Genomic DNA, 144,179 nt, shown 5'->3' on the forward strand with positions numbered 1-144,179 from the left:
GTTACTCCTGGCTTTGCGGTCCTCACTCGCTACATGAGGGCCATGGTGCGTCCTGAGTCAATGGAGAAGAGGATGTCTCCTGCTACTGTCAGTCCTGGACTGCTGTTGGAGGTATGAACCTTCCTTTCGCATTTATGAAGGATCATTATTTCCTTCTCATTTCTTTTCCTGTCAAACTATGAAAGATCATAAATGATTATCTTTGTTTTGTAGGCGTGGGTGTACTCCTACTTTCCCAGCTTCGCGCCCAAGAGGACGGAGCCAAAGCCGAGGGCGTACCCGGTCGTGAGAGATTGGGTGGTGTGCCGTAGGAAGAGTCAGCGCTCTTCTTACGATGTTTATCGACGGGGCGTGAATGCCCTGAAGTTGGAGGACGTAAGTACTTTTGACTACTTGTTTGATTATTTCTTTTCATTTTTATTTAGAAGCGATCATAAGAATGACCCCCTCGTTTGCTTGTTTTAGTGGGTGCCCAGACCTTGGGTGGACTACCCTGACGCTCCAGCTTTCGTGGCCGAGGTCCTTCTGTTAGAATAAGTGTCCTCCGACAATAATGCAATCACAACTGTCGATCATAATGATCACATGTTTAAATCTCATGTTTAAGAATACAAGAGGGGTGTAATATTTTACAGTCAACTGGTCCACACATATCGGTAATGATTGGCTGACTAGAGTTTGACATTACTGTCGTGCGACGGTGGTGATCATTTGATCCCCTTAGGTCATACCTATAGGGAAATACTCTTAATTGATTATTTAATTAATCGTATACCGATACGAGTTAATTAAATTGCTTAAAATTGACGGATGATTTGTGAGTAAAATTAACGTGTCTCATTATAATTCGATTAAATTAGATACGGTCTAAGTAATCGAATTGTTTTATTACTTGGATAAAATTATTGTTTACGAAACAATTGAAATTGAATGAATAATTTATTATAAATACAAGACGTTGTGATTTATAATTGATAAACCGTTTTGGTACAAGTAATTATGAATTACTAGTCGATTTTGTATATGACATATTTTATGAGTATGTTGATTTTTAATATGTTAAAAATACATTACAATTTCACATGTCAAGTAACATGTCACAATTGACAAATGACAAAATAAAATGGGCCTTCCATTTTATGTTATATGTACCGAAATTATGGAGGGGATTATGGTTGATATTGTGTTGATTATTTTAAATAAGAAAACACAATGATCACTCTAGTGTATAGCCATGCAAACCTATTATTTCTTGGGTAGAAAAACAAGCTCATGCATTGGCCACCTTTCCCTCCCTCCCCCCCCCTCCCAACCGGTTTTTCAAGCTAGAAAATGCCATGGTTTTTCCATAATTATTCACTACTTCAATATATTATTTGCTAGTGTAAGAAAATAATATTCTCTCTACAACTTGTGAGATTTTTAGAGAAATACAACCCCACAAAACTCTTCTCTCTTGACCGAAAAAAGAGAGAACAAAATTAATATTTTGTGTCCTAATTTTAAGTAAGATTAATATTATTACTAGTTCATAATAATATTGGTTATTAAGGGTTTTCCTTGGGTATATGCATTTGGGAGAGGTTCTAATTTGAACCTTGTTCATCCATTGTTGGAAAGCTCAGGAACTAACAAGAAGGAGATCTTGTTGGTGCCCAAAAATCCGAAACACAAATGTAAGAAGTGACGATTTCTTCTCTACTTAGTTTTATGTTTGCATGCATAAGATCTTGTATTTATTTTATGACCAAATAAATTGATTCATATATGAATATGTAAACTTATGAGATTATTGAATTCTAACAAGCGGTATCATGAGCCTTAGGTTGTTTGCATGCAAATCGGTTTATTGTTTTTCCGAGTTAATCTTATTAACAAATAAAACTTGTAATTTTGTGTTTATTATGATATATCACGAAATCACTTTGCATATTAAAGTTTCTGGTCCTAAAATATATTTGGGATATTTTGGTTCATTTATGGATTTTATTGTTCATTTTATATATTATTGGCATTAAAATATGATTTTTATGAGAAAAATGTCATTTTTGGACGGAAAATAGCTAAACTTCGAATTTTTCAGTGGTTTTTGGACATGTTTTAATATATATTTTCTACTACTGGCCTGTAAATTTTCATAATAAAATAAGTTGTTTTGCTCGAAATATGAATTTTATAAGTTAAAATCGTATTTAAATGGGTAAATAGGTTAATATGAGTTATATTTTGAATCTGGTCATGGAAATTTAGTATGTTGTCATATGAAATTTTACAAGATGTGTGTAAAATATTTGGCTATAGTGAAGTCTTTTTGCATGATTTATGAATTTTTGACGAAAAATCACATAAATAGTGACTATAGATAGTAATAATGCTAAAACATACTTCATGACTAAAGAAAAACGTCACATGTTGCATTTTATCATATATTTCAGAGCTAAAAGTGAAAAGTTGATGAAAACAAATTTTCTCATATTTTTATGGTAATATTTGTTAAAACCGATAAACCGCAACATTGTTTTTCTCGATAATTTTTCGGAATTTTTAACCTAAGTTTTGAATATGATGAGTGTCATGGTATTTTTCCAAAATGTTCATGAGTTTAAATTTCAAATTTTTAAATTATTTGAAATTTTTATAATTTCATTTGAAGTTTATAGCATAATTTTGTATTTTTGGTCCATAAAGAACAATATTAAGAAATCAAGTTAAGTTATTGTCAAAATATTAGTTAAGACTGAGTTTTGAGTCCTAGATGGTTAGGGTAATTAACTTGTGCATAAATATGAATTTATGAGACATTTTGTGATTTTAATAAGTTAAATCACGCAAATCCATAAAAACCGATAAAATATACGATATATGCTCTTAAAAGGCGATTTAGCATAAAATTAAGCATGTTCATACATATTATAATGCTGCATTTTATTTATGATTGTCATATTTTAATTTTATGTAATTTTTGAATTATGTAATTTTACTTAGTATGGCCTTAGTTTTTAATTGGTATTACCCGAAATGTATGGGAATATCGATTCGATTGTAATTATTGTGATCTCGTATCACCGTTTTGTAATTTAATAGATTTATTTTTAATTACAAATGTATAATAGGGAATTATGTAATTCATTTTGTATTTTATTTATTCCGGAGTTACTTGAAGACGGTGTCATTCGAGAAGGCGATCCATCAAAGAAAGTGTTGCCTTGAAGTGCGTGCCAAGACCGAAGTTCAAGGGACCAAAGGAGTTGGTTTCCGAATTTGTAATATTTTATTAGATTTACTATTTTAGGAAGGCCATCCTAGGACTTTATATTTATGCTTTGCATTTTCTTTATATGTTTGCATGCATCGCTAAATCGCCATAACTAAACATGCATTTTTTAATCGAGTTTATCGACCGTGTCAATTACAATTATCATAGTTCACCGCTTTAGTTCACTTAAAACGTGATAGATAATAAATTGACATGACCTCTCGCTAAATAAACAATTGAGACTTAGCCTTACCAAAAATTAGAAACCATGAAAACCTATTTCGTGAAGGAGCGCGCTCGGCCAAACCGGGGTACAAACCTTGTTACATAGGGGAAGTGAGTGATAAATGTCTATCCACCGAATTCATGTTGATGAGGTTGTATCGCCAAAGCGTGCCCAAGTTAATGTGGATTTGGATCATGGACACATTTATTCGAAATTTGGGTTGAACTCAACAAAAGTATTCTCGACCATAGCCGGATGTGTTTTGGGCTAAAGATAAATATTAATGTAATTTTATCGACCAAGAGTTCTAAAAGTACAATCGATTAAAGAGTTAATCCACCGAGTTATATTGATGAGGGTTGTATCGCCAAAGCGTGCCCAAGTTGATATGAATTTGGGTCTTGGAATCATTTATCAAGTTGGGTAGAGGTCACTAGATAAATGCAATAAAACTTGTTTAAATTAAGATTTACGAGTATTATTATTATTTTAAAAATGACAAGTGTTTTATTCCTTCTATTTTTGTTTTGTAGACCACTTTTATTTCTCATAACAAATGGCCGCACCAAACATCAACGCCACCACTCTCACCAAAAATGGCCAATCCAAACACCAACGCCACGCCTCTCACTAATACTTCATGGCTCCGATCCTTCATGGATCGTTGTAAACTTGAAAAGAACGGGTCAAATTTCTCCGATTGGGATGCCCAACTCAAATTATCCGCTCAAGGTGACGACAAGCTTCGTTACCTCATTGAGGCCTCTCCACCCGAACCTAATGCTAGGTCGAGTGCCGCCACTAGGGAAGCATATGAGGCTTACCACAAAGAGTCCGCCGCTATGAAAAATGTGTTAATTTTTGCTATGGAGGCGGATCTCCAAAGGAGAGCCTTTAAAATGGGCACCGCTTATGAAATCTATTCCAAACTTGTGACAATGTTCTCACAAGCACCGAGGATCGTCCAATATGAGGCGGCCTCGGCATTCTTTGATCTCGATTTCAAGGAGGGCCAAAAGGTTAGCCCTCGCGTGCTCAAATTGTTGGAGCTAGTCGAGACGTTGAAAATTCAAAAGGTTGAAATCCCCAAGGAGCTCATTGTTGATAGGATTCTTCACTCCTTATCCAAAGTCAAAGCATATGTACAATTCCAGGTGAATTTCAATATGCAAGACAAGGACATGTCTCTTGAAGAGTTGCACAAGTTACTTGTGCAAGCCGAAAGAGACATGGGGCTAAATGTTAACCCACCTAAGGATGTGCTTAATATAAGCACTAAGAGCAAGGGGAAGTTCAAGAAGAATGGGAAAAAGAGTAAGAGGCAAGCTCCCATGAACACCAAGGCTAGGACTTTTGAAGCTAGCACTTCCAAAACCAAGAAGGGTCCTCTTGATAAATGTCATTATTGTAATGGTGTTGGACATTGGAAGAGGAATTGTTCAAAGTATCTTGGTGACATCAAAGCTGGAAAGATCACTCCAGTAGGTAAATGACTATCCTTTCTTTTATGTTTCTAATTCAACTATGGTATTTTGATACAAGTTGTGATAATGTATCCCCTTTTTATTGTAAATAGGGCCTCCTCCAAACAAAGACAAGGGAAAAGAGAAGCAAGCTTGAGAAATCATAAAGGAGCTAGAAGTAGCTACCAATGAAGCTTGGCTTTTATTATTGTCTTTATTTTAAATGTTATGGATTTTAGAACTATTTTAATTTCCGTGTTCGACATGGAAATGTGTGATCCTTTTAAACAATGGTTGTATTTTGGATTTTCGTGACTTGGCTTGCAACCCAAGTCACCCCTTTTATCGTATTTGTTTGTTCTAAAAATTCGTCTTTATATGCTTGCACATAGAAACATATGAACATCTACTTAAAGTGGTCCAATAGACAATTATAATGATAGGATTCATTATATGTCCACAAGCTTGAAGCTTGTCTATGATCAATTATAAAGTGATGTTGAGTTGATGAACTCTCCTAAAGGAATGTCTATTACCAAGTACACTCATCAAATCTAAAATCTATTAGTCAATCTATGAGATAGTCCTCCTTCTACTTCAAAATCATTATTTGTGTCTCATAAGCTATCTTTGAATATCTAGTGTATTTGTTCTAAAGATAGAGTGGAAGGAAAATGAAGACACAAAGAATACAAAGAATGATTTGTATACCAAAATAGATAGTATACATGAATAGATGAGATCTATGGTCTTGAATATATGAGATCTACATGGCAAAAGAGACTACATGAATAGATGAGATCTATGGTCTTGAATAGATGAGATCTACATGACAAAAGAGGCCAAGTGAAGTAATCAAAAGAATATATGTTCTTAAGATAACTACACGAGGAGACCAAAATAAAGTTCTTGAATGAAATGACTGAAGAAAAGTCTCAACAACAGATTTTGCAAGTTTATGACCTAGATATGAATAGAGTTTTAATATTGATATTTACTTAAGAGCCTAAATAAAACAAAGTTGCATCCTTGAATATAAATGAGATTTATGATTAAAAGTTGCAAAGAAAGATATGCCGATGTCTACAAGAGCTAAGTTAATTGTTAACCACGCTAGTGTCATTACTTAACCTCATTATGAAAATGAAATGGTTAAACCTTCTTCCGAAAAGGGTATTTTGAGAAGGACATGTATTAAATGGGATTTCACATTTAAATAATGACATTGCTACGCATCATTATAAAAATGAATGAGTTAGAGATTAAAATCTCTTTCCATAAGTTTAAGATTGAAACCTTTTCAAAATAGGTATTTTGAAAAGATATGTTGGGAACATATATGGTTTTATCTTAATAACTTGGCAAAGCAAAATGTATTTCAATTCTTGAAATGTTTCGATTGAGTAGTCAAATACGAAACATGTGGAATTGAGTAGGAGTTCTAAATTATCATGTGAAGACATGAAATTTAGTGGGAGCAATCATCTTGTAAAATTTATAACTCATTACTCATTGAGAATGACGATCTAGTACTATCTTTCACAAAGAAGTATTTGAGTTTTCAATTCTGGATGAAAATGGACTAAGATGAATCCAATCACATCATGGGATGTTGGATAGGCATTGAGATATGCACATCAAATCAACGAGAAACGTAGGTTATTCATATCGATGAAAATGGTATTACTATAAGCAGTCATGGTCATTCATTGAACCTAAGAATGGTTGATCACATGATTAAAGATTACTAATGTTTCCGCCATTAGAATAATCATACACATGTCCTATAATGAATCATATGCTTAAGAGCATGATGAGTCATTGGTAAGCCATATAAGAATCTGTGGACAGCGGGCCGCCCACGGGGGCGCTTGGTGAAGGGGCTCGAAAACAAGCGTTTGCATTTGTATGGAGTCGCCACCAATTTTTATGGGAAATTGGAACCGTTCGAATACCTCGTGTCATGTCAAGACACAAAGTAGTGACATGAACACTAAGCAATCGTTACCCTTAGCATTCTATGTCTAGAATGACTCTCGTGGATGCCAATGAACACGGGTGCTCACGGAGATCTGGAGTAAGGGGTGAGGGTACGTATTAGGAAGCTCTTTTGATCGAACACCTAATCCCGCCCGCCTCGATAGCGGCCTCTACTAATGATTAGGGAAGTTGTTCGTACTCGATATATCGTCGGCTATATGCATGCAATGCAACATCCATTAGATTAATCCTAGCATGTGAGAATTTAACTAAGTCGGTTGACAAGTAGTTAGCAAACAATTAATGTCGAAGTTGGATTTAATGTTGATTTACATGTGAAGCATACAAATGATAAAAGAAATACAATAATACAGCGAAAAATGCAATAAAAGAAAATTACAATAATTACATTGGAATAGGCGATTTATGTCGAAAATACCGCTAAAACGGATGATTTGAGAAAAAGAAATAAAAGAATAAAACACGACAGATCAGAAGGTGATAATACAGATACTAGTTGATTAATACATAGCTAATTAAACTAGGTCAAGGCAGAAAAGGAGTTCAGGGACAGAATTCACCCTGGAACAGGCGCAGCAGGCACTGCGCCCTTTGGAAGAGGCGCAGCAGACGCTGCGTCTGTTCCAAGGGTGAGTTCTGGCTGTGAAGCCGGAACTGCAAATCGTTAATGTTAATTGATAAATTAATGGATTGATTACGATTTTAGACTCGGATGAAAGCGATTAATGAATTATTTACATATGATTAAGGTCATAAAACAGTAAAACATGGATGAGACGGAAATAAACGGATTAATTATGTGAAGGGTCGATGTTAATGAATGATTAATTAAACTAACTGAACGAATTAATTAGACTAAACATGATGAATGATGACGAATTAATGACTAAACAGATGAAAATATATCAACGATGAATACCAGAAACTCAACATGAACGAATTGAATCTCTAAAACTCGAATTGAACTTAATGACGAAAACCCGCAAATATTGATTATTAGGGATTTGAGTCGGATTTATGACGATTTAGACATGTTAATGATGATGGATAATGTACATATGAATTATTAAACTATCATGATGAACGAATTAACAGACGAACAAAACAAAAGAAATAAATTTGATACGAATTGCAGAGGACGGAGGAAGAAGAAAAGAAACAGGAACTGCGGCAGCCTCACGAAGAGGCGCAGCAGGTGCTGCGCTCCTTCGAAGAGGCGCAGCGGTTGCTGCGTCTTTTCTCGACGTCTGTCTACTGGAAATCCGCAAAAAAGGTTTTAAAGACGGTTTTAGAAATCGATTTTAATGATGTTTTCGACACAAACCTTACAATTGTTGTACAATAATTAAAATATAATAAATAAAAGAGAGATTAATACACCCTCAGACTTACATGTTGACGGAACGAGAAGAACTAAGAAGATCGATAAGTGATGCTCGACGCGAATGAAAGGAAAGAGTGCCCTCGAAAGAGGAAAACGATTTAACAAGTTGATTAATTAGATTGATTGAGTGTAGTGGTCAAATTGGTCGGTCATGCAACGGAGAGGCTGGTACCCGGAAAGATCCGAGCTTACGTGGTCGGAAGTCCAAGCACGTAGGCGCCAATTAGTAAGAACGAAGTCTAGAATGCAAAGGGAGAAGAGAAGGGCGGACACTCGCGTGAGAAATATGAGGAACGAAAGCTCCTATTTATACTAATCACGTGACGGAATAGGGTTTCGGAGACTCTTTGGAAGTGAATCTCGGAAAGATATAAAAAAGATACGTAAATCATGCAAAGAAGGGCCTGGGAAGAGGCGCAGCAGCCACTGCGTCCCTTGGAAGAGGGCGCAAAGACTGCGTCTATTCCCGTGAGGTTTCCTCCGCTTAAGAAAGATTTCGCGTTTGAGTTATGGTAGGACGGAAATAATTTGATTATCTTTTGAATATTACGGGATATTATTTGCCAAAAGATAAAATTTGAGAAATATGGAATAGAAATATCCGGAACATTCCGAACATTCGACTCGGGATTTAACAAGCTATCGAGAAAATGGAGACGGTTTTTGATCCGGACTCGAATGTACTCTAATTATCGCCAAAACGACCGTATCGGCACGTAGATGACAACTAAGAGGTTGACATTAATGTTTGAGCAATCACTTGACGATAATCTTACGAACTGTCACTAATCGTTCCGCGTACCAAACATGCGGCCCAATCATCACCGGGTGGTTTGCGAGGGGTGCAGAAACGAGGTGTCTACAGAGCCCCCACTTTGACTGAGGCTTGGACAAGGCGAAAGTCAAAGTATAGCCATCAGGTCAATCGAAGATTACAACCTGACGACTATGGCGACGCGAGGCGGCTCAAGGGGTCTGAGCCAAGGACCTGTCGTCGGAAACATTTTAGAGTCTGTCGACTATCGGGGAGGGTCGTTTAAAGTCCATTAGACTACGTAAGGAGGCTCGCCAGCCATAAGAAGAGATCATACCTGAGATTTGATCGAACTTTGCGGGGAAATAAAAGATATTGAAAACAGCAGGACGTCGGTAGAAATTGCGGGGGATCCGCTTGCGTCGGTCTCAAGCGAACTCGGACGAAATTTGGAGGTTGACTCTGCCTGCGTTGGTCTCAAGCGGACTCTTGTTGGAGAATATGTCGACGACTAGGAACATCTTAATCGTCGTGGGGAAACCTTGAGTGAGCAGTACTGCAAAATACTACTGCGCTGGGGATAGACGACTAGAAAGTCTTGATCGTCGCAGAAAGAAAGTCTTGAGTGAGCAGTACTGCAAAATACTACTGCGCTGGACATAAAAATTGAGCAATACTGCGAAATACTGCTGTGCGGGATAAAGTGAATTCGGACAATACTGCAAAATACTGTCGCGCTGGATAAAACGTGGGCCGGAACGAAAGGAAATCGTCGAAACGGACCAAAAATGGGCCCACGAATACCGAACTCATAACGGATTTTTGAAAATCCATAAGGAGGGAACAAAAGGAAGAGGCGCAGCAAGAGCTGCGTCTTTTGGAAGAGGCGCAGCACCTGCTGCGTCTGTTCCCTAATTTGGCAATTCTGCGTAAAAACGCGAAATCAGAAGGTTTATGTTCATTTTATTCGAAACACAATTTTTGCAATTTCTCTCTCAAATCTTCACCATTTCCGCCAAGGTTGGATTCAAAAGCTTGCTTGAAATATGACTAATCGAGGTATGTGCTTTAATCTTGCATTAATCTTCCATATTTGTTGAATTTTGAGCCGCGAACATTAGGGTTTTCGACCCTTTCGATCGAAAATTTGGGGCTTTTCCCCCAAATGGATTTGTCTTGCCAAATTGATGCTAGAAATGGATAATAGGTAATGTTAGGAACATAACCATGTATTTACTTTGAATTTTCATCGAGTTTTGAGCCCTTGAGCGAATTTTGAGACGGTTTCACAGCTAGATCGTAAATTGCTTCGAAAATGGCCTTAGGATTGCCCATTTGTGATGAAACTTGATATTTGGGATCCTTGGGTGATGGGTAAACTTTCTACCATCTTGGAATTTTGGTTTGTGACAACTTTTCAGGACACTTTTTTAGGGCATAACCGCCATTATAGCGAAATGCTGCCGAATTTTCGACTCGAACCCGAGACTAGGCTTTGACTCGGACTTGACTTGACTCAATTCATCACATGAGTGATTGAATTGGTGGGAATATGGCCAACGATGGCCAGAAATGGGGAATTCCGAGGCCTTGAAGGCTCGAAAACTTCTTAACAAAGGCTTGTCGTCATGGGACGCGGCCTGGATTTGCTTTAATGTTTGCAGGTGACGATGCTTCTACTTCTGGGAGAGATCCCATGGACATAGACGCCGCTGTTGTTGAGGAGGCTTTGGAGCAGGCCTTCACCGCTGCGGTGATGGCTGCTGCGGACGAGGTTCCCGAGGAGGAGGCCGCTGATGAGGAGGAGATTCCGAGACGGGCCCACCTCGGACGAGGAGGTCGTCAGCTGAGAGGTGCTCCTGCGTGGGCTGAGACCTGGGAGAGTAGGCACCTTGTGTGGGCTGCAGAGGGTCACTTGTCTTACAGGACGGTGAAGAACTTGGTAAATAGGAATTCCCTAACTCATTACCTATCCTTTTCTATTTTTGTTCAAATTTCTTTCAAATTCACTCAAAACTAAAGATAGCTTTGTTTCGAATCATAATAGGAGGCCGGGAACATCCGGTCATTCTCGGGGTATACGACGGCGATGGAGCATTACGAGCGGCTGTCGGAGGAGGAGAGGGCCATGATCGAGCGTGGAGCGTTTGGTCCTCTGGTTCAGGTCTAGAGGGATATCGTGAAGAGGAAGTTGCGGGCCAACCTTAGCTTGGTCCGCGCTTTCTTGGATCGATTTTGGGATACGACTTCCACGTTTCACTTGCCTTTTGGTGAGGTGGGAGTCACCTTGGAGGACTACGGCATGATTTACGGTCCGCCGTGCGGGGATCGAGGAGATGGTGTGGCGGAGAGGCGGCATGAGGGCGGATTCGGCCGAGGCGAGGAGGTTGATCGGCTGGAACTTGTCGCCGAAGGTCGTTGCGAGGTCGGGTTTGGTACCCAGTACCTATGTTCGAGACTACTTCGCGGGGAAGACCCCGGCTTCGGTGGTGATCGATGGGAGGGAGACGACTCCTCCTCCTTGTACAGCTAGGCAGAGGGCTCGTCTGTGGCTTTGGTGGTTCTTGTCTTCGATTTACCTCGGAGACAAGGGTGAGAGGCTGTCGACGAAGCTTCTCCCCTTTCTTTCTGACCTGAGTTCCCTAGGGCGTTGGGACTGGGTCACTGCTGGTTTTGCGGTCCTCATCCGCTTCATGAGGGCCATGGTTCGTCCGGAGTTGATGGAGAAGGGGACTTCTCCTGGCGCTGTCGGACCTGGGCTACTGTTGGAGGTATGAACCCCATTTGACTTCTTTTGATTTTTGATCTTTCAGTTTTGTTTGAATTGATTGACATGAGCCAATTTATTATTGTCCACAGGCTGATCGTGAGCTGGAGCGAGAGTTGACCCAGTCTCGGGAGGAGACGGCTCGTTTGTCGAGGGAGCTCGAGTTTCGGAACGCCGAGATTGCCGCTCTTACGGCGAGGGTTGCCGAGCTGGAGGGTGCACAGCAGTAGTCTGCGTGGTTTTGTAGACTTGATTTTGAACATTTTGGACCTGTTTTGGGGCGCAAGCCCCCAGTTTACTTGGATTTGGACTTGTTTGGGGTGGAGCCCCCAGTTGTACATTTGCTTTTTTTGTTGTATATACGACGGCCTGAGTGCCTTTTGCTGTTGGGTTGTGTTGGTTGTACCTGCAGGTTAGCTTTTGAACAGGTTTGGTAGACAACGGTTTACGCCGTCATGCTGCCGAAATTTACACAGAAAATCACGCAACACATACATTTTTATATACACATAGGGCCTTTAATTGGCGCAAAAAAAAATGAGACTCGAAATGAACGCGAAAATGCAAAAATTTTGCCGGAAATGACCGGACGGTAGGGAGGGTTACCCCCGAAAAAAAAAGGAAAAGAGGAATCTGTAAGTTAGAAAATGGAAAAAATAGAAATTAAGAAAATGAAATGACTAAGTAAATGTTGAAATAAAAAAAGAATTAAAATGAAAACTAAATATAGAAGTGCGAGAAAAATGGCGGAAAATGTCGATGTCGCCTCGAAATGTGCGTCCGCGGATTAAGGAAACCTGAAGCATGGTAAATTTCTCGGATTTACCAAAATAAAATCCCGTAGGAATAGGAAATTATTCGTTTATAGAATTAGGAAAGATCCAAACGGAAATCACGAAGTGAGGTGGGGAAGAGGCGCGCAGCATGAGCTGCGTCCCTTTGAAGAGGCGCAGCAGGTGCCGCGCCTGTTCCCAAGCAGGTCGGTTTTGACGGATTTTTGGAAACAGCAATTAGTATAAATAGAAGCGTCGACGAAGCTTTAAATCATATAATTCTTCCGTCTCTCCTTCGTCGACTCACATAAAAACTCTCAATAAATTTTCAAGAGAAAATTACCATCATGAATACTTTGGAGATTCGCTTGAAGGAATGGACTAATGAGTTTTCGAACATCGAGAAGCACGATATGGGTGCTTATAACCTTGGGTCTTTGTTGAGTTTGAAACTCATTAAGGTTGTAAAACCGTTCTTGGATGCTTGCCTTGATTATTGGGACCCAAATTATCATGTTTTTGCGTTCCCAGGAGGTGATATTTGTCCTTTTAGGAGGAAATTGCTGCTATTGGCGGGTGGGACCCTGAACATCTACCTGCCATCCCTTCTACTGCTCAAGGGTATAAGAGTAAGTTTAGAGATTTGCTTGGACTTACTAGACTGGAGGTGGATCGCTTAGTTACTCCGAAAGGCGTGAGGATGCTAGATTTCATAGACCGATTCATCAACAGGGCCGACCCTACTGTTTCTTATGTTGCCAGGAGGAGGGCGTTTGGCTTCTGTTTGCTTCATGTATATGTCTTTCAGGGACATGTTGATGAAGATTTGAGAGGCGATCCTCGTCTTCTGGGTCTTATTGAGCAAATGGAGCTGCGCAGGAGCCCAGCTTGTCTATGCTTAGGGGAGATCATTTTGGGTTTGGATAATAGGAAATCCAACCGTGATCTGCCGTTCTTGGGAAGTCCCGTTATCCTACAGGTAAAAGACACCCTTTTTTTTCTTCTCGTTTTTTTTTTTTTTTTTTTTTTTTTTTTTTTTTTTTTTTTTTTCGTTTTTTTTTTTTTTTCGTTTTTTGTGGGTGTCTAATACCTGTTTTTTGGTAGGTTTGGCTTATGAAACGGCTCCGATTGCTCGAGCCCCCAGTTCATGCACTTTCCTATCATGCCCGTATGATTTCGATGAGGACACGGCTGTACATGGTGGACTTCACCCGGATCTGCGACTATTGGAAGAACAAGCTGAAGACTGATGATGGCCCGCTGATCAGGTGGGTCGTTCCGTGGTGGCACCTCAAGTCCGTCACCGGGGTGTCTTCTTTGGATCCTACTAGGTCCGTGCGCATTCCTGGATTGGAGTTTATGGTATGCATCTTTCCTGAGAGATTGATGAGGCAAGTTGGGTTGAAGCAGATGATTCCTAGGCTTGACACCGTTCCGCAAACTGCTATGGCGCTTACTACAGAGAGCCGAAGAGAGTGGGCTATGAAGTGGGCCCAAAGAAACATGTGGTTCTTGAACTTCTCCTCCAATGCCTTGTGGGTGTCGGACTCTTATCTGAGGTGGAGGAAGGCTGCAACTTCGGAAGAGCGCGAAAGACTGAGGAAGCGCGAGCCCGTTGACTACAAGATGCGCGAGGGAGATAAAGAGAAGGAGAAGCATCTGACGGAAGGAGAAGAAGAAGCCGGGTTCCAAGTCATTCATCCTTCGAAGAAATCGAAGACTACTCCTGTCGCGGAGGTGGTGGTTGGCAAGAATGGAAGAGTCAGGCCTCGAGAAAGACCGTTGGTTATTAGGTCTGAAGTGGTGCAAGAGCGCCCGGCTCGAGGTCGTGACAAGAAATATGACAAGAACGACAAGGGCAAGGGAAAGATGGAGGAATAGCCCAAGTCTTATTTATTATTTAATTATTATTATTATTGTTGTAATAAGAGAGGAGGGATTTTTAGAATCCTAGCCTAATCTATTTTTATTATTTGTCGTACTATTATTATTAGAAATTGAATGAAATAAAAAGGTTAAATGGTTATGAAACCGTTGGTATTCTCTTTAATTATTCTTGTCGAATTTCATATGCAATGCAAATGTCCTTCTATTTACATTTTAAATATGATGGTGGGTTGAATCCCGTGAAGGATTGCCTACGTATTCACTTAGAGAAAGCGAAATCAAACCCTTGCGCGTAGTTCGAGTAAATGTAAAAGAATAATTGTTCGAAGCAAGAGCTTGTAATGAACATAGAAAATAAGCATGAGCTTTTGCTTACTCGGGAGGTGCGAATTTAGTTTGTTTGATGATATGAGGATGATAAGTTTGCCAAGATGCAAGAGCATAGTGACATTCAAATGGGCCAGGGGCCGTTTATTTAGTGCCACAAGAGCGACACTTAGGTTTACGCGAGGCGCGTTTTTATCCTATTCTAGGCATAGTATCGTTTCAGTTGGTCGAGATTTGTGGGGTTTGAGAACTCATTCCCGTCTAGGTCTGTGATTCTAACCGCACCCCCTGGGAGTATGGATTTAACTAGATATGGTCCGGCCCAATTAGGTTTGAATTTTCCCCTTGGGTCGACAGGTAAAAGAGCTCTAACCGATTTGAGAACTAAATCTCCTTCTTTGATGTTTCTTGGCCTAACCCTTTTGTTGAAAGCTCGTTTGATACGTGCTTGATATGTCTGGACATTATGTAAGGCACGTAGCCTACGTTCATCCAGGAGGATGAGTTCTTCGTATCTATCTTTCTTCCAATCGGCTTCCGGGATTTGACTTTCTAGCAGAATACGCAAGGATGGTATTTCTAGCTCGACTGGTTGTACGGCTTCCATGCCGTAAGTCAAATAGAAAGGGGTAGCCCCAGTGGGCGTCCTAACTGATGTACGGTACCCCCACAAAGCGAAGGGTATTTTGCTTGGCCAATCTCTGTAATTGTCAGTCATTTTCTTGAGGATCGTGACGACATTCTTGTTAGCCGCCTCTACCGCGCCGTTAGTCTGTGGTCTATAGGGCGAGGAGTGATGATGCTTGATCTTGTACTTGGCTAGCAATTGTTCGGTTTCGGCTTGGAAGTGGGACCCATTATCGCTAATGATCTCATGTGGGCAACCATATCGACAGATGATGTTGTTTTGTATGAATTTGGCTACATTTTTGGCCGTAAGAGCGGTGTAGGAAGCCGCTTCTACCCACTTGGTGAAGTAGTCAATTGCTACTAGGATGAAACAGTGACCTCTGTTATTTGGGGTTATTTTCCCGATTATGTCAATTCCCCATGCGGAGAATGGCCAAGGAGATGTCATCGTATAGAGCAACGAAGGAGGGACGTGTTGTACGTTCGAAGATTTGTGATTGTGGCAATGTCTCACATATTTGATGCAATCAGATTCCATTGTGGTCCAATAGTACCCTAGACGTGTGATTTTCTTTGCCATCATAGGTCCACTCATGTGAGGGCCGCATTCTCCGTCGTGGACTTCTTCCATCACTTTTCGTGCCTGTGAATGATCAAGGCAACGTAGGACTACACCAAGAGGTGTTCTTTTGTACAATTCTCCTTGCATTAGGATGTATTGGGAAGCTAGTAGGCGTATAGCGCGTTGTCCCCTTTTGTCCATATCTGGTGGATAGGTGCCATTGAGCTTAAAGTTCAGGATTGCTTGGAACCAGGGTTCCTGTGCGATTTCTTCTTCATCGGTAATTTGATGGACATAAGCCGGCTCCGACCGTCGTTCGATACACAAAGGCATTTCCATCATGTAATCTGGCATGTTTATCAAAGATGCAAGTTTCGCAAGAGCGTCTGCAAATTGATTTTCTTCTCGAGGTAGGTGTAAGTAGGTTACGTGATCAAAGAATTGAGCGACTTGGTCTATCCTAGCCTGATAGGGTGCTAGGCTCTCACTTCGGATTTTCCAAGATCCTGTAACTTGGTTGATGATTAGTGACGAATCCCCGTGTACTCGGAGGTTTTTGATGCCTAAGCTTACTGCCGCTTGTAGTCCAATTAGACAAGCCTCATACTCTGCGGCGTTGTTCGTCACCTCGAAGTCGAGTTTGACAGCAATCGGTGTATGCTCACCTTCAGGAGAAATGAGCAACACTCCTATCCCGAATCCTCTTAGGTTTGATGCTCCATCGAAGTATAGGTCCCAGGAGTCTACATCTGTTTGAAGTATATCCTCGTCGGGAAATGACCAAGTATCTATGGTTTGTGCATCGTTGATAGGATTTTCTGCGAAGAATTCGGCGACGGCGCGACCCTTTATGACTTTCAGTGGCACATATTTGAGGTCAAATTCTGAGAGCATCATGGTCCATCTTGCCAGGCGTCCGTTGAGGACGGGTTTCTCGAAGAGGTACTTGACTGGATCCATTTTGGAGAATATCTTGACGGAGTAGCTAAGCATGTAGTGACGTAGCTTCTTTGTTGCCCACACAAGAGCGAGGCATGTCTTTTCGAGTTGCGAGTATTTGCACTCGTATTCCAAGAACTTCTTACTTAGGTAGTAAATAGCTCTTTCTTCACTTCCTACGGTTTGAGCTAACATGGCGCCCATGGCGGTTTCGGTTACCGTGAGATATAAACCAAGAGGTTGATCTTGTTGTGGTGGCATGAGCACTGGTGGTTTAGCCAATATCTCCTTGATTCTGTCGAACGCCTTTTGACAATCGTCGTCCCACATGGTGTGGTCTGTTTCTTGAGCTTCTTGAAGATAGGCTCGCAAATCATCGTGAGTTTCGATATGAATCGACTTATGTATTGAACCTTTCCCAGGAATCCCCTGACTTCCTTTTCTGTTTGAGGTTGTGGCATTTCAATCAGAGCTTTGATTTTGGAAGGATCTATTTCTATGCCTCGTTGGCTAACGACGTATCCTAGGAGTTTGCCAGACGTCACCCCAAATGTGCACTTTTGAGGGTTGAGTCTCATGTTGTACTTCCGTAGCCTTGCGAAGAACTTGCAAAGGTTCGCAATATGTCCCTCTCTCTCCTTGGATTTGACGATCATGTCATCTACATATACCTCGACTTCTTTATGCATCATGTCATGTAGGAGTGTAGTCGCGGTGCGTTGGTATGTAGCTCCGGCGTTGATCAATCCGAATGGCATTACTGTATAGCAATAGGTTCCCCATTGGGTGACGAACGCGGTCTTATGCATGTCTTCCATGGCCATTTTGATTTGGTTATAACCCGCATATCCATCCATGAAGGATAGTAATGTCGTGGTCAGATTGTCCACTAATATGTCGATGTGAGGTAGAGGGAAGTCATCTTTTGGGCTTGCTTTGTTCAAGTCCCTAAAGTCAACACAAACTCGGATTCTCCCATCCTTTTTGGGTACGGGTACTATGTTAGCTACCCAGTCAGAATACTCGGAAACTATGATGAACCCGGCTTTGAATTGTTTGTCAACTTCTTCCTTAATCTTTAGAGCCCACTCTGTTCTCATTCGTCGAAGCTTCATTTCACGGAGTTTGAAACCTGGTTTAATCGGAATCCTATGTTCGGCGATATCCCTGTCGATCCCTGGCATGTCTTTGTAGGACCAAGCGAAAACGTCTTTGAATTCATTTAGGAGGTCTATGAAGTTGGCTCGTTCGGTAGAGCTCAAGGTAGTCCCTATCCTAAGTTCTTTGGGTTCTAGTTCGGTTCCTACATTGATGGGTTCAGTGTCCTCAATTACTGGTCCCCCTTCCCCTTCCTGTAGTATTTCTTTGGCTACGTAGGGAGGTATTTCGGTCAAGTCTGGGTCTTGGTCATCCTCGGTATCATCATAAACAGAATTGCACTCAAGATAACGCAAAGAGTAAGCGTAACTGATTTATTCATATTAAGATTTGAGTAAAGTTGAAACAAAGAAGCCAACCGATCCATGGTCGGTGGCGGTAAAGGGACGATAATTGGGGCATTTCCCGAACTACGTGGCTACTTGAAAATAAGCTAGGAGAAACGAAGGGAGTGGGGATGACGACGGGAGTAGACTCTCTAATGACTTCTCTAGACTTTGACTCGACTCCGACTCCGACTCGATTTCGATTCGAACTCGTCGTCTTCGGTTCTTCTTTGAACATCTCTCCTTCTCCAAAGTGGTGAGCTTGAAGAGTCTTCCTTGATTGTTGGTCCATTTGATTGATTTTCTCCATCCTTCTCTTTGCTTTGTGTCGATTTCGTGATCAATGCGGTGGGGTTGAAGCGATCGTCTTGAAGTATCGTAGTAATGATCTCATCCTGCGCGGCCTTAACAAATCGGTCCTCTCCAAACAGGAGGCTTACAGCTTGCTCGTCTAAGCAAGGTGCTTGACGGGTTTTGACGGTAGGAACCGTTTCTGGAGGGATGAAGTAGCAATCGTGAAAGATCTCGATTCCGGCTAACTTCCTCTCGAGGTAATGCCACGGTTCGGGAAATCCATGAAAGAGTTCCGAACTTCCTTCTTGAACGAAGTATCCATTCAAGGTAGGGAGATATGGCCTCATTTGGACTCCTACATACTTGCGATTTTGGACTTGGGCAAGCATTTCGAGAACTTCTTCTGTTGTGGGTTTGTACCCTAGTCCAAGTGGTATTCTTGATGAGTTGCCTTTCTTGTATGGTGCGAAGGTGTTCTTCCGAAGCGGGTTCAAAGGCATTCCAGGGAAGTATCCCTGATTTTTGAGCATGTGGTTGACCACCAAGTTAGAGTAGGGATTATAGTATAAGGGTGCCAACTCACTTTCTATGACGTTCACACTTTGGAAGCCCCCAAGTTCGTAGACGGGATCCGCAAGGACTTGATTGTTTGATTGCTTCTCAATTATTGCCTTGATAGGCGACGAAGTGATCGTCACAACTTTGCCATTTAGTGGGATCTTGATCTTCTGATGAAGGGTGGATGTTACCGCTTTGGAAGCATGAATCCAAGGCCTTCCCAGAAGTATATTGAATGAAGCTTCGATGTCCACTATTTGGAAGTTAACCTTTCGTTCGATTGGTCCTGTTGCTATGGTTAGGTTAGCAAGTCCTACCACTTTTCGTCGTGTACCGTCATATGCGCGTACACCTTGATTTGTAGGGGTCCAGTCCGACTCTTTCATGCCTAGTTTGTATGCCGTTTTGAGGGGTATGACGTTGACCGCGGAGCCATCATCTACCAAGGTCATTGGCACATTTTTCTTTAGACAGATGACGGTGATGTATAGAGCAAGGTTGTGACTGGCGCCGAAAGGTGGCAAGTCTTCGTCTGAGAAAGTAATAGGATTACTTAGCTTGGGTGATTCTTGGAAGACCAAGTTGACTACATCTTCAGGAGTAGAGTTATGCGCTACATTCAATTTGGCCAAAGCTTGCAGTAAAGCTTGGCGATGCGGAAATGAGCTTGCCACTAGTTGCCGACCGAAAGATCGGCCTTGGTTTTTCGTAATTGCTTGAGCAAATGATCAGTGGGGTCGTCTTCGTTGTCATTTGGTGTGATGACATTGGTTGGACCGTTTTGAGTAGTGTTTTGATATGGGCGACCCGAACGAGTTAGGTGATCCACATCTTGGTCTTCACCGTTTTGGACTATTTCTTTGACTAAGGAGTTTTCAATGAGATCATCATCGGCCCAAACTCCATTGATCGCAGCTAGTTCCTTCATCCTCATAATGTCACTTTCTAGTTGTATGATTTGATCAACTAGTTTATCAACCATGGCGACTACTTCTTGCATAGTAGCATTTTGAGAGAAGGTCAATGGTACGCGCTCTTTAGGCGTTGCCTTGGGATTGCGCAAGGTCGTTACCATGTTTTCTAGTTCCCACACTTGTCTATCTACACTCCTTGCCCATGCGATGAAGTCGGAAATGGTAGGGGAGATGGTAGAGTAGAGCCTTTCTTTCTCAATTGCATGAATTTCATTTTCGGTGGGAGAAATGAGATGTGAGCAATCTAAGGTACATTCGTCACTTGTAATCACTAGAACTCCAAGAGGATTCTGAGTGTTGTTGGGCTTACCTCCTGGTGGAATTGGAAGTCGGCCATCTTCAATCAGGTCTTGTAGCACATGTTTCAATTTGTAGCACTTTTCTGTGTCATGTCCCTTGCCCCTATGGTATTCACAGTAGGAATTTTCATCCCAGAATTTGGACTTCCTTTCAGGTTCGGGAGTAGGCCCAATGGGTTGGAGTTTGCCTTGCTTCATTAGTCTTTTTAGAGCATTGGAGTACGTATCTCCAAGGTTTGTGAACTTCCTTGGTGGGCTAGTTTTCTTGGATGGCTCGAGAAGGTTAACTTCGTCGGTCTTGCTAGTGGAGCCGTATGAACGACTTGTGGACCCTTGGTATCCTCGACCTACCGTTTTGGACAGGAGTCCTTTACGGATGTCGTCTTCAATTCGTGTCCCTAGTACAGTTAAGTCCTTGAAGGTCTTGATGTTTTGATATCTCAAATGGTTGGCATATATGGGCTTGAGATTGTCCACGAACTTCTCCACAAGAGTGGCCTCATCCGGGCGTTCAACTAGTTGAGTACTAGTCTTCCTCCACCTACGTAGGAAGTCGGTGAATCCTTCCTTGTCATTTTGGGTAAGAACCTCTAGAGTGCGCATGTTGACTTGGATCTCGGCATTATCCGCATATTGCTTTGAGAACTCGATGGCGGCGTCCTCCCAAGTAGCGACCTTTTTGTGATCTAAAGTGTAGAACCATTGCTTTGGGATGGTGTCAAGAGATGAAGGAAAGATCCTTAAGAACATCTCGGGTTTGATGCCTTTGATAGACATGTAGTCCTTGAAAGCTCGGATGTGGTTCAAAGGGTTCTCATGTCCTTTAAACTTAGGGATATCCGTCATGCTAAAGTTAGTGGGCAATTTGGAATTGACGGCTTCATACTTACGGTTGTTCTCCCTGTAAATGTCATCCCCCTTAAGGTACATCAATTGCTCCTCTAGGTATTGGAGTCTTTTCTCAGCTGCGGTTGTTCCTAGGACAGGATTCTCATCTTTAGATTCGTCATCGGAAAATTGTAGCACTCCACCTTTGGGGGGAGGTAGCTTTCCCTCTACATCAAAGATACGGCCTTCGATAAGCTCAAGGCGGTCATAGGTTTGTTCTTGAGTGATTTGCATTTGGGCTATCGCGGCTAGGATTCGATCATTACTCTCTTGAATTTGCTGGAGGTTCGTTTCATCACTTGACCCAGGCATCTTGGAAACTGGATAAGAGATCGGCGACGAATCAAAACACGATCGACCATTCTATCACACTTGCTAAAAGAGGAAAAGTTTTGACTCGTGAAGTGGGTGTGTGCCACTTGTGTTGAGTGAGTTTTGAAGAAAGACAAGGTCTTTGAAAATGTGTGTCCTAGCCAACTGTAGTGTAGTTGTAGGAGTGGACTCGAAGTGAGGTTTGAAATGGGCTTGTGGCCCGAATTTTGACACGACAAATGGACAGAGTTTTGACTGGATTTTGTGCTAATTAAAGGCCCTATTTCGAAATTCTTAATTGAAAACGGGTTTTGATTTTTTTTTGAAAATTCGTCATGGTTTTGTTTAGAAATGGTGATCACATAAGGTTTACACATTTATACAAGCATTATAACGGGATGCTGAGTGCATTTAGAAGGGTTTTGGTTTAAAGGGTGGGTTGCCATACCGAACCATCAAACCCGAAGTCTGTGGAGAGGCTCGTGCCAAACAAGAGTAAGGCCGATTCCTAGTCCATTTCCTCAAGTAGTGAAGGCCCTTGATACAAACAAGAGTAAGCATCATGGTATGGATGACGTCAATCGCTATCCATCTTTAGGCCCAAATAAGAATTAGGACCGTTTAGACGGGACGATTGGTCGAATGGGTTGGGTTGGGCCTAGGAAGGCCGATTTAAACGGTCTAGGAAGACCGAGTTATGAAAACCGACAATTGTCTTGTACAAACTTATTCCCTAACCTTGTTCAAGTTTCACCCTTGGCTACACGTAAGTGTATTTTCCCCAGCGGAGTCGCCAAACTGTGGACAGTGGGCCGCCCACGGGGGCGCTTGGTGAAGGGGCTCGAAAACAAGCGTTTGCATTTGTATGGAGTCGCCACCAATTTTTATGGGAAATTGGAACCGTTCGAATACCTCGTGTCATGTCAAGACACAAAGTAGTGACATGAACACTAAGCAATCGTTACCCTTAGCATTCTATGTCTAGAATGACTCTCGTGGATGCCAATGAACACGGGTGCTCACGGAGATCTGGAGTAAGGGGTGAGGGTACGTATTAGGAAGCTCTTTTGATCGAACACCTAATCCCGCCCGCCTCGATAGCGGCCTCTACTAATGATTAGGGAAGTTGTTCGTACTCGATATATCGTCGGCTATATGCATGCAATGCAACATCCATTAGATTAATCCTAGCATGTGAGAATTTAACTAAGTCGGTTGACAAGTAGTTAGCAAACAATTAATGTCGAAGTTGGATTTAATGTTGATTTACATGTGAAGCATACAAATGATAAAAGAAATACAATAATACAGCGAAAAATGCAATAAAAGAAAATTACAATAATTACATTGGAATAGGCGATTTATGTCGAAAATACCGCTAAAACGGATGATTTGAGAAAAAGAAATAAAAGAATAAAACACGACAGATCAGAAGGTGATAATACAGATACTAGTTGATTAATACATAGCTAATTAAACTAGGTCAAGGCAGAAAAGGAGTTCAGGGACAGAATTCACCCTGGAACGGCGCAGCAGGCACTGCGCCCTTTGGAAGAGGCGCAGCAGACGCTGCGTCTGTTCCAAGGGTGAGTTCTGGCTGTGAAGCCGGAACTGCAAATCGTTAATGTTAATTGATAAATTAATGGATTGATTACGATTTTAGACTCGGATGAAAGCGATTAATGAATTATTTACATATGATTAAGGTCATAAAACAGTAAAACATGGATGAGACGGAAATAAACGGATTAATTATGTGAAGGGTCGATGTTAATGAATGATTAATTAAACTAACTGAACGAATTAATTAGACTAAACATGATGAATGATGACGAATTAATGACTAAACAGATGAAAATATATCAACGATGAATACCAGAAACTCAACATGAACGAATTGAATCTCTAAAACTCGAATTGAACTTAATGACGAAAACCCGCAAATATTGATTATTAGGGATTTGAGTCGGATTTATGACGATTTAGACATGTTAATGATGATGGATAATGTACATATGAATTATTAAACTATCATGATGAACGAATTAATGATTTAACAAAACAAAAGAAATAAATTTGATACGAATTGCGAGAGGACGGAGGAAGAAGAAAAGAAACAGAAGCTGGCGGACCTCACGAAGAGGCGCAGCAGAAAAGCGCGCTCCTTCGAAGAGGCGGCGGATTTGCTGCGTCTTTTCTCGACGTCATCTCACCGGAAATCCGCAAAAAGGTTTTAAAGACGGTTTTAGAAATCGATTTTAATGATGTTTTCGACACAAACCTTACAATTGTTGTACAATAATTAAAATACAATAAATAAAAGAGAGATTAATACACCCTCAGACTTACATGTTGACGGAACGAGAAGAACTAAGAAGATCGATTAGTGATGCTCGACGCGAATGCAAGGAAAGAGTGCCCTCGAAAGAGGAAAACGATTTAACAAGTTGATTAATTAGATTGATTGAGTGTAGTGGTCAAATTGGTCGGTCATGCAACGGAGAGGCTGGTACCCGGAAAGATCCGAGCTTACGTGGTCGGAAGTCCAAGCACGTAGGCGCCAATTAGTAAGAACGAAGTCTAGAATGCAAAGGGAGAAGAGAAGGGCGGACACTCGCGTGAGAAATATGAGGAACGAAAGCTCCTATTTATACTAATCACGTGACGGAATAGGGTTTCGGAGACTCTTTGGAAGTGAATCTCGGAAAGATATAAAAACGATACGTAAATCATGCAAAGAAGGGCCTGGGAAGAGGCGCGCAGCCCACCTGCGTCCCTTGGAAGAGGCGCAGACTGTTGCGTCTATTCCCGTGGAGGTTTCCTCCGCTTAAGAAAGATTTCCGCGTTTGAGTTATGGTAGGACGGAAATAATTTGATTATCTATTGAATATTACGGGATATTATTTGCCAAAAGATAAAATTTGAGAAATATGGAATAGAAATATCCGGAACATTCCAGAACATTCTGACTCGGGATTTAACAGCTATCAGAAAATGGAGACGGTTTTTGATCGGGACTCCGAATGTACTCTAATTACTGCCAAAACGACCGTATCGGCACGTAGATGACAACTAAGAGGTTGAAATTAATGTTTGAGCAATCACTTGACGATAATCTTACGAACTGTCACTAATCGTTCCGCGTACCAAACATGCGGCCCAATCATCACCGGGTGGTTTGCGAGGGGTGCAGAAACGAGGTGTCTACAGAATCGTCATGAATTCTCGAAGAGAACTAATGAGCTATTCTAGTGTTTGATAGAACACTCTGTTATGTGACAAGAAGTTGCACATATTGAAGTTCGAAAACGCGTAAAGATTTATGAAAATCCTAAGCTATTTAAGCTAAAAGGAGAAATAAGAAGTTTGAAAAGATACTTGGTTATAGTAAGAAGTTACTCAAAACTAGTATTTTCAAATATACTAGAACTTATGAGAAGTGCTAGGCTAATCATCTTGACAATTGTTGCAAGATCCTACAAAACATATACCTGGTACATTATGAGTTGGAAGAACACTTGACTAGTGTAAGTTATGTCGTCCACCATAATTCGTCTGTTTTGTGATAAACAACAAGAAAGTTCTCTCAAAGTAAAGAACCTAAAACTAGTTTGGGAAACTAGATATGTACTTGGTGAGATTCATGCTATGTAAGACAAACATGAAAATAAAGGAAAATGCAATTCAAGAGTTTGAACACATGGACACATGGTGTGTTAAACTCATGTTGCAAATGACTAGAGTTTACATACTTACAATATACATCACAAGGTTGTAATATGATATTGACTACCCGAATGTGATGTCCACATTTGTCGTTTGAGTTATTATTAACTCACCTTATACTTTGTTACATCCAAACGGGTTGTAGAGACAATTGAACCCCGTTAAATTGAACACGGATTAGCATTGTATTCGCCCATAGTCGCTTATATGAGGTGACGTCTCGAAGTGACTAGAGTGTGATGCGATTGATGGCAAGTTCAAGTGCCATGGAGTCATGTGAGATGACTAGTCGATCACATAGGCAGACTGTTAGGAACACTTTGTCGGGCTAACGACCGCTTATAGAGTTCTGGCAAATTTATATAGCATGGTCATGGCGAGAGCTATTATAGTATTCTAATGAGTCAATTCTTTGACTAAAGACTGTTCGCCTAAGGTGGCACAGTTTCAGATTAACTTTGATTTATGTTACTACGACCTTCGTAAATGGGGTGAAATGGGCATATTTTGGGTTATGATGGCTGTGGCTAATCGAAGGGAATAGTGCGATAGGAATTGTCCACCCCTTGTCAGGGTTAAAACAATATCTTAGGGCCACTTGAGGAGTAATGATTTGGAAATGCGTGGCCACGCTCGGAAGGTATCTATGGTAGATAAATTCCGGTCAATCAGTTATCCTCCAGATCGAGGAAACCACTCTCGATATGATCACTTGCAAGTACGACCCGAAAGACACCTTGCATTGAGTGGGAGATAGTAATAGGACAAGAGAATTGGTGACGCACACTTGTCGAGGACAAATGGGAGATTGTTGGAATAAGTGTCCTCCGACAATAATGCGATCACAACTGTCGATCATAATGATCACATGTTTAAATCTCATGTTTAAGAATACAAGAGAGATGTAATATTTTACAGTCAACTGGTCCATACATATCGGTAATGATTGGCTGACTAGAGTTTGACATTACTGTCGTGCGACGGTGGTGATCAGTTGATCCCCTTAGGTCATACCTATAGGGAAATACTCTTAATTGATTATTTAATTAATCGTATGCCGATACGAGTTAATTAAATTGCTTAAAATTGACGGATGATTTGTGAGTAAAATTAACGTGTCTCATTATAATTCGATTAAATTAGATACGGTTTAAGTAATCGAATTGTTTTATTATTTGGATAAAATTATTGTTTACGAAACAATTGAAATTGAAATTGAATGAATAATTTATCATAAATACAAGACGTTGTGATTTATAATTGATAAACCGTTTTGGTACAAGTAATTACGAATTACTAGTCGATTTTGTATATGACATATTTTATGAGTATGTTGATCTTTAATATGTTAAAAATACATTACAATTTCACATGTCAAGTAACATGTCACATATGTCACAATTGACAAATGACAAAATAAAATGGACCTTCCATTTTATGTTATATGTACCGAAATTATGGAGGGGATTATGGTTGATATTGTGTTGATTATTTTAAATAAGAAAACACAATGATCACTCTAGTGTATAGCCATGCAAACCTATTATTTCTTGGGTAGAAAAACAAGCTCATGCATTGGCCACCTTTCCCCCCTCCCAACCGGTTTTTCAAGCTAGAAAATGCCAATGGTTTTTCCATAATTATTCACTACTTCAATATATTATTTGCTAGTGTAAGAAAATAATATTCTCTCTACAACTTGTGAGATTTTTAGAGAAATACAACCTCACAAAACTCTTCTCTCTTGACCGAAATAAGAGAGAACAAAATTAATATTTTGTGTCCTAATTTTAAGCAAGATTAATATTATTACTAGTTCATAATAATATTGGTTATTAAGGGTTTTCCTTGGGTATATGCTTTTGGGAGAGGTTCTAATTTGAACCTTGTTCATCCATTGTTGGAAAGCTCAAGAACTAACAAGAAGGAGATCTTGTCGGTGCCCAAAAATCTGAAACACAAATGTAAGAAGTGACGATTTCTTCTCTACTTAGTTTTATGTTTGCATGCATAAGATCTTGTATTTATTTTATGACCAAATAAATTGATTCATATATGAATATGTAAACTTATGAGATTATTGAATTCTAACATCTTCGTCCTAGGAGCTCGAGTCGGTTGCTGCTGAGGATGTCCATGGGACTTGTGTGGTACTTGGGCGAGCGTTTGACTCGGCAGTGCTCTTGTGACACTTTTGCGGTTCCCATCAATCCTCCACGGACGATGTTTAGGGAGCCTTCTGACGCTGAGAGAGAGGCTGACATGGCAGACGCGAGCGGTGATGCCCTTCTCCTTCATGGCGAGGAGTACTCTGAGTTCGTTCATCAGAGGTTGGCGTTTTGGCCAGTTGGGGTAAGTATCTCACTTTTCTTGTTTTGACTTGTTGAATGACGTATGATCATCAAAATAAAAAACTGTTTGAAACTCGTAGGAGATCGAGGTGGCAGGCGCCGAGCCCCCAGCGTACCCAGAGACACTTGAGTACACCGACGCGGCGGGGATGACGACGATCTCGGAGATCCGTGACTTCGGCGAGGAGGTGACGGACGCTGGCTTGGAGGAGTGGCAGCACTTAGTGAGGAGGCTAAGCCCCCCAGCTTCGGCTGTCTTTTGCTGTCTTTATTACATAAGAATGCGTTCGTTCCTTATTGAAAACCTTTTGCTATTCAAATGTAGGTGGCACCGTCTCAGTACGTGGCACTGTGGAGGATGGCCAACCGGCTGCGGGCGATGGCCATCGAGGCACTTGCAGGTGGCCGAGGACGACAGGTATGAGTCTCTAATTCTCTTTATTGTTTCATATTTTGTTGTGATTTCCCGCGTTTTGTTTTGAAATGGTCGAATGAAATTATTGAAATGAGGCATTTCTTTATCATTTGCAGAGAGAGCGTGACCTGGAGCGTGACCTGGCGCAGTCCCAGGAGGAGAAAGCTCGCCTGTTGAGGGAGTTGGAGGTCAGGGACGCTGAGATTGCCGCTCTCGAGGCGACCGTAGCTGAGCTGAGCGGCGACCAGGAGTAGTTGTTCTCTCTTTTTTTTGCTGTTGTCTTGTATATACTTTGTACCTTTTGGACTTCATTTTGGACTTTTCAGACCTGTTTTGGGCGAAAGCCCCCAGTTTGATGTACATATTGCATTTTGGTTGTATATATGACGGCCTGAGTGCTTTTGCTGCTCCTGCAGGTTAGCTTAGAAAACAGGTTTGGTAGATGACGGGTTGTGCCGTCATGCTGCCAAAATTTACACAGAATTTGCAAATAAAACACATAACACAAGGGTGGCTTAAATTGGCGCAAAATGAGAAAAGTGAAAAAGTGCCCGAAAATGAGCAAAAATGACCAAAATGCCCGAAAATGAGCAAAAATGCAAAAAAATGCCCAGAAATGAGCAAAAATGACCGGCCGGTAGGGAGGGCTACCCCGTAAAAAAACTTAAAAAGAAATGTATAAGTGTGAATTGTAGTGAAAACGAGGAGTGAAATGATTCCCCTAAAAAAGAAAATAAAACAAAATGGGTAAGTGTGCTCGTTTGGCGAAAATGTCGATTTCGTCTCGAAAAGCGAACCCGAAAGGAATTAGGAATAATAAAATTTGGTAATTTGACGGAATTACCAAAATAATAACATATAGGAATAGGAAATTATAGCAAAAAACAAATTAGGAAAGATCCATAGTTGAAAATCACGGAAAACAGCCTGGGGAAGAGGCGCAGTAGATGCTGCGCCATTTCCCCAGCTAGTCAGACCTTGACAGAAATTAGGAAATTGCGTTTAGTATAAATAGAGACTTCGGGGTAGCTTTTATTCACACAATTCCGCCATCTTTATTCCGTCTATCTCATAAAAGCTCTCAAATCTTCATAAAATTTTCAAAATCATGGATGCTTTTGAAAACCGTCTCAAGGAATGGACGAATGAGTTCACAAATGTTGAGAAACATGACATAGGTGCATTTAATTTGGGATCGATCTTGAGTCTCAAATTAGGAAAGGTCGTGAAGCCCTTCTTGGATGCCTGTCTAGATTATTGAGACCCGAATTTTCATGTATTCGCCTTTCTTGGAGGCGATATCTGCCCTTTTCCTGAAGAAATAGCTGCTATTGGAGGATGGGACCCAGAAAATGCACCTACTATACCATTTAGCTCTCAAGGGTATAAGAGTAAATTTAGAGACTTGCTTGGATTGACAAAGGCTGAGGTTGACCGTCTTGTGACCTCGAAAGGAGTCCGGATGTTTGACTTTATTGACCGATTCGTAAATAGGGAAGACCCTTCTATTTCTTATGTTGCGAGACGCAGGGCGTTCGGGTTTTGTCTACTTCACTGCTATGTCCTTCAAGGGCATGTTGACAAGGAGATGAGAGGGGATCCTCATTTCTTGAGCTTAGTAGAACAAATGGAGATGCGCAAGAGCCCAGTATGCCTTTACTTAGGAGAGACCATTCTTGGTTTGAATAACAGAAAAGCCAACCGCGAGATTCCTATTTGGGAACTCCCATCATTCTACAGGTAAGAGCCCCTTTCCTTTCTTTTTTTTTTAACCGTTTTTTCTTTTTTTCTTTTTTCGTTCTTTTTCTTTTTTTCTTTTCTTTTTTTCTTTTTCAATTGACCATGGGCATTAATTCCCGTCTTCTTTACAGGTTTGGCTTATGGAGCATCTGCGGTTGATCGAGCCCCCAGTTAATGTGCTAGAATACCATGCTCGATCAATTGCAGTGAGAACCAGGCTCTACATGGTGGACTTCACTCGGGTTTGCAACTATTGGGAGAATAAGCTGAAGAATGAAGGAGGTCCCCTAATCCGGTGGATTGTGCCATGGTGGCATCTCAGGTCAGTCACTGGAGTTTCATCTTTGGACCCGACTCGATCAGTTCGCATCCCTGGCTTGGAATTCATGATTTGCATCTTTCCGGAGAGATTGATGAGGCAAGTGGGCTTCAAGCAGAAGATTTCGAAGCTTGACACCATCCCTCAAACTGCATTGGCTGTAATACCCATCCTTTTAGGGACCCGTTAACCAACGTTGACCAACCTTGGGAGCAGGTAATAGCCCTTAGTGATGCGCGCCAGAGTTACCTTGTGCCATGATTGCCTTTAGAAGTGAGTGGTACTCGATAGAGTATAGGGTACTCGATCGAGCATCTTGGGCATTCGATCGAGTAGGGGCCACTCGATCGAGTACGTTAGTTACTCGATCGAGTAGCGTCTTTCCAGCGAGGGTTTATAATCGTATCTTGTTAAAACCGCAAATCATTTTCCGTCTCTTTCCCTAAACCTAGATGTCGTCTCTTCCTCTTCCTTTCACCATAGATCATCCCATAGGAGCCTTAAGGATGCTTGTGACATAGGAGTGAATAGCTTGAGTCGGGTAGCGGTCTCTCTGCCAGATTTCTATGTGTAGGTATGTCGTCGTCATCATCTTTGTCATTGTGTTTTCAGTTAGGGTTAGAATGGTAGTGATAGAGGATTGTATTGTGTGTATAGGTGTTGCTTGATTGATGGGTGTTGCGTGTGTGGATGTGGAATCGCTGCAGTCGCTTAAAGGTAGGTTCGCCTACTCAGTTTCTGTTGTTTATCTAGTGTGTCGGATGTTGTGTCGTTGTTGTATTGTTGTCGTGACCGTGTGGTTGAGTATACATGGTAATCGGTTGGTGTATGCTGTTTTGTTGGTTGTTGTTGTATTACAGCTGTCTATGATTGATTGTCTCTGGTTCTCGAGGTGCGTCCTCGGCTGAGTGGAGTCACTTGCGGGAGTGGCTTCACGCCCTAGTTTCGCCCTCCGTGGAACCTGCCACGGGAGGGGATGTGCACATTAGTGGGACAAGGTTTTCGCTCGGTATGATGAGCGGGGCTTAGGTAGGAACGACTGCGGTCCTGTTGGAATATGTGTCCACCGACAATAATGCGATCACAACTGTTGATCATGATAATCACATGTTTAAGTCTCATTTTAAAGAATACAATTGGGAAGTAATTTTTTTTACTGTCAACTGGTCCACACGTATCGGTAATGATTGGCTGACTAGAGTTTGACATTACTGTCGTGCGACGGTAGTGATCAGTTGATCCCCTTAGGTCATACCTAAAGGGTAACACTCTTAATTGATCATTTAATTGATCGTATGATGATATGGGTTAATTAAATTGCTTAAAATTGACGGACGATTTTGGAAGTGATATTTACGTATCTCATTATAATCTGATTAAATAAGATACGGTCTAAGTGATCGAATTGTTTTATTACTTAGATGAAATTATTGTTTAAGGAAACAATTGCATTTGAATGAATAAATTATATAAATACAAGATGTTGTGATTTATAATTGGTAAAACATTTTGGTACAAGTAATTATGAATTACTAAGTCAATTTTGTATATGACGTATTTTTATTAATGCGTTGATTTTTAATATGTTAAAAATACATAACAATTTTATGTGACATGTGACATGTGACAAATTGACAAATTGACAAAGATAAAATGGAGTCCATTTTATCTATAATAACCGAAATTAGGGGTGATATTAGGAATATATTATGTTGATTAGGTTAGTGGTACACATAATCATTTCTTCCTAATCTTAGCCATGCAGCCCTACTTGCTCTTGTGAAGACAACCTTGTGCATGCATTGGCCATCTCCCCTCCCCATTCCACCCGGTTTTAAGAAGAGAAAACCATGGGTTTTTCTCCTTATATTTTTACCTAATATACACTATCAAAACACTAGTGTATTATTATTCATTCAACATCTAAAATAAGAGTTTTAGAGAGATAAAAATCTTCCTCATTCTCCCTTTCTCTCAACCGAAATTATTGAGAGAACAAAATAATTTTTGGTCAATTTTATACAAAATTAATATTGTTCTAGTAATAATAATATTAATTTTATTAAGTTGTTACTTTGGGTATTAATTCTTGGGAGGGATTCTCTACTTGAATCCTTGTTCATCCATTTAAGGAAGCTCAAGAACAAGTTAGTAGGAGAACTCACTTGTGCCCAAATAATCCGAAATCTTCAATGTAAGAAGATGATTTCTTCCTTATTTTATTATTGTTTGCATGCATAAGATCATTGTTTAATTTTATGACTAAATTAAATCATCACATATAAGAATATGTCAAGTAATGAGATATAGATTTCTAACAAGCGGTATCAAGAGCCTTGGTTGTTTGCATGCAAATCGGTTATAAATTTTCCGAGTTATACGATTAACATATAAAACTTGTAAATTTGTGTTATTATGATATATCACGAAAATAATTTATGCATGTTAAAGTTTCTGGTCCTAAAATGTATTTAGGATATTTTGGTTAATTTATGGATTTTTATTGTTCATCCTTTATAATAATGGCATTAAAATGTGATTTTATGATTAAAATGTCATTTTCGGACTAAAATTAGCTAAACTTCGAATTTTCCTGTGATTTTTGGATATGTTATCACATATATTATTTTTAGGTGACCTGTAAATTTTCAGAATTTTTGGAGTTTTTATGCTCGAAATATGGATTTTTCATGATAAAAATTGGATTTAGATGAAAAATAGGTTAATATGAGATAAATTTTGAATCTGGTCATAGAAATTAGTATGTTGTCACATGCAATTTTACAAGATGTGTTTAAAATAATAGGCTATATTGAAGTATTTATGCATGATTTATGAATTTTTGATGAAAAATAGCATAAATAGTGACTTAATTAGTGAATAATTGCTAAAACATACTTCTTGACTAAAGAAAAACGTCACATGTTGCATTTTATTATCTTTTTCAGATCTAAAATTGAAAAGTTGATGAATATAATTTTTCTCATGTTTTTATGATTATTATTGATAAATCCGATAAATCGCAACATAGTTTTTCCGATAATTTTTCGAAATTTTAACCTAAGTTTTTTGAACATTATGAGTGTCATGGTATTTTTCCAAAATGTTCATGAGTTTATAATTCAAATTTTGAATTTATTTGAAATTTTTGTGATTTATTTGAAGTTTATAGTTTTTATTGTAATTTTGAGTCCACTAATGAACAATTTTAAGAAATATAAGTTAATTATAGTCAAATAGTTAGTGTAGACTAGATTTGAGTCCTAAGTTGGTTAGGGTAATTAACTTGTGCATAAATATCATTTTATGTAATTTATTGTGATTTTAAAAGATTGAATCACGCAAATCTGTAAAAACCGATTAAATATACGATATTGGCTCCTTAAAGGCGATTTAGCATAAAATTGGGCATGTTCATACATATTATAATGCTGCATTTTATTTATGATTGTCATAATTTTATTTTATGTAATTTTGAATTATGTAATTTTTACTTAGTATGGCCTTAGTTTTTAATTGGTATTACCCGAAATGTATGGGAATATCGATTGGGTTGTAATTTATTGTGATCTCGTATCACCATTTTGTAATTTAATAGATTTATTTTATTTTAATTACAAATGTATAATAAGAAATTATGTAATTTGTTATGTAATTTATTTATTTCGGAGTTCCTTGAAGACGGTGTCACTCAAGAAGGCGATACATTAAGACGGTGTTACCTCGAGATCCGTGCCAAAACCAAAGTTCAAGGGACCAATGGAGTTGGTTTCCGAATATGTAATAGTTAATTAGATTTTCTATTTTAGGAAGGCCATACTAGGATTTAATTTATACTTTGCATTTTATTTATATGTTGCATGCATCGCTAAATTGCCATAACTAAAACATGCATTGTCATTTTAATCGAGTCTATCGACCGTGTCAATTAAAATTATCGTAGTTCACCGCTTTAGTTCACTTAAAACGTGATAGATAATAAATTGACATGACCTCTCGCTAAAATAATCAATTGAGACATAGCCTTACGAAAAAGTAGAAACCATGAAAACCTATTTCGTGAGGGAGTGCACTCGGCCACACCGGGGTACAAACCTTGTTACGTAGAAGTGGGTGATAAATCCACCGAATTTATGTTAATGAGAGGTATTTCGGCACACCGTGCCCTAAGTTGATATGAGTTTGGATCATGGACACATTTATTCAAAATTTGGGTTGAACTCAACGAAAGTATTCACGACGATTTCCGGATGTGTTTCGGGCAAGAGATAAATATTAATGTAATTTTATCGACCAAGAGTTCTAAAAGTAGAATCGATTAAGACGTTAATCCACCAAGTTATGTTAATAAAGGGTATTTCGGCACACCGTGCCCTAAGTTGATATGAATTTGTGTCTTGGAATCATTTATCAAGTTGGGTAGAGGTCACTAGATAAATGCCATAAAACTTGTTTAAATTTAAATTATTTTTTTTTACGAGTATTATTATGTTAAAACGACATATGTTTTATTCCTTCTATATTTTGTTTTGTAGACCGCTTTTATTTCTCATAAAAAATGGCCAATCCAAACACCATCGCCACGCCTCTCACTAATACTTCATGGCTCCGATCCTTCATGGATCGTTGTAAACTTGAAAAGAATGGGTCAAATTTCTCCGATTGGGATGCCCAACTCAAACTAGCCGCCCAAGATGACGACAAGCTTCGTTACCTTACCGAGGCCTCTCCACCCGATCCTAATGCTAGGTCGACCGCCGCCACTAGGGAAGCATATGAGGCTTACCATAAGGAGTCCGCCGCAATGAAAAATGTGTTGATCTTTGTGATGGAGGCGGATCTCCAAAGGAGAGCCTTTAAAATGGGCACCGCTAATGAAATCTATTCTAAGCTTGTGACAATGTTTTCACAAACTCCGCGGATCGTCCAATATGAGGCGACCGCGGCATTCTTTGATCTCGACTTTAAAGAGGGCCAAAAGGTTAGCCCTCATGTGCTCAAATTAATGGAGCTAGTCGAGACTTTGAAGATTCAAAAAGTTGAAATCCCCAAAGAACTCATTGTAGATAGGATTCTACACTCCTTATCCAAAGTCAAGGCATATGTTAAATTCCGGGTGAATTTTAACATGCAAGACAAGGACGTGTCTCTTGAAGAGTTGCACAAGTTACTTGTGCAAGCCGAAAGAGACATGGGGTTAAATGTTAACCCACTCAAGGATGTGCTTAACATAAGCACCAAGAGTAAGGGGAAGTTCAAAAAGAATGGGAAGAAGGGTAAGAAGTAAGCTCCCACTTTCACCAAAGCTAAGACTTATGAAGCTAGCACTTCCAAAATCAAGAAGGGTCCTCTTGATAAATGCCATTATTGTAATGGTGTTGGACATTGGAAAAGAAATTGTTCCAAATATCTTGGTGACATCAAAGCTGGAAAGATCACTCCAGTAGGTAAATGACTATCCTTTCTTTTATGTTTCTAATTCAACTATGGTATTGTGATACAAAGTTGTGATAATGTATCCCCTTTTTATTGTAAATAGGGCCTCCACCAAGTAAAGACAAGGGAAAAGAAAAGCAAGCTTGAGAAACCATCGAGAAGCTAGGAGTAGCTTCCATGAAGCTTGTCTTTTTATTGTCTTATTTTAATTTATGTTTCGGATTTTAGAACCTTTTGGTTTCCGTGTTCGACATGGAAATGTATTTTGGATATTGGTTGTATTTTGGATAATGGTGGCTTGGTTTGCAACCCAAGTCACCCATTTTATCGTATTTTATCTTTGTTCTAAAATTCGTCTTTACCCGCTTGCTCATAGAAACATATGATCATTCACTTAAAGTGATCTAATAGCCAACTACAATGATGGGATTCATTATATGTCCACAAGCTTAAGGCTTGTATATGATCAATTATAAAGTGATATTGAGTTGATGAACTCTCTTAAAGGAATGTCAATCACCAAGTACACTTATCAAATTCAAAAAAATTAGTCAACCTATGAGATAGTCCTCCTTGTACTTCAAAATCATTATTTGTGTCTCATAAGCTATCTTTGAATCTCTAGTGTATTCATTCTAAAGATAGAGTGGGAGAAAAATGAAGACACAAAGAACATCAAGAAAAATTTGTGTAAATGAGATCTACGCAAGGAAGAATGATTTGAATAAAGGTATATCTATTTATATAGTATACACGAATAGATGAGATCTATGGTCTCGAATAGATCTACATGACAAAAGAGACCAAGTGAAGTAATCAAAAGAATATGTTTTCAAGATAACTACACGAGGAGACCAAAAGAAAGTTTTGGAAGAAGAATGACTAATGTAAAGTCTTAATTGACTAGTTTATGATAAATTTTGACCAATAGTTTAAATATTGATATTTACTTAAGAGCCTAAATGAATCAAAGTTACATCCTAGAAAATAAATGAGATTTATGACTAGAAGTTGCAAGGATTGATATACCGATATCCACAATAGCTAAGTTAAGTATTAACCACGCTAATGTCATTACTTAACCTCATTATGAAAATGAAATGGTTAAACCTCCTTCCGAAAAGGGTATTTTGAAGGACGTGTATTAGATATAATTCACATTTAATCTGATGACATTGCCGCGCATCATTATAAGATGAATGAGTTAGAGATTAAAATCTCTTTCCATAAGGTTGAAGATTGAAACCTTTTCAAAATAGGTATTTTGAAAGGATATGATGGGAACATATATGGTTTTATCTTAATAACTTAGCAAAGCAATATATTTCAATTCTTGAAATGTTTCAATTGAGTAGTCAATTACAAAACATGTGGAATTAAGTGGGAGTTGGAAATTATCATGTAAAGACATGGAATTTAGTGGGAGCAATCATCTTGTAAAAGTTTATAACTCATTACTCATTGGGAATGACGAGCTAATACTATTCTTTCACAAAGAAGTATTTGAGTTTTCAATTCTGGATGAAAAATGGACTATGATGAATCCAATCACATCATGAGATGTTGGATAAGTATTGAGATATACGCATCAAATCAACAAGAAACGTAGGTTATTCATATCGATGAAAATGGAATTACATAAGCGGTCATGGTCATTCATTGAACCTAAGAATAGTTGATGACATGATTAAAAGTTACTAATGTTTTCGCCATTAGAATAATCATGCACATGTCCAATAATGAATCATATGCATAAGAGCATGATGAATCATTGGCAAGCCATAGAAGAAACGTCATGAATTCTCGAGGAGAAACCGATGAGCGATTTCATTGTTGGACAGAACACTCTGTTATGTGTCAAGAGGTTGCACATATTAAAGTTTGAACAACACGTAAGGATTTATGAAAATCCTAAGCCTTTCAAGCTAAAAAGAGAAATAAAAGGTTTGGAAAAGTACTTAGTTGAAGTAAGAAGTTACTCAAAACTAATATTTCCTAATATGCTAGGACTTGTGAGAAGTGCTAGGCTAATCATCTTGACAATTGTTGCAAGACTCTGCAAAACATATACCTAGTGCATTATGAGTGGGTGGAGTACTTGATCAGTGCAAGTTATATCATTCACCGTAAATTCATTGGTTATGTGATAATCGGCAGAGAAGTTCTTTCAAGATAAAGAACCCAAACCAAGGTTGGGAACCTATATGTGTACTTGGTAAGGTTCATACTATGAAAGATAACATGAACGTAAAGGAAAATGCGATTATAAGAAGTTTGAACACATGGACACATGGTATGTTAAACTTTTATTGCAATCAACAAGTGTTTACACACTTATGATATGCATCACAAGGTTGTAATATGGTATTGACTACCCGAATGTGATGTCAACATTTGTCGTTTGAGTTATAATTAACTCACCTTATACTTTGTTACATCCAAACGGGTTGTAGAGACAATTGAACCCCGTTAAAGTGAACACGGATTAGCATTGTATTCGCCCATAGTTACTTCTATGAGGTGACGTCTCGAAGTGACTAGAATGTGATGCGATTGATGGCAAGTTCAAGTGCCATGGAGTCATATGAGAATGACTAGTCGATCACATAGGCAGACTGTTAGGAACACTTTGTCGGGCCTTATGACCGCTTATAGAGTTCTGGCAAATTTATATAGCCTGGTCGTGGCGAGAGCTACTATAGTATTCTAATGAGTCGATTCTTTTGACTAAAGACTGTTCACCTAAGATGGCACAGTTTCAGATTAACTTTGATTTGTGTTACTACGACCTTCGTAAATGGGGTCAAATGGGCATATTTTGGGTTATGATGGCTGTGGCTAGTCGAAGGGAATGAGTGCGATAGGAATTGTCCACCCCTAGTCAGGGTTATAACAATATCTCAGGGTCACTCGAGGAGTAATGAACTGGAAATGCGTGGCCACGCTCGGAAGATATCTATGGTAGATAAATCCGGTCAATCAGTTATTCTCCAGATCGAGGAAACCACTCTCGATATGATCACTTGCAAGTACGACCTGAAAGACACCTTGCATTGCGTGGGAGATAGTAATAGGACAAGAGAATTGGTGACGCACACTTGTCGAGGACAAGTGGGAGATTGTTGGAATATGTGTCCTCCGACAATAATGCGATCACAACTGTTGATCATGATGATCACATGTTTAAGTCTCATTTTAAAGAATACAATTGGGAAGTAATTTTTTTACTGGCAACTGGTCCACACATATCGGTAATGATTGGCTGACTAGAGTTTGACATTACTGTCGTGCGACGGTGGTGATCAGTTGATCCTCTTAGGTCATACCTAAAGGGTAACACTCTTAATTGATCATTTAATTGATCGTATGATGATACGGGTTAATTAAATTGCTTAAAATTGACGGACGATTTTGGAAGTGATATTTACGTATCTCATTATAATCTGATTAAATAAGATACGGTCTAAGTGATCGAATTGTTTTATTACTTAAATGAAATTATTGTTTAAGGAAACAATTGCATTTGAATGAATAAATTATTATAAATACAAGATGTTGTGATTTATAATTGGTAAAACATTTTGGTACAAGTAATTATGAATTACTAAGTCGATTTTGTATATGACGTATTTTTATTAATGCGTTGATTTTTAATATGTTAAAAATACATAACAATTTTATGTGACATGTGACATGTGACAAATTGACAAATTGACAAAGATAAAATGGAGTCCATTTTATCTATAATGACCTAAATTAGGGGTGATATTAGGAATATATTATGTTGATTATGTTAGTGTTAAACATAATCATTTCTTCCTAATCCTAGCCATGCAACCCTACTTGCTCTTGTGAAGACAACCTTGTGCATGCATTGGCCATCTCCCCTCCCCATTCCACCCGGTTTTAAGAAGAGAAAACCATGGGTTTTTCTCCTTATATTTTTACCTAATATACACTATCAAAACACTAGTGTATTATTATTCATTCAACATCTAAAATAAGAGTTTTAGAGAGATAAAAATCTTCCTCATTCTCCCTTTCTCTCAACCGAAATTATTGAGAGAACAAAATCATTTTTGGTCAATTTTATTCAAAATTAATATTGTTCTAGTAATAATAATATTAATTTTATTAAGTTGTTACTTTGGGTATTAATCCTTGGGAGGGATTCTCTACTTGAATCCTTGTTCATCCATTTAAGGAGGCTCAAGAACAAGTGAGTAGGAGAACTCACTTGTGCCCAAATAATCCGAAATCTTCAATGTAAGAAGATGATTTCTTCCTTATTTTATTATTGTTTGCATGCATAAGATCATTGTTTAATTTTATAACTAAATTAAATCATCACATATAAGAATATGTCAAGTAATGAGATATAGATTTCTAACAGGTCCCCCACTGGCAGGGCTGGTCCAGTGGACAGTCGGTGACGGAGATCGGTTGGAGTGGTTGTGATTGTGTGTGTGTTTGGCTGTGTTTGTAATACGTCGGTAGTGTTTGTTGTGTCTTGTCTCAGTTAATGACCTTGTGTGGTTTGTCTTGTTTGTCTTATGTGTCTGCCGTGATTCCTTATGGTGAGCAGTCCGTCTTAGCAGGTGCTGTCTTGGATGCTAGCTGGAGTCCTGGTTGGGATGAGTCCTCACGAGTAATGACAGAAGTAGTATATAGTTGACGAGTTGTATTTTTCATTTAATAGTTTAGATGTAACACTTGTAATATAACTGTAATTGTTCTTTTATCGACTTTTGATGATTACTTACCTCAGGCAACCGAGATGGTGATGCCCTTATATGCTAAGGAAGGTCTAGTTAAGGCTCCTCGGTATATGGGGGTGTCACAAAGTGGTATCAGAGCGACGATTTTGGAACCTGTAACAAATGAACCTAATGAACATAGTGAGTCTAATAAAATGAACCTGGTGTATGTATATTGGGAGCCCCAGCCGATGGTAGATTTTGGGTGAGAAGGTGCCCTCATTTCAAAATCTTGGCCCCATTGTGCTTAAGCCAGTCACTGCGTATGGGAATGTTGAGTCGGCAACTATGTGCCTAATGTGTATGGTGATTATGTTGGAATTGATTGTGGTCGAGTCTCCGTTGAGGTTAGCATGTGCGTAATAGTTATGTTAGAATCATATATGGTAAAGTTTTGATGGAACTAATATGTGTGTAGAATGATAATGAGGAACGCGAAAGGTTTTATACGATAGAAGTATGTGAAAAGAGTAGGAACGTGTGATGTGATATGGAATATGGTAATGGCTGTGTTTGGTTCAGGTTGCTAGTAATGGTAGTTTCTTTACGGATTTATAAGTCTTATAATAGTGTTAATGATGATAGTTAAAGAGTTGTAGAATTATAATGAGAATTATCAAAATAGTAATGGATGCATGTAATATATGAATGGTTGAAAGCTTCCGCATGTGACGTGATTAATCTGAGTAGACTAATTTATTTATGTTGAAACATAGTTACTTTGCTAAGTAGACTTGGACGATACATGGGAATGCAATGCTAAATAAGTGTCTAGAGTAATGCGATTGTAAGTTGCTAGTAAAGTCGTAGACAAAGGTTTAGAGATGAAGTATTGCGTTAAGTGTATACATGAATGATTTAATAGTGTGGTAAACAACGTTGTGAAGTTCGTTATGGGATAATGTGATATGAATCTTAGTTGGTGAAACCGTTGCGATATATTTGAGTAGTAATGGTATAATGTGAATGAATATGATAACCGGTGATGACTTCCGAACTTGATTTGGAATCGACACGTAATGTTGTTTTGCAGGAATCTTCAGTTAAACTCGTAAATTCCGACCATGTACCCAACCTTACTTGACCGAGTGTGAGTGCTTACTAGACCGAGTAGACCTCACTCGATCTAGTTAGGAAGCTATGACGTCGAGGATGTAGGAATTTCCTACGAATACTCGATCAAATAGCGCCTACTCAATCGAGTAGAGGGCACTCGATCGAGTACCCGAGACACTCGATCGAGTAAGCTACAGTACCGGCAATCTCACGGGTTCATAAACCCGTTTTCTTTACTCTTTCTTCTTATTCTTCCTCACAACCTCGCAAACCCTAACCCCTATATCTCTCTCAAGCCCTTGAATTCTTGTGTTTGTGGTGATCTAATTGGTGATTTTCATAGCTTTTATTTGTGCTTTTACTTCTTGTTTGATTAAGGTATGATTTCCTTCCTTTTTTAATGCTTTTCATCAATTAAAAAGAAAATTAGGTTGATAGAAAATCTGAAAAAAATCGATTCATATGGAAGAAAATTTGCTTGTAATTGTTGTAATATGATCTAGATGCTTCCCTTTTATGATTATTGTTGTTTATAATACAAAAATCGAATAGAAATTGCATATGCTTATGATCGAAATTTCTAGGGTTTGGTAATTTGAAGTGAGTTTTGGTTGCTTATTACATGTAAAAAGGGAAAAACTGGGCAATGTATGTTGTCTATATCATGTGGGGAGTTAATTTTTGTGATTTCCACCTCAAATTTTGTCTTAAAACTCCGTCTTTAAAGTGCCTCAAACTGAAATTCGTCTCATATGATTGGGAATTTGTGTTGTACATGGATGTATTTTGAAGATTTAAGTCCTAAAGATTGTAATAGTTGAGTTAATTCGTGTTAATTATGATGAAATTTTCACAGCTGTAGAGACCGTCTGAGATATAAGGAATTGAAATTTTATTTGTAATTTGGGAAATTGTGGGTGATAGTGTGTACTTAGATGGTTCTTTTATGGCTTAATTTGTGTAATTAGCATGTTTTGGTGTATATGCGTTGGTGTACTTAAATAATATGTTAAAACAGATGCCGAGACTAAACTTGGGGACCAGACAAAGTAAGAGGGGTAGGGCTTCCCAGCCCGAAGTTGGGGAGGGTAGTGGACCGGTGGTACCAGCTGTACCAGAGTACCCTTCAGTAGTCTTTGTGGACTACGCACAGCGGGAGAGGTTTGTACCCTTACAAACCCGAAAGATGAGACCGACTCGCTGTGTGGACACCACTCTTTTAGAGGACCTGGGGATTGAGACGGATGTCCGTCATATCTTTGAGACTTTGGGGTTCACTGGGCTATACCGTTTGCGGAAGCATTCATATGCTTTTCTGACCTTGGAGTTCATGAGCTCGTTTAAATACGAGCCGACTGAGCAGGCGGTGCAGTTCCGTCTTATGAACACCAGTTTTGTTTTAACCATGGACCTGTTTGCCTCCCACCTTGGTTTGGCCAAGCCTCCCAAGGGATCCCTCCGTGACATTCCAGCTGAGTGCGGGGTTTGCCGTCTTATACCCTGTATCACCGGGAAATCAGCTCCCACCGCTAGTAACATGTTGATAAATGATGTGCAACATGTCACTTTGAGGATCTTTCTCCGTGCCGTGTCGCGTCTCCTTTACGAGAGGTCTGATATGAGTAAGTTAAACTCCCACGAGTTGTTGCTTCTGATGGCTTACCTTAACCCTGAGCGGACTGAAAAAGTGACCTTTAATGCTCCCACTATAGTATGTGCCAGCCTTGCTTTGATGGCCTCCTCTAGCACTAGGTTTTTGAGTTGTGGTGCTATCGCCACCCATTTAGCTGAAAAGCTAACTTCTTTTGAGGCTTCCTCAGAGTACACCCCTCTAGACACCCCGGTACCTACCATGGACAGAGATTACTTCCTCGACCTGAAGTGGTTAAGAACCTTGGAGGATGGTAATTTAGCATGGAGGGTGTGGGGAATGAGTTGGATGAAGATACCAGCTCCTAAGAACCTCCCACCGACAGAGCCTTTACCTGCGGCAGTGGTAGCTGTCGAATCTGATGAGGAGGAGACGGAGGCGCGCTCGGCGAGACAGACGAACTTCATCGACCAGACGATCCTTCAGGTTATGCCCGAGCCGAGAAAAGGGGAGAATGTGAGAGCTGCGGAGGATAGACCCAGGATAGGGAGAGGACCACGCCGTGTGAGGGAGAGGATGGCTGAGACCCAGCCACAGCCGGCAGCACCACCACAGCACTCGTTTCCTTGTTACCCTTACCTTGATACCCCGACGACACGTGAGAGCTACTTGGCAGAGAGAGTGTCCTCTACCTTAACGCTCCGGAACATGCACGAATTGGCATATACTCAGGGTATTGGGACCGAGGGACCGCATCCAGTGTGATGGAGTGGAGTTGGGGACTACAGCGGGGTTTTCCACTCCTACGGTGTGGACATGACCACATGGGGAGCACCTTAGTCTTATCCTTACGGCGGTTTGACCCCATGGTACGTGAGTCCAGAGGTTGGAGCAGGGGATGATGCGGGTCTTAGGACTTCAGGAGCTGGCACCTCAGGTGGTGACGGAGCTGAGGATGAGGTCATGGATGAGCAGCAGCAGCAGGAGTGATACTCCTTTCTTTCTCTTTTGGTTATGGTTGTTGGTTGTGATGGATATTAGTTTATTTCATTTCGTACTTATTATGTTCGGTTTGTATTGATGGCCATAAGGCCCTACTTGCTTTTCCTAGACTTGTATGCAGGATTTCTGGTCGGGTTATCATCCCGACTCGTGGTTATGCGATCGTATATATATATATATATATATATATATATATATATATATATATATATATATATATATATATATATATATATATATATATATATATATATATATATATATATATATATATATATATATATATATATATATATATATATATATATATATATTGTGTTGTGTTAGGGAAGTTGTGGAGTAGCATTCGACTGTGACCACTCGACCGAGTGCCACTCACTCGATCGAGTAGCTGCAGGTGTGCAAGTTAAAGGGTATTCTGATCTCGGGCTACTCGATCGAGTAGCTAATATACTCGATCGAGTAGGGCCAGCTCGATCGAGTGCCTAACCCACTCGATCGAGTAGCACTGTTACAGGCACTTTTTCGAAAATAAAATTGTTGGAATGTTTCTATTTTCGCATGTTTCGATAGTTATAATGGTTATTGTAGGATAGTAACATGTTCGGGTTGACTTATTACTTATAAATGACATTTTGTGGGAGTAGATGTGACATAAAAGTTCCTTTTATTGCATTCTTTTTGTTTTATCAACATCTACAAGAGGGCATAACTTATTTATTATCGAAAAGACTTGTTAATTATTTATTTGAGAATTTCCATAACTACATTATATACAATTGATATATGCATGTTTTTATGGTTCTTGATAATTGTTCTCGTAAGGCAGTATATATATATATATATATATATATATATATATATATATATATATATATATATATATATATATATATATATATATATATATATATATATATATATATATAGGCGGGATCCGGTGAGAACGATCACTCGGTGCAAACGGTGAGAACGACCTACATTAGTCGTTTACACAAAAAATATCACGGGATATTTCGAAATCCTACGACGCGATATGTCACACCTGACTGTTTGACAAAAAAATCCAAAAAAATCTCTTTCTCTCTCTACTTTCCAAAACTTTTCCCCCAAATAAAATCAAATATTTCCACGAAAACATAGAAAAATCCGCGAAAACAATCAAACTGCAGCCACCAAAAATCGACGAAATTTATCATAATTAATGGCGTTGATCATCTAATGGATGTAATGTTATAATATTTTGCTGATTGATTTGGTGTGATTGATGCATGAACAATCGATTTTGTGATTTCGATTGGCATTCCAGAATTATTTCAATCGTAGAAAATTATGGATGTTGAGGGTTCTAGCGATTTGGGGGAACAGACTGATGCGATTGTTCCAGCTGTTAGCAATGATATCGTGCAGTCATCATCTCATCTAGGTATGTACATCTGCAAATCAGTTGAGATAGCCTTTTTTATAAATCGTTTCATTAAAATCGGCTGATTGATGTATCTATTGATCATTTTGATGCGTATTCATACTAATTTAAACATAGGAAGACAGATTATTACGCTCGCTGATCATGTTTCATTAGCCTGATTGGTATTATAAATTGATGAGTCTGATGGATAAGAACAGTTGTCTTACCGGTCTGGTTAGTGTATGTGATATGCAATTTGTTTTAGAGTTGATCATTACACTTGCTGATCATGTTTCTTATGCATGCTATACAGTATTCTGTTTAGTTCAATAGCATGTATATTAGTATAATTGATGTAATTGCCTTATATGGAAAACGTCCCTGGTAGAATAACGAAACCGCCCTTAATTAACCAGCGTATATGAATAGCGTATCCATTAGTATAGTTGATGCGTTTGTGTTTTTCAGCAGCGTATCTAGAATTATAATTAAGGGATATACCGATTCATGTCATAATAAGCATTTGACTTTCTGCCTATGTCGAAATTATTAGACGTGATTGGTGTATCTTGACGTCTACGTTAAGTATTCAGTAATGAAAGATACGATATGTCAGCGATCAAGGCACAAATTTCTGTGATAATTTCTGTGGTTTTTTGTTTTCTAATTGATTTTGTGCTTTTGACTAAATTAGCGTATCTGAAATTATATTTGTTGTGCATCAGTTATTTGAACTCGCTGCTTATACCCATACTGATCTACTATGTAGAGTGCATAGATGTAGGCTCACCAATCATCGAGACAAACCCAAAGGAAAGAATACCTGTATGTGCGCCAGAATTGAAGCCTGTTTTGGGTATGATATTTGATAAACTAGAGGATGGGCTAGAATTCTATAAGGTTTATGCTGCTAATTCTGGTTTTAAAATGAGGAAGTCGACGCAACGAAACATAGACGGGGTTGTCATGACTAAGTATTGTGTGTGCAGTAAGGCTGCATAAAGTAAGCCTAGAGGGAAGGTAAAAAAAAGACAGAGAACTAGAATTTTATGTAATGCAAAGATTTTTTTTCGAAGAAATGAAAAAGGACAATAATGTAAAGATCAGTATCTGTTAAGTAGGTGAAGCAAATTGGCAACATGTCAGCCGATATGTAATAATGTGCCACATACTTTAATTGAAGATTGTAACTCATTAGATGTTAGAATTATAAATGAAAAAGGACAATAATGCAAAGATCAGTATCTGTTAAGTAGGTGGAGCAAATTGGCAACATGTCAGCCGATATGTAATAATGTGCCACATACTTTAATTGAAGATTGTAACTCATTAGATGTTAGACGGCACAAAATTGGTACCCTATGGTCCGAGGTGTTCTCATGTGTGACACTCGCTGAACAAAAACCTGAGTATGTGGATGAATTAATGGGCATTCTGAAAGGTTTCAAAGACAAGATAAGCGCACCAACCAGTACGTCAGAATGTAGTAGTACTAGTAACATGGGTGATAGGACGAGGAACAAGACTAGGGAACTTGAGATGCTCTTAGGAACAAAAATACCAACAGAAGTGGTTATCTTGCCTCCTATTCAGTCAAAGACGAAAGGGTCTGGAAAACGAATGCTGTCCCAAAAGGAAAAAGCTACAAAAGAACAGAAGAAAGCGGCCAGGAAATGCAATGCTTGTGGAGAATTAGGATTTCATGATAGTCAGAATTGTCCTGGGAGAGTATGATTCCATTCGTACAGGTACGCTAATATTTGTGGTGTATTCATTATTAGAGGATATGGAAAGCAGATTGAATTTGTAAGATGGTACCTGAGAAAGAAATAGTATTGTTGTATGTACAAAAATTTGTAACCGCTAATGTTTGATATCCTTTTTTTGTTTCACGATTGAACAACGAAAATAGTTGAGGATCACGAACACAAAGATATTGATTAATGGCAGAAAGATTGAAGACTTCATTTTTGAGCTGTTCTATGTGATTTTTGATCTTTTTTTTTCCTTTGTATGTCTTTTATTTTTTATTATTCGCATATCACAAGATACTAGCGTATCTACATGGATTATATGTGCATCTGGCAAGGCTGAAAGTGTATCTATCAGGATTGTGAATGGAAACACTTGTATTCACATATACAAGTGAAAGTTTATGGAAGGCTTGAGTTTTTGATATTAAGAGCTAATGAATCTGCTCGTTTTTTGATATGTGAATTGGTAAAAAGTAAACTTTCAGCTATTGTCCAATAACTGATGATTTCCTAACTATGTGCAAGAGACAAAAAGCGTGAATATTAACACGACTGTTGCACATGTTTTACATGATAATCGTACCTATTAGTATTATTTGTGTCAAAAAGCAACGTAAAATATTAATAAACAATGATTCGCGAATTTAAGTTCCATAGACAAAATCCTAATATTGTATGACATCTAATTATAAATTACCTGATGATTTCATTAGACCCGATTGATTTCGTTAGACACGATTGATATTGTACGACACTAAAAAAAAAAATATTCGGTTGTTGGTGGGTTGTGTAAGTATATACTTCGTATTGTTAATATGTTATCACAATTGATGTTGTGTCTATGTGCAAAAGTAAACAAGCGTGTATATTAACACGATTGTTGCACATGTTATACATGATGAGCGTACTTAGTAGTGTAATAATGTATGACGATTAAGTTATCAGACCATTGCCAAACAGCAAAAGAAAGAGGTTGCCCAATTTGGAGCCCATTGCCACATAGACACCACCATTTGTCTAAACACAAACGGACGGAATGGGATGCATATCCTACATATTATCCACAAAAAAGTAGGGGCGATGCCCTTCCATTACAAACTGTCAAAACTATCATGATTCCATATCCAACATGAACCAAAAGCGTTTCAAAAGACCCCTTGTACTTAGTTAACCAGATACTCGGATAAACGTAAACGAAGTTATTACAATGCAACAGAACCCCTAATTACACCATCACAAATTCCATAAGATATACATGACTTTTACTAAGCCTACATGTCAGCCACAATCCTGCCACAATCCTGCCAAACGCAAAGCCACTTCCATGACTTTTAGTAAACCTACATATCAGCCATGAGAAAAAAAAACGATGTAAACCTTGTACTTAAAATAGATATGAACAGTTAAATCTGACGATAAAGACAAATGGAAAGTGAGATTAATTTTGAATACCTTACGCTTGTTCTCCTGCCAACGTAACAATTTGAGCGCGACATCCTTCCTATATGTAGCCAGCGCCTTGAAGTTGCTCTTGTCTTCCCACAGATCTCGGTTGCGTCCAGCTTCTAACCACTTGAGAACATGAACGCCGCAATCAAACCTTCACCAAACAAAACGAAAATAAGTACCAACACAGGAGGCCTTACTATATCATCCGTGCACAAACACCTTAAGTCCAGCATACAAAAATCAAATAAAAACATGGGACATATCGTCGCAACGCACATACTGCATTAAATGTACCTAGCAACTGACTTAGTGTGACATACTCAGGTGATAAGTAAATAAAAAAAGATGAGTACTTACAGATTTTGCTGTTGAGGAACAGTCAGAGTCGAAAACTTAGCTAGAGGCACTCCTACAAGATGCTTGTACCCTTTGGACCGGCATAAGATCTGGAAGATATTACTAACCTAGAACAAAACGATACATTGAACCTATTAGTTATGAAACATTAAGGAAACCATTATCTGAACGAAAACATTTATAATATTTTAAAAAATATACCACTTCCGCAGCAAGTTCAGTGTCAGCCCGGATATCCTTAGGACGTAGTGAGTTCAGAATATAGTTCGTCTTCATCTCCAGATCACACACGATAAGAAACCAGTGTTCGTTATCAATGATGGGTATAAAAATCTGTTGACAACATTACAAGACGTATGCTATGAATGAAATGAGTTTGATCTTCATAAACGAAAAATACAGTGTGATACATACCCACATTTAAAAAAGACAGAACAATATACTTACAGCTTTCACACACACCCCATCTTTAGGCATATATGATGTTTTGATGTAATTGCGACCAAGATTTTTATCTCGTTGAGGATTGAGATGCTAGAATAGACAAACATATCGATTAGTAAGTCAAACATTCAAACTGATAATATTAAGTGAATCACGGATGAAAAGGGTAACACTCACACGTGCGGTAGATGGGATATACAACAAATCTGGCTTGAGCATAGTTGAATAGATCCCGAACATATCGATCACCTAAATTGAAAAAACGAGTGTTGTTCTATACTACATAAAATAGAAAGAAACACGTATGAAAATTAAGAAGTGACCATACCATATCCACAACCCATTTCCGAGGTTTCAGAGAGCACATGCCCTCTTTTGTTACTTGCCCAAAGCTTGACTCGACGACTACGTCACTACAAAAATAACGTATACACCAACGAAAAAGCTCAGTGTGTGCTATTTCTAACAACGCATATAAAGTTGACAAGGTAAACATGCTAAAAAGGATGAAACATTACTCTTTAGCTGATTCTCCCGCACGTAGAAGGAACACGTAGTCTAACAGGTGCGTATCAGTATATTCCACTTCTGACAAACCGCTTGTTTCCTTTAAAAAAATGAAGAAGGAAAATATAATTAGTAAGATTAACGATCACTTGCAAAAAAAAAAAGAAAAAAAAAAAGAAAAAGAAAAATATGGGTGCTTGCCCAGATTTGACGTTGAGACGCTTCAGATCATCAACACTTGTTTTGATAATTGCGTTCGAGGGCACGACAAAACAGCAAAACAGTACTTCATCTTCTGTTTAAGAAGGACCTTGCCAATTGCAGCCCCTGATCTAGTCTGGATGATTCAATATGTGGAAAACTTGTTAATGAGAAAGTTGTGATTACTTATTTACTAAACGTACATAGACAAAAAAAAGGACGTATCTTACATTTATGAACTGAGATTTGAGCATTTGGCGGCACCCCGTATATATCTCCATGTAACACATCAGATAAATGTCATCGTCCACGACGTCAATCACATGCGTTTTGGGGACGAATTCTTCACATGAGAAAATCGGATCGCCTTAAAACGGATGATTTAGAGGTCATGTCACATCGAACAAAATCCCTCTGAAAAAGTCAGATTACCATCAGAAACATCAACGGAGTGAAGAAAACTAAATACAACGTTTGACAAAGTGAACTGGCTGGTATGCGCAACATCATATTCTCACCACCATGGGACAGAATCAGAGAAGTCTACTGATTTAGGAAGCATAGGATGAATGACTTCAATCTTTCGGGAAACCATGTTGACACAAATCAGATGCGGCTCACGGAGTGTAAATGGGAACAACATCTGGTTTTGAAACACATATATCAGCCTTAGTGGAAACATAAAATGGACAAAACTGACGAATGCTACTAAAAATCAAAAAGACATAGTTGAAGCTCACCAGTTTGACTTTCTCGTATTCGGTTATATTTTCACATTTAATTCCCTGAAGTTAAACATATTTAACAACAATAATAAAGTCAGGTAGGACGATAGCATATTAATGCAAGAATATCTATATAGGAAAACACATCATTAATTAAAACTAAAGGTTAAAACAAACATAGATCAATCACAGAATAACTTACATTATGAGTAACAAAAGTGTATAAACGCAAAGGGGATGAGGCAGCTTTTAACTCCTCTCGCTTGTTCAATATATTAGCCCATGCATTTATCACATTTGTAGAAATCTTTGTGTCTGAGATAAAGGACAATAAATCGTATCTTCTTAGCTGGAACAAACGATTCCTGAACAATACCTCATTTGAAAATAACAAGACAAATGAAACATTAGACAAAAAATATAGATACGTTCTGATATATTAATGAATTACCCCACAAACTGATCACGATTAAACATTTAACTTGAGATTGAAATAGGTTGTAAAAAAAAAGATTATAAATACCTTTCATCAGATCCTTCCTCAAAAACCAAGTCAGAAACATCTTTCTCCGGTTGGCTCAATTCAGAAAACATAGATATATTCCTTTGAATAAAGGGTGACTTGTATACATTTGGAACAACTACGTCTCTCTTGTTCTCTATGTTAGCAGCATGGTGGACTACGTGAACTGATTCAACAGGTGCATTAGGACAGTCGGGAGAAACAACAGGTGCATTAGGAGCAGCAGACGGGGGGGAAACAACAGGTGCAGTAGGACAGTCCGAAGAACCAGCTGGCTGCGATTTATCTTGAGATTGAAATAGGTTGAAGGTCGGGAACTCAGGAGCAACTCGTCTTTTCTTTGGTACAGGTACATCCACTAGATCCTTGTTGAACGCGTTACCCAACGCGATGGCCGCTGCCACAAAGGTAGGATCGTTCCAACAAGGGTCGTCATTGCTGCCTTCTGGTGTAGATGGAACACGACCGCCATGAACCTCGGAGGCTGACCTAGCCCCTGTAGCAGGCGTATCCTTAACAGTGCGTGAATCTGCACCTGAACCCGGGGCAGCAGCAGATTCATCAGTGCGCATGTCGTTGCCACCAACAACTGGGTCACCCCGTCCGCGATCCACTTTTGTCCTAACCTCATCTTCAGGTACAATAGGAGGTGTTAACTGGAAACCCCCTAGTAGAGAGTCTACCATGGCGGACAGCTGACAAACAAGCTGCAGATTCGGCATTATACGCTGGCGTATTAATAGAATCGCAAAATTCTGAAATGCGAAGAAGAAGGGCTTTTTTGTGCTTGCCAGCGTTTCGATGCAAGAACTGACATGTGATCTGTTGGCATCGTTCCCATCACGTCCATTGTTGTCAGCCGCGTCATCCTCATCATTGCCAACAATATCATCATCCTCAGACACAACATCAGGTGTTGTTCTGCCACGACTCTCCACATACCCAGGACCAAAGCAATCTGGGTGCTTTACCAACTGTGCATCAATGAAACCAGAACCAAACCGATGAGCTTCCCTTTTTTCTTTAGATATTCGCAAAGATATCGCTTCCTTCGTCCATGTACATAATGTTGGGAACACCCGCTTAACTGATCTAGCCTTAAAAACCGTCCTATCGAGGTAAATAAAAATTAAAACCATTATAGGACCTTTATAGATCTTCTTGCAGCTCCCATTGGCCTCCTTCTCCTTCTCATCTCTCCAATGTTCGACACTTGCAATTAAGTTTCTTCAGGTAAAATTGCACCATCTCAGTTTTGGAATCAAGGAGACATCGCTCAAACACTTGAGTATTCGCACACTTGGAACACTTCCCTTAATTCCCATAAGAAACGCAGACACAACATATACGATAAAATTTCTCTTGAAATCGTCCCCATCTTGTCTCTGTTCAGCCATCTTATGCAATATGTGGGTGTTGGTAACTTTGTCAACACCCTCAAACTAAGACTTCCATGCATTAACCATCTCTACAAACACCTCGGTCTGATCAAAACGAGTCGCTTGCACTATATCTACCTCACCCATAGGTAACCCCGTGGCAAGATGAACATCTTCATCGCGAATAGGCAGCTGGTTGTTTAAGAGGGAAGACGTGAATGGATCAAATCCTGAGACAAGCTAGTGTGCTAACTGCCCGGGAAGCATATCCGTTTTAAGGCACAGGATACCGCCAAAGCCCATCTCTTGAATGTCTGAGATTTGATTGTCGGAGAGGCCACTATTGATGAAATTTAGAAGACCGCTAGGACTCATCCTTGTTTTCAATACCGTAAAATCTTCAGAAGGATCACATCCAGCTTGTTGCATACTTGTGACAGGACTTCTTGATGTCCGCTTGTCCTCGCTCCGTCTAGTGCCGACGTTTCTGAACGTGTTCTCTTCATAATGACACCTGTAATCATAAAAAATGTAGATGTCAATGTAATCAATGTACCTAACCAACAACAAATGCGTATGGACATATGTGATAAACTGAACCTATATCTCACGGTGCAAAACACATAGTAGCCTCATTGAAAATGATCAAGCTAAACAAAAATAAGCCATGATAAAGGTTTCCAGAAACAATATGCATAGGTACATTGATGCACACAACATAAACTAAAAAACGTATCCAGCAACTCATTCAACGTACATATAACCCGTATTGACGTACCTGACCGGCACATAACCCCAAAAATGAACAAAACTCACATCAACACACAAGCAATCCATGAAAAAAATACTCTCCCTACATACCAAGGGCATCACAGATACGTTACAGCGGAAAAAAAATAAATTGCAAAACAAATGCAGATGTGATCACCCTCTTGAAAGGGCACTGATGCAGTCATTGTTATCAAACGCAAAATAACGTACGTATGGGCTAAATAGACGTGATTAACGCGTATTAAAGTGCACCTACACCCTAAAATACTCATTAAGTGTAAAACCCCAACTGAAACACACAACAAAACAAAAACAAATAAATAAAATAATACAAAAAGTCAAAAAAAGCATATAACGCACACACAAACTGATGCCAAGTATACAAAAATGCCACAAATACGTAGGACATATCAGTAAGTCAAACAAACCACATGAATGTACCTATCAACTGACAAGGTGTGACTGATAACCGTTGTGACGTACCTAGCTGATACGGAACCATTAAAACGTATAAAAAAGGCAGATAACGCACACACAAACTAAATTCTGAAGTAAACACAAGGACATAACGTGGAAAATACACATAAAATTAGCTAAACAAGAAAAAACAACAAAAAAAAACGTTGTAAACAACACAAATTTCAGAAAGAAAAACATCAAAACTACAATCATGTTAAACTTAGAATGCTAACACAGCAAAAGGAGGAAAAAAAAATGTAAAATAGAACAAAAAAAGTAGGGAAATATACTACCTAGTTGAGAATACACCAAGACGACGATGCTCTTAAATTGAAACAGAACAAAAACCTGCATGCAACCGAACGGAAGTAAATATCAAATAAAGTCAATGAATAAGCCGAACATAAACAAAAATATACCTAGAATTAATCACGACAGTAATAACAAATACCTAATTAACAGAATCTCAACTGTAACGCAGATAAACCTGCATTAATGATTTCGAAAGACAACGACGAAGTTAGATTCAGCTTATTAAAGAATAATTCAGCTTAATAAAACAAATAATCGAAGAAATAGGCATTAACAACTAAAAGTTGAAGATCAAATCATACCAAAATACTTGCGAAGTTCATAGAAATAGAGCGATTAAGTAGAGTAGAACGAGAAAACGGCAGACGAATGATAATCGATCATCGTTATCAACAATTAATTCACCGCAAATTGACGAACAACTGATTTGAGGAAGAAATTAGGGTAAACCTGCATTAATGATTTCGAAAGACAACGACAAAGTTAGATTCAGCTTATTAAAGGATAACTCAGCTTAATAAAACAAAAAATCGAAGAAATAGACATTAACAACTAAAAGTTAAAGATCAAATCATACCAAATTACTTGCGAAATTTATAGAAAAAGAGCGATTAAAGAAATTAGAACGAGAAAACGGCAGACGAATGATAATCGTTCATCGTTATCAACAATTAATTCACCTGAAATTGACGATGAAATGATTTGGGGAAGAAATTAGGGTTTATGGTGATTTGGGGGAAAAAGGTAGAGAGAAGAACGAAACTAAAAAAAATGAAAGGAGAGAGAAGGAAATAAAAAAATATCACAAATATATATGAACCGCGTAAAATAGAAAAAGTAGGCAGACCGTATAAAATCTGTTATAAAATCCTATTATTGTAGGTCGTTCTCACCGTTTGCACCGAGTGATCGTTCTCACCGGATCCTAAATCTATATATATATATATATATATATATATATATATATATATATATATATATATATATATATATATAGAAGACTATGTTAGTCGTGATTAATGAGTAATGTCGACAAGGTGCAGTTTGTGTTAGAAAATTTATTTGATGGTGAACTTCGGGGACGAAGTTCTTTTTTAGGGGGGAAGAGTAATGTCGCAAAATAAAAAGGCCGATATTATAATAATTTTGTTGTATACAATAATAATTTTGTTGTTTGTTTGTAATGCTCGCTATTGTTTCTGTTATAATTCTAGCATGAAGTTATAATTGTTTTAATCGTTTTGATGAGTAATTTGTATGTTTAAGTAAAAGTTGAGTAATTTACAATGAAAAGATAGTCATAAAGAGATGAGTGTGTGGGAACGGTAGAACTAAGTGTTTGAATCATGCGATTATGTAAGGATCATTGTGTGGCATGTTTTGGTGTTGATAGTTGTGTACTAGTGAAAGTATAGTCTCGTAGTGTGTGGCTAAGAGTTTGGAGTAGTAGTATAGTCGTTGGTCGTGTTGGTACATGTTGTGAGTTTGGTACTTCAAGTTGTGCGTTGTAGAAGTTGGTGTATATGATGTGTCGGGCAGTGATGATGATGACATAGTGGGCTAATGCTTCTAGAGAGTAGTGACCCGCGTCGGGAGAACAGTGATGTCGACCTTGGTGTCTTGTTTTATGGGTGGGGGAGGATAAGTTGAACTTCGGGGACGAAGTTCTTTTTAAGGGGGGAACACTGTAATACCCGTCCTTTTAGGGACCCGTTGACCAACCTTGGGAGCAGGTAATAGCTCTTAGTGATGCGCGCCAGAGTTGCCTTGTGCCATGATTGCCTTTAGAAGTGAGTGGTACTCGATAGAGTAGAGGGTACTCGATCGAGCATCTTGGGCACTCGATCGAGTAGGGGCCACTCGATAGAGTACGTTAGTTACTCGATCGAGTAGCGTCTTTCCAGCGAGGGTTTAAAATCGTGTTTTGTTAAAATCGCAAATCATTTTCCGCCTCTTTCCCTAAACCTAGATGTCGTCTCTTCCTCTTCCTTTCACCATAGATCATCCCATGGGAGCCTTAAGGATGCTTGTGACATAAGAGTGAATAGCTTGAGTCGGGTAGCGGTCTCTCTGCCAGATTTCTATGTGTAGGTATGTCGTCATCATCATCTTTGTCATTGTGTTTTTAGTTAGGGTTAGAATGGTAGTGATAGAGGATTGTATTGTGTGTATAGGTGTTGCTTGATTGATGGGTGTTGCGTGTGTGGACGTGGAATCACTGCAGTCGCTTAAAGGTAGGTTCGCCTACTCAGTTTCTGTTGTTTGTCTAGTGTGTCGGTTGTTGTGTCATTGTTGTATTGTTGTCGTGACCATGTGGTTGAGTATACATGGTAATTGGTTGGTGTATGCTGTTTTGTTGGTGGTTGTTTTATTGCAGCTGTCTGTGATTGATTGTCTCTGGTTCTCGAGGTGCGTCCTCGGCTGAGTGGAGTCACTTGCGGGAGTGGCTTCACGCCCTAGTTTCGCCCTCCGCGGAACCCGCCACGGGAGGGGATGTGCACATTAATGGGACAGGGTTTTCGCTCGGTATGATGAGCGGGGCTTAGGTGGGAACGGCTGCGGTCCCCCACGGCGAGGCTGGTGGGGATCGGTGGCGGAGATCGGTTGGAGTGGTTGTGATTGTGTGTGTGTTTGGTTGTGTTTGTAATACGTCGGTAGTGTTTGTTGTGTCTTGTCTCGATTCATCGACCTTGTGTGGTTTGTCTTGTTTGTCTTTGTGTCTGCCGTGATCCCTTATGGTGAGCATCCGTCTTAGCAGTCTTTGTCTTGGATGCTAGCTGGAGTCCTGGTTGGGATGAGTCCTCACGACTAATGACAGAAGTAGTATATAGTTGACGAGTTGTATCTTTCATTTAATAGTTTAGATGTAACACTTGTAATATAACTGTATGTTCTTTTATCGACTTTTGATGATTACTTACCTCGGGCAACCGAGATGGTGATCCCCTTATATGCTAAGGAAGGTCTAGTTAAGGCTCCTCGGTATATGGGGATGTCACATTGGCACACACTACAGAGACTCGTCGGGAATGGGCAATGAAGTGTGCTCAGAGGAACATGTGGTTCATACCCTCTCCTATTAGTTTCTTATGGGTATCTGACTCATACTTGCAATGGAGGAAGGCTGCTACTCCCGAAGAGCGTGAGAAATTGAGGAAGCACGAGCCTGTTGACTACAAGATTCGCGAGGTAGCAAAGGAGACCCAAAAGTATTTGACTGAGGAGGAAGAAGAGGCCAGATTCCGAGTCGTTCATCCGTCGAAGAAACCGAAGACCGCTCCTGCCGTGGAGATGGTGGTGGATCGAAATGGTAAGGCTAGACCGCGAGAGAGACCTTTGGTGATCGAGACAAGAAATATGACAAGGGTGACAAAGGCAAAGGGAAAATGGAAGAATAGCCTTAGTCATTTATTGCAGTATTTATTTAGTATTACCTATTATTGTAATAAACGGCGGGATTTTTAGAATTCTAGCCTAGCATTTATTTTCAGCATTTTATATTATTTAGCATATTATTATTATTTATGGAACAAAATGAATAAAAGATTAATTAGTTAAGAAACTATTATGATTTCCTTTTATTATTCTTGTCAAATTTCAAGTGCAAATGCAAATGTCTTTCTATTTACATTTTAAAATAATGGGTTGTATCCGGTGAAGGATTGCCTACGTATTCATTTAAAAATGAAATCAAACCCTTGCGCGTAGTTCGAATAAATGTAAAAGAATAATTGTTCCAAGCAAGAGCTTGTATTGAACTAGAAATAAGCATGAGCTTTACTTACTCCTAAAGTACAATTCAATTTATTTGATGATATGAGGATGTCGAAGTGTCAAAATGCAAGAGCAAGGTGACATAGGCTTTCTTTCAGCGGACCAAGGGCCATTTTTATTTCGTGTCGCATGAGCGGCACGTGGGTACTATGCGAGGCGCGTTTCCTTATCCTATACTAAGGGTAATATCGCTTTAGTTGGTCGAGGTTAGTTGGGTTAGCGAATTCATTCCCATCTAGGTCTGTAATCCTAACCGCTCCCCCCGAGAGTATGCACTTGATTAAGAATGGTCTGGCCCAGTTGGGTTTAAACTTTCCACGGGGATCGACAGGTAGGAGAGCTCTGACTGATTTGAGCACCAAATCTCCTTCTTTGATATTTCTGGGCTTAACCCGTTTATTAAAGGCTCGTTTGATACGTGCCTGATATATTTTCACATTATGTAATGCGTGCAACCTTCGTTCATCAAAGAGGATGAGTTCTTCAAATCTATCTCTCTTCCAATCAGCTTCTGGAATTTGACTTTCGAGCAGAATACGTAGGGATGGAATCTCTAGTTCGACTGGTTATACAGCTTCCATGCCATAAGTTAAATAGAAAGGAGTGGCCCCAATGGGCGTCCATACTGATGTGCGATAACCCCATAACGCAAAAGGTATTTTGCTAGGCCAATCCCGATAGTTATCGATCATTTTCTTGAGGATCGTGACGACATTTTTGTTAGCTGCCTCTTCCGCGCCATCATTTTGAGGTCTATACGGCGAGGAATGATGGTGTTTGATTTTGTATTTGGCTAACAATTGCTCAGTCTCAGCCTGGAAATGTGATCCATTGTCACTGATGATTTTATGTGGGCAACCATATCGACAAATGATATTGGTTTGTATGAACTTTGCCATGTTTTTGGCATTGAGACTAGTGTAAGATGCCGCTTCGACCCATTTAATAAAATAGTCGATAGCTACCAAAATGAAACAATGGCCTCATGTTCCGGCTGGAGTGATTTTCCCAATGATGTCGATTCCCCAAGCAGAAAACGGCCAAGGAGATGTCATGGTGTAAAGTAGTGAAGGAGGGATGTGTTGCACATTCCCGAAGATTTGGCAATTATGGCAATGTCTGACGTACTTGATACAATCCGACTCCATCATGGTCCAGTAATATCCTAGACGCGTGATTTTCTTTGCCATCATGGGTCCACTCATGTGAGGACCGCATTCTTCATCGTGAACTTCTTCCATCACTTTTTGTGCCTGTGAATGATCAAGGCAACGCAGGACTACACCAAGAGGTGTCCTTTTGTACAATTCTCCTTGCATGAGGAGGTATTGAGAGGCTAGTAGGCGTATGGCTTGTTGTTCCCTCTTATCCATATCTAGTGGGTATGTACCATTGAGTTTGAAGTTTAGGATGGCTTGAAACCAAGGTTCCCCTGGATTCTCCTCTTCATCTGTAAGGTGGTGCACATATGCTCGTTCTGAGTGTCGTTCGATGCATAAAGGCATTTCTACCATGTTGTCTGGCATATTAATCAAAGATGCAAGTTTTGCAAGAGCGTCTGCAAATTGATTCTCTTCACAAGGTAGGTGTAGAAAAGTGACCTGATCGAAGAATTGGGCGACTTGATCTATCCTAGCCTGGTAAGGTACTAGACTTTCACTTCGAATTTTCCAAGATCCCGTAATTTGGTTAATGATCAAGGACGAGTCTCCGTGAACTCGAAGATTCTTGATGCCTAAACTTACTGCTGCTTGTAGACCACTGAGGCAAGCTTCATATTCCGCTGCGTTATTTGTCACCTCGAAGTCGAGTTTGACAGAAAGTGGTGTATGCTCGCCTTCAGGAGAAATGAGCAACACTCCTATTCCAAATCCTCTTAGATTTGATGCTCCATCAAAGTAAAGATCCCAAGAGTCTACACTGGTTTGTAGTATATCTTCGTCTGGAAACGACCATATGTCTATTGCTTGGGTGTCGTTGATGGGGTTATCTGCGAAGAATTCGGCAACGGAGCGCCTCTTTATAACTTTCAGAGGTACATAGTTGAGATCGAACTCTGAGAGCATTAAGGTCCACCTTGCCAAACGTCCGTTGAGAATGGGTTTCTCGAAGAGGTATTTGACGGGATCCATTTTGGAATACACCTTGACAGAGTAGCTAAGCATGTAGTGGCGTAGCTTCTTAATTGCCCACACAAGAGCGAGGCATGTCTTTTCGAGAGGTGTGTACTTGCACTCGTATTCCAAGAACTTATTACTAAGGTAGTAGATAGCTCTTTCTTCTTTCCCAACAGTTTGTGCGAGCATAGCCCCCATGGCTGTTTCGGTCACTGTGAGATATAAACCAAGAGGTTGATCTCGTTGGGGAGGCATGGGCTCTGGTGGCTTGGCTAGTATCTCCTTAATTGTGTCAAACGCCTTTTGACAACCGTCGCCCCATATGGTATGATCTGTTTTCTTGAGCTTTTTGAAAATGGGTTCGCAGATCATAGTAAGCTTCGATATGAGCCGGCTTATATATTACACCTTGCCTAGAAATCCTCTAACCTCCTTCTCTGTTTGGGGTTGTGGCATTTCGATTAGAGCCTTGATCTTGGATGGATCAATTTCTATTCCTCTTTGACTGACGACATATCCCAAAATATCGCCTGACGTTACCCCGAATGCACACTTCTGAGGATTAAGCCTCATGTTGTACTTTCGCAGTCTTAGGAAGAATTTGCGAAGGTTATCAATATGCCCCTTCCTATCTTTGGACTTGACAATCATATCATCAACGTATACTTCTACTTCTTTATGTATCATGTCATGTAGCAATGTGGTCGCAGTGCGTTGATATGTAGCTCTAGCATTGATTAGCCCAAATGACATAACAGTATAGCAATATGTGCCCCATTGAGTAACGAAGGCTGTCTTATGCATGTCTTCTACGACCATCTTGATCTGATTATAACCTGCATACCCGTCCATGAAGGATAACAATACGTGATCTGCTGTATTATCTACCAATATATCGATGTGTGGTAGAAGGAAGTCGTCCTTGGGACTTGCTTTGTTTAAGTCTCTGAAATCAACACAAACTCGGATTCGCCCATCCTTTTTGGGTACGGGGACTATGTTAGCCACCCAGTCTGAATACTCGGAAACTTTGATGAACCCGGCTTTGAATTGTTTATCGACTTCTTCTTTGATTTTAAGAGCCCATTCGGTCCTCATTCGACGAAGCTTCTGTTTTACGGGTTTAAAACCTGGTTTTATTGGAATTCTGTGTTCTGCAATATCCCTGTCGATTCCTGGCATGTCTTTATAGGACCAAGCAAAAACGTCCTTGAAATCGTGTAGGAGATCTATGAAATTGGCCCTTTCAGTTGGGTTTAAGGTCGTCCCTATCCTAAATTCTTGGGGTTCTAGTTCGGTTCCTACATTGATGGGTTCGGTGTTTTCTATAACTGGTGTCCCTTCCCCCTCCTGTAGTATCTGTTTAACCATATAGGGTCGTAATTCGACTGAGTCTGGGTCAGGATCATCCTCATTATCATCGTAAATAGAATTGCATTCAGAATAACACAAAGAGTAAGCAAAATCTGATTTATTCATATTAAGTTTTGAAAAGAGTTGAAACAAAGAAGCCATATGCTCAGTAGTCAGTGGCGGTAAAGGGACAGCTGTTGGGGCATTTTTCAAGCTACTGTTACTACTTGATGCTATGCTAGGAGAAACAAGGGGATGGGGAGTGACGATAGAAGGAGACTCTCTAGCTACTTCTCTAGACTCAGACTCTGATTCCGACTCCGACTCCGACTCTGACTCGAATTCGTTGTCTTCAGGTTCTCCTTTGAACATCTCTCCTTCTCCAGTGGTGACTTTGAAGAGTTTTCTTGGTTGTTAGTCCACTTGATCGACTTTCTCCATCCTTTCTGCTGATTCGAACTGGTTTCGGTGATTAATGTTGTGGGGTTGAAATGATCATCCTGAAGTATCATGGTAATGATCTCATCCTGTGCCGCTCTAACAAATCGGTCTTCTCCAAACAGAAGGCTAACAGCCTGTTCGTCTAAACAAGGTGTATGACGAGTTTTGACGGTAGGAACCGTTTCTGAAGGGATGAAGTAGCAATCATGGAAGACCTCGATTCCAGATAGTTGCATTCCTTTATAGTGCCAAGGTTCGGGAAACCCGTGAAAATATTCCTGATTCCCTTCTCTAACGAAGTATCCGTTTAGGGTAGGGAGATAGGGTCGCATCTGGATTCCTTTGTTCTTACGGTTTTGATACTGAGTGAGCATCTCCAAAGCTTCTTCTTTCGTGGGTTTGTATCACAATCCTAATGGTATCCTTTGAGAGTTTCCTTCTTTGTAAGGTGCGAAGGTATTTTTCTTGGCAGGATTTAGTGGCATTCCCGGGAAGTATCCCTGAGACTTGAGTATGTGGTTGGCTACTAAATTGGAGTATGGATCGAAGTTTAGAGGTGCCAGTTTGCTCTTTACAAGGTTTATGATTTGAAAGCCCCCAAGCTCGTATACTGGATCTGTGACTACTTGCTTACTTGACATTTTGTCTATCACAGCCTTGATGGGTAACGAAGTGATCGTCACTACTTTGCCATCTAGTGGAATCTTAATCTTCTGGTGCAAGGTGGATGTTACCGCTTTGGAAGCGTGAATCCAAGTCCTTCCCAGAAGTATATTGAATGATGCTTCGATATCCACTATGTGAAAATTAACCTTTCGATCAATTGGCCCTGTGGCTATAGTGAGATTGATTAGTCCTACTACCTTACGTCGTGTTCCATCGTATGCTCGAACACCTTGGTTGGTAGGAGTCCAATCTGATTCTTTCATGCCCAATTTGTATGCTGTCTTTAGTGGTATGACGTTGACTGCAGAGCCATCATCTACCAAAGTCATTGGCACGTTATTCTTTAAGCATATGACGGTAATGAATAGAGATAGGTTGTGACTGGCGCCGAAGGGAGACAAATCTTCATCTGAAAAAGTAACTGGGTTACTTAATTTAACTGAATCTTGCAAGACCAAGTTGACTATGTCGTTAGGCGTAGAGTTATGTGCCACGTTCAATTTAGCCAAGGCTTGCAGTAAAGCTTGACGATGAGGAAATGAACTCGCGACTAGTTGCCAGACTGAAAGATCAGCTTTTGTCTTCTGCAGTTGCTTTAGCAAGTGGTCAGTAGATGTATCTTCGCCATCGTGTGGGGTGATGACGTTGGTGTTAGTAACTGGACCATTCGCTATAGGACCATTCTGAGAAATGTTTTGATATGGACGCCCTGAACGAGTAAGGTGGTTTATATCTTGATCTTCGCTGGCTTTGACTATATCCTCACTAACCTTGACTAGGTATTGTTCGGTGAGGTATTCATCTTCATCGTCGTCGGCCCATATTCCGTTGACGGTAGTAAGCTCTCTCAATCTGATGATCTCGGCTTCTAGACTGATTATTTGGTCGACTAGGTTGTCAACTACGGCGATTACATCTTACATTGTAGACTCTTGAGACAGACTTAGTGGCACGTTTTCCCTAGGCGTGGTGCTTGGATTGCGTAGGGATGCTACTACATCTTCTAGCTCTGAAACTTGCCTACATACACTCTTCCCCATGCAATAAAATCGACGATGGTGGGAGAAATGGTGGAATAACTCCCCTCATCTTCTATTGCATTGATCTCATCTTCGACTGGAGAAATTAGAGGTGAACAATCCAAGGTGGATTCTTCATTTGTAATCATCAGAACTCCAAGAGGATTCTGAGTATTGTTAGGCTTACCTCCAGGAGGTATGGGTAAACGACCATCTTCGATCATATCCTGAAGGACATGCTTTAGTTTGAAACATTTCTCTGTATCGTGTCCCTTGCCTCTATGATATTCGCAGTATGCATTCTCATCCCAGAATTTGGACTTCTTTTCTGGGTCAGGTGTAGGTCCTATGGGTTGGAGCTTACCCTGTTTCATCAACCTTTTCAGAGCATTGGAGTATGTATCGCCAATGTTTGTGAACTTCCTTTGTGGGTTATTCTTCTTTGATGATTCGACAAGGTTAACCTCATCAGTCTTACTAGTAGAGCCATAAGAACGACTCATTGAACCTTGGTATCCATGACCCACTGTTTTGGACAAGAGTCCTTTACGGATGTCATCTTCAATTCTCGTCCCTAGCACAGTCAGATCTTTGAAGGTCTTTATGTTTTGGTACCTCAAGTGGTTTGCGTAAATAGGCCTCAGGTTATCTACGAACTTTTCCACAAGATTAGCTTCATCTGGACGTTCAACCAGTTGTGTGCTAGTCTTCCTCCACCTACTTAGGAAGTCGGTGAAGCCTTCTTTCTCATTTTGGGTAAGAACCTCTAGAGTGCGCATGTTGACTTGGATCTCAGCATTATCCGCGTATTGCTTAGTGAATTTAATTGCGGCATCATCCCAGGTGACGATCTTATTGTGTTCCAAAGAGTAGAACCATTGCTTAGAAATGGTGTCGAGAGATGAAGGAAAGATCCTTAGGAACATCTCGGGTTTGATGTCTTTGATAGACATTTAGTCTTTGAAAGCACGAATGTGGTTCAAAGGGTTTTCCTGCCCCTTGAACTTCGGAATGTCAGTCATGTTGAAGTTGGTTGGCAATTGAGCATTCACGGCCTCATACTTACGATTGTTCTCCTTGCAGATGTCATCTCCCTTAAGGTACATTAGTTGCTCCTTCAAGTATTGGAGTCGCTTTTCGGCTTCAGTAGGACCTAGTGGGGGGTTGGGTTCTGGCTGCCCAACAAAGGGTGGAATATCATCATGCACGCTCGCATTAGTAATATCATTCTCTGCAGGAGGAAGCCTAGTTTCTACAGCAACTATTCGGCCTTCAATAGTGTTGAGGCGAGCCTAAGCTTGGTCTTGGCTTGTTTGGAGACGAACGAGCGCGGCTAGAATTAGATCATTACCATTTGGGGGTTGTCCATTAACACTTGAGTGACTAGTTCCAGGCATCTTAGAAACTGGATAAGAGATCGACGACGAATCAAAACATGATCGACCATTTTAGCACACTTAGTCAAAAAAGACTCAACTGGTGAAGTGGGAGTGTGCCACTTGTGTTAAGTGAGGTTTGAAAATGGCAAAGTTTTGAAATGCTTGTCCAAGGCAACTGTAGTGTAGTTGTAGGAGTGTTGAATCGAAGTGGGGTTTTGAAATGGGTTTTGAGGCCCGAATTTTGACTGGACATTTGGACAGAGTTTCGACTCATTTTGCGTTAATTTAGGCCATTTTTGAAAATGTTTATATTTTGAAAAAGGATTTTTATTTTACAAAATTTCGTCATGGTTTTGTTTACAAAATGGTGACCACATATAAGCATTCATACAGACATTATAACGGTATGCTGAGTACATTTATAAGGGTTTTGGCTTAAAAGGTGGGTTGTCATACCAAGCAATCAAACCCTGGTCTGTGGAGAGATCCGCGCCAAATAAGAGTAAGGTCGGTTCCTAGTACATTTCTTCGAGTAGTGAAAGCCCTTGATACAAACATAAGTATGTACCACGGTATGGTTGATGTCAATCGTTATATATCCTTAGGCAACACGTAAGTGTATTAATCCCCTCGCCAAAATGTGGACACGGGGGGCCAAGCGTTTGCATTAGTGGAGTCGCCACCAATTTTTATGGGAAATTGGAGCCGTTCGAATACCTCGTGTCATGTCAAGACACAAAGTAGTGACATGAACACCAAGAACTCGTTACCCTTAACATTATATGTCTAGAATGACTCTCGTGGATGCCAATGAACACGGATGTTCACAGAGATCTGGACTAAGGGGTGAGGGTACGTATTAGGAAGTCTTTTTACTGAACACCCAATCCCGCCCGCCTCGATAGCGACCTCTACTAATGATTAGGGAAATTATTCATATTCGATATGTTGTCGATTATATGCATGCAATGCAACATCCAATGGATTAATCCTAGCATGTGAGATTAGACTATGTCAGTGAACAAAGAATTTAGTAAACAATTGGGGTCGAAGTTGATAGTTAGGTTAATTACATGTGAAGAACAAGCAAATAAATCATCCATAATAATATGATAAATAAATAATGATAATTAAAATTACAATGATATAATTGATTTACGTCAAAAATATACTTAAAACGGGCGAATTGAGAAAAATAAAGGAAAATAAATAAGGTTAGAAAATATGGACAGATTAGGAGTGATATTATGGCTAATAGTTGATTAATACGTAATTAAAGGATTTAGGTCAAAGCAAGAACGGAAGTTCAGAGAAAGAACTCATCCCGGAACAGGCACAGCATTGTTGCGTCCCTTGGAAGAGGCGCAGCTTCCACTGCATCTGTTCCTGAGGTGAGTTCTGGCTGTGAAGTCAGAACTGCGAGTTGTTAATATTCGTTGGTATGTTTAAAGGTTGATTATCGACATTCGACTCAAGTGAAAGTGATTTAGCATGTTAATTATATATGGGGCCGTCACAAAAGCGATAAACACAAATTAGAACGGATTAAAACTAATTAAAACGAGTTATAAACGAGTTAGAACTAACTAGGTTTAATTATGGAGACGAAAACGATTTGAAAGACGTGATAAACTGATGAAAATATATACAAAAGTCGAATTCCAGAGACTTGATATGAACAAATCGAATCTCCAAAACCCGGGTTTGATTTAATGGCGAAAACCCGCAAATATCGATTATTAGGAATTTAAGCCGTAAAATAAAACATGATTATTATTAAGAATGTATTAAAATTTATTATATGTGAATGAAAGAAAGAAAATAAGAAATTAAAACAAAAAGGAACGAAACCAACAGAAAACCGAGGAAGAAGAAGAAGAGCAGGAACTGCGGCAGCCTCTGGAAGAGGCGTAACAGATGCTGCGTCCCTTCGAAGAGGCGCATCAGTTGCTTCATTTCTTCTCGACGTCTAGTTATTGTTGATCCGTAAAAGCAGTTTAATAAAAGAGTTTTATAAGTCGGTTTTGAACATACTTTTGACGTAAACCTTACATTAATTGATGCAAAAAAAAAATGAAATAATAAAAAAAGATGGGATTTACACTCTCAAACTTACATGTTTGACGAAACGAGATTAACTAAGTTAACGCTTTAGTGATTGCTCGAATCAAATGTATGAAGAAAGTGCCCTCGTAAGAGGATTTAGATTAAGTTGATTGATGTGTAATGGTCAAAATGGTCGGTCATGCAACGTGACTGGTACTCAGAATGATCTGGGCTTACGTGGTCGATTGATCAAGCACGTAGAAGTCAAAGGCTTAGAGCACGGTCTTAGAATGCAAAGGGAGAAGAGAAGGGCGGGCACTCGCGTGAAAAATATGTGGAACGAAGATCCCTATTTATACTAAAAAATATGAAGAGTTATGGAATGACTCAAACTTTGGAAACAAATCACGGAAAAATCTGAAAACAGGCAGAAATGAGCTGGGGAAGAGGCGCAACAGCTGCTGCGACCCTTAGAAGAGGCGCAGCATCTGCTGCGTCATTTCCCCCGTGGTTTCCTCCTGCGGAAGAAAGAATTCCGCGTTTCTTTTATTGAATTGCGGTGGATCTCAACTTTCTTATTTCTTAAAATAAGATTTTCGGGATATATTTTACCAAAAGATATAAAATTAATTTATGGAATAAAAATCCGGAATATTCTAGGACATTCCGACTCGGCATTTTAAACGGTTTACTAAAAAATGAAGCGATTTTTGACCCGGACTCCAAATGAACTCTAATTACTGTCAAAACGACCGTATCGGCGCGTAGATGACAACCAAGGAGTAGACACAAGTATTTGAGCTATCACTTAACGATAAACTTACGAACTGTCATAAATCGTTCCGCGTACCAAACATGCGGCCCAATCATCACTGGGTAGTTGGCAGGAGGTGCAGAAATGAGGTATCTACATATAGCTCGAGGGAGAGCTATATGTTCGCGAGAAGCGACATTGGTCTCATGGTGGTGAGAGGGCAGGCCGTCCAAGAGAAGATCGTCAGTGACCCGATGAGGTGGGCTGAGGCATAATGGAGGCAACAAAAGCGGTTCATGGTAAATCCAAAGGCGGTCCAGTGTGGCGCGTTGAGGCAGTGGATTCGATCCCAGTCCATGGTATATTGGATGTAGAGAAGTTTGGTACGCAAGTGTAGCACAAGCCCCGTGAGACACATGCATGGTGTGTCGTAAGGGGAGCTTATCAAGACTTGGTGATGCGAGTGTCTAAAAGTGGGGATTGTAGGTTGTGTGAGTAGAGTTCTCCATGGAGGCCAAAGTCCGAGTAAAGATGATGATCCTTGATTTCAGGGAAATATTTTTTCCAAAACAAGTCTTTTGCTGATATTTAGGCATTTTTTGTTTTTGTCTTAAAATTAAAACGGATAATGCCCGAAAATTTGTGCTTCGAAAATTGGGATTACTGTGGGCAGTTTATCCTATTTTAAAAAGGACCTAGTACCGAGGAGTGGAGATTTTTGATAAAATATTGCCAACTTCCATAAAAAATGAGTTGATAACAATGGCAGAATCAAATCTGACAAACAGTCAAAGGTGTTATTTGTCCTTATCTCACACATTTGTGTTTGTTCAAATAATTACTCCGTAACAAGTAGCAACTGACTAGTAGCTAGTTGTAGTTGTTAATAATAACTTGATTCAGTATTTGGAATTGCACAAATTAATGCTCTACATGCAAACTGCAAACTTCCTAACTACACATTCATCATCTTCATTTTCATCTTATTTGTGGAACATAAACCCATTACATTTCTAACCATATTTCTATCTTCAAATTTCATACAAATTAAATTAAACAAAATAAAAATGCTGTCAACGAGATTAACCCCAACAATCAAGTCATTTCCCCACCGGAGATTCACCGGAAACCGAATGACCCGGAAAAGTAGGATTATGTCAAATGGGTTCAAAGTAAGGGGTGTGATCAACAGTAGTGGCAGAATAGTGGGCATCCTCATTTACTAAGGTTAAAGATAAAATTAATGGCATTATTACAAATGATGGGTCTTTGCTGGATTCTTCAATCCAAGTAAGGGCAATTGTTACAATTAAAAAGAAGATTAAGGAGAGATTAGTTGATAAATTTGAAGATCAATGGTTTAATTTCATGATTACTGCTGGTCATGCCATTTTTCTCAACCTTGTTAGCGACCACATTCACCCAGGTCATTTTTTTGTTCAATAGGTCTTGGTATAGACGGGTGGGGTGTATAGACGAATAAAGATCTCTAATAAAATGGGTAGGGGACAAGAAAAAGACCCACGCTTTCCACTTTATGGTAAATGGGTATTTTGTGAGGGGAAATGGTATCCGTCTATACGTATAGACGGATAGTGTCCGTCTATAATGAGAATCTGTGTTTTTTGTTGCATTTTTACTATTTCTTATGTCATTTTTTTTTCGTATGTTTTTGAGCAAGTGTTGGTCTACCCTCATATATATACCGTTTTTAGTCTTTTAGATAGAAAGTGATCAGTTTCCAACTTTCCATGTGTGTTATGTGAATAAAGAAAATTGTAAGATTTAAACTAGAAGATGATACACATATACGAGGTGTATGGTTTTTCCATAGACAACCAATTACATAGTGACACGTGGTAAACTAGAGTTAGTCTCCATTAGTTAGTTTAAGGCTAAATTAGTAATTTAACATTTGTAGTTAAATTGTTAACTACATCTAGTTAACTATATTTATGGAAATTTTTTATTTCTTTATTTTATACATTAGATTTATTATTTAATCAAACCTAAAAAAAAGTCTTTGATAAGGCTCAAACCCATAACCTCTTAGTTTGAATGTCATTAATATTACCATTGTGACACATTCATCTTGTTGTCATCAATTTTACATATCTTTTGATATATATCTTTGTTAAGACCTGAGTTAAAATAATATGTACATATACATTATTAATTGTACTTCTAACTTATATTCAATGTACCTTCAGTATTAGATCAATGTACATACTAGGTTAGTTAAATGTACTTGATAAAAATTAAACTAAATATTTTATGTACCTATCGTATTTATTATTTGTAATTATAATTTATATAATTAATATAAAATTTACATTCATTATAGGTCATATTATTATAACGAAAAATATTTAGTAAATTGAGGCGAATTTTTTTATTATTATAATATGAAAAATTATTAGGTATTATTACAAAAAATTATTATAACGCTCTAGATGTCATGTGTAAATATATTATTAAATTGCATGTCGAATGTATTTCGCCTTAATTTCCGTCTATAACTCATTAGGTGCATCTTAAATATATACGAGGTACATATATAAATTTAGGATCCAATAAGAAACATACACTACAAAAATAACGCGGAAAATTCTGACGTATTTTCCATACCGTCGGATAATTCGGGAAACTGGCGGAATACTGACGGATATTCCGTCAGTATAAAATACTGACCGATATTCCGTCAGAATCCGACACAGGTTTGAAAAAAGCAATGGCGCCATCAGAGCCTGACGTGTTTCTGACGGAATGATACAATTGATACAAAAGAGGAAAATACAATAAAATTGCAATCCGATGATAATTATCATAAGTAAATAAAATATTTTGTTCAATTTTAAGTTAATGTTATTCCACCTTACTGATGTTTTGTCGCGAAATGATACAATTGATACTTAGTTACCATAAAATACAATAAAATTGCAATCCGATGATAATTATCATAAAATATGGAGTATCAATTTTATTGTATTTTCCTCTTTATAAACAAAATCTTAAAAGCAATCCGACACAGGTTACTTAGTTAAATGTAAACTAACGGTACAGATGATAATTATCATAAGTAAATAAAATATTTTGTTCAATTTTTTTCAAGTATACTTAACTCAGTAAATACATTACATTAAATATAAGCTAGAATATAAGCTAGAAGTATATATATTTAATAATTATTATAAGTAAATATTATTTTAACTCGGCTTTTAACATACAAATAACAAAAGAGATATATATTTAGCAAAGTGATGGATGTGTCACAATGGTAATAGCAAGTGTATATGTCTCAAGAGGTCATGGGTTCGAGCCTCATCAACAACATTTTTGATCTAAATAATTAGAGTAATTTAACAAGTTATTTAACAAGTTAAGCACACATCTAAAATTACTAACTTAACCCTACACTAACTAATTGATGTTAACTCTAATTTACCACGTGTCGTGATGTCATTGGTCGTGTATGGCTTTTTCCATACACCTCGTGTATGTGTAGCCTTTTTTATTTAAACTTGAAACCACAAAATCATTTAAATTGATACTCGGTATCATAAAAAAGATCAAGTTAGTAATTGAGTTTTTGTGATCGAAAAATTCTTTGGGTTCCCTAGGAGTACCGTACTCCATACACATAAACGTTTATAATCTTTTATTTAGTTGATTCCCTTTGGATATAATAAGGAGAAAGGAGGACCGTCGTTTGAAACGACAAAAGAAATTTTGTGATCCTATACCCTCCCATACTCGAGTGCATTATTAGTGTGAAGTTGGCAGAAAAGTTGCAGAAGACCATGTACTCCGTATGTACTGTATTATGTTCAGGGCCGGTCCTAAAAGTATTGAGGCCCTTGGTAAAATCGTAAAAAAAAGCCCCTTTTTTAAGGCGATATTGATAATTGGAATTCAATAAGAGACTTTAACACTTAGAAATTCAATAATTCAATAACAAATTCAGAATCACAGTTCACAAACAAAGACAACAAAACAACCATACATGTTGAAAATTCGAACCAAAAAAAACGATACAGCAGGTCACTAGATGAGCAGCATAAAACACCCACAACAGTACAACTTATAAATCAATGAGTCAAAAATTTAAATTAATAAAACTGAAGATTATGAAGAAAAAATGATATAGAACACTCCTAAATTTCTGAATTCTTGGCTGATTAAGGCCACGAGGCGGATAGGCAACCAAGGAAGAGGCGAACGGAGGTAGAGGAGCGGTAGAGACACAATCACCCAAGTTTTTTTACTCCTTTTCAATATTCCAATTTTGAAGGAATGAAAATGTAAACTGTGGAGCAGATTTTTGAAGAACCCTAGAAAATTTGGGGAAAAATTGATTTTGGTAAATGAAGAGAGAGAGAGAGAGAGAGAGAGAGAGAGAGAGAGAGAGTGAGTGTGATAGATTTAGAAGGGAAAGAGTCAAATTAGAAAATGAAAAGTAATGTTACTTTACTTTTCTCCTCTGTAAAAGTAAACTCCGACTTTTCTTTGTGTACTGATGAGAAGAGTTAGTGCGTTTTGATTTTTGAGTTTTTTTCCCCCTTCTCATATTGGGCCCCTTCCGCTGTTGGGCCCTTGTCATTTAACCCACCAAACAACCCTTTGGGTGGGCCCTGATTATGCTGGACTGACAGCTGTGTGTGTGAGGAGTATGAGGACTCACGAGGCTATAAACTTGATCTGACAGGACCTGAAAATGTTACAACCCAAAACGGATTTGATTATCATCTGCAACTCAACCTAACCCGATTAAGGCCAACCCAAAACCGAACCAACCCGAGTTGACCTGTAACCCGAATCATCCTGATACATGCGTTGACCTGACCCCACCCGAAAGATAACCCGAAACTGGCCCAAAAGTTGATAACCCAAAATTAACTCGAAATATAACCTCGACATAAACGAAAAGTCAAGGCGATACAAACTAATATAAAACGACACTATGAAAAACTTTTACAAGGTATATAAAACTAATGTTATGAAATATTATAATATAATATTATATGGATGTCCATATCTTAGAATATTCCACAATGTATCATCTTATGGAAACTCTAACCTCATCGAATATATATATATATATATATATATATATATATATATATATATATATATATATATATATATATATATATATATATATATATATATATATATATATATATATATATAATTCTTTCTCTCTCTATTCTCTCTAACGTCTCTCTACAATTCTCTTGTCTTTATTTCACAACACGTTATCAGCACGAGTCTTTACCGATTGAGCAGAAAGGAATTAATAATCTTAATTGTTCATATTTTTTAATTCAAATAATCGAGATATGATAATCAGGAGGTTCATATCAGATCTTATTATTTTATATACCACTAATCAAGGTATGTTTCTGTTATATTCTGTGATTGTTTATTAAAATCATTGTTTTCCGTTATTATTATTTATTAACAATTTAATCGAAATTTAAGAATTATACGGAGTAGTTGGATTAAATCAAGATAAGGCTTCGTTTTCTTTTCATTATGGCAAAGCACGTTTAGTATTCAATTATCGTTGATCGAACTCGATTATGTTTATCTTTGTTAGTTAAAGACAAATAATAATCTTTGTTGTGGCTTTAAACACATAATTATGTACAAGATGAAACTTTTACTTGTGCTTTAAATTACAATCTTGGAGTACGGGTAAGTGCTTAGCATTTGTGTCCTAATATGAATTTTTTTTCTCCTTAACTTTTGTTGGTACCGATTGTTTGCGTTTGAGATCCATTTCGTTTGTGGACATATTATACAATTTTGGACCTAAAGTTTCAAAAGATTTATTTTATAATGATGAGCATATATGTCCATACTATAACTTTGACCCGAAGTTCAAAGTTTTAGAGGTGTGTAATATTTTAACACCATCTCATCAGTACAATATTTTCATATTGTATAAGTGTAAGTGGTCAGAAGTCCACGTGTAAATGCTAGTGACTAGAAGTTCACAGCTGTATTTTTGTACCGCAAATGAGTTTAAAGCAGTCTTTTTTAAAAGACAAATTTATTTGCGAATTGATTCTTGTTCACTTGATGTTGAACAATATAATGAGATATGAAATTTGATCCATTCCTGGAAGTGAATGTGACATCTCATAAAGACTCTGCCGGTGACAGAGATCGAGAACATGGCATTATGTGATAAGCCTAATGTTGCGGCCTAAATTGAGCCTAATAATGTGGCATTTGATGAGTCAGGTAAAGAAGCCTTAAGTGAGCTTAGTGATGTGGCCTTATTGAGCCAAAATTTATTCATTGAAAGAAATGACAATATCCTATAGCAGAAAAATCTCATGAAAAGTCATGTGAGACTCATATATGCTCGAAATTTGATATGAGAAAGGAAAAAATACTTATTGGTTGAAATTTTGACATTCACACCATGGCCTGAACTTCATAGTGTTTGCAAATAATAAAATTTGACCTGAAGTTCATAGTATTTACATATACAAAATTATGACCAGAAGTTCATAATGTTTACAGATATTAAAACCGTGGCCTGAAGTTCACAGTGTTTGCAATTCACATTTAGCATATGGTGATTACATTTTGAGTATGAAAACAGGAAAAAACTCGGGGTTTATTCGTGGATGTCAAAAGCTCATAAAACTATAGTATATAAGATTTATTAATGATGCAATATACTTTTCATTTCACTCATATAATGTAGTCTTGAAGACACGGTATGGTGAAAAAAAAAATGATTTGAACACTTTATGAGTGATATCTTGTCTCCATGTGAAATTATGATTTTATTGGAGGGAATTATGCCATCGGTAGTGGTCAAATACGAGGACATGATGTGTTTGTTTTAAAACACTAATATTCCATATGGAACGGGACATTTGAAGGAAAAGTAGATCTATATACTTAACATATTCATATATGTTTTAATTTAATTTGTTATAAAATTAATAAATGATCTTATGCATGCAAGCAATAAACAATATAAAGAAGTAATGTTCATCTTACATTGGAAATTCGGTTTATATGGGCACAAGAGAGATCACCTTTCTCTCTTGTTCTTGTGCTTTCCTTAGTGGAAGAACTAAGATCCAAGTATAGGATCTCTCCCAAAGCTTTATACCCAAAGCACACTCTTAATTAAAATTAATATTATAAATACTAGTACAATATTAATCTTGTAGAAAAATTGACCCAAAAATATTATAGGACACTTAATATTTTTGGTTTATGGGAGGAGGAAGAAGGAAGCTTTTATCTCTCTAAAACTCAAATTTTAGATGAATGAATAATGAATACTACAACAACAATGTTATTTATTGTTTATCAAAATATAAGGCAAAAAACCCCTTTGATTTTCCTATGGAAAACCGGGTAAGGGAAGAGGAGGGAAGAAAAGAGTGAGCCAATGCATGCAAGAGTTTATCTTCACAATGTAAACTAGGTTGCAAGGCTAGTCTATTAGGGAAATGATTGTGTTTTCCATTAGCATAATCAAACACAATATTAGCCTAATCCTCCTCTTTATTTTCGGCACATTCATAAAATGGAATCCATTTTATTTTTGTCAATTGTCAATATGTCACATGTCATATGTTACATAAATTTGTTATGTATTTTTAACATATTAAAAATCAACGTATTAATAAAAATACGTCATATACAAAAATTGACTTAGTAATTCATAATTACTTGTACCAAAATATTTTACCAATTATAAATCACAACAATTTGAATTTATAATAATTCATTCAAATTTAATTGTTTCCTTAAACAATAATTTCATCTGAGTAATGATACAATTCGATTACTCAGACCGTGTCTCATTTTAATCAATTTCAATGAGATACGTAATTATTACTTCCGAAATCGTCCGTCAATTTTAATTAAATTAATTGACTCGTAACGTTATACGATCAATTAATTGATCAATTAAGAGTGTTGCCCTATAGGTATGACCTAGGGGATCAATTGATCACCACCGTCGACTAAGTAATGTCAAACTCTAGTCACCAATCATTACCGATATGTGTGGACCAAATGTAAAAATTACTTCCCAATTGTATTCTTTATAATGAGACTTAAACATGTGATCATCATGATCAACAGTCGTGATCGCATTATTGTCGGAGGACACATATTCCAACAATCTCCCACTTGTCCTCGACAAGTGTGCGTCACCAATTCTCTTGTCCTATTACTATCTCCCTGTAACACCCCCATACTCCAAGTGCCTTACCAAGACCACTCAGGTATGAAGACGTTACCATCTCGGTTACTCGAGACAATGATAATCAAACAACAATAAAGAAACAATGTTTATTATAAATAATTTAGTGAATAGATACAATCCTCAAAACCAAACCAAAAGTACGATACATGATTTCAAACCGACTGTCTAATGAAATGTAAATAAACTAAAGGCTACAGCGGAAGACTCCTATCATCATGTCGTGGCATCCCGCCTATCCCAAGACTCATCTCAATACTCGCTCAATATCCGCTCACCATCCCCGAATGGATCACCGCAGTTTACAAAACAACACCGGGTCGCACTAATCACACAATCAACATGTATAACAATAATAAGATAAACAGATGACTTTAATCACACACACACACACACACAAACCAACCAACTCCCATCATCTCAATCTCGATCGTCCACCGGACCACCGCCGCGATGGGGGACCGCAGCCGTACCCACCAAATCCCCGCTCCACATAGTGAGCGATAACCCCGTCCATTAATGTGCACATCCCCTTCCGTGGCGGGTTCCACGAAGGGCGAAACTAGGGCGTGAAGTCACTCCCGCAGAGTGACCCCACTCACCGAGAACGCATCTCGAGAACCATCAACAAGAATCACAACCACAAACACAAGACAATCATTATATCAAACAACCAAATACAACACATCACCAATATCCCATTATGGGACTAATACCGAGTAGGAAATCCTACCTGGAAAGCACAACAATGATCGAGGACGGTATCAACAATTTGTATCAAAAAGCCTCTTCTACGAACCCTCCTCCTATCATATAACACATAGAGGCTACACATCACATACTACACACAAAACCCCCAATCTCTAAATTAGGGTTTAACCAAATCAAGGGAAAAACAATAAAAAGGGTACATAGATCTTACCCTCGACGCAAGGAACTCAACGATACGAATAACGACAAGAATCGACCGTCCGAACTCCGGAATTGCTAAGAATGCGATTAGGAAGATGAACTGGTTGCTTTCTCTCTTAAACAGGGATTTAGGTTTTGTAAAAGTGATTTAAAACAATGACGACGAAACTTAAATACCTTAATCGCATAATTAACAAAACCCGAGAAAACTCTCCGTAAAACCGGACACTCGATCGAGTACCCAAGGTACTCGATCGAGTACCCCCTTACTCGATCGAGTACCCCAGCTACTCGATCGAGTACCCAACAGGTCAGAAACTATTTTATTTCGCAACTTACCCTTACTCGACAGAGTAAGGCCTACTCGATAGAGTACCCCAAGACTTATAAATACGGAGAATTACAGTCTTCCCTCCTTAAAAGGAACTTCGTCCCCGAAGTTCAAACCACTACTAAACAAAGGTACTCCCACAACATTCCCGACTCAAAAGCCAAACAAAATTTAACATAAAACATGATACTAACCCAACTCATCCCGACAAACATACCGACACTACATATAAAAGGTGTATAAAACTCTTAAAACTGCTCGCGATCATCTCCTACCCCCCTAAAAGAAACAAGGTTACGTCCCCGTAACCATACATACCTGATCAAAGAGGAAAGGGTAACGCTCTTTCATAGCTTCCTCTGGCTCCCATGTAGCTTCCTCGGTCTCGTGGTTAGACCAAAGGATTTTGAGCAAAACTGTCTCACCACCCCTAGTCTTTCTAACCTTTCGGTCTAGAATCTGTCTAGGCACCTCAAGATATGATAAGGACTCATCTAGCTCTAAGTTCTCTGCCTCTAACACATGTGACGGGTCACTCACATACTTCCGCAGCTGCGATACATGAAACACATTATGCACTCTCTCTAACGCAGCTGGTAAAGCCAGACGATAAGCAACTTCCCCAACTCGCTCTAAGATCTCATAAGGCCCTATAAACTTCTGACTTAGCTTGCCTTTCTTCCCAAATCTCATAACTCCGCGCATAGGAGAAACTTTCAAAAGAACCTTGTCCCCAACTTGAAACTCTATATCCCGGCGATGTAGATCTGCATAACTCTTTTGCTCGTCCCGAGCCGCTCTCATCCTTTCCCCGATCATCTTAACTGTTCCACCATCTCATGCACCATCTCTGGTCCTAAAACCTTTGCCTCAGCCAAAGATGTCATCCCAACAGATTGGACTTCTACATCTCCTCCCATACAAAGCCTCAAACGGTGCCATACCAATACTTTGGTGTGATAGTCGTTGTTGTAAGAAAACTCTATCAAGTCCAACCTCTCGCTCCCGCCTACCACCAAAATCCATCACACAAGCTCGCAACATATCCTCAAGAGTCTTGATTGTTCTCTCGTCTGCCGCCTCGTCTCGTCGCAGGATGAAATGCTGTACTCATCTTCAAAGTTGTTCCCAACGATTCCTGCAACTCTTTCCAAAACCTCGATATAAACCTCGCATCTCTGTCAGACACTATGTCCTTAGGGACTCCATGTAACTTAAGCACGTTCTTTCGATAGGCCATAGCCAATTGTGCCTTAGTCCATGTATCTTTCATTGAACAAAGTGAGCCGACTTGGTCGACGATCCACTATCACCCAAATCATGTTGTTACCTTGTTGACTCTTAGGCAAACCCACAATGAAATCCATGGAAATGGATTCCCACTTCCACTCAGGCACCTCTAAAGACTGAATCTTACCTTGTGGTCGTCTCTGTTCCCCTTTAACTCTCTGGCATGTCAAACAACGGGACACAAACTCAGCTGTCTCTTTCTTCATCCCAGGCCACCAAAACGTTTTCTTCAAATCCTTGTATAGCTTGTCTCCACCTGGATGAACTGAATATGGTGTGCAATGCGCCTCTGTCATGATCGTCTTTTCCAACTCCTCATCATTAGGAACACACCACCTACCATCAAACCTCAAACTACCATCTGTATGAATAGAAAAACGGGACACTGTCCCTTTCTCTACTCCAGCTCTCCACTCAACTATCTTAGGATCCAAAGCCTGTTTACCTCGAATATCATCATAAAACTCAAGTCGATCTTTGTCATATCGCCCATGGCATCTCCTTTCGCATCATATGTATCCCAAAGCTCGCTACCTCATCCCTCGGCCTCATCAAAGATAGAGTGTACACACAAGGAATGTACACTCTTCCTACTCAAAGCATCAAAGAACAACATTGGCCTTCCCTTCATGGTAGATGATTTCCATGTCGTAATCGCCAATCAACTCCATCCACCTCCTCTGTCTCATGTTCAACTCCTTCTGCGTGAAGATGTACTTAAGACTTTTGTGATCAGAAAATACCTTAAAGATTGCTCCATAAAGGTAATGTCTCCAAATCTTGAGAGCAAACACCACTGCACCCAACTCCAGATCATGAGTAGGGTAATTCTCCTCATAAGGCTTCAACTACCTAGAAGCATAGGCAATCACTTTACCATTCTGCATTAACACACATCCCAGCCCATTCTTCGAGGCATCTGTATAAACCTCAAAATTCTCGCTCCCTTCAGGCAATGCTAGGACAGGAGCTGTAGTCAAACGCTCCTTTAATGTTTGGAACGCCGTCTCACAACTCTCATCCCAACGAAACCTGTTCTCTTTCCTCATCAACGCTGTCATCGGTCTAGCTATCTTGGAGAAATCTTTCACGAACCGTCTGTAGTATCCAGCTAAACCCAAGAAACTCCTAACCTCAGCAACATTCTTTGGTGCTTCCCACTTTATCACTGCCTCAATCTTCGCCGGATCCACTGACTACCCCATCTTTAGAGATCACATGCCCTTAAAAGCAACTTTCTCTAACGAGAACTCACACTTGGACAGCTTGGCATACAACTCATGATCCCGCAAAGTCTGCAACACGATCCTCAAATGCTCCTCATGCTCCTCCTTAGTCTTAGAGTAGACTAAGATATCGTCGATAAATACCACTACAAACGGTCCAAAACGTCTCAAGATTCTGTTCATCAAATCCATAAACACCGCCGGCGCATTAGACAACCCAAACGGCATCACCACATACTCATAATGGCCATACCTCGACGTGAAAGTTGTCTTTGGTATGTCCACCTCTCTAATCTTCACCGGATGGTACCCCGACCTCAAATCAATCTTAGAAAAGATCGTTGCACCACTCAATCGATCAAACAGGTCATCTATCCTTGGCAAAGGATACTTGTTCTTTATAGTCACACGGTTCGGCTCCCCGTAATCTATGCACACGACCTCAAGCTCCCATCTTTCTTCTTCACGAAAAAGAATCGGTGCTCCCCAAGGCGATACACTTGGTCTAATGTATCCCTTCTCTATCAAATCATCCAATTGCTTCCTAAGCTCCTCCATCTCCTTAGGACCCATACGGTACGGTGCCTTAGAGATTGGCCTCGTCCCCGGTTTCAACTCAACGGTGAAATCTATCTCCCTCTTCGGTGGCAACCGGAATCTCCTCTCGGAAAAACATCTCGCAAACTCTCCCACCACCGGTATCTCATCAACTGTCGGAATCTCTATCCGGTCATCTCTCACATGGCACAGGATCAAAGGACATCCCTTCCTCAGATAAGACTTCAAGGTAACAGCTGCAATCAACTTAACTTTGGGTTTGACTAGAAACCCACGATAAGACACACTAACACCCTTTGGACCTCTTAAGGACACTTTCTTTTGATGACAGTCTATCTTAGCTTTATACTTTCTTAACCAATCCATCCCAACTATCATCTCAAAACCGTTAAAAGGAAACTCTAGCAAGTCTACAGGGAAATCAACTTGCCCAACTATCAAAGATACATCTCTAAACAATCTCCCACACGATACAGACTCACCCGAAGGTATGAAAACTTGCTCACTAACAGATTCATATACTCTCAAACCCAACTGTTTAACATGACTCAAGACACAAACGATCGAGAAGCCCCGAATCGAACAAAACAAAGGTAGGAATACCATTAACAAGGAATGTACCGGTGATAACGTGCGCATCTTCCTCACCTGCTTTCTTCTCCATCATGAATAACTTGCCATCGGCCTTCGTCCACCTCCCCTGACAAGATCGGGCCGATGCGGTCGGCTTAGCACCCGACCCTTGATTGTTGTTGTTGTTCGTCGGTGTTTTCTCGATAAGAATTACGCCGTTGCGGTTGCCTCCACTCGGTAACTCGACTTCCCCGGTTTGGCCATGATCCACCGGTCTGCGTTGCTCGCGAAGCTGTGCAGAGTCTCGAAAAGATCCCGGTGCACTCGTGCACTCATGTCTCTTGTGGCCTACACCGCCACAACCATAGCAGGTCACTCCCCAACTATTACTCACACTTCCACGGCCACGCCCAAAGGAAGCCCCAGCACTAAACCCAGACCCAGAAAAAAATCCTTTAGACTGATTGTGGTTGCCTTTCTTGTGATTCGATTGGCCACCACCCTCGCTCTCGCACTTCCTCTTCTCACCACTTGACCTCTCCTGAGCCATCTCCACCAACCTCTCCGCTCTCCCAGCCCTCTCATAAGCTTCCTTAACATCGGTAAGGATCCCCACGGGTAACTTATCCATAATCTTGGTGGTCAACCCCCTCTCAAACCTCAATGCCAAATTCTCCTCACTCAAACCCATGTCCTCAAAGATACCTAGACTTCTCATTGAACAACTGTAGTACTCAGCCACAGACATCTCAGCAGTCATCTTAAAACCATCAAACTCTTCTCTCAACTTACTCCTCACATGTTCCGGCACAAACTCCTTCCTCACAGCCCTACGAAACTCCTCCCAAGGTATAGCAGGTAAGCCTTGGTTGGTATATATTTCCTTAGCACTCACCTTCACTGAATCCCACCACTTGCCCGTCGCCTCCCTCGATAGAACGCAGCCTGTTCCACTCTCATCTCATCAGGACAATGAACCAAGTCTAAGATGTTCTCCATCTCTCTCAGCCAACTATCAAGCAGATTAGGCTCCCCAACTCCCTTGTACTCTTTCGGGTTAAACCTCGCAATATAGAGGCTGATTTTAGAATGATCAACCTCCTTCTCCTTATTCTTATCCTTGTCCTCATTCACTCTCTTCAGGGTCTCAGTAAGAGCATCCTGGTGCTCTAACATCTTAACGATGTCATCCATGGTCATGAGCTCACTCTCGATACAAAGCGATCTTCTTGGGCGGCATCTTGAAGCTATATAAGAAAGGGTAAACATAAACACACGTACTAAACCTCAAAACACGAAAACACGCTGCCCAGAACCCACTCGATCGAGTTCCCAAACACACTCGATCGAGTAACGGGCTACTCGATCGAGTGCCCCACGTACTCGATCGAGTACCCAAACTTCAGACCCCAAACAGACCTTCTGATCTCTTACCTACTCGATCGAGTATCTAGGCTGCTCGATCGAGTGACCCCCTACTCGATTGAGTACCCCTAGTTACTCGATCGAGTGCCCCAAAACTCGATTCTGGACTCAAAATCGCCAAAAACCCACCCGATCGAGTCAGTCCCACTCGATCGAGTAACACTAATTCATAGAAGCTACCCGCATGTTACGTCATATGCTAACATGCTAAACTTTATAAACCACATTATATCATAATAAGCGTACTACGCATCTTTTCTACTATCTACGAAACCATTTCATCATGTTATTAAATGCCACATTGTAAATCATCCAACATGTTATCATCTCATCAACAAGTTTCCTCATATCACCATTTTCTTTCACATGCTCAACTTTCTACTTCAACATCCAACAATTAACACATTCCATCACATTCGTAAACAAGTTAACCAAACACACATACGACTCGACAAACACTTCCCCCATGTGACCGGTTCAAAGTTGTAGGGCGACCCCTGCGACTTTAGGACGTCTCCCAAGCCTTTGCACTAGCTCCCACAACTTTTACCCCGGGTTCATTTTAATTGACTCCCTATGTTCATTAAGTTCATTGGTTACAGGTTTCAGGATCGTGTCTCTGATACCATTTGTAACACCCCCATACTCCAAGTGCCTTACCAGGACCACTCAGGTATGAAGACGTTACCATCTCGGTTACCCGAGGCAATGATAATCAAACAACAATAAAGAAACAATGTTTATTATAAATAATTTAGTGAATAGATACAATCCTCAAAACCAAACCAAAAGTACGATACATGATTTCAAACTGACTGTCTAACTGAAATGTAAATAAACTAAAGGCTACAGCGGAAGACTCCTATCATCATGTCGTGGCATCCCCCTATCCCAAGATACTCATCTCAATACCGCTCAATATCCGCTCACCATCCCCGAATGGATCACCGCAGTTTACAAAACAACACCGGGTCGTACTAATCACACAATCAACATGTATAACAATAATAAGATAAAAAGACAAACTTAATCACACACACACACACACACACCAACCAACTCCCATCATCTCAATCCCGACCGTCCACTGGACTACCGCCCGCCAGTGGGGGACCGCACTGCCGTACCACCAAATCCCCGCTCCACATAGTGAGCGATAACCCCGTCCATTAATGTGCACATCCCCTTCCGTGGCGGGTTCCACGAAGGGCGAAACTAGGCGTGAAGTCACTCCCGCAAGTGACCCCACTCAGCCGAGGAACGCATCTCGAGAACCATCAACAAGAATCACAACCACAAACACAAGACAATCATTATATCAAACAACCAAATACAACACATCACCAATATCCCATTATGGGACTAATACCGAGTAGGAAATCGTACTGAAAGCACAAAATCGGACGGTATCAACAAATGTATCAAAAAGCCTCTTCTACGAACCCTCCTCCTATCATATAACACATAGAGGCTACACATCACATACTACACACAAAAACCCCCAATCTCTAAATTAGGGTTTAACCAAATCAAGGGAAAAACAATAAAAAGGGTACATAGATCTTACCCTCGACGCAAGGAACTCAACGATACGAATAACGACAAGAACTAACCGTCTGAACTCCGGGAATTGCTAAGAATGCGATTAGGAAGATGAACTGGTTGCTTTCTCTCTTAAACAGGGATTTAGGTTTTGTAAAAGTGATTTAAAACAATGACGACGAAACTTAAATACCTTAATCGCATAATTAACAAAACCCGAGAAAACTCTCCGTAAAACCGGACATTCGATCGAGTACCCAAGGTACTCGATCGAGTACCCCCTTACTCGATCGAGTACCCCAGCTACTCGATCGAGTACCCAATAGGTCAGAAACTATTTTATTTCGCAACTTACCCTTACTCGACAGAGTAAGGCCTACTCGATAGAGTACCCCAAGACTTATAAATACGGAGTATTACACTCCCACTCAATGCAAGGTGTCTTTCAGGTCGTACTTGCAAGTGATCATATCGAGAGTGGTTTCCTCGATCTGAAGAATAACTGATTGACCGGATTTATCCACCATGGATACATTCCGAGCGTGGCCACGCATTTCCAGTTCATTACTCCTCGAGTGGCCCTGAGATATTTTTATAACCCTGACTAGGGGTGGACAATTCCTATCGCACTCATTCCGTTCAACTAGCCACAGCCATCATAACCCAAAATATGCCCATTTGACCCCATTTACGAAGGTCGTAGTAACACAAATCAAAGTTAATCCGAAACTGTGCCATTTTAGGCGAATAGTCTTTAGTCAAAAGAATCGACTCATTTGAATACTATAGTAGCTCTCGCCACGACCAGGCTATATAAATTTGCCAGAACTCTATAAGCGGTCATTAGGCCCGACAAAATGTTCCTAACAGTCTGCCTATGTGATCGACTAGTCATCTCACATGACTCTATGGCACTTGAACTTGCCATCAATCGCATCACACTCTAGTCACTTCGAGACGTCACCTCATATAAGTAACTATGGGCAAATACAATGTTAATCCACATTCACTTTAACGGGGTTCAATTGTCTCCACAACCCGTTTGGATATAACAATGTATAAGATGAGTTAATAATAACTCAAACGACAAATGTCGACATCACACTCGGGTAGTCAATACCATATTACAACCTTGTGATGCATATCGTAAGTGTAAACACTTATTGATTGCAATAGAAGTTTAACATGCCATGTGTCCATGTGTTCAAACTTCTTAATCGTATTATCCTTTATATTCATGTTATCACTCATAGCATGAACCTTACCAAGTACACATCAAGGTTCCCGACCTTGGTTTCGGTTCTTTATCTTGAAAGAACTTCCTTATCGATTATCACATAACGAACGAATTTGTGGTGAATGATATAACTAGTACTGATCAAGTACTCTATCCACACACAATGCACTAGGTACATGTTTTGTAGAGTCTTGCAACAATTTGTCAAGATGATCAGCCTAGCACTTCTTACAAGTCCTAGCATAGTTAGGAAAGATTAGTTTTTGAGTAACTTCTTATTCAACTAAGTATCTTTCCAAACTTCTTATTTCTCCTTTTGACTTGAAAAGTTTAGGATTTTCATAAATCTTTACGTGTGTTCAGATTTTCTATAATATGTGCAACCTCTTAACACATAATAGAGTATTCTGTCAAACACTGAAATCGTTCATCGGATTCTCCTCGAGAATTCATGACATTTCTTGTATGGCTTGCCAATGAATCATCATGCTCTCATGCAAATGATTCACTATTGGACATGTGCATGATTATTCTAATGGCGGAAACATTAGTTACTAATAATCATGAGATCAACCGTTCATAGGTTCAATGAACGAGCATGACTGCTAATGGCAATTCCATTTTCATCTACATGAATAACCTATGTGTATGTTGATACGATGTGTATCTCTTAATACTAATCCAATATTTCTTGACGTAATTGGATTCATCATAGTCCAAATTCATCCAGAATTGAAAACTCAATTACTTCTTTGTGAAAGAAGATATTAGCTCGTCATTCCTAATGAGTAATGAGTTGTAAACATTCAAAGGATGATAGCTCCCACTAAATTCCATGTCTTCACCTGATAATTTCTAAAGCTCCCACTTAATTCCACATGTTTCGAAATTGATTACTCAATTGAAAACATTTCAAAAATTTGGAATGTATGTCGCTTTGCAAAGTTATTAAGATGACACCATATATGTTCTTATCATATCCTTTCAAAATTCCTATTTCGAAGAGGTCTCATCTTAACCTTATGGAAAGAGATTTTAAATCTCTAACACATTCATGTCATAATGATGTGTGACAATGTCATTTATTAAATATAAGTAATATCTAATGCACATCCTTCAAAATATCCCTTTTAGAAGGAGGTTTAACCAATTCATTTTCATAATGAGGTTAAGTAATGACATCTGCGTGGTTTAAAAACTTTGGCTATTGAAGATATCGGTATATCAATCCTTGCAACCTCTAGTCATAAATATCGCTTATTACTAGGATGTTACATTGATTCATTTAGACTCTTAAGTAAATCTCAAGGTTGAAACTATTGGTCAAAATTTTTCATAAACTAGTCAAAACTCTTGTTAAGACTTTACATTAGTCATTTTGTTCCAAAACTTTCTTTTGGTCTCCTTGTGTAGTTATCTTGAGAACACAAAACTTTTATGATTACTTCACTTGGTCTCTTTAGTTATATAGAACTTGCTTGAGACCATAGATCTCATCTATTGGGTATACTATATAAATAGATATACCTTCATTCAAATCATTCTCTCTCTTGCGTAGATCTCATTTACACAATCTTATCTTGGTGTGAGTTGTGTCCTCATTCTTCTCCCACTCTATCTTTAGAATAAATACACTAGAGATTCAAAGATAGCATATGAGACACAAATAATGATGTTGAAGTTATAAGGAGAACTATCTCATAGATTGACTAATAGTTTTAGATTTCGTATGTGTACTTGGTGATTGACATACCTTTAAGAGAGTTCGTAGACTCAAGGTCACTTTTATGAATGATCATACACAAGCTTTAAGCATGTGGACATATAATGAATCCCGTCATTATATTTGTCTATTAGATCACTTTAAGTTATATGTTTCTAAGAACAAGCATTTAAACATGAATTTTAGAACAAAAGGATAAAATGATAAAACGGGTGACTTGGGTTGCAAACCAAGTCACCATTATCCAAAATACAACCAATTATCCAAAATACCTTTCCATGTCGAACACGGAAACTTAAGGTTCTAAAAATCCAAAACATAATTTAAAATAAGACAATAAAAAGCGAAGCTCCATGAAAGCTATTCCTAGCTCCTTGATGGTTTCTTAAGCTTGCTTTTCTTTTCCTTTGTCTTTGCTTGGTGGAGGCCCTATTTACAATAAAAAGGGAGATACATTATCACAACTTTGGATCATAATACCATAGTTGAATTAGAAACATAAAAGAAAGGATAGTCATTTAGCTACTGGAGTAATCTTTCCAGCCTTAATATCACCAAGGTATTTGGAACAATTTCTTTTCCAATGTCCCATACCATTAAAATAATGGCATTTATCAAGAGGACCCTTCTTGATTTTTGAAGTGCTAGCATCATTAGCCTTAGCTTTGGTGAAAGTGGGAGCTTGCTTCTTACCCTTCCTCCCATTCCTTTTGAACTTCCTCTTACTCTGTGTGCTTATGTTAAGCACATCCTTTGGAGGGTTCACATTTAACCCCATGTCCCTCTCGACTTGCACAAGTAACTTGTGCAATTCTTCAAGAGACACATCCTTGTCTTGCATGTTAAAATTCACCCGGAATTGAACACACGCTTTGACTTTGGACAAGGAGTGTAGAATCCTATCTACAATGAGTTCTTTGGGGATTTCAACCTTTTGAATTTTCAAGGTCTCGACAAGCTCCATAAGTTTGAGCACATGAGGGCTAACTTTTTGGCCCTCCTTGAAGTCGAGATCAAAGAATGCCGCGGCCGCCTCATATTGGACGATCCGCGGAGTTTGTGAAAACATTGTCACAAGCTTGGAGTAAATCTCATTAGCGTTGCCCATTTTAAAGGCTCTCCTTTGGAGATCCGCCTCCATCGCAAATATCAAGACATTTTTCATTGCGGCGGACTCCTTTTGGTAAGCCTCATATGCTTCCCTAGTGGCGGCGGTCGACCTAGTAGTAGGTTCGGGTGGAGAGGCCTCGGTAAGGTAACGAAGCTTGTCGTCATCTTGGGCGGCTAATTTGAGTTGGGCATCCCAATCGGAGAAATTTGACCCATTCTTTTCAAGTTTACATCGATCCATGAAGGATCGGAGCCATGATGAATTAGCGAGAGGCGTGGCATTAGGGGTTGGTGTTGCCATTTGTTATGAGAAAAAGAAGTGGTCTACAAAACAAAATAGAAGGAGTAAAACAAATGTCGTTTTAATAATAATACTCGTAAAAATTATAATTTAGACAAGTTTTATGCATTTTTCTAGTGACCTCTACCTAACTAGATAAATGATGCCAAGACCCAAATTCATATCAATTTAGGCACGGGATAGCCGATGGAACCCTTATTAATATAACTCGGTGGATTAACGTTTAATCGATTCTACTTTTAGAACTCTTGGTCGATAAAATTACTCTAATGTTTATCTATAGCCCGGAACACATGCGACTACGGTCACGAATACTTCCGTTGAGGTCAATCCAAATTTCGAATAAATGTGTCCATGATCCAAATTCACATTAATTTGGGCACGGGATGGCCGATGAAACCCTCATCAACACGAATTCGGTGGATAGACATTCATCACCCACTTCCCCTACGTAACAAGGTTTGTACCCCGGGATGGCCGAGTGCACTCCCTCGCGAAATAGGTTTTCATGGTTTCTACTATTTGGTGAGGCTATGTCTCAATTAATTGTTTTAGCGAGAGGTCATGTCAATTTATTATCTATCACGTTTTAAGTGAACTAAAGCGGTGAACTACGATAATTGTAATTGACACGGTCGATGAACTCGATTAAATGATGATGCATGTTTTAGTTATGGCGATTTAGCGATGCATGTGACATATAAATAAAATGCAAAACATAAAATATATCCTAGTATGACCTTCCTAAAATAGAAAAACTATTTAACTATTACATATTCGAAAACCAACTCCATTGGTCCCTTGAACTTCGGTTGTGGCACGCATCTCGAGGTAACACCATCTTTATGTATCGCCATCTTGAAGAAATCCGTCTTTGGGAACTCCGAAATGAATAAAATTACATAATAAATTACATAATTACCTATTATACATTTGTAACTAAAATAAAATAAATCTATTAAATTACAAAACGGTGATACGAGATCACAATAAAATTACAACCGAATCGATATTCTCATACATTTCGGGAAATACCAATTAAAAACTAAGGCCATACTAAGTAAAAATTACATAATTCAAAAATTACATAAATTAAAATTATGACAATCATAAAGAAAATGCAGCATTATAATATGTAAGAACATGCCCAATTTTATGCTAAATCGCCTTTAATTAGCCAATATCGTATATTACTCGATTTTTACGGATTTGCGTGATTTCAACATTTTATAATCACAAAATTACATAAATTCATATTTATGTATAAGTTAATTACCCTAACCTCTTAGGACTCAAAATTTAGTCTTCACTAATTATTTGACCATAATTAACTCATATTTCTAAAATTTGTTCATTAATGGACTTAAAAATATAAAAATAAGCTATAAACTTCAAATAAATCACAAAATTTCAAATAAATTTGAAATTTGAAATTTAAACTCATGAACATTCTGGAAAAATACCATGACACTCATAATGTTCAAAAAACTTAGGTTAAAATTTCGAAATTTATCCGGAAAAACAATGTTGCGGTTTATCGGTTTTAACAAAAATAATCATAAAAACATGTGAAAAATTATATACATCAACTTTTCAATTTTAGATCTGAAAAAGATAATAAAATGCAACATATAATATTTTTTCTTAGTCATAGAGTATGTTTTATTAATATTTCACTAATAAAGTCACTATTCATGCTATTTTTCTTCAAAAATCCATAAATCATGCAAAAAGACTTCAATATAGCCTATTATTTTACACACATCTTATAAAATTGCATGTGACAACATACTAAATTTCTATGACCAGATTCGAAATTTATCTCATATTAACCTATTTTTCACATAAATCCGATTTTAACAATGAAAAATCCATTTTTCGAGCATAAGAAGTCCAAAAATTATGAAACTTTACAGGTCATCTCAAAATACTATATGTGACAACATATCCAAAAATCACTGGAAAATTCGAAGTGTAGCTAATTTTAGTCCGAAAATGACATTTTTACTCATAAAATCATATTTTAATGCCATTATTGTATAATATGAACAATAAAAATCCGTAAATTGACCAAAATATCCTAAAAACATTTTAGGACCAGAAATTTTAACATGCATGATGATTTTCGTGATATATCATAATAACACAAATTATACAAGTTTTATATGTTATTCTTATAACTCGGAAAAACTTTTAACCGATTTGCGTGCAAACAACCATGGCTCTTGATACCGATTGAAGGAAAAGTAGATCTATATACTTAACATATTCATATATGTTTTAATTTAATTTGTCATAAAATTAATAAATGATCTTATGCATGCAAACAATAAACAATATAAAGAAGTAATGTTCATCTTACATTGGAAATTCGGTTTATATGGGCACAAGAGAGATCACCTTTCTCTCTTGTTCTTGTGCTTTCCTTAGTGGAAGAACTAAGATCCAAGTATAGGATCTCTCCCAAAGCTTTATACCCAAAGCACACTCTTAATTAAAATTAATATTATAAATACTAGTACAATATTAATCTTGTAGAAAAATTGACTCAAAAATATTATAGGACACTTAATATTTTCGGTTTATGGGAGGAGGAAGAAGGAAGCTTTTTATCTCTCTAAAACTCAAATTTTAGATGAATGAATAATGAATACTACAACAACAATGTTATGTATTGTTTATCAAAATATAAGGCAAAAAACCCCTTTGATTTTCCTATGGAAAACCGGGTAAGGGAAGAGGAGGGAAGAAAAGAGTGAGCCAATGCATGCAAGAGTTTATCTTCACAATGTAAACTAGGTTGCAAGGCTAGTCTATTAAGGAAATGATTGTGTTTTCCATTAGCATAATCAAACACAATATTAGCCTAATCCTCCTCTTTATTTTCGGCACATTCATAAAATGGAATCCATTTTATTTTTGTCAATTGTCAATATGTCACATGTCATATGTTACATAAATTTGTTATGTATTTTTAACATATTAAAAATCAACGTATTAATAAAAATACGTCATATACAAAAATCGACTTAGTAATTCATAATTACTTGTACCAAAATATTTTACCAATTATAAATCACAACAATTTGTATTTATAATAATTCATTCAAATTTAATTGTTTCCTTAAACAATAATTTCATCCGAGTAATGATACAATTCGACATTTCGCACCGTGTCTCATTTTAATCAATTTCAATGAGATACGTAAATATTACTTCCGAAATCGTCCGCCAATTTTAATTAAATTAATTGACTCGTAACGTTATACGATCAATTAATTGATCAATTAAGAGTGTTGCCCTATAGGTATGACCTAGGGGATCAACTGATCACCACCGTCGCACGACAGTAATGTCAAACTCTAGTCAGCCAATCATTACCGATATGTGTGGACCAGTTGACAGTAAAAATTACTTCCCAATTGTATTCTTTATAATGAGACTTTAACATGTGATCATCATGATCAACAGTCGTGATCGCATTATTGTCGGAGGACACATATTCCAACAATTTACTTTAGTCCTGAAATAAAAGTGATCACGTGACCAATATATGATATATGAAGAATGGTTGAATAATACAACTAATTTGAGAGTTGTTGAATATTTTATCAACCTTGAAGGGAATAATTGATTTGTAAGTTGAATTGTGGTCAATTTACATGTATCATCATGCTATAGAACACATTAAAAGGATGTGATGATGTGATAAGTATGAGTATGTCATCATTATATTTATCGACGATTATAATTATCGATCATATGAAAATACTTAAAGAGGAATGAATATATTCCTTATTGGAATATTGATGAATCTTACCTACATATAAGGGACACTTATTGTGTCCTATGTCACATCATTTATCCGATTGGATAATGTATTTCTAACCATAAGATTTGCATGAGAAATATAGTCAACTAAAAATGTGGTGTGTGATAAGTGAAGTTTTTCAAACACGCCCAATATACATATGAAAGATCGCCATGGATTTTGGGCAAATTAAGAAAGTTGACATGAAATGGTTAAAATGTGACAGTTGAGGCCATCAGGGTTCCTATTATACCCATTTTGATAAACCTGAAGTTTATCCTAAAAAAAATATAAGTGCTGAAAGGCATTACACGACGACTGAGTATATTTGATATTGGAGATCTTACAACTACTCGGAGTGTAATAAAAAACTTAAATGTTCATGTACGAATTGACACTATATTAAGAGGCTTATAGCTACATAATGATTTTCTGAGTAGTTATTTTGTCAGAATTACAGTTTGATTATTATATGAAATCATTAGTCTCCGAAAAGGGCATTGTGATTCAGCACATTTAAAATCCAACTACATTATATGTTACTTCCCAAAAGATTTCGTTATTATACAAAAATGCTCATATAAATTCTTATTGGTGATATGAGAAATTAAGGTCTAAGGTGATTATGGTTTTTACCACCTTAGGGGAGAATGATAAGGAAAGCGGGTAAAATAAACAAGTATATTATCCTTAACTGAACCAGAAGTTCAGCGGTTTGTTCTCAATATGAAATACGCCGAGTAGAGGTTCATGGAATTAGAAATGATGGTATTCATTTGATTATAAAGATGTATTATAATACTAGTTTGATCACCTTATCAAAATGTGATATATTACATAAAAATCTATGATTTAATTATAGACAGATTAGCCCTATATGTGATATAGCGAGCCATACATTAGTCATAGAAAATATATGTAATGAAAAATTAGATTCTTGTCAATTAAACAATATCCACACGTGAAATATAGTGTGAAAGTCATATCGGTTCGCATATTTCAAGTAATAAGAAAATGACAAGCATTGGCAGTTGGTACTCGTATATAGTAAGAAATTTCGATATCCCGAAAGTGACATATATATATGAATGATAATAGATGGCCTATATAGAAAAGGAATGGTACCGTATATATATTCAGATATCACTGATTCAGTACTGACAATATCATGAGATGTTGAAATTATATCGATATGGTTAAGGAACCGATATGCATTTGCGCGCGGAGTTTAATGGATTAGAAATTGAGGATCTTATATTTACGTCCATTTTGATTGTCGACATATAATCTATGATTATAAATGATCTCATGGACTAGATGTCCAGTTATTGATCTGAAGTCAATTTAAGTTATGAATATTGGAAAAGGAAACTGTACAGTTTGCATTATCGAGTCATCATCATGTGCATATAGATAGTAAGTTCATCATTTCATTTAGTTTTGCAATATACATTATTATTATTATTGCATTGTTTTAGAATATGTTATTTAGAAATTTGTTTCATATCATATGCATGCACATGTTAATAAATATTTAAAAAGGAGAAATGTTGTCTTATGACATACTCGAACGAGGATAACTCTCTATAGGAGCCTCTTATAAACGATCATCAAATGATGATGTTTGATTAATTGAAAAGTGGGAACTCATGATTATATATGAACCTCTACGACACGATTGAAAGGTTATCATGATTATTTACAAAATGGAATATTCAAACTCCTGTAGAGTTTAGTTGAAGAAAATTATTATTGTCTCAACCTGAAGTTTGAGCATATGAGAATTTAGATTTAAATGAGCTTCTTGCTAAACATATGAAATTAGCTTATGGTCCAGAAGTACCATAACGATTGGAATGTAGTTAAAGTCTACAATGAGAATGTCAATCCATACATATGTGGTTTAGCAAAGAAAATTGCTCAAAGGTATTGGATGATTAATTCAATAATTATCGGATTGATTCTCCTCAAGACAAGGAATTAAGGAATGATAGCTACACTCTTTTTCCCTTTGACTAGGATTTTTGTCCCAATGGATTTTTTCCTGACAAGGTTTTTAATGAGGTAGCACTATAAGCGCATTATTACGCTATAGTTTAGTCATGTCATCATGATGGATTGAGATGACAATTGTTTTTGACATATAATGGAATGTCGTTTATTGAGGAGAAACTATATTGCGGAAGTATTAACTGAAATGAAGATCCACGAGTTATTATGAAATGATTATATCCAGACTGTAAGTTCTCAAAGAAATATGATATTGAAGTTGTCAAGAATTACTATTGAGTGAAGATTCAAGTTTACCAACCACAATGGGTACTACTTCAACGATTGTCAAGAAGCAATGTCAGAGCATGGATCATTTCAAGATACATCAAGTTATGTATGTTGGAGCTTGTGTCCTCCACAAATTAGTGTGATAACATTTGTAAATCTCTTACAGGTTCACAAGGGTATACTTCGTATATTTAATCAGTTGATTAACGTTTACCTAATAACGGTTGGCTTGCTAGAAAGTTTGACGTTATTATCATACAGATGACGGTGATCAACTGGTCCCTAAAGGTCACACCTATAGGATGTGTTTGAGAGATGTGGTTATAGAAATATGATCACATTGATGCCTAATATGACTAAACAGTTAGTCAATAGTTAGTCAATGTGTTGATGAGACAATAATTTAATGAAGATTAAATAATATTAGTTGAGACGAATTAACTGTCAATTCGTAAATTGAATATAATAAGTTATATTTAATTAAATGTATGTAATGTTAGCTTGGACAAATTAATCTGTTAATTCGTAATTAAATATAATCGGTTATATTTAATATCAACAAGATGAATGTGTCATAGCGGTAATAGTGAGGGTACACAAACCAAGAGATCATGGGTTCGATCCTCACTAGATGACAATTTAACACATTTTATACATTTTTGGAATAACCAAAATAAGGAAATAATACTCCTTATTTCGGTTATATGGGCCGAAAATAAGGAAGAAAATATCTACCCTATTACTAACCTAATTCACGGTTTAAGTAGGTTAGAGGGAGATTATTTTTAAACCTAGTTTTTCTACTCATTCTCTTGCCTCTTCTCATCAGTAAAAACACAAAAAACCTAAATTTCTACAGAAAATTTTAGATCGATTCTAGCATAATCAATATGGCATATCTCATATCGTCTTGGGTGCAACTGATAGGCGAATATCTATTTTGATATTGTTCTTAGGCCGTATTTGCTAGGACCGAAGGTTATTTCTGAATCCTTTAATTTTGTTTATGTATTTTTATTTTATGACTAGTATCGTCTTCATTAAATTCATTATAATCTTTAATAATAAGGGAAGTATACAGATTATTTCCCATAAGTGGTATCAGAGCCAAGGCCACGAATTTTAATTTTGATGATTTTCATAAAATTATTTGTAAACAATAATTAGGGTTTGCGAGAAAAAAAATGTAATCGGCTGGATTGTTTTTTGAGCCGTGGAATTTTTTTTTTTTCGTTTCCGTTACTGTTCACGGATGAACAGTAATTTAAAAAAAAAAAATCTGTTTTTTTTTTCTATTCAGTTTTTGCTGAAAAACCGAGAAAAGATTACGGGCTGTTTTTGTTTCTTTTCAGTTTTACCGAGAAAAGATAAAAAAAAAAAAAAAAATTCCTGTTTTATTACTGTTCACGACAGGGCTGTATACAAAAAAAAAAATCTGTTTTTTTTTTTGGGGTTTGCCGAGATAATAAAAAAATAGTCTTGTTTTTGTTTTGTTTTGGCAAATTAATTATTGTGAAGCGGTTCATAATTATAAGATACCAATTATTTTAAAGCAGTTTAAAATTTTGACGGATTGAATTCATATTACAAGTTTAATGTGAATTAAGATTAAATTTATAGTGATTATTGAGGAATTGTCACTTAATTTGATCAATTAAATAGGTGGTTTGGATAAATTAATCAACATAATTAAGGAATTGTGTCATGTATGTTTAATTTATTTTTAGTTGATGCATTTTAATTTTGTTGAATGAATCGATTGAATGAATTTATTTACGTATTTATTTTTGCAATCGGTTGTAAATTGTGAGATCTCGAATCTCCTTTATTTTTAGTTTTGGGTTTTGAAATTAGATTGTAATAAATAGGTTTATTATGTAATTTTATTTATTGTAATTTCAAAGAAGACTAAAGATGGAGATTGGAGCTCACTCCCGCTACATGGATCAAGATGGAACATCAAGATAAGCTTCTCGGGTCCAATGATGGATTCCAAACTTGTATTTATTGTTCATTTTGATAGGATAGGCCACACTAGGACTTTTACTGTTTTTACGTTTTCATTCTTATTGCTTTTCATTCACATGTTAGTTTATGCATCATATTCCGCCTAAAACCAAACCACCTACTACTAAAATGCATGAAAATTGACTCATATAGGTTGTATGTTAGTTTACATGGACATACAAATGTCACAGTCTTTTTAAGCCATCACCTTAGTTTATTCATTCTCGCATGCTAGATATTAGTTCACTTAAAATGAATTAAAATAAAGTTGATGGGATCTTCCTCTAAAACGGAAATTGAGATTAGTCTTTATAAGGGCAAACAACTATGAATCCCTTCTTCGTCGGCAGGCATAATATGACCCCTTCTACGTTGGGTAAGTAGTTGTGTTGCCTTAGTTTACCTCAACATCATAGTCCGAAGAGTTTCTCGTGATTATGATGGACTAAAGATAGAATTTACAGAAATTTATCGACCAAGAATTCTAACAGTAGAATTAGCTAAAAGGTTAGCTTATCAATTTACAGAGAATTGAGTCTTGGGATCATTTGTATAATTCTTGAGGGAGGTCAATTGTATAAATGTTTTGAGTTTTCGCGTTATGACAGTAGTTCATTAGACTTAAAATCAAAACGATGCACATGCTTATTATTTTTATTCTTCTTTCGCAGTGTAGAACACGATTATTTTTGATAATACTGTTACAACAAATGGCTGGAAATAACGCAATCCCAATGCCTAGTGCCACTCTTGATCGCGCGTCTGGTGAAAATATTCATCGACCGGATGAATCGGTTCCACACGTCGAAAAATGACGGGTCCAACTTTGCGGATCGGGAGGCGGCACTACGGAATCTTTGCCATTGCCGACGGTAAGCTCAAGTACTTAACTGAGCCAATACCGGTCAACCCAGGCCCCAATGCAGGAGTCAACGAGTCACTCGCTTATAGTGATTTCGTTATGGAAGCGGGTGCGATAAAGAGCGTACTCATCTTTGCAATGGAAACCAATTTGCAGAGACGCTTCATTGCCCAAAGTGCAAACAAGATTTTCACTACGCTCACTAACAAGTTCTCAAAAGCACCGAGAATCGTTACATATGAGCATACCTGTCGGTTCTTTGATGCGAAACTCCAGAAGGGCCAACCGGTTAGCCCACACATTCTTCACATGATTGAGAATGTCGAGAAGCTGGAGGCACTGAATTGTAAAATCAGTGAGAGCATTGTCATTGATCGAATGCTTCATTCTCTTCACGATGGTTTTGCCCTTTTCAGGGCGAACTACTACATGAATGACTTGAAAAAGAGTCCTCATGAGCTACACTCCCTTCTCGTACAGACTGAGAAGGATATGAAATTGAGTGGGAGCATGAAGCAGGATGTTCTCATGATTTCAAACAAGTTCAAAGGTAAGGGCAAGGCTCATGGCGACCTAGCTGTAGGTAAGCCAAAGTTTAAGAAGCCAGGAAACGGTAAGAGTGCGCCTGGTGAGACTAGTGGCTCACAGGGCAAGGCAAAGAGCAAGGGTGGTGACATAGAGTGCCACCAATGTCACAAGACTGGACATTGGTGGAGGAACTGTCCCGTCTACCGTGAGGACATCAAAGCAGGCCGCGTCGTTCCTGTTGGTATGTCATCTTATATTCATATGATTGAGATTAACCATGCAAGTTTCGGAACTTGGGTACTTGATACTGGTTGTGGTTCTCATCTGTGTAATCATTTGCAGGGCCTAAAGAACATCATACCTCTCGAAAAAGGTGATGTGGACCTGCGTGTCGGGAATGGAGCACGAGTTGCTGCTGTCTCGAAGGGAACATATGTAATCCAACTCCCTAGTGGTTTTGAGTTATTTTTAAATAACTGTTACTATGTACCCAGTTTGTCTAAGAACATTATTTCTGTTTCTGTACTTGCTAAAGACGGTTTTGCATTTTCAATAAAGGATAATAGCTGTATTTTCTCTTTCAATGAAATGATTTATGGCAAAGCAGTTTCCATGAATGAAATTTATATCTTAGACCAAACCACAGAAGTATTACACGTGAATAATAAGAAAATAAAGGTTGGTGACAAAGATCAAACCTATCTATGGCATTGTCGAATGGGACACATAAATGAGAAACGCGTGAAGAAACTCGACGATAATGGGACCATTCCCGCATTCGATTTTTCTACATATGGCACGTGTGAATCATGTCTTATTGGCAAGATGACTCGAATTTCCTTCAAAGGTGTTGGAATGCGCGCTAGTGACCTATTAGGACTCATACATACGGACGTATGTGGACCTATGTCAATTACCGCTAGAGATGGCTATAGATATTTTATCACTTTCACGGACGATTTGAGTAGATACGGATATGTCTACTTAATGAAGCATAAAAGTGAGTCCTTTGAGAAATTCATGGAATACCAGAACAGGGTACAGAACCAACTGGGTAGAAAGGTTAAAGCACTCCGTTCAGATCGGGGTGGCGAATATCTTTCAAATGAGTTTGATCAACACCTGAAAGACCGTGGAATCGTTTTGCGATTAACTCCACCTGGAACACCTCAATTGAATGGTGTGTCCGAACGGAGAAATCGAACCTTACTTGATATGGTTTGATCCATGATGAGTCACACGGTAGTGCCTGATTCATTATGGGGTTTTGCTCTTTTGTCAGCTGCTCTTATACTTAACCGAAGTCCGTCTAAAGGTGGCGACAAGACTCCATATGAAATGTGGAAGGGAACGGTACCTAACTTGTCCTTTATTCGGGTTTGGGGCTGTGAGGCTTATGTCAAGTGGAGACACGAGGATAAGCTCGGCCCGCGATCGGTCAAGACATACTTTATAGGTTATGCAAAAGGAACATTTGGTCATTACTTCTATTCGCCTACCGAACATCGAGTTTTTGTTGCGGCTAGTGCGACGTTCTTAGAGAAAGAATTTCTCGAGAACAAGACGAGTAATAGAACCTTCGAGCTGTCGAAGATTCCAGAACCAACAACCGAAGAACAGATGGAGGAAGCTGTTCCTCCAACTGATGATACAGTTAATATTCTTGAGGAACCTAGGAGGTTGGGTAGAGTCTCTCATCCTCCGGACAGATACATTGGTATGGTCGAGGAGAATGACGTTTTACTCCTAGAGAGTAATGAACCCGTTACCTATAAAGGTGCTGTGACCTGTTCCGACTCAAAGCTATGGCTCGAAGCCATGCAATCCGAGATGGACTCCATGTATGAGAATGACGTATGGGATCTAGTTGATTTACCTAATAAGGTAAAACCTCTACAGTGCAAATGGCTTTACAAAATAAAGCGTTATGTAGACGCGCAACCAGATACCTATAAGGCACGACTTGTGGCAAAAGGTTTCACTCAAGTGCACGGATTGCATTATGATGAGATTTTTGCACTTGTAGTCATGCTACGTTCCATTCGGATAATCTTAGCGATAGCCGCATTTCATGATTATGAAATTTGGCAAATGGATGTGAAAACCGCCTTCTTAAACGGTTATTTGGAGGAAGAGTTGTACATGGTGCAACCCGGAGGTTTCATAGATCCTAAACATCCTAAGAAAGTATGCAAGCTTACGCGTTCTATTTATGGACTAAAGCAAGCTTCTCGGAGTTGGAATCATCGTTTCGACCAGGTGATAAAAGAGTATGGTTTCACTCGATCGGTCGAAGAACCATGCTTATATATCAAGTCGAGTGGGAGCAAGATTGTATTCTTGATATTGTATGCCGATGACATACTCCTGATTGGGAATGACATTCCTCTCCTATCTTCGGTTAAAGAATGGTTGAAGAACCATTTCCAGATGAAAGATCTGGGTGAGGCACAGCGCATTTTGGGAATCCGTATCTACCGAGATAGATCACGACGGACGTTATCACTTAGTCAGGAGTCTTATTTGGATAAGATTCTTGAGAAGTTCAGCATCACCAACTCCAAGAAGGGGAACCTTCCAATGACGTCTAGGATGCAGTTGAGCAAGTCTCGGTCACCCACGACGCCTGAAGGGATTGAGCGCATGAGTCGTGTTCCTTATGCATCTGCAATAGGATCGATCATGTATGCCATGATATGCACACGTCCAGACGTAGCATATGCATTGAGTATGACGAGTTGATACCAAAAGACTCCAGGTGAAACACACTGGATAGCTGTCAAAAACATCCTCAAGTACCTACGGAGGATTAAGGATTGGGTATTGACTTATGGAGGCGATACTAAGCCATGCGCAATCGGTTACGCAGATGCTAGCTTCCAAACGGATCGAGATGATTCAAAATCTCAGTCCGGGTTCGTCTTCACTCTTAATGGTGTCGGTCACCTGGAAGAGTTCCAAACAGAGTGTTGTAGCAGATTCTACTACTGAATCGTTGAATTATGATAAGCATGTAGGACACGTTACATCCATGGGAATTAAACGTGTTCCTGAGTTGTAGTACTTGATTATGGATTTGATACATTATCTTTTTCATATACTATTTATAACTTCATCGTTTTATTATAATATTTTGTTTTTCATGTGGATTGTACTGACAACTTTGAACACCACAAAATGAACTGAATTACATTATATTTATTTGGTCCGTAATCGCCCATGTGAGCTGATAACTCCGGCTATTATATTGTGCAGTCGATTGATGGTGGGTTCAACGAGCCATAAGTCAAACTGTTGACTGATCGATCACAAATGCGAGATTATAATGATACCTCGTAAAACAAATCTTTTTGTGCCAACGTAATGGAGTCCTAAATGTTTAAAAACATTCGGTGCCAGGTCGTAGATAGGACATCCATTGTGTTCCTAGAGTCGATTCTTTTGACTATCGACTGTCTCTTGAGATTAAGGCAGTTTTTGGGTGACTTTGGTTTCTTTCTCACGGTCCGCCGTGAATCGGAGGCTAAGTAGATTTTTTCTGGGTCATTTCATACTGTGCTTACATATGCAGGATTTGAGTTGAGGAAAATATCCAACCCTTATCAGGTATAGTTATTTCTCAGGGCCACTCGAGGAGTTGTAACTGAAATGCATGGCCATGCTCGAATGATGATTCGTTTATCAGTTAAGTTACTGTAATACCCCGTATTTTATATAATCGAGTAAACGGATATTATTATATATTAGTTATTATACATTTTATATTGGTTGCATCGTAATATCGTGAATGTTATTAAGTCGGGTTTATATCGTATATGTTGAGTCGGGTTACATCACATTTTGTCTTTTGGGTCAAAAATCATATCACCCATTTACATTGTAATACTCCGTATTTTAGTTGGAGTACTCGGTCGAGTACTTGGTTGGTACTCGGTCGAGTGTGTGTTACTTGGCCGAGTGCACTTGACGAAAAAAACCAGGTCAATGGGTTGACGGTTTCTTTTATGTTTTGGCCAAGGTTTTTATTTTTAACAGTTGGGTCATTTCTAATTTCATTTTATCATTCATAAAACCATTTCTAAACCTAGAGAGAGGGAGAGGAAGAACAATTGTCGAGCCTTTCAATTGATTGAAGATTTCTCATCGATTTCAACCTAATTCGATTTCCCAGTTTGTAAGTCGATTTCATTCCATTGTTTATACTGTTTTAAAGTCGTCTTCTTCGAAAAGTTTGAAAAGAGAGTCCTGTTTATTTGATGTCTAGTTTATGCATATAAAATCTCGTAGTCAAATTCCTTATGGTTTGTCCTAGGTAAATTATTTATGAACATGTCGTTGAAAAGTCCGCGAATCTGATTTGGTTGTGGAAAATGATTTGAAACCCTAATTTTTATGTCGATTCAGTTATGAGGCTTCTTCATACATCATATTTGTATAGTCTAGATGATAATAGGATTTGGAATTTCTGAAAAATAATGTTTTAAACTCGTTTTATGAATCAATACTTTTTATGCGACGGTTTCTGTCAGTTTTGGAAATCAGTCTGAAAACCCTTGATAAGTTTGGAATTTGAGAAAAACACGTTAGATATAAATTGTAGCTAAGACTCATGGGGTTCCAATTCAATTGGCCTTGCATCAATTCGAATTTTCTGGAATTAGTTATTCATTTTATACCGAGTCTGCCATGAGCAGGAAAATCAGGAAAAGTCGTGTTTGTTCTTTAAATTGATATTCCTATTAAGTTATGATGAGTCTAGGTTATGTGCATGATTAATTGACTGAGTAGATGGTAATTATACATAATTATGTTATGTAGGTGATGGATAAGTGAAGGATCATAAGTGATTGCTTGTGTGTGCTTGGATTGCGAAAAGGTAGGGAAATACACTTGACTTATTATCGTTGATGTTGAATTGTGTTGACTTGTTTGTGTTTCGTATGACCAAACGGTGAACGTTGACTTGCTTCGTGGCTGTTGATTTACGTTATGATTCATATATTGGAAGGTGATTGACTGAATTGATCGTATTGAGTATGTTATCACAACATTTGGTAACCGGCATGATTTTATGATTGATCGGTTCAAAGATATATATATTGTGTTGCATTAATTTCTTTTGAGCATTCATATGCATTGGAGATGGAGGATGTTGTGGTGATGTGGTGTGGTGAAGATGATGTTGTGATAAGGCCCGGGCGGGTCTCGCAGACTTGCCCTGGCGTCCTCAGTGCGAGTGGCGGATCGGCTACGGTCGATATATAGTCTAGGGGATCGGTATGGTGGGTGTTCGGGTTATGAGATATGAGTTGAGATGGAGATGGAGGTGACGGAGGAGCATGCATATCATATTTTGTTGTTTCATTGTATTCCCTACTCAACCTCGTGGTTGACCCTGTGTATTCGTGAACACCTGTGACGATCCAAATATTGGGGAGCAGGCTTGACAGGTTTATGAGATAGGCTGGGAGCTTGATGGGCGTGAGACACTGGATCAGAAGACTTAGTAGCTAGATCGTCATTTAGAAGACTTTCACTTTCATTTATGTTAGTTCCTTGTAATTTGATGTAAAAGAGGTTTTGTAATAATTAAGTTAAAGTAATTATATATTTTGCTTTGGAGTTTAATTTGTTATTCACTACCTCGGGAAACCGAGATGGTAACAGTCCGGTTTATTAGGGAATGTCTTGCTAAAGGCTCCTTCATAAATCGGGGTGTTACAGTTACTCTCTAGTCGGGGAAACCACTCTTGATAATGATCGCTTGTAAAATACGACCTTTGTGAATACGGATTTGCAAATTGTTTTACATTGAGTGGGAGAAATTTTAGGATATGAGAATCGGTTATCGCACATACACTTGTGAGGACAAGTGGGAGTTTGTTGGAGCTTGTGTCCTCCACAAATTAGTGTGATAACATTTGTAAATCTCTTACAGGTTCACAAGGGTATACTTCGTATATTTAATCAGTTGATTAACGTTTACCTAATAACGGTTGGCTTGCTAGAAAGTTTGACGTTATTATCATACAGATGGCAGTGATCAACTGCTCCCTAAAGGTCACACCTATAGGATGTGTTTGAGAGATGTGGTTATAGAAATATGATCACATTGATGCCTAATATGACTAAACAGTTAGTCAATATGTTGATGAGATAATTATTTAATGAAGATTAAATAATATTAGTTGAGACGAATTAACTGTCAATTCGTAAATTGAATATAATAAGTTATATTTAATTAAATGTATGTAATGTTAGCTTGGACGAATTAATCTGTTAATTCGTAATTAAATGTAATCGGTTATATTTAATATCAACAAGATGAATGTGTCATAGTGGTTATAGTGAGGGTACACAAACCAAGAGGTCATGGGTTCGATCCTCACTAGATGACAATTTAACACATTTTATACATTTTTGGAATAACCAAAATAAGGAAATAATACTCCTTATTTCGGTTATATGGGCCGAAACTAAGGAAGAAAATATCTACCCTATTACTAACCTAATTCACGGTTTAAGTAGGTTAGAGGGAGATTATTTTTAGACCTAGTTTTTCTACTCATTCTCTTGCCTCTTCTCATCGGTAAGAAAAACACAAAAACCTAAATTTTTTGAGAAAATTTTAGATCGATTCTAGCATAATCAATAGGGCATATCTCATATCGTCTTGGGTGCAACTGATAGGCGAATATCTATTTTGATATTGTTCTTAGGCCGTATTTGCTAGGACCGAAGGTTATTTCTGAATCCTTTAATTTTGTTTATGTATTTTTATTTTATGACTAGTATCGTCTTCATTAAATTCGTTATAATCCTTAATAATAAGGGAAGTATACAGATTATTTCCCATAATTTAATCATCAGGGGGAGTAGCACGCGTTGTACTATTTTTCCTTAGCCATGGTTTTGTCCCACTGGGTTTTCCATGAAAATGTTTTAGCGAGGCAGCTTATTATGCGTGTTTGAAGATTAATGTACTCTTTCTTTCACTGGTGTTTTTCCCATGGGTTTTTCTAAGAAGGTTTTTAACGAGGCATCTTCTTCAGTGATAGACATCCAAGGGGGAGTGTTATGAAATATTATAATATAATATTATATGGATGTCCATATCTTAGAATATTCTACAATGTATTATCTTATGGAAACTCTATCCTCATATATATCACAGATCTGGTGAGTTTACCTATATTTTTAAGTCTCATAAGTCCACTTATGTATCACACGATGTACACAAGAATATCACGATGGTACATAAGGTTAGTCGACAAGTTGGGATAAACTGCAATTATGCAAACTTACAAGCAAATGTGTCGTTATCACGTATATTAGCTGGAACACATGGGCCCATGTAGGCTGGACGACTAGCAGATGTCACTGGTCTGGATCGACAAATCACCCACATTTTTTAAAAAAAATGATAAGGGATGAGTGAACTATTGCAGTAATACGGCATTGGAGAAAAAAATAAAACAATAAGCTCAAGGTTTATACAATACCTCATATTAAGAAAACAACCCTGATAAATGCTATACTCTCATATTTCGATCCGTTCGACTACGTTACTGCCGCCATTTCAATTTCTAATTCAATTCAAGGATTAGGCTTGAGTTGCAAGGAATACGGATCTGGGTTCCATTTGTTGGCTTCGATAAGCAGGGGAGGTGCACGCCCATAGCGGTTGACAGTGGGGTGCGAATGATCAGGATATGAGTGATTGAAATTAATGGTGTTTCGATAGCAGCAACAAGACATGAAAGAGCATGTCGTTTTACAAATGCACAAGAAAGAATGAATCCCATATTATATAAATACATTAGTTACTATATACTATGATAATCCTCTTGTCTTCTTATCTCTCTCTATTCTCTAATGAGGTTGAGCTATGTAACAGAGGAGACACAGATAATGGCGGATTAAAATGGTGGACAAGATGACTGACAATGACGATGGTGAAAGGCGGAGTTAGGTTCAGTGGTGTGATATTGTATAGTATAACTCGTGATATTGTTTAGTATAACCAGTAATATTGTTTATTGTAAGGTGTGATATTGTTTTGTATAACTTGTGATACTCTTCTACTGGACTCACAAACTTAATACAATATCACAGGTTATACTAAACAATATCACAGCTCAGACGAAAAAAAAAATATCCATAAAAAAAAAATTATTCGTAAAAACAAAAATCGTGATATTTTTGTGTAGAGCGTGTGATACATAAGTGTGATTTCACATGACTCAAAAAAAAGATAGTGACTCATGTGATCCTAATTTATATATATATATATATATATATATATATATATATATATATATATATATATATAGGGAGGATCTCGTGAGTTTGGATTCTTATCTTTGAGTTTGTCTTTAAAAATCTGCACAATTAGATAAACATAAATGAAGGGCTGAGATTTAGATCTCATATTTTTTTTAAGAAAAAACACAATCTCGAGTCAAAACGCATCAGATCAAACAAAACGGGTTCTCTCTCCAAAATCTCTTTTAGTTATAGAACGTCAGAATCCCTGAAACAAAAGCCTCGAAATTTGGGGGAAAAATTACGTAGCAGCATTAATTAACAATCAATTAGCGGTTTTTAAGCATCTACAAAATGAATCAATCTTGCCAATTAATCAAACAAAATGAATTCAGCAAGCTAATTCAACCACCGATGGTGACGGTAATGTCGATCTCAGTTCAAGAAGTTGATGACCAACATTACCTAATCGCAATCGTTATGATTAAGAAGATTATTAAGGATTGATTAGCTGATAAAAGGTGAAGATCAATTGTTTAATTTTATTGCGGGAGTGGTGGTGCAAGTGCATGAAGGATAGCGACGGTTGTCTGCTACTGTTGGGCGGTTCGATACGGGGCCATGGTGACTTGAATGTGGAGTTGTCTAGAGGAGGAATCGGTGGTTGTCGTGGTGGAACAGAGGTGAGGAGTCGGATGAGCATGATGGTGGAGGAAGGCGAATAAGTCATGGTGGCATTAATTCAACAGAGGGACGGGCGTACATTGGTGAAAATGTTGCTTTGATTGGTATACAAGCATGCTCAGGCAATGCGGAAGAAGTAAATATTGCTTAGGCTTGATGAATTTCTTCTTTTCTTGTCACCGCTCTCATGGTTTTGGTCTTGCTCTTGTTTGTTATCACTTCTTCGTTTGAACCGGTAGTGGGGCAAGTAATTTGGTTCTTGAGTTCCTTCCGTATTTTAAGAAAACAAAATTATTTTAATAAAGGACATGGGGGAATAAATATGTGGTTCTTGTTAAGAGACACTTAATGAGGTGTTGCTGGCATTCTACGCAATTATTGCTACTGTATTTGTTGGCTTGTTGCATAATAAAATAATAACAATAATATTACCAAATGATTTTGTCTACCCTGTTACACGATGGCTCTTGTTTTGATTAGTATACTCTTCCTCGCTCTTTTTCACATGATAGGAGCAGATCATGTTAACAAGAAATGAGCCTTTGACCTAAAGAAGATAAAGTTCTCTTTATATATTCTTTATAGGAGGAAGATGTAGTTTGATTGTTTCTTTTATAATAGAGTAGATTGCAGAGTGAATACTTACTTTCGGGTAACACAACAATAACACCAGAATAATACTACAATAACACAACAATAACACCAGAATAATGCTCCAATAACACACGGATAACACTACAATAACACCACAATAACACTACAATAACAACACAATAACACGGAAAAAAAAAAAATCAAAGTAGTAAAAAAAATCAAAGTTACATCGGAATATCATCACAATAACACCAGAATAACAGCACAATAACATGTGGTAAAAAAAGTAAAAAAATCAAAAGTAGTAAAAAAATCAAAGTGACACCGGAATAACATCACAATAACACCAGAATAACAGCACAATAACATGTGGTAGAAAAAAGTAAAAAAAATCAAAAGTAGTAAAAAAAACAAAGTGACACCTGAATAACATCACAATGACACCAGAATAACAATAACAGCGGAATAACAACACAATAACACGTGGCAAAAAAAAGAAAAAAAATCAAAGTCGTAAAAAAAATAAGGGATAATTCACGTGGTGCCCCCGAGATTTGGCTTAATTCAAGTGGTACCCCTGCTTTTAGGAATGTGCACATGATACCCCTGAACTTTCACTTTAGTGCACAATCTACCCTTATTTGTTTTTCTGTTATAACACCGTTAACCCCACCTCTTCCCCTCTCATCCTAACACCTTTTCCCTTTCTCTCTCATCCTAATTAACCCCACCATTCACAAATTCATCCATAATTTCATACTCCATTAATAACCACCAAATTCACCACCATGGTTCACACTTCTCGGCTCACGACATCAATCACCCATTCAACTTCTCACCTCCGTGTTTCGTTTATCTTGTAGGTAATAAATGGAGCAAAACCCGAGTGACGAAAATTGGGTCAAAGGAGGTTAAAAGAAAGAAACAGAGGAGCAAAGCAAATCAAAGGTCAACCTTGACCTTGAAAAACCAATTCACCTAACCATTTCAACCTCTGCTATTTTCGTTGCCATTTTCTTCTACCTGCATTTACCATCTAACACCAATAACCTTTCACATTCCCCATTACCCATATTCTCCCACTATCAAATGCACTTCTCATGGCCGCCCTCTGTTACGACATGCGACATCAACCAGCCCGGAGTTCAACCACCACAAGTTCCCACACCGCAATCCACCACAATCGCCAATCGACCACTTCGATGTGTTGCTGAAACCGAATCCGACGCCAGCTACTAAATTCACCACCACATGCGTCAATTCCTAGCATCCATGGCGACAAACCCCACTATCAGTCACCGTGGCTCAAGTCGGCGCACCAACATCAATATCATCATCTCACAATCTTCATGGCTTAATTAGAGCCCCACAACAGCCACCTGCATTCACCATCTCCATCTTTAATAGTGAACTCGGAATCAAAACCCGAGTCCAATTCACCAACAGCCACCACACCACCACGACAAGTCTCCTTTGATCCTCCCCGTCAACAACAACCACCTGAGAGCAGCAACACTGTTCTCTGTCGCCACAGACTCGCACCACCAGAAGCCCATTGTTGCATCACCAAGCCGAGATCACCATGGCTCCGTATTTCAACTGTCGCCACCACTCATCCTTACTCTATTTTCCCCCATTTGACTCATGAAGAAATAAAAAAGACGGGCCAACTTCATCAACAATTTCTCATTCAATCAATCAAAAATTGTGGTTTTGATAACCATATGCTTGCTCAATAGTTTTCTTCCAAAAATCAAAGAAAATATCCCGCAATTTCAGAAACCAACAACTTAATTAATTTTTCAAATCCAAATTTTGGTATTTCAATAATTACCTAGTTCCTCAAATAATCAAATAATTGTTGTGCGAGGATGGTGGTGGATGGTTAAATTTGGGGAAGTCTGGTGGAAGTAATTGCGGATGTTGCAGGAAAAACGAAGGAAGCAAGGAGTCAGGGAGTCTGCAATTTGGGTGGATTGATTGGAATTTCTTTATGAGTGTGAAATGGGGGGACAATAAAGTAAGGATGAAGGGGAAAAGAAAAGATGGGGTTAACGGTGTTATAACAGAAAAACAAATAAGAGTAGATGGTGCACTAAAGTAAAAGTTCAGGGGTACCATGTGCACATTCCTAAAGTCAGGGGTACCACGTGAATTAAGTCAAACCTCAGGGGCGCCACGTGAATTATCCCAAAAATCAAAGTAAAAAAAAAAAAAGCACAATAACAGCATAATAACATGAGGTAAAAAAACGAGAAAAAAAAAATTAAAGCTAAAAAAAAAACTGAAAAAAAAAAAAATCAAAGTCGTTAAAAAAAAAGCACAATAACAGCATAATAACACGAGGTAAAAAAAAGAGGAGATAAAAAAATTAAAGTAAAAAAAAAAAAAGAGTAACACTAGAAAAAAGAGAAAATAAGTAAATGGCAGTGGTTTATATGACAGGTAAGATTAGATCTTGACCATTCATCTCTATTATAATCTAGTGGTTGAGATTTCAAAGCGCAAACTCACCATAAGAAACCAAACTTACAAGATCTTATCTCTCTCTCTCTCTCTCTCTCTCTCTCTCTATATATATATATATATATATATATATATATATATGAGTAAATTAATAAACAATACCAATATAAAGACCCTTTTCTATAAACAGTACCAACATAATCAATAATTAGTAAACAGTACCAAAATAATAACTTTTATCTACAAATAGTACCAAGTCGCCTTTTTACTCCATTTTTTTCCTACTTTGCTTATGCTTTCATCTAACAGAGGGAGTTTGGAAATGAATGAGTCAAGTTTTGTACTTAAATGATGGTTTCTTAGACTTTATATAGTAGGTTAAGATGAGATTTTTAGGCGACTTGGTACTATTCATAGATAAAAGTTAATATTTTGGTATTGATTACGAATTATTGATTGTGTTGGTACTGTTTATAAAAATGGGTCCTTATATTGGTACTGTTTATCAATTTACTCTATATATATATATATATATATATATATATATATATATATATATATATATATAGAAATAGGATCTCGTGCGAACTAAAAGTTCGGTGCGAACCTACGAACTCCCGATCATCCCCAAGTTCAAATAAATCTACGGTTAATATTAAATCCCAAAAACTCTTTTATTTCCTTTCTCCTTTCAAACACAGACCCCACCCCGACTTCTCACATATTAACCTAACACCCCCGGCCACCCATACCGACGCCGACCACCCGTACCAACGTCGGCGTCGGATATCTCCCTTCCGAACTACACAGTTGTTGTCGGAGAACCACTGCTCTTCTGCGAAGTTTGCATTTTATCGATAATGATGGTGTTGGTGGCTTCTCCATCACCGGTGACATTCACGATCAGTGACCTCCGGCGACATCAACTTCCCCAATTAACACTATTTTACGACTTGTTGTTATGCTATATTTATGGAAATATTGATTTGAAATTCGAGATCTGTAAAATTTCAAGCAATGGTGGTTGGCGACGGTGGATGAGCGGTGATAAGGTGAGTGGTGGGATCGTCGTCGGAGTAATTCGTCACCTAGGTTGTTGACGACGGCGGCACTCGGGTGATGTGCAGGGGCAAAATCATATCATTAATTGATTTACTTATTTAAATGTGGTTGTATTTCTGTTGCACTAAAGGTCAATGAAGTTTCGATAACTGTCAATAACTTAACATGATGAGTGAAGTCAGTCAATCCTATTACGGAGCTAAATCTTTGTTGGGTGTTGAGTTCTCGTTGTAGTCAAGTTCCGAACTGATGTGTACCACTCTATTAGTGTTTTGTTTGCTGTATGATTTGCTTGTAATGAAGTGTGGATGCAATAAAGAGTCACACTTGCATCAGAATAAACTACCAAGTCTTGTCGATTATCGTAACTACTACTCTACTAGTAATCAATGCATTCGCTTTACAATAAGGCACCACTGGTGTTTGTCCATACAATTTACTCGACAATCAAATGTTTATTATGCCCTTCATAGGTAAGTGGCAGGTTACTAACTCATTAATAAATGATAACTGATAAGTAAATAAGTAATCTCTGCATACCTCTAGGTAGCTAGATACACTTTCTTACGTTTCTAGATACATATCTTTAACTATTTAGATACACTCATTAAGTTGTTAAATACACTCACCTCTAGATAGCTAGATACACTTCCTTACGTTTGTTAGATACACTCACCTCTAGTAGCTAGATACACTTCCTTACGTTTCTAGATACATACCTTTAACTAGCTAGATACACTCATTAAGTTGTTAGATACACTCACCTCTAGGTAGCTAGATACACTTCCTTGCGTTTCTAGATACATACCTTTAACTAGCTAGATACACTCATTAAGTTGTTAGATACACTCACCTCTAAGTACCTAGATACACTTCTTTACGTTTCTAGATACATACCTTTAGTTAGCTAGATACACTCATTAAGTTGTTAGATACATACCTCTAGGTAGTTAGATACACTTTACGTTTCTAGATACATACCTTTAGCTAGCTAGATACACTGTTTTAAGTTGCTAGATACATATCTTTACCTTGCTAAATACACATCCCTGACAAGCTAAAAACATTCTTTACCTTATTAGATACACAAGATATAGCAATAAGATTATATCATAAAATGGAAATTATGATCGTAATATCCTCCAAAAGAGTTAAGCAAATGTGATCATGTCAATTCTTGCGATAGTTTATAGAAATTATAATAATTTACTACTTATATCTTTAATTAGAGGTGCAGTAGAAGAGCAATTGAATCACAAAGTTCTTAGAAAAAAAATGCATGATTAGAAAAATGAGTTTTTTTACAATCTTGTCTACTCCTACAAACAATCTCACACAACTCTATTTGATTATATTGATCCACCGCAAATTTGAGCGAATGATTCTGTGATAGGAACGACTTTGCCACGATCAAAATTATTTTCCTTAGCTATAATCCTACGATCTGCATCATGATTATAACAGCTATGATATTACTCCATGTATTATAAATTCAACTATTCGGCGCAATTCATAACTCGTAAGCACGTGTGCTTACTAATTAAACGTTTAGTCAAAGGCATATGGAGGGGAGATAAAATAACATAAATTTCCATCCGCTACTTCTCTATATAATGTAATGCAATAGTCATTGATGCAATTATCGACGCAATATTCATATTCAATAATATAGAAACAGCCTGTTGGTCTTCCTTCCACTACTTTTCAACTAACCAAACGGAGGTTGATCGTATCAAGAGAATGGATGAGCTGCTAGCTAAAAAAAATGAAGCTGACATAATCTCAACATCATCCAAGTATTCCATGCTACTACATTTGTTAATTGAAGGAAATAGGAACCAAATACAATGTTTCAAATTAAAAAGCAGAAGCTAGTTCCAATACTCGGATATGCAAAAATGAAGTTACTAGCTGATATACTGAGACAAAAAACACCCTCTACAGGAAATGTCTTTAAGCTGATGCAGGTGCCACTTGCTTCCTTGGTGACATATTTGTGTATCTCGTAGTTTTCATTCATGTATCTCGTTGTTACTAGCTGATGGTGCCGTCTGCCGAACACCAAGATAACTTCAGAGACTGCGCTAACCATCCGATACAACATCCCAAACCCGAATAACTGACATAACCTTCACCGACACCATCTCGCAATTCATCACCCCAAGTCACTCGCGTTTTCCGAAATCCAGGTCGCCGACTCTTTTCCGTCAGTAACCATAATTTGGAATGCATCGGAAGCACAATCACCACAGCAAATAATTGGAATTAAATTCGCACACTATGTGCGAATGGAGGCGGAAATACGGTATTAGACGTTGCCGTAATCGACGACAATGAGCTGTACGCCGGATTTTTTTTTTTTCATCTCTTAATTAAAAATTGATTGAGATATACAGGGAAGGCAAGAGGACAAAAGAAGAAATAACGATCGTCCACCGATAGCAATGTTGGACGTCAAGTGGCAGCGACTTATACCGGTGATTGGCTGATATCGTCGGAGAGGTGGTTGGGTATGCGGGAGGTTGAGGAGATAGGAGAGAGAAGAGAGAAGAGAGAAGAGAGAAGAGAGAAGGGAGTACTGCCGTACTGAAAATGAAACACCATCACATTATTAGCGCGTGATTGACTTAGGTTGTAGATTTGTTGTTTTTAAATTAGTTCGTACGGTTCGCACCGTACTTTAGTTCGCACCTGACCCCGACTATATATATATATATATATATATATATATATATATATATATATATATATATATATATATATATATATATATATATATATATATCCCCTCATAATGGAATAATAATTAGGTCTGTCTCTCTCTATTCTCTCTAACGTTTCTCTACAATTCTCTTGTCTTTATTTCACAACAAGTCAACAACTAATTAACCTTATAATTTAGCTAATTAATGACCATAACTCAAATCAAAATGGTAAAATAATCAGAAAAAATTGACCGAATAATAAATTGATGAGTCAAACAAAGCAAAGCCCGACCCAACCCATGCAAAACCCGATTCAAACCAGACAAATTATCATAATTTCCCAACCCAAGAATGAGCCTCATAATGATATCGACAGAAATAAATATCTAAACGACACGACTCGACTATAACCCGAACTCGACCCAACCCGAGCTAAGAATTAACTTGACCAACCCAACCCGGACACAGTCATGACCCTATATGTCCCCGAACATGACCCGACCCGATTGCCACTAAAACAATACTCCCTCCATACCAGACAAATGATAACGTGGTAAAAAATGAGGTTTTAAGAAAAGAGGGTAAAAGCAAGGGTAAAGAAGGAAAAAATAGGTGGGGTATGTAATTGTGGGTTTAATTGTGGGTTGATAGGTGGGGTATGTAATGATATTCTGTGTAAATATCAAAAAGGTATAAGGATAACTTGGTAATGTTGTGGACCAAATAAGGAATGTTATCATTGGTGTGGTACGGCTGTATTAGGCAAATGTTACCATTGGGGGAGTACTATTTAATAATGTGAATGTGAAGTCATTCGAGAATGAGAATTGCGAAAATGATTTGGTAATACCACCATGAACATTGAATGAAGAGTGAAACAAATGTAAGACAATGAAGCCAATATAATTCCAAACTATAGATAACGACCTTGAAGTTGCTAAAAACTACATGTTTCCTTTGGCGTCTTCCCTTTGAGGGGGAGGGGACCCTTTAGTATTTTTTAATATTTAATGGAACCTGCATGATTCACGTTACACAGTTACACACTTATGTAGAGTAGTGTCTAAGGGCATTAGCAATAGAGGTTCATTAAGAGGTTTGTGGGATAATATGTACAAAATTTTAGAGATTTGTCAATAAACCTTCTATTGTTGGTGATGAGTGTTGAGGTTTATGGATGAGAAGGGTTACAAATTAAGGGCATTAGTAATAAAGGTTCATCAAGAGGTTTGTAGGATGACATGTCCATCATCTTAGAGGTTTGTCAACAAACCTTCTATTGTTGGTGATGAGTGTTGAGGTTCATGGATGAGAAAGGTTCAAATTAAGAGGGTTTGTGGAGAGAGAATGTGAGAGGAGAAAAAGTATAGTGGGCTATGATATAAACCTTGAAGAGGTTTATTTGTTGTTGGTAGGAGGTTTGTAGGTAATGGGTTTGTAAATTAGCTTATGTGGCATGAGAACAAACCTCTTAGAGGTTTGTCTATTGCTAATGCCCTAATAATCAGGTTTGTGGAGAGAGAATGTGAGAGGAGAAAAAGTATAGTGGGCCATAATATGAACCTTGAAGAGATTTATTTGTTGGTAGGAGGTTTATAAATAAATGAGTTTATAAATTAACTTATGTGACATGAGAACAAACTTCCTAAAAGTTCATCTATTGCTAATGCCCTAACACCGGATCTACATTCTACAATATGAAATCTGATTGTAGCCAAATCATATGACATAGTATTATAAATGAGTCTTTATTATGGTATTGGATCACATGATTGATGGTCCATATCCAACAATAATAAATTACTCGTTACGTTTATCATGCCAATTTCACACATTCATGCCATGCGTGTTATACAACATTGAACGTACGGGAGTATCATGGTAATCTTGTTGCCGTAGGCTTTTAATCATTCCAATTTTGACAAGAAATATATATATAGTTGACATCGGATGTATAATCTATTTTTTTTTTTTGGTCTAAACCATCCGATAATTCGAACCACATTGGGCCGACTAATCCGGATTTCGGGGCGTGTCCAAGGATTACGATATTTAAACCCCTCCCAATCGTAGATTGTGGGGATCGATCCCATGACCTCTCTACCAAGTCCCATTTCCACGCTACCATGCGCCAACCAACGATTGGTATGTATAATCTATGAACAGTTCAAATACACAACACAAGCTAAGCTAATATACTCCCTCCTATTCACAATAAACCTCCCATTTCATTTTCACACAAAAATTAAGAAAACATACTACCCCACCATATAAATAAATTTGAACCACACAAATACACTACCCCACCATACAATTAAATTTGGACTACACAAACAATTACCAAAAAAAGGAAATAGGGAAGTTATTGTGAATAGACGGAAATAGAAATAGGGAAGTTTATCTTGAATAGGAGGGAGTATATTGTATAAGATAGCCCCCTAGCATCTTGGGTGTTTTGATTCACACGAGACACACATCGGAAACATATTTAACTAAAATGCAATTTATTTTTTTGTTATGTTGCCATTATTAAACAATTAATAATGAGGATTTCATGTCTTTAATTATAATAATCATGGTTTGGAAGATCAAATATATAAAAGAGTGAAAGGTATGTAATATTTGTGGTTATCAAACAATTCTTGAAATAATTTAGCAATAATCAAGTTAGTTACACTAATACACACGTGATAATGACACTTATATATATATATATATAGAGAGAGAGAGAGAGAGAGGAGTTCTAATGAGTCTAACATGTGTCATTGAGTCCATAAGTCCCTCTAAGGGCCATTGGATGGACTCAATGGATGGTTGAGATGAATTTGATTAAGGGCTATTAAAAAGAAAAAGAAAAAAATGTGGATGGGTGGTTGAGATTGAAAATTACCAAAAAAAATTACCACTAATCAAATTTCTATACATTAATTAATTTTTCTTTCTCTCTCTAGCCCCTAATTAATCAGTTTTGAGTTTAAGATTTCAGAAGTGTAAATGTAATGTTGTATGAGTTTTACAAGTGTAAATGTGATGTTTTACGAGTGTAAATGTAACATTTTAAGAGTGTAAATTTGATTTTTTGTGACGGAAATTTTGAATTTATATAATTTTAACATTTTACAAGTGTAAATTTGATGTTTTACGAGTGTAAATGTAACATTTTAAGAGTGTACATTTGATTTTTTGTGACGGAAATTTTGAATTTATATAATTTTAACATATTACAAGTGTAAATGTGATGTTTTCCGAGTGTAAATGTAGTATTTTAAGTGTGTAAATTTGATTTTTTGTGACGGAAATTTTGAATTTATATAATTTTAACATTTTACAAGTGTAAATGTGATGTTTTTCGAGTGTAAATTTGAAGGTTTAAGAGTGTAAATTTGGTCCTTTGAGTGTGACTTTGGTCCTTTATAAGTGCAACTTTGGTCCTTTTACGATTAAAACTTTAGTCCGACTCCCAACAAACACCACCAACGCCGTCCTCCACCACCAACTCATATCCACGAAAATATGAGTCCAAATATATATAAATTTAACGAGTGTAAATGTTCAGATATACGAGTGTAAATGTAAAGAAATAAGAGTGTAAATGTTAAGAAATATGAGTGTAAATGTACACAAATACAAGTGTAAATGTTAAGATTTATGAGTGTAAATGTAAAGAAATATGAGTGTAAATGTTAAAAAAATATGAGTAAATCTGAAAAACCAGTGTAAATGTTAGTGCAAATCTATATAATTTTAAGGAGTGTAAATGTACAGATATACAAGTGTAAATGTAAGGAAATATGAGTGTAAATGTAAAAAATATGAGTGTAAATGTAAGGAAATATAAGTGTAAATGTAAATAAATATGAGTGTAAATGTAACAAAATACGATTGTAAATGTAAAAAAATATGAGTAAAATTAATATACTTAGTAGATCTAAGAATAAAAATCATGTTAATACGATTTTTTTTCAAAAATCTACTATATATTTATTAGATCTACGAATAAGATCAACAATTTATTACACTTCATAAGAGTGTAAATGTAAAGAAATATGAGTGTAATTGTTAGGAAATACAAGTGTGAATTTAAGGAAATACGAGTGTAAATGTGAGAAAATACAAGTGTTTTACTTTTTTTTTCCGTAGATCTATGTTTTAAATTGTAGATCTGACTTTTTTTGTTAATATTGTAGATCTGCCTTTTTTTGTTAATTTTCTAAAAAAAGTGAAAGGTTGTAGTGGTTGGAATGTGTAAAGAAAAGAAAAAATATCTAAATATAAAATAAAAAATTTAACACAACAACAATAAGAACCATAATCACCTAATTGAAAAAAAAAATACAAAAAATATAAAACAAACCACATCACACGCCTCCTCCACCCAACACATTAAAAACAAAACAAAACAGAAGAAAAAAAAAATGAAACGCAATACTCAACACATAGACGACACACGCACAAACAAATAAAAAAAACAAGCACAAAAATCCGACGTATGTCAGAGGAGAGAGAGGCGGCGGCAAGGAGAGTGAAGGGTGGTTGTGTAGGGGTGTTGGGGCAGCGAGGTTTTTTTTGGGGGGAGGAGGTGGTGGTCGTGGGTGAAGGACGGCGTGTGTGGTGGTCTGGATGGTGAGGAGAAGAAGGGGGTGGTGGCCATGGTGGTGTGCGGGTGGTGGCGGATCTGGTGGCGTGAGGGAGAGTGAGGAAGAGAGGAGGTGGTGTGCGTGGTGGTGTAGTGAGGAGGAAAGTGAGGGTGTGGTGGTGGCTAAGAGGGGACTTTTTGGGTTTTTTTGTTTGTGGTTGTAGGTGGTGTGCGTGGTGGTGGTGGTGTAGTGAGGAGGGAAGTGAGGGTGTGGTGGTGGCAGAGGGGGCGTGCGGGATATGAGGGCGGTGAGGGTGGTCGGGGTGGGGTGGTGGTGGGTGGGGTTGAGAGGAATTTTTTATTTTTTTGGGTTTGTGGTGGTGGGTGAGGAATGAGAGGATTGATTTATTTTTTGGGTTTTTTGTTTTTTAGAGAGATAGATAGGAAGGATAATTATGTGGGATGAGAGAGAAGTGAGTGGAAAATATATGTTATATAGTAAAATTAATGGTTGATTAGTGAAGGTAGTGAGGGAAAGTGTTTAATTAGCATTGATCCCTTTTTTTGGCACTAATCCCTTGTTTTTCCTCTTCAATCTCAACCATTCATCCCATCTTTTTAATGGCCCTAAAGAGGACTTAGGGACTCAATGATTTTTGGTGGACTCACTTGATCCTTCATATATATATATATATATATACATAGTATAAGGATCAAGCAAGTCCTCATATTCATATTGAGTCCATAAGTCCTCTTAGAGGCCATTGGATCTTGAGAAATGGAGGGATTAGATTGAAAGCAAAATGATGATTAGGGGGGGGGGGGGGTGATTAAGACTCTCCCTCATCTACTCCCTAATTAAACACTAATCCCACTACATATACCCTCCCCTCTCTCTTTCTTACATTATTCTTTTCAAGCTTACTTCTCTCTCATCCTAACAAAAAAATACTCTCCTCTCTTCTCTCATTTATCTACCATCCTAACAAAAACCTCAATATATAAAAAACCCAAAAAATAAAAAAAACCCAAAAAATTAATCCACTCTTCTCTTCTTCATTCACCACCAACCACCACCACCACCCAAAAAAAAACCCAAAAAATCGAAAACCCAAATAATTCATCTACTCTTCTCTTCTTCATTCACCACCAACCACCACCCACCCGACACCACCACCACCGCCACCAACTCAACCACCACAAAATTACCATGATCTCGTTTTTTTTTCTTTTTTTCTTTTTTTTTTTTAAGTTTTCGTATTTTTTTTGTGTCGTTTTTTTCTATTTGTTTATTTTTGTTGGTTTTAGTTTATTTATATATGTACTTTACTTTTTTTTCCCTCAAATATCGTCTTGTTATTCATTTTTATCTTTTTCAAATTTTGGGTTTTAAAATCTCACTATTCTTTTGTGAGATTCTTTTATTTTAATTTTAGATCTACTAAAATAGATCTCATATAATTTGTTGATTTTAATGTTAGATCTACTAGATAAAAAATAAATTTATGAACAAAATAATCGTATTACCTCCTTGGTGGTGGTAATTGGTAGTGGTAGTTGGTGGTGATTGTTGTCGATGGTTAAGATTAAAGTTACACACGTTTTCTATTAAAGTTACACACCGTCTATATTAAAGTTACACACATGATATATTATTATGGACTAAAGTTATATTAAATTGCCTTAAAATTAAATAAATTTCAATTAATTAATCAGAATTAATTAAAGTTACACTATTATGGACTAAAGTTATTACACTGTCAGTGTACTAAAGTTACAATCAGAAAAAACTAGATTTACATAAACTCAAAATAATGTATAAAACAGACTATACAGCTGAAGTTATAGTATCAAGGACTAAAGTTACACCCTTAAAGAATTAAAGTTACATGATTTAGAATATATAAATTCATACAAATATAAATTTGAAATTACTCGTCTTGTGAATTGTAACTTTAATCCAAGTTAATGCAACTTTAGTTCTTTATGGATATAACTTTAACCCCTTATAGTGTAACTGTAACAAAATTTGAACTTTAAATATTGATTTATAAATTTCAATGAGTAAGTTTATCTGATGAATAAGGTGTTTTTGCATATAAAAACTTGAATTTATATAATTTTAAGTCAATTTCATATAACTTTAGAGTTTTACGATTATAACTTTAGTACAAATTTCCATACCTTTAAGTCAATTTCATATAACTAAATTGCTTTTGAATATATAAATTTAAATTTATATAATTTTAAGTCAATTTGATGTAACTTTAGTCACAATTTAATCAACTTTAGTCATTTAGTGTAACTTTAGTGCAAATATGTGTAACTTGTATTTTAGAGGTGAAACTTTTAATATTTTGAGTGATAATTTAGTCCAAATTTGAGTAACTTTATTTATAATTTGATCAACTTTAGTCTTTTTGATAAATTAATTGAAATTTATATAATTTTAAGATAAGCTATATAATTTTAGTCCCATTGCAAGTCTGTAACTTTACTCTATAACGGTGTAATTCCAGTCCATGACGGTATAACTTTAGTTCATGACGGTAGTCATTTTTCTATAAAATTAAATCAACAAATTATATATATATATATATATATATATAAATATATATATATATATATATATATATATATATATATATATATATATATATATATATATATATATATAAACAAAATAAGATCTGAAAAAAATTAACAAAAGATCTTGAAAAACCATAATTCCTAGAAAAAATCGTCTCATAACAACATCGATACACAAAAACCAAAGAAATAAAAAAAACAAAAAAAATAGATATGTAACTTTTGTATTATATGAGTGCAACTTCAGTCCATAATTATATATTTGGACTAAAGTTATGAAATTTAAAAAAAAAAAACGAAAAAATAATTTACAATACTAGATCTGAGTTTAAAAACCGGAATAAAAATCTAAAAAAAAAACGTAATGAGAAGAACTAGATCGGAAAACACACAAAATCTGGACCACCACCATTAAATAAATCTGAATAATTAAATCGTGAAAATCGAAAAACACACAAAATCTGAATAATAAACACACACAAACGGAGCATGCAAAATCTGGAAAAATGCAACGCACAAAATCTGGAAAAATATCAACACAAAAATTGTGAAAAAAAAAACAAATCTGCAATTTTTTTTAAAAAAACCACTAACTTTTCAGATCGGAAAAACCCAAATAAAAAGGAGAAAGGTTGTCGGCAAGAGGGTGGTAGTCGGAGGCAGTGGTGGTTGGCGGCAGGAGGGTTGTAGTCGGAGGCGGCAGTAGGCGAAAGGACGGAGAAGGATTTTTTTGTGGGGATAAGAGAAGGAGACGGTGTTGGTTGTTGTCGGGATAGGAGGACGGAGAAGGAGGCACCATAAGGAAGGGGATAGGAGAACGAAGGAGGCGGTGGTGGTGGTGGTTGGCAGCAGAAGGGTGGTAGTCGGGGGCGGCAGTTGGCAGAGGAGGATTTTTTTTGTTTCTCAGATTTGTTTTTCTTTGGTTTTTGTTTTGTTTATTGAGAGAGAAGTGAGATAAGTGAGATAGAGAGAGGGGAAGGTTGAATGATTAATGATTTAGGATGTTAGAATAAGAGGGGGGGGGGGATGATTAAGGAGGTAATTAGTTGAGGTGAATTTGTGGCCTTCCATTTAGATCTAATCCTAGCCCTCCATCTCCTTCATCCAAAGGTCTATGTAAAGACTTAGGGACTCAATAAATGTAAGGGACTCATTTGAACCTTACTTCTCTCTCTCTCTCTCTATATATATATATATATATATATATATATATATATATATATATATATATATATATATATATATAGATAGATAGATAGATAGATAGATAGATAGATAGAGAGAGAGAGAGAGAGAGAGAGAGAGAGAGAGAAGAGATCATGTAAGGCCATGTATATGTATTGAGTCCATAAGTCCTATTATGAGCCATTGGATGGAGGGAGATGGAGGGATGAGATGAACCCACCCAAAGTCATTATAGAAGCTAATTAACACATTTTACTAATCCACCCTAATTAACCACTAATTTACTATATATTTGTTTTCTACCCACCCATTTCTCTCTCATCTCATACATTTCATTCTTCTCTTCTCTCAAAACCTCAATAAAAAAACCCAAAAAATCCAAATAAATAAAAAACCCAAAAAATCCAAATAAATAAAAAAAACCCAAAAAATCCAAATAAATAAAAAAAAACCCAAAAAATCCAAATAAATAAAAAATCCAAACATACCAAAAACCCAAAAAATCCAAATAAATCATTCATTCCTCTCTTCCTCATTCACCACCACCCACCACTATCCCACACGACACCACCCACCGCCCACCTCCACCGCCACCTCCACCTCCACCACCGCCGTCGGTAAATTCTATAATTCATTTTTTTTCCTTCAGATTTTGCGTCTCGTTTTTTTTTTTCGTCACTTTTTTTTTTCTTCAGATTTTGTTTTAAATTTGTTGTTTGGGGTTGGTTTATTTTATTTGTTAATTTTTGTTGGTTTTTGTTGTTATTTATTCTTTTCAAATATCTTCTTATTATACTTTTTTTTTTTCGGGTTTTAAATATCGTTTTTTTCATCTAAGATCTACTAAAATATTTTTCATAAAATTTGTTGTTTTAATCTTAGCTATATAAAAATTCTTATAATTTTTTGATTTTTAATCTTATATTTCACATTTTTATATAAAAATTATATAAAATGACTAAAGTATACACAGTTATGGACAAAAGTTATATAAAAATGGTCTAAAGTTATACAAAAATTGACTAAAGTTATACAAATAAGGACTAAAGTTATACAAAAATTGAATAAAGTTATACAAATATGGACTAAAGTTATACAAATAAGGACTAAAGTTATACAAAAATTAACTAAAGTTATACAAATATGGACTAAAATTATACAAATAAGGACTAAAGTTATACAAAAATTGACTAAAGTTATACAAAAATGGACTAAAGTTATACAAACATTGACTAAAGTTATACAAATAAGGACTAAAGTTATACAAAAATTGACTAAAGTTATACAAAAATGAACTAAAGTTATACAAATAAGGACTAAAGTTATACAAATAAGAACTAAAGTTATACAAAAATGGACTAAAGTTATACAAAAATGGACCAAAGTTGTACAAATAAGGACTAAAGTTATACATTTTAGTCCATATTTGTATAACTTTAGTCCATATTTGTATAACTTTAGTCCTTATTTGTATAACTTTAGTTCATTTTTGTATAACTTTAGTCCTAACTTATGTAACTTTAGTCCATATTTGTATAACTTTAAGCATTTTTTGTATAACTCTAGTCCTTATTTGTATAACTTTAGTCCATATTTGTGTAACTTTAGTCCATTTTTGTATAACTTTAGTCCATTTTTGTTAACAAAAATAAACCAATAAGTCAAAAAAACTTCAATCTCATTTTTGTATAACTTTAGTCAATTTTTGTATAACTTTAGTCTTTTTTTGTATAACTTTAGTACATTTTTGTATAACTTTAGTCTTTATTTGTATAACTTTAGTCCAATTTTGTATAACTTTACTCCATATTTGTATAACTTTAGTCCATTTTTGTATAACTTTAGTCCAAACTCGTATAACTTTAGTCCAATATATAACCGAAATCCTAAAAATCACCAATACTAACTTTAAACCAACAATAATAGATTTGACAAAAAAAAAGAGAAATAAAAAACCCAAAATACTAAAAATCAATTCTAGATTGAAAGTAGTGACACTGAAAATTGCAAAAAAAAAAAAATACTCCAATCAACAATAATATTGCAAAAAAAAATAATCAACAATAATACTGCAAAAAAAAACCCGTCTAAACTTTAAAATTAGAATCTTAAAAAAAACCAACAATACCACCATTAAACCAACAATACTAAATCTGAAAAAATAAAAAATTAACCAATAAGTCAAAAAAGTAGACTCCATTTTATTTATTATGTTGAATTTATGTAATTTTAGTATAAAGTATAGGTAAATTTAATTTTTAAAGGGTGTAACTTTAGTCGTAAATAGAATAACTTTAATCGTAAATTGTATAACTTTAGTTGTATAGCCCAATTAAATTAACAAATTATATACATAAATAAAATTATATGAAGGACTCGTGACAATAAAAATTATATACATAAAGAAAAAAAGAACAAATAACAATAACAAAACAATGAAAAATTGAAGAAACAACAAAACAAAAACAAGCAAAACCAAAACAAAAAAATTGAAGAAACAACAAAAAAAAAACAAAAACAAAAACAAAAAAACAAAACCAAAACAAAAAAATAGGGCGGCAGGAATGTGACGCGTGAACAAAAAAACAACGAAAAAACTGAAGAAAAACGTCAGATCTGGGACGGAGGTGACGCGTGAATGGTGGTTGTCGTCGGTTCGGTAAGGGCGGCAGGAGGATGGTGGTGGTGTGTCGGGGTGGTGAAGGGATGGTTGTGGGGTGGTGAAGGGCTGGTTGTGTCGGGGTGGTAAGGGCGGCAGGAGGATGGTTGTGGGGAGGCCGGAGAAAGGAGCAGGGGAGGAGGATGGCGGCTGAATCTAAGGGTGGCGGTCGTGCGGGGGGCAGCAGGTCTGGTGCTGGGGGTCGGGTGTGGTGGTGGTCGTCTGGTGGGTGTGGTGGTGGTGGTGGTAATGGTATTTTATTGTTTTTTGGTTTTTTTTTGTTGATGAACAAATTGAAGGAAATCTATATCTCATTATTTAACATATTGATATATGTTTCAAATTAATTTAGTCATAAAATTAATTACAAATCTTATGTATGCAAACTAAAATAAATAAGTGAAGAAATCATTTTCTCACCATATGAATTTCGGTCAAATGGGCACCAACAAGATCTCCTTCTTGTTAGTTCTTGAGCTTTCCAATATTGGATGAACATACATGACCTCAAAATAGAAGCCCTCCAATTAGTGGCACCCAAGACTATCCCTTAAACCCACAAACTAATATGTACTAGATATTTATATTGTGGTTTACCTTAAAATTGATTACTAATACTCATATATTACATTAATAATTTTAGTAATCTATTGAACAAATTTGAATCAAAAACTCATCTTTTTGATGAAGATTAAAGAGAGAGAAGAGAGGAAAAATACATGAACTTTTTGCATGTAATATTAGAAAGAATGATGAGTAAAAATTAAGAGAATAATCTTCACTCTAATCACCACAAAACCGGTTGGCATATCACATTTTAGACCATAATTATTTTTCTTTTTGTCTTCACAAGACAAATAGGTGTAAGGTTTTGTCATGGTCAAGTCACTATCAAGTGTCATAGACAAATGAATAAGACAAATGAACAAGACAAAATTCTAAAGCTTGCCCACCAATAATTCGGTTTATGTAGTGTAATATGGAGTCCATTTTATTTTTGTCAATTGTACAATTGTATGTCATGTGACATGTGACATATTTTATGTCATGTTTTAATTTAAAATGCATATTTAACAAATTAAATATCATTTACAAATTAAATAAATCATATTTAACAAATTGACTAGTAATATAAAATTACTTTCTCATAAAATGGTCATTTAATTACTAGTTAGTATAATTCACAATATCTTGTAATTATAACTAACTTATCATTCTCATCTCGCGTGTTTCGCAAACACCGATTAATTTTAGTAATATAACTTCTTAAATTACTAAATAAAATCTTATTTAATCACATTAGAATAAGATGTCATTTTCTCTCTTATGATAATAATTTGTTCAATTTTAAGGAATTAATTAATCAGACGGCATACAATTAATTAACCTTTTCAATTAAGGGAATCGTCCTTTAGGTGTGACTTCAAGGATCAATCGATCACCACCGTCGCACGACAGTAATGTCAAACTCTAGCCAGCCAATCATTACTGATATGTGTGGACCAGTTGACTATATATGTAATGTATCATCCCTTCCGTATTCTTGTAATGAGATATAATAATGATATTTAAATCATGTGATCGCACTATTGTTGAGGACACATTTCCCAACAATCTCCCACTTGTCCTCGACAAGTGTGCGTCACCAATTCTCTTGTCCTATTACTATCTCCCACTCAATGCAAGGTGTCTTTCGGGTCGTACTTGCAAGTGATCATATCGAGAGTAGTTTCCTCGATCTGGAGAATAACTGATTGACCGGATTTATCTATCATAGATACCTTCCTAGCGTGGCCACGCATTTCCAGTTCATTACTCCTCGAGTGGCCCTGAGATATTGTTTTAACCCTGACAAGGGAGTGGACAATTCCTATCGCACTTATTCCCTTCGACTAGCCACAGCCATCATAACCCAAAATATGCCCATTTGACCCCATTTACGAAGGTCGTAGTAACACAAATCAAAGTTAATCTGAAACTGTGCCATCTTAGGTGAACGGTCTTTAGTCAAAAGAATCGACTCATTAGAATACTATAGTAGCTCTCGCCACGACAGGCTATATAAATTTGCGTAACTCTATAAGCGGTCACTGCCCGACATTCCTAACAGTCTGCCTATGTGATCGACTAGTCATCTCACATGACTCTATGGCACTTGAACTTGCCATCAATCGCATCACACTCTAGTCACTTCGAGACGTCACCTCATACAAGTGACTATGGGCGAATACCATGTTAATCCGTGTTCACTTTAACGGGGTTCAATGTCGTCTCTACAACCCGTTTGGATGTAACAAAGTATAACAAAAGAGTTTTAAAGTAAAACTCGAACGACAAATGCGATTATCACATATGAATAGTCAATGCCTGATTACTATTTCATGTTCTATAATCAAATTTGATCTTGTACGTAGTTGTTCATTTCAATTCAATTGAAATGACATGACTCATCATGTTTAGCCTTTGAGAAGGCTTTGGTTAGTAGGTTTTATCAACTTCTTGTACCTTACTCAACCTTACTACATACTCGTTTTCCTTTGTAATGTATACATTTGCATTACAAAACTTTCTGAGTACGTGTCGAGATCCAATCAAGACATAGGCCCTCTAGCCTAAGAATAGCTCCCACTGTTTTCACAGTGTGCGGGACTTATCCTTCTTTCACATCTCATGATTGCAAGTGTACTCAATTTCCGTTATAAATATCTCTCATTGTTCTTTATTGCCTAGAACGATTCTAGAAAATCTACTTCTTAATTAACATTGCCACAATGGTATCTTAACCATCCTAATGTGTTTTGATTATGGTTTTTTTAAAACCATGCGCAATCTCAATTGTCAATTGTCACTTGTGTAACACCCTTACACAAAATTGCATCATAAACACTTTGCATCATAGCCTTAATGCTTCTGCAAGCACTTAAGGGTAATCTTTATGGCTTACTTGGTAAAGATTACTTAAATTCGATTTTGAAAATAATTCATCATACTCAAAGTATATGAAGTGTTATACATCATTACTCATTTCATTGATCTGGTAGCGGAAGCAAATGAAATCAATCAAATATGTTCAATTTAATTGAACTAGTAATGAATCTTATCAACATAAGACTTCTTATTGACGCTAATATCATGTGGATTTATCTTCATAAATCCGGATATTAAAGATGTATTATATTTCTCCAAAGTCTTAAATCATTCGCAATGATCAAAATGTCATCCACATATAAGACTATTAAAATTTCCGTAACTCCCACTAAACTCCATGTATAAACACAACTTCTCGACTTATCGAGAAAAGTTTTATAACATGATCAAAACATTGATTCCAACTCATTGATGTCCTACTTAAGATTCTCTCTTAAGTTTCACATTATCTTAGGATTGCAAGAATCTACTAAACTCGAGACATGTATTGAGTACATTCCTTCTAATTGAAGAAGTGGGTTTTAGATTCACTCGCTATGCATTTATGTGGACACGGGGGGCCCACGGGGGCGCTTGAGAGAGAAGAGAAACAAGCGTTTGCATTTGTGTTGGAGTCGCCACCAATTTTTATGGGAAATGGGAACCGTTCGAATAACTCGCGTCATGTCAAGACACAAAGTAGAGACATGAACACTAAGCAATCGTTACCCTTAGCATTATATGCCTAGAATGACTCTCGTGGATGTCAATGAACCCGTGTGTTCACGGAGATCTGGAGTAAGGGGTGAGGGTACGAATTAGGAAGCTCTTTTGATCGAACACCTAATCCCGCCCGCCTCGATAGCGGCCTCTACTAATGATTAGGGAAGTTATTCGTACTCGATATATCGTCGATTATATGCATGCAATGCAACATCCAAGTTTTAATCCTAACATGTGAAGAATTAGACTAAGTCGGGCATACAATTAAGGTCGAAGTAGGATTTAATGCCCAATTACATGTGAGAACATTCAAATGATACAAGAAACAATGATAAAAACGATAAAATTACAATAATGAAAAATTACAATAATTACATCGGGTTTAATGATTTATGTCGAAAATATCTTTAAAACGGATAATTTGAGAAAAAGAATAAAAGAATAAAATTACGAACAGATCAGTAGGTGATAACACGAATAATAGTTAATTATACGTAAGCTAATTAAACTAGGTCGGCGAAAGGAGTTCGGGGACGAGCTCAACTGGAACAGCGCGGCAGATCGCGCCCTCTGGAAGAGGCGCAGCAGATGTCGCGTCTGTTCAAGGGTGAGTTCATTTCGTGAAGCGGAATCGCAAATCGTTAATGTTCAGGGGTTGATTTAATGATTGATTAATAATAATTACTCGGATGAAAGTGATTATCAGGTTAATTACATATGATTGATGGTCATAAAAGCAATAAAACATGAATGAGACGGAAATAAGACGGATTAATTACATGATTAATGATTGATTAGTGACATAGGTGAATGAAATAAACTAAACATGACAAATTAATAACGAATTAATGATGAACATGCGATACATATGACAAAAGACAGATTAAAATATATCAAAGACGAATTCCAGAAACTCAATATGAACAAATCGAACTTCTACAACCCGGATTGAATTTAATGACGAAAACCCGCAAATATGAGATTATAAGGGATTTAAGTCGGATTTAAATGATGAATTAAAAATGTGAACGAACGATAATTAATATACATGTGAAATATCAGACTATTATGACGAAGAATTAAAGAACAAACAAATAAAAAAGCAAACAACGAACGAGTTTACAGAGGACGAAGGAAGAAGAAAGGAAGCAGGAACTGCGGCAGCCTCACGAAGAGGCGCAGCAGGTACTGCGCTCCTTCGAATAGGCGCAGCAGTTGCTGCGTCCTTTCTCGACAGTTAGTCTTCCGAAATCAAGTAAAAAAAGAGGTTTTAAAGCATGGTTTAGAAATCGGTTTTAACGAGGTATTTTCGACATAAACCTTACAATTGTGATACAATAAGTAAAATACAATAAATAAAAGAGAGATTTACACCCTCAGACTTACATGTTGACGAAACGAGAAGGACTAAGATATCGATTAGTGATGCTCGACGTGAATGCAAAGAAAGTGCCCTCGTAAGAGGAAAACGATTAAGTTAATTAATTTGATTGATGTGTAGTTGGTCAAGTTGGTCGGTCATGCAAACGAGGCTGGTACTCAGAAGGATCCGAGCTTACGTGGTCGAAAGATCAAGCACGTAGGCGCCAAAAGTAAGAACAAAAGTCTAGAATGCAAAGGGAGAAGAGAAGGGCGGACACTCGCGTGAGAAATATGAGGAGCGAAAGCTCCTATTTATACTAATCACGTGGAGGAAATAAGGTTTCGGAGACTCTTTGGAAGTGAATCTCGGAAAGATATGAAAAAGATACGAAAACTACGCAGAATAGGACCTGAGAAGAGGCGCACAAGCAAGCATGCGTCTCTTGGGAAGAGGCGCAAAGACTGGCCGCGTCTGTTCCCAAGTGGTTTCCTCCTGCGGAAGAAAGATTTCCGTGTTTGAGTTATGGTAGGACGGAATAATTTGGTTTTCCTTAATACTTTATATGAATATTACGGGAAATTGTTTGCCAAAAGATTAAGATTGTGAAATATTTATAAAATATGGAATAGAAATATCCGGAACATTCCAGAACATTCCGACTCGAGATTGAACGATTATCAGAAAATGGAGACGGTTTTACGCTCGGACTCCAAATGTACTCTAATTACTGTCAAAACGACCGTATCGGCACGTAGATGACAACAAAGAGGTAGACATTAATATTTGAGCAATCACTTGACGATAAACTTATGAATTGTCACAAATCGTTCCGCGTACCAAACATGCGGCCCAATCATCACCGGGTGGTTTGCGAGAGGTGCAAAAATGAGGTATCTACAATTTCATAATAATGAAACACAGTCCCTAAGAAGATCCAAATAGACTTAAGCATTTTAACTGGTGCAAAACCCTTTGCATCCAATCAAACCTTGAAATCTGTCTTTATTAGTGCAAAACCCTTTGTCATTAATCAAGCCTTTTATTTCGGATTCTCGTGGCTCTAAGCCTTGTATTGAGTTGTGACTTAAACACTCTTATGTAAGTCATATGTTCATTACTTTCTAGAAGTAATCAACTTGAATCAAATGATTTCTTTTGTAAGTTATAAGCTCTTTACTTTATTAAAAGTAGCATGAATTCATCATTTTCAACAAGTTATTAATTTTAACCTCCTAGGTTTTGAAGAAACAACGTTTTACACGAAACGTCTCATGTAGCCAAGAAAGACCAGTTTCTTGCGACATAACATTCTTTGTGGCTCTTGAATAATTTCTCCCACTCTGTCTTCTAGAAATAAACTTATATTTTAGAAAGACAGCTTCATGAGCCGCAAACCCATCGTACTCGTGATAATTAAAAGGGAGAATGAGCATTTGTTTCTTGTGAAAACTTACAAACATGGTACCCTTACCATTTCATATCTCATATGATTCGATTTAGTGGAAAAATAATTTAGACAAAATGATAAAATCCCCAAAAGAATCAAGTAACTCAAAGTAACTTGATTGAAGTTCAAACCATATCGAATAGCGTTTGATTTCTTATCCAACCACACATTATTCCATAATGCGTGTTTAGAGAGATTAACTTGTGATTCTAAATCACATTTCCTTTGGTTTATATCAAAGTCTTCACTTTGATAATCCCATCACGACTAAATCGTGATTCTTTGAACACTTTTGAACTTTTTCAAAGATTTCTCTATTTACCTTATTAAGTGAACACATTAGTGTCAACCTAAATCGTTGGTAAAAGAAAATGATCAACCTATTTTGGATCAATGATTTACAACCTCGATCTCCTTTTCAACCAAAAAGCACGAGATATCTTGCTTTGAATACAAGATACGCATATACCATTAACAATCTAATGGTTTCAAGAGTACTCGATAACTCTTTGCGTTTATCATTCCAGAATTTAAGGTTTAATCTTGGGTTACCAATTTGAGTCTTGCATCATCTACATGATATATATATTATTCTAGTATGGTTTAGAATATACTCACCTTGATAATGGGCTAGCCATACATCAAATCGTGGTGTGTAGGGTCACAAAAGTGAAACCCTTTTGTATCTTAACAAGTTTATATTCTTATTTAGAGTTTGTGCACTTAATCGTCACAATTAAGTACAACTTTAAACTCAAAAACTAGATTGAATACACAATGACTCTATCTCTCAACATCATTGTTGCTAGTTCCTCATATTCTAATCATCCTATGTATCAAGTACAATGATGAAAACCACCACCGGTTTCTAATATTTATAAGTAGTTCTAGCAAAATTTATGTCAATCAAATAAACATTTAAAGAAGAAGGTCCAATTAGATGTCCCACAACTAACTTGTTGATTCTTCAATAATTTGGGGTAGTTTCCTTTCTCGTGTCCAACATTTAAGACAATGGAAACTTTATCGGTCGGGATTGATAGGTTTAGTATCGTCATTCTCAACAACTTTACCTTTAACATTATCTTGTATCAATTCCATTCTATTTTTACTTCTTTGAACCTCATCCCATCTTAACGGTTTAAGAGAATGCTCCCACTCATTTCAACGAGTCTTTGCTTTGAGAAGCAAAATTGAATTCATGAAGATTACTCTTCATTTGTTCGTTTTAATCTTAAAACTTTCATTGAAGTGGTTGCGTTATTTTGGTCAATTACGAATTCTTGACAAAACTAATTACCAAATTAATTTATCGCTTCAAGGTACTTAATTCAATTAAGTATATGAATAACAATCCATTGTAAGTAGATGTGTTAGTCAAGAATCAAAAACCTGTTTGATAATGAATAACTTTTATCTATACTCTTTACAAGAGATCCTTAGCAATGGTTCATTTGAGGTTTTAGAAGAAAATACATATTTGTCTTTAGTTACGATGTTTTAATGGAGATTTGAATCAAAAATCGAAATGATATCGTATATGAATTGTGGTAAAGAAATAGAACAATATGATAACGGAATAGTGGAAAAAAACTAACACATTTATCGTTATAATAATACTTGTAAACAAGTATAGCATTTACATAGTGACCTCTACCCAACTATGATAAATGATTCCAAGATCCAAATTCATATTAACTTGGGCACGGTGTGGCCGATAAAACCCTTATCAATATAACTCGGTGGATTAACGCTTTAATCGATTCTACTTTTAGAACTCTTGGTCGATAATATTACATTAACATTTATCTTTAGCCCAAAACACATTCAACAAGGGCACGGTGTGGCCGATAAAACCCTTATCGAAAAACTTTTGTTGAGTTCAATCCAAATTTCGAATAAATGTGTCCATGATCCAAACCCACATTAATTTGGTCACGGTGTGGCCGATAAAACCCTCATCAACATGAATTCGGTGGATAGACATTTATCACCCACTTCCCCTACGTAACAAGGTTTGTACCGGCCGAGTGCACTCCCTCACGAAATAGGTTTTCATGGTTTCTACTCTTTGGTAAGGCTATGTCTCAATTGATTGTTTTAGCGAGAGGTCATGTCAATTTATTATCTATCACGTTTTAAGTGAATTAAAGCGGTGAACTACGATAATTATAATTGACACGGTCGATATACTCGATTAAAAGATGATGCATGTTTTAGTTATGGCGATTTAGCGATGCATGCGACATATAAATAAAATGCAAAGCATAAATTAAATCCTAGTATGGCCTTCCTAAAATAGAAAATCTAATTAACTATTACATATTCGGAAACCAACTCCATTGGTCCCTAGAACTTCAGTTTTGGCACGCATCTCGAGGTAACACCGTCTTTATGTATCGTCTTCCTTGAGTGACACCGTCTTCAAGGAACTCCGGAATAATAAAATTACATAACAAATTACATAATTTCCTATTATACATTTGTAATTAAAATAAAATAAATCTATTAAATTACAAAACGGTGATACGAGATCACAATAAATTACAACCGAATCGATATTCCCATACATTTCGGGTAATACCAATTAAAAACTAAGGCCATACTAAGTAAAATTACATAATTCAAAATTACATAAAATAAAAATTATGACAATCATAAATAAAATGCAGCATTATAATATGTATGAACATGCCCAATTATATGCTAAATCGCCTTTAAGGAGCCAATATCGTATATTTATCGGTTTTTACGGATTTGCGTGATTCAACCTTTTAAAATCACGATAATTACATAAATTCATATTTTTGCACAAGTTAATTACCCTAATCTCTTAGGACTCAAAATTAGTCTCCACTAACTATTTGACTATAATTAACTTATATTACTTAAAATTGTTCATTAATGGACTCAAAATTATAATAAAATGCTATGAACTCCAAATAAATCACAAAAATTCCAAATAAATTCAAAATTTGAAATTTAAACTTATGAACATTATGGAAAAATACCATGACACTCATAATGTTAAAAAACTTAGGTTAAAATTTCGTAAAATTATCGGAAAAACTATGTTGCGGTTTATCGTATTTATCAATAAAAATCATAAAAACATGAGAAAAATTATATTCATCAACTTTTCAATTTTAGATCTGAAAAAGATAATAAAATGCAACATGTGACGTTTTTCCTTAGTCATGAAGTATGTTTTAGCAATTTTTCACTAATTAAGTCACTATTTATGCTATTTTTCATCAAAAAACCATAAATCATGCATGAAGACTTCATTATAGCCTATTATTTTACACAAATCTTGTAAAATTTCATGTGATAACATACTAAATTTTTATGACCAGATTCGAAATATTTCTCATATTAACCTATTTTTCATTTAAATTCGATTTTTAACATGAAAAATCCATATTTCGAGCATAAAAACTCAAAAAAAACTGAAAATTTCCAGATCATCTAAAAATAATATATGTGAAAACATATCCAAAAACCACTGAAAAATTCGAAGTTTAGCTAATTTTCGTCCAAAAATGACATTTTTATCATAAAAATCACATTTTAATGCCAATATTATATAAAATGAACAATAAAATCCATAAATTAAACCAAAATATCCTAAAACATTTTAGGACCAGAAACTTTAACATGCATAATAAATTTCGTGATATTTCATAATAAACACAAATTTATAAGTTTTGTTTGTTAATCATATAACTCGGAAAAACAATAACCGATTTGCATGCAAACAACCTTGTGCTCTTGATACCGATTGAAAGAAATCTATATCTCATTATTTAATATATTCATATATGTTTCAAATTAATTTAGTCTTAAAATTAATTACAAATCTTATGCATGCAAACTAAAATAAATAAGTGAAGAAATCATTTTCTCACCATATGAATTTCGGTCAAATGGGCACCAACAAGATCTCCTTCTTGTTAGTTCTTGAGCTTTCCAATATTGGATGAACATACATGACCTCAAAATAGAAGCCCTCCAATTAGTGGCACCCAAGACTATCCCTTAAACCCACAAACTAATATGTACTAGATATTTATATTGTGGTTTACCTTAAAATTGATTACTAATACTCATATATTACATTAATAATTTTAGTAATCTATTGAACAAATTTGAATCAAAAACTCATCCTTTTGATGAAGATTAAAGAGAGAGAAGAGAGGAAAAATACATGAACTTTTTGCATGTAATATTAGAAAGAATGATGAGTAAAAATTAAGAGAATAATCTTCACTCTAATCACCACAAAACCGGTTGGCATATCACATTTTAGACCATAATTATTTTTCTTTTTGTCTTCACAAGACAAATAGGTGTAAGGTTTTGTAATGGTCAAGTCACTATCAAGTGTCATAGACAAATGAATAAGACAAATGAACAAGACAAAATTCTAAAGCTTGCCCACCAATAATTCGGTTTATGTAGTGTAATATGGAGTCCATTTTATTTTTGTCAATTGTACAATTGTATGTCATGTGACATGTGACATATTTTATGTCATGTTTTAATTTAAAATGCATATTTAACAAATTAAATATCATTTACAAATTAAATAAATCATATTTAACAAATTGACTAGTAATATAAAATTACTTTCTCATAAAATGGTCATTTAATTACTAGTTAGTATAATTCACAATATCTTGTAATTATAACTAACTTATCATTCTCATCTCGCGTGTTTCGCAAACACCGATTAATTTTAGTAATATAACTTTTTAAATTACTAAATAAAATCTTATTTAATCACATTAGAATAAGATGTCATTTTCTCTCTTATGATAATAATTTATTCAATTTTAAGGAATTAATTAATCTGTATCGGCATATAATTAATTAACATTTTCAATTAAGGGAATCGTCCTTTAGGTGTGACCTCAAGGGATCAACTGATCACCACCGTCGCATGACAGTAATGTCAAACTCTAGCCAGCCAATCATTACTGATATGTGTGGACCAGTTGACTATATATGTAATGTATCATCCCTTCCGTATTCTTGTAATGAGATTTAATAATGATATTTAAATCATGTGATCGCACTATTGTTAAGGACACATTTCCCAACAATCTCCCACTTGTCTTCGACAAGTGTGCGTCACCAATTCTCTTGTCCTATTACTATCTCCCACTCAATGCAAGGTGTCTTTCGGGTCGTACTTGCAAGTGATCATATCGAGAGTGGTTTCCTCGATCTGGAGAATAACTGATTGACCGGATTTATCTATCATAGATACCTTCCGAGCGTGGCCACGTATTTCCAGTTCATTACTCCTCGAGTGGCCCTGAGATATTGTTTTAACCCTGACAAGGGAGTGGACAATTCCTATCGCACTTATTCCCTTCGACTAGCCACAACTATCATAACCCAAAATATGCCCATTTGACCCCATTTACGAAGGTCGTAGTAACACAAATCAAAGTTAATCTGAAACTGTGCCATCTTAGGCGAACAGTCTTTAGTCAAAAGAATCGACTCATTAGAATACTATAGTAGCTCTCGCCACGACCAGGCTATATAAATTTGCCAGAACTCTATAAGCGGTCCTTTGCCCGACAAAGTGTTCCTAATGAGTCTGCCTATGTGATCGACTAGTCATCTCACATGACTCTATGGCACTTGAACTTGCCATCAATCGCATCACACTCTAGTCACTTCGAGACGTCACCTCATACAAGTGACTATGGGCGAATACCATGTTAATCCGTGTTCACTTTAACGGGGTTCAATGTTGTCTCTACAACCCGTTTGGATGTAACAAAGTATAACAAAAGCGTTTTAAAGTAAAACTCGAACGACAAATGCGATTATCACATATGAATAGTCAATGCCTGATTACTATTTCATGTTCTATAATCTAATTTGATCTTGTACGTAGTTGTTCATTTCAATTCAATTGAAATGACATGACTCATCATGTTTAGCCTTTGAGAAGGCTTTGGTTAGTAGGTTTTATCAACTTCTTGTACCTTACTCAACCTTACTACATACTCGTTTTCCTTTGTAATGTATAAATTTGCATTACAAAACTTTCTGAGTACGTGTCGAGATCCAATCAAGACATAGGCCCTCTAGCCTAAGAATAGCTCCCACTGTTTTCACAGTGTGCGGGACTCATCCTTCTTGCACATCTCATGATTGCAAGTGTACTCAATTTCCGTTATAAATATCTCTCATTGTTTTTTATTGCCTAGAACGATTCTAGAAAATCTACTTCTTAATTAACATTGCCACAATGGTATCTTAACCATCCTAATGTGTTTTGATTATGGTTTTGTCGGAAACCATGCGCAATCTCAATTGTCAATTGTCACTTGTGTAACACCCTTACACAAAATTGCATCATAAAAACTTTGCATCATAGCCTTAATGCTTCTGCAAGCACTTAAGGGTAATCTTTATGGCTTACTTGGTAAAGATTACTTAAATTCGATTTTGAAAATAATTCATCATACTCAAAGTATATGTAGTGTTATACATCATTACTCATTTAATTGATCCGCAATAAGCAAGCAAATGAAATCAATCAAATATGTTCAATTTAATTGAACTAGTCATGAATCTTATCAACATAAGACTTCTTATTGACGCTAATATCATGTGGATTTATCTTCATAAATCCGGATATTAAAGATGTATTATATTTCTCCAAAGTCTTAAATCATTCGCAATGATCAAAATGTCATCCACATATAAGACTATTAAAATTTCCGTAACTCCCACTAAACTCCATGTATAAACACAACTTCTCGACTTATCGAGAAAAGTTTTATAACATGATCAAAACATTGATTCCAACTCATTGATGTCCTACTTAAGATTCTCTCATAAGTTTCACATTATCTTAGGATTGCAAGAATCTACTAAACTCGAGACATGTATTAAGTACATTCCTTCTAATTGAAGAAGTGGGTTTTAGATTCACTCGATATATATTTATGTGGACACGGGGGGCCCACGGGGGCGCTTGGGAGAGAAGAGAAACAAGCGTTTGCATTTGTGTTGGAGTCGCCACCAATTTTTATGGGAAATTGGAACCGTTCGAATACCTCGCGTCATGTCAAGACACAAAGTAGAGACATGAACACTAAGCAATCGTTACCCTTAGCATTCTATGCCTAGAATGACTCTCGTGGATGCCAATGAACACGGGTGTTCATGGAGATCTGGAGTAAGGGGTGAGGGTACGTATTAGGAAACTCTTTTGATCGAACACCTAATCCCGCCCGCCTCGATAGCGGCCTCTACTAATGATTAGGGAAGTTATTCGTACTCGATATATCGTCGATTATATGCATGCAATGCAACATCCAAGTTTTAATCCTAACATGTGAAGAATTAGACTAAGTCGGTTGACAATTAATTTAGCATACAATTAAGGTCGAAGTAGGATTTAATGCCCAATTACATGTGAGAACATTCAAATGATACAAGAAACAATGATAAAAACGATAAAATTACAATAATGAAAAATTACAATAATTACATCGGGTTTAATGATTTATGTCGAAAATATCTTTAAAACGGATAATTTGAGAAAAAGAATAAAAGAATAAAATTACGAACAGATCAGTAGGTGATAACACGAATAATAGTTAATTATACGTAAGCTAATTAAACTAGGTCAAAGTAAAGGAGTTCAGGGACGAGCTCAACCTAGAAAGCGCAGCGAGGATCGCGCCCTCTGGAAGAGCGCAGTGAGATCTTGCGTCTTTCAAGGGTGAGTTCCCATTTGTGAAGCCGAATCGCAAATCGTTAATGTTCGTGGGTTGATTTAATGATTGATTAATAATATTTACTCGGATGAAAGTGATTATCAGGTTAATTACATATGATTGATGGTCATAAAAGCAATAAAACATGAATGAGACGGAAATAAGACGGATTAATTACATGATTAATGATTGATTAGTGACATAAGTGAATGAAATAAACTAAACATGACAAATTAATAACGAATTAATGATGAACGTGCGATACATATGACAAAAGACAGATTAAAATATATCAAAGACGAATTCCAGAAACTCAATATGAACAAATCGAACTTCTACAACCCGGATTGAATTTAATGACGAAAACCCGCAAATATGAGATTATAAGGGATTTAAGTCGGATTTAAATGATGAATTAAACATGTGAACGAACGATAATTAATATACATGTGAAATATCAGACTATTATGACGAAGAATTAAAGAACAAACAAATAAAAAACAAACAACGAACGAGTTTACAGAGGACGAAGGAAGAAGAAAGGAAGCAGGAACTGCGGCACCCTCACGAAGAGGCGCGAGTGCTGCGCTCCTTCAAGAGGGCGCAGCGATTTTTGCGTCCTTTCTCGACGGTTAGTCTTCTGGAAATCCGTAAAAAAGAGGTTTTAAAGCATGGTTTAGAAATCGGTTTTAACGAGGTATTTTCGACATAAACCTTACAATTGTGATACAATAAGTAAAATACAATTGTTCCGGGTGTAATTCCAGAGCAGTTATATGTTACCACCCGTGCTTGTAGAATGACGTCTTTAGTTGAATCCTCCTTGCGGTCTCCTGAAACGATGAACAAACTGAGGGCTCGGCTTTGGGCCGAGCGAACTCACTCCGACGCTCAAGTCAGTAACTTAGAGAGGTAAGTGATTGTTACTTGGCAAAGTACGTATTGTAGAGAGATAAGGAAGATATTACCAGATGAATAGTGATTCTTAGGTTAAATTGTGGATCCTTTTTTCAATGATAGTTGAGGAGTATTTATAGACTTTCACCTTTTGTCACGTAGTGGCCAAGTGGCCAAGTGGCTAGCAGGTGGAAAGACTGAGCTACCCTCGGCCGAGGGGCCCATGGCAGGACGGCGGGCCCTGTTGTCTCGCCGCCGAGGGGTCTTGGATATGAGTTCGCGGATGTGTGCCCCGGTGGACAAGGTGTCCTAGCCGAGGCACAAGAGCGGCAAGCCGACAGGCGCGTCTGGGTTAGGCTGTTTAAGCCGTTGACTTCTTTTGTGGATATCTTTGACCTTGCTCAATGTGTTGACTTGGTCGGCGGGTGCAGAATATGCCCCATCAATTTGCCTCCGCGTAGTCATGCCGTGGTATGGGCTCAGATGTATCTTTGCCGAGCGTATATTCGCGCAAGTGAAAATTTTCTCGCCCGCTTCTTCTACTTTCGGCGTGGCTCGCTTAGGCCGTACCATATCCCCCTCCACATGGATGTGTAATGGACGTCCGATGTGGAAAAGGCAATGACGTATTTGAGACCAAGGTAGAGAGTGCTTGGTTGTTTCGATTGCCCCCCTGGTCGGTGCTCGGCTTGGTTGATTACGTGGCGGCGGAGAACGGATACTTAGGAATTTGTCGAGGAAGATGAATAGGCAGAGAGATATGAAGGGGCGTGTTGAAGACGCTTGGTCATTGTTGCATTGATTGACATTCAACTGTCGCGACGATTGACATCCCGTGGTTGCATGCTCGACACGTGTCTGTTTGTTGATGCTGGCTGTCGTGGCGTCTACCACTTGGAGTGACTGCTGCGGCGTCTACCTCTTGGGGTGACTGTCGTAGCGTCTACTACTTGGGGTAACTGCGACGGCGCTTGCTTCTTGATGACGACTGCCGTGGCGTCTACCACTTGGAGTGGCTTCTGCGGCGTCTACCTCTTGGGGTGATCGCCGTAGCGTCTACTACTTGGGGTGACTGCGACGGCGCCTGCTTCTTGATGATGACTGCCGTGGCGTCTACCACTTGGAGTGACTGCTGCGGCGTCTACCTCTTGGGGTGGCTAGTAGCGTCTACTACTTGGGGTGGCTGCGACGGCGCCCGCTTCTTGATGATGATTCTTTGCTCTTGTCGGTATGACAGTGTGAGCCGGTACCTGTTTCTGATAGTGACTATTTGGGAAATGGACACTTTGATGGAGAACTTGGACGATTCCTCATTAGATATAAACATGTGTCAGGGTACCCACAGTTGTCTTGGGCACCTCCGACACTTTACAAGGTATTCTCTGAGGTCGTCAATGTTCTAACGGCTTATTAAAGGCACACCTTCCTAGTTAGCCGTCGGTTGCATCCATGTGGTCGCCCTCCTGTTGTAAGGATGGGCTTTTCCCCTTCTCTGACTTCTTTGCCACTTTGAGGGACTGCATGTTGCACCCTCTGGCGGATATTTGGGTGTTGACCACCTCGTCCTTCTCGTCCTTGGAGACGAGCTTATGCGCTTCCCCCCGGTCCGAGACATACATCAGTGTCAGGGCCCGTATGGACATCACCGCGTCGGCCTCGCTCAGAGTGACTCGGCCGATAAGAACATTGTAGGCGGACGAGCCGTCGATGACCACGAACTCAGCTAGGACATTCTTAGCCGCAATCCCTTCGCCGAACATCACCGTGATCGATTGACCCTGTGGGTACTAGTCCCCGGAGAAGCGTATGGTGGACTGGTGCAAGGGCTTAGGTCCTTGACTTTCAGGCCAAGGTTGAGGAAGCATTCCCTGAACATGATGTTCGTGTAGGCGCCCGTGTCAATCAGGCACCTCTTGACCAGGTGGTTGGAGATGTCCAAGTGGACTATGAGTGGGTCGCTGTGAGGAGCGATGACTCCCTCGTAGTCCTTCTTCCCAATAGTCATATCGGGGATGTTGGAAGCGGGGACCGCTGTTTTGGGCACAAAGTTGATGGCCTGATACAGCTCGTTCAGGTGCCGTTTGTGCCCATGAGCGGACCCACCGTTCTCGTTGCCCCCGATGACAACATGGATCACTCCTATCCGTTCAAAGACGGATTTCTTATTTGAACCGCCGGCCTCAGTCTTTTGGCCTTTGGCAACATACTTGTCGAGGCTCCCCTTCCGGATTAGCTCTTCAATGGCATTCTTGAGATGCTATAGCGATTGTCGATAAGGTGACCGGTGTGGCCGTGGTACTCACGATCGGCTCGTGTCACCGTCTCCCTTCGGCTTGGGAGGCCTTTCCCATTTTTGGCCCTCGCCCTTGCTCAGGGCGAAGACCTCGGCAGCAGATACAACCAGGGGGGGTGTGATCACGGTACCGCCTTTGGTGGTATGTTCCCGAACTCCCCGGCGCCGCCGAGCTCGCTTTCAGCGATTTATCAGATCGTGACCTATTATTGTCACGGTGTCTTTCATCCGGGTTGTCTTCCCGGTGGCTTTTCTTCTCTGAGTGCCCAGCCTCGCTGTGGCCTACCCAGGTCTTGTGATAGTCCTCTACCTTGATGGCTTGGTCGGCCATCTTCCTGGCGGCGTCTAAGCCCAGGCCTCCGGACTTAATGAGCTCGTTTTTTAAGTCTCCCCTTGGGAGGCCTTTCATCAGCGCGAAGGCCGCCAGCTCGGGATTAATCTCCCGAATTTGCTGAACCTTGGCATCGAACCTCTTCACATAGCTTCGTAGAGACTCGCCCCCTCCTGCCTAATAGTTAGGAGGTCCGACGTCTCCACGGCTTTCCTCTTATTGCAAGAGTACTGGGCTAGGAGGGCGTCCCTTAGGTCGGCGTAACAGTATAACGAGCCGTCGGGCAGCCCTTTGTACCAACTCTGAGCCATCCCATGCAAGGTCGTTGGGAAGACTCGGCACCAGACTTCATCGGGTTGTTCCCACACCGACATGTACGACTCAAAGGCCTCGGCATGGTCGGTGGGGTCGCTATCCCCCTTGTAAGTGAACGCCGGCAATTTTAGTTTGGTTGGCACGGCGGTGTCAAGGACATAGGCACTGAGGGGCTGTCTGACCACGTGTCGAATGACACGCGGCGATCGGCTCCTCGCATTCCTAGTCCGGCCCCTCTCCTCGTACTGGGTGGGGCTTCTCCTCCGACTATGGTAAGTCGGGCTTCTTCTCCGACTCTGACGAGTCGGACTTCTTTCACTCCTACGAGGCGGGCGCGGCGCTTTGTCCTCCGCGGGTGCGGGAGGAGCTTAGGTCTACCCAGCGGCACGCTGGGCTCCTCGGGCGTCTTGGACGGGGCCGCTTCTTCCGAGTGCTCCATTCAAGTCTCTTGGAGTCACGTTCGGGCCCCTGGTCTCCGGACGGGTTCCGCCGCTCTTGTCGGTGTGACGGTGTGAGCCGACGTACTACTAATGAGGTCCGGGAGTAGCTTCGGTTCGCTACATCAACCACATGTCCCATGATGGTGACCTGGTTGGCGGGCGTGGCGTATCTGGTATTATTGGCATCCCGTACTCGGCTGAATTACCCGGCGGTGGAGGGTGCGCAACTCCGAGTTGTGGACGGTATCATCTTGGCGAGAACTCGGTTTCGTCGATTCTGAATACCTCTTGTTGTTTTGACATCTTCTTAGCTTTTTGGGTGGGTTTTTGTTTTTTTTTTTTTTTTTTTTTGTTTGGGAATGAATGTGACTAGCTTCTAGTATCTCTTCCCCTGACGGCGCCAATTGTTCGGGTGTAATTCCGCAGCTTGATTATATGTTACCACCCGTGCTTATAGAATGACGTCTTTAGTTGAATCCTCCTTGCGGTCTCCTGAAACGATGAACAAACTGAGGGCTCGGCTTTGGGCCGAGCGAACTCACTCCGACGCTCAAGTCAGTAACTTAGAGAGGTAAGTGATTGTTACTTGGCAAAGTACGTATTGTAGAGAGATAAGGAAGATATTACCAGATGAATAGTGATTCTTAGGTTAAATTGTGGATCCTTTCCTCAATGATAGTTGAGGAGTATTTATAGACTTTCACCGTTTGTCACGTAGTGGCCAAGTGGCCAAGTGGCTAGCAGGTGGAAAGACTGAGCTACCCTCGGCCGAGGGGCCCATGGCAGGCCGGCGGGCCCTGTTGTCTCGCCGCCGAGGGGTCTTGGATATGAGTTCGCGGATGTGTGCCCCGGCGGACAAGGTGTCCTAGCCGAGGCACAAGAGGCAGGCCGACAGGCTGCGTCGGTTAGGCTGTTTAAGCCGTTGACTTGCTGTGGATATCTTTGACCTTGCTCAAT

At 37.8% G+C, this 144,179-nt stretch overlaps 1 long non-coding RNA gene across 1 annotated transcript; it reads right to left on the reverse strand.

Annotated features, from left to right (window-relative positions):
• Window positions 1-49,350: 49,350 nt before the first annotated feature.
• Window positions 49,351-49,990, reverse strand: LOC141621608 (uncharacterized). The gene is made up of 3 exons (XR_012532495.1): window positions 49,761-49,990; window positions 49,587-49,673; window positions 49,351-49,472 (listed from the first exon to the last, which is right to left on the reverse strand). It is a non-coding gene; the product is annotated as an uncharacterized LOC141621608 (long non-coding RNA).
• Between the last annotated feature and the right edge of the window lie 94,189 nt (window positions 49,991-144,179).

Source organism: Silene latifolia, chromosome X (genome assembly GCF_048544455.1).
Source record: "Silene latifolia isolate original U9 population chromosome X, ASM4854445v1, whole genome shotgun sequence".
NCBI lineage: Eukaryota > Viridiplantae > Streptophyta > Magnoliopsida > Caryophyllales > Caryophyllaceae > Silene > Silene latifolia.